General features: G+C 34.7%; 7 protein-coding genes, 1 long non-coding RNA gene, 1 other non-coding gene and 1 pseudogene across 15 annotated transcripts; 4 read left to right on the top strand and 6 right to left on the bottom strand.

The window, feature by feature from the left end:
- Positions 1 to 697: 697 nt before the first annotated feature.
- Positions 698 to 8,900, top strand: LOC107627607 (disease resistance protein RPP2A). Its single transcript, XM_088503698.1, is given in 9 exon segments — positions 698 to 1,369; positions 1,998 to 3,039; positions 3,360 to 3,817; positions 4,122 to 5,226; positions 5,473 to 5,751; positions 6,101 to 6,898; positions 7,356 to 7,817; positions 8,256 to 8,347; positions 8,653 to 8,900. Coding segments are annotated over 8 exon segments (4,647 nt in total). The 5' UTR covers positions 698 to 911; the 3' UTR covers positions 8,301 to 8,347; positions 8,653 to 8,900.
- A 171-nt stretch (positions 8,901 to 9,071) lies between these two features.
- LOC110268971 (uncharacterized) lies at positions 9,072 to 10,182 on the bottom strand. Its single transcript, XR_002357774.2, has 2 exons — positions 10,007 to 10,182; positions 9,072 to 9,705 (listed from the first exon to the last, which is right to left on the bottom strand). It is a non-coding gene; the product is annotated as an uncharacterized LOC110268971 (long non-coding RNA).
- Positions 10,183 to 11,698: 1,516 nt separating this feature from the next.
- On the top strand, positions 11,699 to 16,073 carry LOC107625688 (pentatricopeptide repeat-containing protein At2g17525, mitochondrial-like; annotated as a pseudogene). Its single transcript, XR_015904830.1, has 3 exons — positions 11,699 to 14,003; positions 14,105 to 14,588; positions 15,615 to 16,073. The product of XR_015904830.1 is annotated as a pentatricopeptide repeat-containing protein At2g17525, mitochondrial-like (transcript).
- Positions 16,074 to 17,512: 1,439 nt separating this feature from the next.
- On the bottom strand, positions 17,513 to 23,711 carry LOC107625683 (uncharacterized). 6 transcript variants are annotated; one of them, XM_088503695.1, is made up of 6 exons: positions 23,380 to 23,681; positions 23,227 to 23,295; positions 22,759 to 22,983; positions 21,110 to 21,180; positions 20,436 to 20,663; positions 17,513 to 20,311 (listed from the first exon to the last, which is right to left on the bottom strand). In XM_088503695.1, the coding sequence occupies exon 6, from the start codon at positions 20,254 to 20,256 to the stop codon at positions 17,581 to 17,583; it is 2,676 nt and encodes an 891-aa protein (XP_088359821.1). In that variant the 5' UTR covers positions 20,257 to 20,311; positions 20,436 to 20,663; positions 21,110 to 21,180; positions 22,759 to 22,983; positions 23,227 to 23,295; positions 23,380 to 23,681; the 3' UTR covers positions 17,513 to 17,580. The 6 variants fall into 6 exon arrangements, with proteins under 6 accessions (XP_088359821.1, XP_088359822.1, XP_088359823.1 ...); XM_088503696.1 differs by having other exon boundaries at positions 20,436 to 20,530; positions 20,620 to 20,663; positions 22,759 to 23,295; positions 23,380 to 23,677; XM_088503697.1 differs by lacking the exon at positions 23,227 to 23,295 and having other exon boundaries at positions 20,436 to 20,530; positions 20,620 to 20,663; positions 22,759 to 23,042; positions 23,380 to 23,649.
- A 6,685-nt stretch (positions 23,712 to 30,396) lies between these two features.
- Positions 30,397 to 40,995, bottom strand: LOC107625682 (uncharacterized). The gene is made up of 18 exons (XM_016328372.3): positions 40,628 to 40,995; positions 39,939 to 40,166; positions 37,870 to 38,008; positions 37,204 to 37,355; positions 36,807 to 36,890; positions 36,637 to 36,699; positions 36,265 to 36,396; positions 35,906 to 36,112; positions 34,826 to 34,945; positions 34,371 to 34,420; positions 33,722 to 33,881; positions 33,169 to 33,306; positions 32,436 to 32,558; positions 32,246 to 32,344; positions 31,739 to 31,828; positions 31,542 to 31,623; positions 31,072 to 31,202; positions 30,397 to 30,989 (listed from the first exon to the last, which is right to left on the bottom strand). The coding sequence occupies exons 2-18, from the start codon at positions 40,068 to 40,070 to the stop codon at positions 30,843 to 30,845; spliced, it is 2,049 nt and encodes a 682-aa protein (XP_016183858.1). The 5' UTR covers positions 40,071 to 40,166; positions 40,628 to 40,995; the 3' UTR covers positions 30,397 to 30,842.
- Positions 40,996 to 47,718: 6,723 nt separating this feature from the next.
- LOC107627603 (uncharacterized) lies at positions 47,719 to 50,679 on the bottom strand. Its single transcript, XM_016330431.1, has one exon. It carries the CDS (start codon positions 50,677 to 50,679, stop codon positions 47,719 to 47,721), a length of 2,961 nt encoding a protein of 986 aa, XP_016185917.1.
- Positions 50,680 to 52,839: 2,160 nt separating this feature from the next.
- Positions 52,840 to 53,943, top strand: LOC107627602 (uncharacterized). The gene has a single exon (XM_016330430.2). It carries the CDS (start codon positions 52,840 to 52,842, stop codon positions 53,941 to 53,943), a length of 1,104 nt encoding a protein of 367 aa, XP_016185916.2.
- Positions 53,944 to 82,617: 28,674 nt separating this feature from the next.
- Positions 82,618 to 82,725, bottom strand: LOC148575128 (small nucleolar RNA R71). Its single transcript, XR_015905793.1, has one exon. It is a non-coding gene; the product is annotated as a small nucleolar RNA R71 (small nucleolar RNA).
- Positions 82,726 to 102,918: 20,193 nt separating this feature from the next.
- On the top strand, positions 102,919 to 107,908 carry LOC107625680 (Cysteine proteinases superfamily protein). Its single transcript, XM_016328371.3, has 8 exons — positions 102,919 to 103,122; positions 103,287 to 103,458; positions 104,020 to 104,107; positions 105,030 to 105,093; positions 105,345 to 105,450; positions 105,541 to 105,595; positions 106,328 to 106,381; positions 107,524 to 107,908. Exons 1-8 carry the CDS (start codon positions 103,101 to 103,103, stop codon positions 107,665 to 107,667), a joined length of 705 nt encoding a protein of 234 aa, XP_016183857.1. The 5' UTR covers positions 102,919 to 103,100; the 3' UTR covers positions 107,668 to 107,908.
- Positions 107,909 to 108,318: 410 nt separating this feature from the next.
- On the bottom strand, positions 108,319 to 115,458 carry LOC107628458 (laccase-7). The gene is made up of 7 exons (XM_016331119.3): positions 115,313 to 115,458; positions 113,914 to 114,065; positions 112,005 to 112,249; positions 111,099 to 111,224; positions 110,485 to 110,874; positions 108,707 to 109,291; positions 108,319 to 108,604 (listed from the first exon to the last, which is right to left on the bottom strand). The coding sequence occupies exons 1-7, from the start codon at positions 115,412 to 115,414 to the stop codon at positions 108,474 to 108,476; spliced, it is 1,731 nt and encodes a 576-aa protein (XP_016186605.1). The 5' UTR covers positions 115,415 to 115,458; the 3' UTR covers positions 108,319 to 108,473.
- Between the last annotated feature and the right edge of the window lie 6,438 nt (positions 115,459 to 121,896).

Genomic DNA, 121,896 nt, shown 5'->3' with positions numbered 1-121,896 from the left:
CTCTTATCAAAACATTTGTTCCAACAAAAAATATTGAACCTTAACACTCATTACAATAAATAAAACAGGTAATACTAAAAAAAACACTTATTTTAATTATTTTAGACATCATTTTTATTTCTAATTTAAATTATTCATTGATTATAGGAACTAACTTCGCCAACACTAATATCATTAAATGAAGATCACATACCCATCAAGAGATTAACGAAAAAGAAAACTATATAAATTCAAGACACATATTTGGAAAAAGAACATACTTACAAAGATGGAACAAACAACACAATAAAAAGTGCATATAACTCAACAATTCATAAAGAACATGTCTTTACAAGAACCTACACAGAAAGAAAAAAGTAACAACTCTAACAACAACCAATAAAAAAAAAAGAACGAGCACCACATAAGAAGATTAAGTTCATCAACTAAAACAAATACAAAAATTAAATCACTAAATAAAAATATCATTTTATACATACAACTCTAATATCTAAATTTTTTGTATTACAAATTATTTTAATAAAATATCTTTTAAATTTAATTTTAATTTACACATTTAATTTAATTCTATAAAATATAACAAATTTTAATATTTATTATATACTATCATTAATTTACCTCTCATTCTAGTAATAATAAATAATGCATACGTACATAATGCGTACATGTAATATTAATGTGTTATAGAGACAGCATCGCATTCCCAAGTCCGAACCGTGTCATAGTGAGTACTGAGTAGTGACTTCTATCATTGACTTGATTTGCTTCACAAAGAAGGTATCAAATCCCGGTTTACTTCTTCTCTAACTTCCTACGAACTGACAAAAGATCTTCCAGCCTCCTCCATAAGCCTCCTAAGCCTCAGCTTGTATATGTTTGAGTGAGAGCATCACTTTTAACCAGTCGCTGCTATGTCTTCCCAAAACCAAGAATATGATGCGTACATTAGTTCCGGATTGCAGTTCCTTCATCCTTTTATTTCAGGTCTCTATGATGCACTCAAAAGTGTTGGACTGCATGTTTTAGCAGACGGCACCGAGCCCAAGACTAATAAACTTTTATTATCTGGCGCAATCGAACGATGCAGAGTTTCTATCATAGTTTTCACAATAGCTTATGCTGAATCAACCTTGTACTTGCAAGAACTCGTGAAAATAATGGAGTGTCATCGGAGGAAAGATCAGAAGGTTGTGCCCGTGTTCTATTGCTTAGATCCCTCCCAAGTATGCAATCTGAGCGGTTATTTTGGGGAGATTTTGTCGCGAACTCTGCAAGGAATCTCAAGGGATGAACACAGGATGTTGAGTTATGAGGCCGCCCTTCTTCAACAAGCTGCTTCCATTTTACCCAGGTTTCTTCCAGATATCTGGTAATTAAATTCTCCCATGTTTTTTAATGCTCTGATCTTTATTCTTGATGAGCCATGACCTTTTGAGTATCTTTGGCTTGTTGGAGACTAGAGTGGAACGTGATTTTGTCATTCAATTCTTATCCTGTTCCTCTGATAAATGTGCATATTGATCAATGTTTGTGAAGGTTCCAGAGACTGAGAGGGTTTGAAGAGAGTTGGGAGAGAAAACAAAGATACAGAGAACGAGTAAAACCAGCAATACCACGTGACTAACAAAATTTATTATTTTTTTGTTAACATTTGACTAATTATAGACTAAATTCTAAACCCAAAAATCTAATTGTATAAAAAATTAAAAATAAAGTGTTGGCCCAAAGTATCGGCTAATATTGATAAAAAATGTTGGCTCCTAACATTTTTCATCTGTTGTTGACGATGACTATTGATGAAAAGTGATTGATACAAGTTAGGTACTTAGTATTTATAGAGGGATTAGGGTGCTGCTAACTAACTTAACAATGGCATAACTACCTAACAGCATAGTGACAGCTATCAATATTTCTAACAAACTTTCTAACTTAACCAATATCCCTAATCATTTGTATTATTGGTTAATGATTATGCTTTATATTTATATTTTTTTCAGGAATAACAGAAAAGTTATGAGCGATATAGTTGGACATGTTACATCCTTGATAGATTCAGCGAAATTATTCATTGCGAAGCATCCGGTGGGAGTAGACTCTCGTGTGCAAGATTTGATTCAACTCTTAAACAATCAGAAAGCAGATGGTGTCCTCATAATAGCAATATGGGGAATGGCGGGAATAGGTAAAACTACAATTGCCAAAGCCCTCTACAATCAAATTAGCCACAATTTCGAGGCGAGGACATTTGTCCCAGACATCCAGGATAGCATGGCGGATTATACAAGGAGGCGGCTTCATTTCATTTTGAGAGACCCATATGAAACACAAGCGCATAACTTTGACTCAACAAGAAAGTTATGGTGGGAAGGACTTCGTTGCTTAAAGGTACTTCTTATAGTTGATAATGTGAGAAGTGACCTAGAGCTGGGGTTTTTGGCAGTAACTCGTGAAAGTTTTGGTCCAGGGAGTATAATAATCATCACGACAAGAGCTAAACACGATCGACTTCATGAGATTGGAGTTAATCATATATATAGAGTGAAAGAAATGGACTACAACGAATGTGTTGAGCTTTTTAGTTGGAGCGCATTCAACAAAGCCACTCCTGAAAGAAGTTTTTCTGGTCTTATTAATTATGCAATTGAATATTCTGATGGACTGCCACTGGCTCTTGTGTGTGTTGGCTCTGCTGTATCTGAAAAAAGTATACAAGAGTGGGAGAATGTATTGGACAGCTTCAAAAGATTCCCCTTTGAAGATGTATGGCAGGTTTTAAAAGAAAACATATTTTCTGTTGGATCTGAAGAAAAGAAAATATTTCTTGAACTAGCTTATTTGAGTCATCTCTTTATTGGAGTGGACCGAAATGATATATGTCAGATATTACAAGGAGCTGGACATCACGATGCATCGAGAGCAATTAAAGGGATTGAAGAGCATAGTCTTGTGTGGTTTGACAAGGACAAGCTTCGCATGAATCGTTTACTACAAGTCATCGGAAGAGAAATGTATATGAAGGAATCATCGATTGAGCCTCAGGTTTGTAGGATGTTATGGTTTATGAGCACATAAATATAAATTGATTTATAGTTGCCATTTGTTTTTGAAACTCTTTTTGGAACATAACAAAGAAAGAAAAAGAATTGCAACTCCCTTAATCCTGGTGCGTACTGAAAATCAGCCACGAATCAGCCACCCGTTTTACCAAAATAAATTCATTAATAATAAAAATAAATTTTTTAATATAATAAATTGTTAAAAAACTTTTAATTCAGTTTATAGTGTATGCTGCATAGATTTAATACTTCTCCGAAAGTTAGTTCAGTGTGTTTTATTTTCACATTTAAAAACTTATGCAGCAAAGGCCATATGATGTATTCTTGAGCTTTCGAGGCAAAGAAACTCGCTCAAAGTTCATCTCACATCTTTATGCCTCTCTTGAAAATGCTGGTATCTATGTTTTCAAGGATGAAAACGGGCTAGCAAGAGGGGAAACTCTCTCAATCTCGCTTCTGAAAGCAATTGAAGAGTCTAAAACTTCTATCATTATTTTGTCACCAAATTATGCATTTTCAAGATGATGCTTGCAAGAGTTGGAACACATCATGCTCTGTTGTAAAAACAAAACTCAAAAGGTGCTGCCAGTATTTTACCATATAGATCCCTCGGAAGTGCGAAATCAAACTGGTAAGTTTGGACAAGCTTTTGATAACCTTATGAAAAGATATCCGGATAAAATAAATGGCAAGGAGCAGAGTTGGAGGAAAGCGCTCCGTGAAGTCGGGTGCATTGCAGGGTTTGTCATCCGAAAATCCAGGTAAATTAATTAATATACTTTACATTTTGGAGAAATCTCTATTCAACAGATGTTTAAATATGTAAAGTTTTTTTTAGCAAGTTTGTATAAATTCTAAATTTTGGAATTGCATATCAAAATTCTTTTTCTTTAACTTCTATATAAATGCCTATGAAATTCTTACTGATATAATTCAACTTAATTTTGTCTAACTAGCATGTTATTTACTTTAAGCAACATTATACTTACAATGAAACTAAAACAACTTGAGAAAGTTGTAAATCTTCTCCTACTGTCTGTATAATCTCTAGTACCTATGGTGCAGGAATGAAAGTGAGGATATTAAGAACATTGTTGAACATATTACTCATATGCTGGACATGAAGGAACTGTTTGTTGCTAATCATCCGGTAGGAGTTGAATCTCGTGTTGAAGAGGTGATTGAACTGTTAAAAGACCAGCAGCAAGAAAATCCTCTCCTACTTGGTATATGGGGCATGGGAGGGAGTGGTAAAACAACCATTAGCAAAGTGATTTATAATAAACTTTTCCGCAAGTTTGAAGGTCGGTGTTTCCTCCTAAATATAAGAGAAGTTTGGGATCAAGATAATGGAATTCTTTATTTACAACAGCAACTTCTTTCTTCTATCTTCAAGACAACGAAAATAAAGGTAGAAAACATTGAATCTGGAAAGTCAATATTGGAAAAAAGACTTGGCCAGAAAAAGATTCTTCTTGTACTTGATGATGTGGACAAATTGGAGCAGCTAAATTCTTTAGCTGCAAGCCGTAAATGGTTCTGTCCTGGTAGCATAATAATCATCACAACAAGAGACGAGCATCTTCTACGTTGTCTTAGAATTGACAAGTTATATAGTATGAAAGAGTTAAATGACAAAGAATCCATTGAACTTTTTAGCTGGCATGCATTCAAAGAACCATGTCCAAAAGAAGAGTTTGCTTCACTTGCTAATGAAGTTGTTTCATATTGTGAGAGATTGCCACTGGCTCTTGAGGTAATTGGGTCACATCTGTTTAATAGGAAAGTATATGAATGGAGGAGTGTTTTGAATAAACTCAAAACTATTCCAAACAATGATGTAAATAAGAAGCTTAAAATAAGTTTTGATGGTCTAAGTGATGATAGGGATAGAGAAATATTTCTTGATGTAGCATTTTTCTTTATTGGAATGGACAAAAATGATGTAATTGATATATTAAATGGCTGCGGGCATTAAGCTGAAATTGGAATGAATGTTCTTATGGAACGATGCCTTATTACTGTGGACACCAAGGGAAAACTTGGCATGCATGGTTTGCTGCGAGACATGGGAAGAGAAATTATTCGCGAGAGTTTGCCAATGAAACCTGAGGAACGTAGTAGGTTGTGGAATCCAGATGAAGTGCTTAATGTATTATCAAAAGACATGGTAAGAATTTCAAGTATGTTTTCAAATTCATACAACAACAATGATATATTGTGGAAACTTTTGTTTCATCCTTTTCAATTATATTTTCAAACAAGGGAGTGGAACTTCAATTATATTCTATTCTCTTGAATTTTTATGATTCTACCTGATTGGAGTTTTAGTTATTTGACTCTTTTTTTTCAATTTTTTAGTGCTCTTTTAGCTACCCTTAATCCAATTTTACTTTTTGGTTCCTATAATTTATAGGGAACAAAAGCTATTGAGGGACTTGCTTTGAACCTACCAAAGTCACTGAATCCAACCCACTTAAAGACAGAAGCATTTAAGGAGATGAAGAGACTCAGATTGCTTCAGTTTGCGAATGTGCAACTTGTTGGAGACTTTAAATTTCTTTCGACAGATCTTCGATGGTTGTGCTGGCATGAATGTCCTCCAGAATATACAATTGCAAACTTTTATCAGGGAAATTTAGTTGCCATTGACTTCAAATATAGCAAACTCAACCTAGTATGGAAGAAGGGTCAGGTATAAATTCTGAGTTTTATTTGCTTTTGTGGTTGAACATAGCAAACCTCAAACAAAGAAAACTTCAAGAACAAGTGAGAAAAACAAAGCTCATGATCTTTTTAGACATGTTGAAAGATTGGAGAGCTTTGCATTTTTATAGGTGTTTGTGTTGTGTTTTGTTTTTTTATATGGGAACCCTATTCCCCCACCTTTTCTGTATTTCTGTTTTCTCATATTAATGAAATTCTTATAAAAAAAGTATATACCTATTAACAAATTTCTAAAAACAATTCAAGTGAATTTTCATATATTCAAATCTAGTTTTTTTTTTTTAGTTCTTGAATTCATCTCCTTAAAATTCTTGCAGATGATGAAGAATCTAAAAATTCTCAATCTTAGTCATTCTCAACACTTGACACAAACTCCTGACTTTTCAAATATGCCCAATCTTGAAAAGTTAATACTCAAATATTGCCCAAAGTTGACTTCGGTTTCTCATACCATTGAACATCTCAAGCAAGTTCTTCTAATCAATTTGAAAGGGTGTTCAAGGCTTCGTGTACTTCCAAGAAGCATCTACAAGCTGAGATCTCTCAAAACTCTCATTCTCTCAGAATGTTCATTGATTGATAAGCTAGAGGAAGACATAGAACAGATGGAATCATTGGCAACTTTGATGGCAGATAAAACTGCCATAACACAAGTGCCTCATGCACTACTAAGATTAAAGAGCATTGTGTATATTTCTTTGTGCGACTTTGAAGGATTATCGCGCAATGTATTTCCTTCAATCATTTGGTCATGGACCTCTCCAACAAATAATTTCTCACCCCAAGTGCAAACACTTTTGGACTTGTCAAATCTTGTTTCCTTAGTAGTCCCAAAAAGAAATTCTCAAGGCCTATCATCCATTATCAGAGACCTTCCACAGGTTCAGAATGTTAGGATGGAGTGTGGCTCACAACTCCAAATAACAGGAGATGTAGCTTCAGATACTTGTAACGTCACAAACTGCAATGAAATGATAGTGTCATCATGTGCATCATCAGTTGGTTGTTGCAGTGAAGGTGATGTTGCTGAATTAGAAAATTCCTTGAATTCAATTTTAATCCAAATGGGAATGAATTGTTCTGTCACAAAGGCACTCAGAGAGAATATTTTGCAGGTTTGTCTATATCATTGTTCTATCATTTTATTCTTTGTTTTTTGTAACTCTTGAGATAGAAATATGCTAAAATAGTTGTATATCATCAAAATAGTTTATAATTTCTTTCCTTTTTTATAATTCTTTTAGGTATTTCAAAATATTGTTGGAAATGCTGACCATTGAAATTCATACATGCTAAAGCTATTGGATCACCTTTTAAGATCCATGAATTTATGGGTCTTTAATTATAAATGAGTAAACCACCACTAGAATTGTATCTCAAAGATTTTCGATGCCACAAGAAACTTTTTCTTTTGTTATTTTATAGCCTATTTTGTCAACATCAAAATCCTTAGGATACTATTTTGATGTTTTGCTCATACAAATATATATTATTCACTTATTCAAAGTTAACTCATGAAAGTTACAACTAATACTTAAACTTTGAATACTAAAGTATGTTTTGATTATGCAGAAATTTAATGCCAGAGTACCTGGAGAATGTTTGCTTCCTGGCAATAAGAATCCTGATTGGTTAACATTCAGTGGAGAAGGTTCTTCTGTAATTTTCGATGTCCCTCATGTGAATGGATGCAAGTTAAAAACAATGATGTTGTGTGTCTCCTACTCTTCATCTCCAAACATCAAAGCATCTGAAGGCCATATTATTAAAAATCTGTTTATCATAAATCTCACAAAGACCACTCATTATCTCTACGATGGAGATACATTGGCTTCACTTAGAGAAGAGGAATGGCATAAAGTGATTTCAAACCTTGAAGCTGGAGACAAAGTACAGATTGTTGTTGTTGCTAGGGTAGGAATCATAGTGAAGAAGATAGTGGTTTATCTCATATATGGTGAACCAATTGATATTGTTTGTGGTTATGATATGGTAGCAGATGGAAATGTCACTGTTCATGGTGGAGATGAAAAAGTAAGTGATAATTCTCTAGGTATCTAGAAACGTTATTTTAAAACATGAAATTTATGTCCATATTATGTTGCAGGCTGATTTTGATAGAGCTTTTAATATCTGTTTTATATTTGACTCCTATACTTTATGTTACTATCTTTAAGTTTATCAGGAGTGGTTCTACTATTTTGAACTTCAAATTAAGTGCTATGAAATTATCAACTTTTAGAAAGTTTTTCTTGTTTAGAAATGTAAAAGCACATTTCTTCCTTTTGCCACCTTATATAGTGTGCTATTACTCATCTATACTATAAAGCAAGTATGCAATTATTGAAACTTCATATTCAATCACACATTAGTTCTCTCCTCTTTTACTTTCTCTCCATTTGTATGCTTACTTTTTGTTCATTTTCTCTGCTGATCTGTCTATAAAACTAATGTTTATATATATTTTTTCAGAAAAATTCGAAGTCACTTGGAAAACGAAAACTCCAGAGAGTGTGATCACCAAAGAGTATTGTGTGACTTGTCAATTTGAGTTGAAATTGTGGGTAAGTGTAGTAGGCTAAGAAAAGTAAAATTTAATTTGTTGCCTAGATCTAATTATAAGTTTTCCTTCTAACCTCAGATATCATTTTTTAAAAAACTTCTGCACATACTTTTCCCCGAACAATGTTTCAATGCACGACACTCTTAAAGGTTTTAGAAAATTTTATGCTTATTGATTTCTATTAAATCTATATCATTAAATGGTTTTAATTTATCAGGCACCAAGTTAATAATTCATGTAAGTCATTCACTTTTTCTGGTACCCAACTTTACACAAACTGTTTATGTAATGTGAAATTGATGACAGGGATGTAAGTATTGGCTCCAGAGAGGATGCAACAAGAGGTGCAGATGACTTTTAGGATGCTATTAAGTAGTAGAATACATTTTAATGATAGAATCAAAAGATCTTATTCAAGTCATGTCTGATTAATAATCTAAACTTTTCCACCCAAGAAGATTGAGTTCTACATACTAATGAGTATAAAGGAGATTGTTTATATCTATGTATAGCATTTTACTATTCATGTTTAGATTATGATCCGAGGCTCTATAAATAAGGTATATAGTTCAAAAACCCTTGCAAAAAAGAAAAAAAAAAAAACTTTTCTTCTTGGTTGAAAGCTCTAAGTAGTCTCTGTAAACTTATAATATATGAATGAATCATTTTAGTTGACAAATTGTGAATCTTGAGCCAAATTAGTTCTCACTAAAGGTAATATGATGGAAAACATTTGAACCTTTGAAGTACTAATAATATAACCTATAGTTGACAATGTCACCTGCTTAAAATTAAAATTACATTAATCAGCTCTTTCTGTTGGTATTTCTTTTTTTAGGTGTACAACAAATTAAAAAAAAAATTGATAGATATATAATCTATCTTAAGTCTTGTGATAACAAATATGTTGCACTTGATGCTCAGGCTCTAACCATCTTATATAACCTCTCTGCTGTTTTAAAGCATCATATCCAGCTAGTTACATAGTTACCTGATATCTGAATTGTACTTAGCTGAATCTCCCAGTTCCTCTGATTAATCTCATGATGGAACCCATCTGGCTCTATCTGATGCCTTGAAAGATCCCATTTTCATAATAGTTGTTCTCACCTTATTTTTAGAAACATTTTTAAGAAGATTTCTACAACCAATTAGGGGAGTTGCTGCTCTGCCAAGACTTGTAAATCAATCGGTTCAATTGATGAGAATAATTGTTGGAAGAAAAGATTGGCTTCTCTCCCTAAATCTTCAGATTCGGTAGACCAGGATCCATCTTAAACAGACCACCTCTAACCTCATGAGGGTATAAGACACCATTAAAAATTTAAAATCACCAATTGCCAGACAAGGAGGCATAACCTGTAATGATAAGGGAAAAAAAGGAGAGTAAGATGTTGCCATAAATGCTCTCTTACTTGAGGGATTGGATTTCCATTACTGGTTGGACATAACTACTTCAATGTAACGGAATCAAATTCAACAATAATTGCTTGAAAAAAAGAATCAATGAAGTGGACAGAGAGCTTAGTTGCAGTTGTCAGAAACCAAATTCCACACTTTTTGGAACAAACTATGGGTTTCTAAAACCATAAATATAGACTGTTTATATCTCCTAATTAGCTCTTTATTGAAATGAGAGATAAATTCATCAAACTTCTACCTTTTTTGTTCCAAAATGGTTTGCTCCATTGTCTCCTTGTTGACCTTGTTATCCTGATGTCCATGTTCTCATTGTTGCTATGTTTGGCTTCATCAAATTGGTCGCTTTTAGCATTGTCCACGCTTCCATTTGCATAAATAGCCAGGTCAACAAATTCATCACCTTCCTCAATTGTGTCACAGTCCAAAATGAGCTATGACCGACACTCTAGGAAAATAATTTCATAGCAATATAGACTCAAATATAAGTTGAATAAAAAAATTACAAATATTTTACAAATTCTAAAATAAATAATTATACATTTCTAACAAAAATTAAGATAATTAAGAATAGTTAGATCCTGCTTGTAACATATAGAAGGTTTAATATTATTTTAATGTAGGTTTAATACTAATTGAAATTTTTCTATTACGTATTTTTAGAAATTGATAATTGATTGTTGTCATGTATTTTATATTAATTTAGGTTTAATACTTGTTAATAGATTCTTTTATATAAAATAGAGAAAATTTCACTTCCTTCTCCTACAAGATGCTAAAATGACACTTTTTTTCCCTCTATTTATAAAATATACATTCTCCTCCCTTATAACTTTTAAAAAACTTTCTCTTTAATCCAATTTAAATTTTTTATGTTAACTAATGTTAACTTTATCCATTTTTTAAGAAAAAATAAATTATTTTTTTAAAAAATACCCTTTAACAAAAATTATAATTTTTTCTCATTAAATTTTGCTTACTAAAATATCTTTTAATAAATTATTTTTTTATTGATTAAATTATATTTTTATCAAAATATTTTTTAAAAAATTTAATAATTAAATTATTTTTTTTTAAGCTATCTTTCAATAATTTTTTAATTATTAAATTATGATTTTACCAAAATTTTTGTTAACAATTTTTTTATATTTTACTATTAATTTTTTTATATCAATATATATTATTTTAAGATTATTTTTCAATATCAATATATATTAATTGTTATACATATTAACAATGGTAAGATTTTTTTATTTAATGTTAAAATAATATATATTGATATGAAAAAATTAATAGTAAAATATAAAAAATTATTAACAAAAATTTTGGTAAAAAATCATAATTTAATAGTTAAAACTTAAAAAATTATTGAAGGATATCTTAGAAAAATATAATTTAATTATTAAAATTTTTATAAAATATTTTAGTAAAAATATAATTTAATTAATAAAAAATAATTTATTAAATAGTATTTTGGTAAGTAATATTTAATAATAAAAAAATTAAATTTTTGTTAAAGAATATTTTTGTAAAAAATAATTTTTTTTAAAAAAATAGATAAAGTTAACATTAGTTAACACGATAAAATTTAAAATAGATTAAAGATAAAATTTTTTAAAAGTTACAAAAGAGGAAAATGTACCTTTTATAAATAGTGAAAAAAAATGTTATTTTAACATTTTGCAGAAGATGAGAGTGGAATTTTTTCTTTTATTTATGTAGGATCGATTTTATTGATTCAATAAATAATTTATCAATTGAACTAATAAACTAAGAATCTGACCGATTTTTAAACACCGATTTGATTCTGACAACTATAATAATTAGTTCATTACAACATGAACATGGTACAATCTTGGATCTAACACTTTAGGCCATTGCCTAAATGGGATTTTCATGGACCAAGTTAAAAGTTAAAACCATTATAATCAAATCAAAGTTACTATCTTTACATAACCCATTTCCAGAAACAGATTCATTTACTTGAAAGGTAAAACCTTTTGTGAATTTTGTTGGCCCTTTCAAATAATGCCGCCCCCAAAGCTCTACAACGCATTGCAAAACTCTATATTATCCAAATCTTTCACTCTCATGCGTTTTCTCACCTTCCAAATTCGTTCACTTTCATCAACTTCTTCTGCTTCTGCTCCTGCTACCCCATCACAGGACCATGTCTGCCACCTAATTCTTGAACAGAAATCCACTTCCAAGGCCATTGAAACTTTCAGATGGGCCTCCTCGCTACCCAACTTCACCCACTCTCAATCCACATACCGTGCCTTGATCCATAAGCTATGTACTTTCCGCCGTTTCGACAACGTTAAGCAACTGCTCGACGAAATGCCTGACTCAATCGGCATCCCTCCTGGCGATGAAATCTTCGTCACAATTGTCCGGGGGTTCGGCCGTGCCAGCATGACTCGTGCAGTCATCAAGGTCCTGGACTTGGTGTACAAGTTTCATAGCAGCCCTTCCTTGAAGATATACAACTCCATTCTTGATGTCCTTGTGAAGGAGGACATTGACATAGCTAGGGAGTTTTATAGGAAGAGTATGATGGAGTCGGGGGTAGTCGGGGATGATTATACTTTTGGGATCTTGATGAAAGGGCTCTGCTTGACCAATAGGATTGGTGAGGGCTTTAAGCTCTTGCAGATGATAAAGTCTAGCAGAGGGGTCACACCAAACACTCTGATTTACAACACCTTGCTTCATGCACTTTGTAGAAATGGAAAGTTGGGAGGGCTAGAAGCTTGATGTATGAGATGGTGGAACCGAATGATGTCACGTTTAACATTTTAATATCCGGGTATTGCAAAGAGGAGAATTTAGTTCAGGCTTTAGTGATGCTGGAGAAGAGCTTTGCCATGGATTTTGTTCCTGATATTGTCTCCGTGACTAAGGTTGTGGAAGGTCTTTGCAAGGCCGGCCGTGTAACGGAGGCTGCTGAGGTTTTGGACAGAGTTGAGTGCATGGGGGCTTCACTTGATGTTGTGGCTTATAACACCTTGATAAAGGGGTTTTGTGGAGTAGGAAAAGTAAAAGTTGGGATTCATTTCCTGAAGCAAATGGAGAGTAGAGGCTCTCTTCCAAATGTAGACACCTATAACATACTCATATCTGGTTTTTGTTATTCTGGGATGTTAGATTTGGCCTTGGATCTTTTTAATGACATGAAAACAGATGGGATCAGATGGAACTTTGCTACATTCGACACGATAATTAGAGGGTTGTGTTCAAAAGGAAGAATCGATGAAGGTTTTTCAATTTTGGAGCTGATGGAGGAAAGCAAAGAAGGCTCGGGAGGGCACATTAGTCCTTATAATAGCATAATATATGGTCTATTCAAGCAGAACCGTTTTGATGAAGCAGTTGAATTTCTAACAAAGTTAGGAAAGATGTTTCCAAGAGCTGTTGACAGAAGCATGACGATTTTCGAACATTGTAAGCAGGGGAGTATTGACGATGCAAAGAGGGTCTATGATCAGATGATTGATGAAGGTGGAGTTCCAAGTATTCTAGTTTATGATTGCCTAGTTCACAGATTATCTGAAAACAGTTGCGTCCGAGAAGCAGTTGAGCTGATGAATGAAATGATTGCCAATAACTGCTTTCCAGTTCCATCTACATTTAATGCAATCATTGCAGGTTTTTGCAGACAAGAAAAAGTTGAAAGTGCATTGAAGTTCATGGAAGATATCACTGCAAGAGAGTGTGAAACCAATGCAGAAACTTATGGTCCTTTGATTAATGTTACATGTAAGAAGGGTGATCTTCAGAAAGCCTTGCAACTCTTCCTAGAAATGGTAGAAAAAGGCATCATTCCTAACTATTTTATTTGGAATTCACTGCTATTGAATCTAAGCCAAGAAAATTATTTCAAAAATAAGAATATGATCAACATACATGACCTACTATAGTACTATTTGTTTTGTTTCCTCTAGTGGTTTAAAATTATTGCATCATTTTTTATGCAATCAATAGCATTTTTTATTACTAGTTTTGATGTTATCGAGATGCATTTTTATCTAGATCCGTAATACTTTTAATGTCACAAAATGCAATGAAATTGTAGTAACATCAGGTGCATCAAATATCTCAAGAGGGAGTACCTCATCAATACATGGTTGTTTTAGTGAAGGTGACATTATTGAATCAGAAAATTCCTTGAATTCAATTTTAATCCAAAAGGGAATGAATTGTTCAGTCACAGAGGTACTTAGAGAGAATATTTGCAGGTTTGTCTCTCTATTTATTCTATCAACTTGTTCACCTGATTAAAACTAAACTGTGTATAACACTTAAAATTCCAAAACTAAAGAATGTTTCCATTATGCAGAAATTTAGTGCCAGAGTAACTCGAGATTGTTTTCTTCCTGGCAATAGGAATCCTGATTGGTTAACATTCGTCGGTGAAGATTCTTTTGTAACTTTCCATGTCCCTCAAGTGAATGGGTGGAAGTTAAAGACAATGTTGTTATGAATAGTCTATTCTTCTTCCCCAAACAATGTACCATCACAAGGCCCTATTGTCGAAAATCTGTTTATCATAAATCACACGAAGACCATCCCTTATGTCTACGATGGAGATACACTGGCTTCACTTAGAGATGAGGAATGGCAGAAAGTAATATCAAACCTTGAAGCTGGTGACAAAGTGCAGATTGTTGTTGCTGGGTTAGGATTCACAATGAAGAAGACCAGTTTATCTCATATATGCTGAACAAGTTGACCAAACCAGAGAGCAACAAGGTGAAGGTATTGTTTCTGGTGATAATATGGTAGCAGATGCAAATTTCACTGTTCATGGTGGAGATGAAAAAGTAAGTGCTAATAGTCTAAGTATCTATAAACATTATTTTGAAATATAAAATTTATTTATGTCCATGTTATCTTGCAGGCTGAATTTGATAGAGCTTTTAAAGCAAAATTGCACTTCATAGACCTGATTAATATATGTTTTCTATTTGACTCCTATACTCTATGTATGCTATCAGTTACTACCTGTAAGTTTATCTTGGAGTGTTGCTACTATTTTGCACCAAATTAACTGCTACTATTTTAGGATGCTATTAAGTAGCGCTTTAATGGGAGAATAAAATAAATCTTGCTCAAGCCATCTCTGATTAATAGTCTAAACTTTTCCACCCAATGAAGATTAAATTCTGCATAATAAGGACTACAAAGGAGACACTGCAGATCTCTGATCTTTATAGCATTTTACTATTCTGTGTTTAAATTATGTTTGATGCTTTCTATATAATGAGAATGAGACCCGCGGACTCAAATAAATAACAGTAGCGATTAATAAATATTATAAAATAAATTAAAATACATAATTATGAATATGAATAGAAAAATATTTTTTGAAATAATAAAAATTTAATCACAAAAATATACATCGTAAATCTATAATTATTTATATAGTGTCTAAGATTATCTTTACCAAAATGCTATATATACATAATTAGTCATTAAATTTACATATAAATATTTGTATAAAGATGTGATTGATCTTGGTTATAGCTAACGGATCACTTGGTATTTTGAGCATTTTTCTATTCCCCTCCTATCTTCAAAAGGTGCTTAAAGATGTAAATTTTTTGTGCATGTTTGTTAAAATCTAAACTTAGCAAATGCATACTAAAATTCATTTTCTTTAATTCATTCCTATGTAAAAGCATACGAAATTCTTACTTGTATATAATTCAACTTAATTTTATCTAATTTGCATGTATTTATTTACTTTAAGCAACATTATACCTACAAAGTAACTAGAACCTATAACAATTTGAGAAAATTGTAAATCTTATTTACTGTGTGTATAATCTCTAGTGCCTACCGTGCAGGAATGAAAGTGACGATATCAAGAACATTGTTGAACATGTTACTCATATGCTAGACATGAAGGAACTGTTTGTTGAATGACAAAGAATCCATTGAAATTTTTAGCTGGCATGCATTCAAAGAACCATGTCTGAAAGAAGAGTTTGCTTTACTTGCTAAGGAAAAGTTGTTTCATATTGCGAGAGATTGCCACTGGCTCTTGAGGTGATTGGGTCCCATTTGTTTATTAGGAAAGTATATGAATGGAGGAGTGTTTTGAAGAAACTCAAAACTATTCCAAACAACGATGTACAGAAGAAGCTTAATTAAGATAAGTTTTGATGGTCTAAGTGATGATAGGTATAGAGAAATATTTCTTGATGTAGCATTTTTCTTTATTGGAATGGACACAAATGATGTAATTAATATACTAAATGGTTGTGTGCATTTTGCTGAAATTGAAATAAATGTTCTTATGAAAAGATGCCTTATTACTGTGAACACCAAGAGGAAAGTTGGCATGCATGGTTTGCTGCGAGACATGGGAAGAGAAATTATTCGCGAGAGTTTGCCAACAAAACCTAAGAAACGGAGTAGGTTGTGGAATCCAGAGAAAGTGCTTAATGTATTATCAAAAGACATGGTAAGAATTTCAAGTATGTTTTTAAATTCATATAACAGTGATATATGGCGAAAATTTCTGTTTCACCCTTTTCAAATATATTTACAAATAAGGTCCTGAATCTTGATCAGTCCACCTGTTTGTAGTTTCTGTTATTTGACCTTTATAAATTGTTTAATGCTCTTTAAGCTACCGTTAATTTAATTTTACTTTTTGGTTCCTATAATCTATAGGGAGCAAAAGCTATTGAGGGACTTGCTTTGAACGTTCCAAAGCTATTTGAGTTTTATTTACATTTTGTAGTTGAAAAAACATAAATAAAAAAACTTCAAGAACAAGAGAAAAAAACAATGCTTAGCATTTATTTGGAGTAAAACTCATGATCATTTTGGACATGTTGAGAGATTGGACAGCTTTGCTTTCTTTTTTTATAAAGGTCTTTGTTTTGTGCTTTTACTTTTCTATAGGAGAAATCTAATCCACCACCATTATTTTTGTCTGTTTTTTCTCACCTTTATGGAATTCTTATTTTATCTAAAAAGAAAAGAAAAGCACACCTGTTTACAAATTTGTAAGAATAATTTAAATGAAATATCACATGTTTACATCTATATTTTTCAGGTTCTTTAATTTTTTCACCTTTAAATTCTTGCAGATGATGCAGCAGCTAAAAAATACTCAATCTTAGTCATTCTCAACACTTGACACAAACTCCTGACTTTTCAAATATGCCCAATCTTGAAAAGTTAATACTCAAATATTATGCTTTATATATAATGTATATAGTTCAAAACCATCGCCTTGCAAATTTGTCTGTTTTCTCGGTTTAAATAAAGCTCTATCTATTACCTGTAAATCTAGATATATGAATAAGTCATTTTAGTTGACAAAATTGTCAACCATAAACTAAGTTGGTTTATGTTATAGTCTGACAATTTAACATTTTCGGATTTCATTTCCTCTAACACAAACCAAGCTCCAACCCAACTCTCCAGCCGACCCCTGCCTCACCGTCCTCAATTTTGAAAATGCACTTTACAAAAGTCAAATATGTTATTGAATTCTAGTATCTGTTAGTAAAATATGAGGAGCTAAAAGATAGCCCATAGCCAAGTTAAAGCCATAGTATGGCAGATTAAGAATCACTAGATGTGTTAAAGTACTAAAAAGATCCGCCTGATTGTACCAAGAAAATTATGAAAGCTGACCTCAAACTTGCTTCAACACCCAAAAAGGGAAAAAGGTATATACAATGCATCGCATATTTGATATTTTCCCGAAGAATCAGCCAAGAGCATATTTTTCAGAGGATAAAACTCATTTACGTTTATCTATGGGGACAAGGACAAAAAATGAAGGAACACCTGTTAACTACCACTTTCAAATCTAGATTGGATACAAAACTCCTTATACAAATCAAAATGTTGTTCCCATTTTGACATATGTTTCTTCAGTAGATTACATGCTTTTAAACCTTGAGGTTCAGAGATTTCCAATGGAGCATGAAGACTCAACTCAACAGGGCAATGATCATCAAATACCTCTTGTCCAAGAGGCTTTGTCTGCTCCCTGGACTTCCGGACATGGAATATAAATGTATCATAAATTTCAGCACTATAAACAGAGTCCCCTGTAACAAAATCTTGGGCACAGCAATTGAATGCCATTGGCCGATATGAAAAAAAAGATTTTCCTTTCAACGAACCATCCCAAGCTTCCTCTTGATCATCAGAAAGAGATATCTCCGTAGAGCAATCAGTTGAAACAGTTATGTTACTAGCCACCTTCATTACTTCATTGTACTTGAGGCCAAGCTCTGCTTCTATGGAAAACTCGTCATCTTCCAAATTTGAGCACCCGTTGTAAAATTCATTTAGCACAAGTAGAAATGGAAATGGCCTAACTGGACCCACAATGTCATCATTGTTGTGGTGTGAAGATTTCCGTAAGAAGAATGGAGGCAACTGAGGAAGGTCAGGTAAAGCTAAGAAATCTAAAGCTATCTTATGCTTGTTTACAACTTGTGGACATTGAGAATAATTTAAAAATGCCAATTTTAACACCTCCATAGGCAAGTCAGCCCAAAGTCTCCTTAAAGCAACTTCATGAAGGCTTGTTGGTGGTTTTATATCTTTGAAGACAGCAGCAGTTGCAGCAGATGATCTTAACCGACCAAACCCACAAGCATTTAATTTCTCACACAAAAACTCATGCACTTTACTCGCATAAGATTCCTTCTGTCGAGTTTGCATGTGACTCTTTTCTAGTTTCCTGTGTAGCAATTTAGAAAGACTATCACCAACATATGCCTGAAGGTAAGCCAATTTTAGGTGATGAAATCTTTTTGGAAATTTGTATTCCTCCTCACTGAAGGGATGCAAGTGTTTGTCCAGCCATAATTCTTCTTTGTGGCAATGATCTAAGTTCCTAGTTGGAGCCCAACAAGCATGATATCTTTGCAATTCAAACTTTCCAGATGACAACAGCCTTATCAGTGTAAATCCACCATTTTCATCTGATTCACAAAGTAGGGCAGCCAGGTCACTGCTTAAAATTCCAAAACCCAAGACAATCTCTTTCTTCAGCTGCCAATCAATCCATTCAGGAAGAGCGTCCTTTGACAGCTCTTCCCTTAAGAGACAATCTCCACAATGACACTTGCAGCCAGATAAATCAATATCAGACGGAAGCTCCCAGGCACAGAATGCTTTGTTAATATTTGAAAGCTTCGAAGCAATATATCCTTTTCGGAATGGCAATTCAGGTCCATAACAGAAGAGATTAAACTCACAATTCCAAAATGATCCCAGTATAATGCAATATCCAGACTCAGAAGCCAACTTGAAAGCATCTTCCCTTGAGTTGGACCTCAAGGTAGACAAGCTTAGCACAGTTACGTAACAAGGCTCATCAATATTATGCATCCATTGTAACACTGGCATCATAGGCTTCCTCACATCAATGAGAAGTAAAAGACTGCTAGAAGCCACTGCGCAGAAGAAATGGTTAGGACCTGCCTTTGACAAGGCAAGAAACTGCTCGATTTCGCTTGGAGCATACATACGCAACATATCAATCTTCATTAGGCAACTCGCGTTACATTCCTTGGATCTCAAGTCAACTAAGAAAACAGCATCAGAGCGAGCAACCACCAAAATCCGAGGATGCCAACTAAATTCACAGCTCACCCACACACAATCACTACAATAACCCGAATCATTCCACAGAACTTTCAACCTAGTCCCCTTAAAAGAAGTACTCGAACCGTGATAATGAGACTCCAAATCAAACAAGAACAATTGACCACTTTCTAACAACACCACACTCTCTTCCAATATATGAGGGCTCCAACAAGCATGAACAACGGAAGAACTCTTGAAAAATTTACCGCCCACATATAACATAACAGGCCTATCGAAAATAGAGCTATGCTTCACAATGAACCAGTGCACAGAATAGAGAGTACAAGCCGACAAATACCCAATAACAGGAGAAGAGGAATCATAACCCGAATAGGGAGGAGGTTCAAGAATAGGGTTCACCAAAATTTTCAGTATACGGTGAGCAGAGGAGGATCCCATCTCCGCACGGAAAATATCATCGTTTCCGTCAAGGTGGACTTGCAACTTGGAGTCTGTGACGGAGAGCATGAAAAACCCGATTTTGTCATCGTTGGGCCCAGTGGGGAAGAAAACAATGGCAGTTCTGCGATCTGGATAAGTGAGGAGGTGGAGACGGTTAGTAAGGAAATAGGAGGACGGGGAAATGGCATTGTTTTGGGCGAAGGAGGAGAGAGAAGAAGCAGTTGAAGGGAGGAGGGAATGGGAAGAGAGAAAACGGGAGGGTGAGAGAATGGGAGGGAGGTGAAGGAGAGAGGGGAAGACAGAAGAGGAGAAGAGAGGATTGAGGGAGTTAGTGTCAGGGTTGAATTTGAGGGGGCCTAAAGTGGTAGTGGTTGGTTCAGAAAGGAGAAGAGGGGCGACGGTGGAGCCACCAGGTGTTCCGATTGGGAAGAAGGACCTCCATTCCTGTGATAACTCCATTGTTGATTATTATTCATGAATCAATTTTCAAATTATTCATCGTCTGCACTGAATGCTGCCAATTAAGAAGAAACTTGATCATTTCTGCCACAAAGCATAGGAATAATATATGACAGCAAATTCCAGAATAGAAATGGTGTTATGGGTGAAAAAGTACAGGAGGTAAGAAGATATCTTACCTTGTCAGAAGCATGGAGTATGTACCGGAGAGACTGAGAAAGAGAGGGGACCTTTGCCGTCACAGGTTGGTGGTCAGGAACTGGTGGAGTGGCAGCTGCAACACCAAAGCAAGATGAGTGAGTAATATCTTACCTTGTCAGAAGCATGGAATGTGAACCAGAGAGGCTGAGAAAGAGAGGGGACCGTTGCCGTCACTGGTAGGTAGTCAGGAACTGGCAGAGTGGCAGCTGCAACACCAAAGCAAGATGAGTGAGTAATATTTTATATTTCAGTAGCAAAGGGGTAAAAAGGAAAATGAAGCAACAAAGCAAAAGCTACATAACACAGTGGTGAGAGAGACGAAGCAACAAAGCAAAAGCAATATTTTATATGATAAATTACATGACTTGCATTATTTGTACTTTCTCTTGATCCACCTCTCGTATATATCCTCCCTCATAATCTATAATCCCCCAAACAATAAAATCTCAGTGTGATCACAAGGTCACGGATTCAAGCCATGGAAACAGTCATTGATGTAATTATCAAGTTAGACTGCGTACATTACACTCTTTGGGTGCAGCCCTTCCCCGAACCCTGCGTTAACGTGGGATGCTTGTGCACCGGGCTATCCCTTTGCCCTTTAATTAATCCTGGCAACAAAACTAGATACAAGATAGGTAGAATCATGTACCTTATAGCAGAGATGCTTTCACATCCAAGCAGCTCCTGAAGCTTTTCATCGCATAATATCACCCTTCCTACCTACAAACAAGTGTAAATAAAACAATCAGCTACCATCTTAAATAATTTTTTATTTTATCTTTAGTTTCCACCTTCCACCACATGGTTAAGATAAATCCAACTGTACAATAGATTTTGGTTCACCTACTGCTACTTAAAAGCAAAGATCTATTCTTTTTTCTTCTTCTCCCTTTATTATTCTAATATAATAAAAAATAAAAAAAATAAAAGAAGTGAAATGATTGAATAGTTCAGAAATGCCTCCCACATGCTATTAAAGGTTGAATCCCTTCAAGGGATATACAAAGATCAATTATGCCAAATACATAGCAAAGAAGATAAAAACATAACCATTAGTATTTTGCTTGAACTCAATGACTCTTAACCACACCAGGTTCTAAACTTTTACCCAATGATTCAAAGTTCAAACTGAGAACTTTTGACTCATTTAACTAAACTGATGAGTGATCAATTTAGTTTTAAAGCAGAAAAGAAATACGAAAAAGAAAAATTGTAAACCAGAAAAGGGGTGAAAAAATTTCATTCATCAGCAACAAGTTTTCTCACAATTAGCATAGTTTCTTTTTGCTTTGACATCATAAAGAAAGAATGAAAGATGTTCACCTTTGACTTAAGAACAAGAACACAAGAGTTTAAGACTTAAAACAATTTCAGAGAAACTCCCCAGAGATATGAAGGGAAAGTATGTTTTGAACTCTGATGCCAAAACAATAAAATAAAAAACAATTTCAGAGAAACTCCCCAGAGATATGAAGGGAAAGTATGTTTTGAACTCTGATGCCAAAACAACAAAATAAAGAACTCGTGAAACAAATCAACTCAATTATACAGCTAGAATAAATAATGAATACTAAATCAGAATTGGAATATATAAGTTCTTCAAAATATTTTTCTTGAATTCTTGTCTTCTTCACATAAATCTTAATCTGAATTGTGAATTTTCAGAGAAGCAACACATGTCTGCTTAAGATTTATAGTTTCAAGAAGCTGCAACAACTCCTAGTCCTACAAGATTAGCAGTAAGTTGAGTGAAAATGCTTCAAAGTACTATTAAAAAAATTTAAAATCTATAGATAGAAGCTTATTATGCCATTGTTGTGAAGAGTAGATAGACATATAAATCAATTACCATAACGTTTATTAGGATTTAGTGACTTATTACAAGTAACCTTCTTTGGATTGATCATGTTAGTATGTATCTAGTCTTAGCTTTCTCAAGGTTCAAGAACAAACAAAGGCTTGCAAAGCACTCAAGTTCTCCATGAAAATCATGCAAACCAAGAAGAGCACTTAGCAGGTTAAGAAAAACCAGAGAAAGACCAGGAAAAACACATATCAGAGACGCACATATGTCAAGACAATCTGCCATCTAGAAACTAAACACCACATAAGTCGCAACACCTTTATATATATTATCACAATCAAGTAGACAACAATATCACAATAGCAGCAGAGACAGCTCAATGTACATACAGAGAATAAAAAGTTTGCAAGGAAAGAAGGTTAAATAGGAACATGAAATTGGAGAGAGAGAGAGAGAGAGGGGGGGGGGGGAGGAGGGGAGGGAGGGAGTGAGACCTAAGGCAGTGCGGAAGAGACAGTTGAGCTTGTCAGCAGCGGTCAGGAGGGCTGACTTCATCCTCCTCGTGGGGAGTAGAGGTACGGCGACAGGAAAGGATTGAAGGCTAGGCAGAAGATGAGCAAGGCAGGATGGCATAGAACACGGCGAAACGGCGATGCAGAATTGGTGGCAATGTCGACAGCGAGAGTAAGCTGTGGCGGCAGTGGCAAGAGGACCACACTCTGTGAGCAGCAACAGGGAAAAGGCTCAAGGCTGGCGCAAAGCTCCGGCGACGGCAAGGCTAGACAAATACCAAGTGAGGACCAGAGAAATAAAGAGGGAACACAAAAACACAGTGATTGAGAAGAAATAAAGAGGAAGGAGGAAGAACAGAAGTCCCATCCTGAATCTAGTTAACTAAGTGCAACAAAACCAATAGTTCAATGATTCCTTAGTCACAACGCTAACATCAAAAGAGAGCCAACCAGAACCAACTTGAGCCAATCCCATGGTATAAATCAATGCTCGCTTAACTCAATTTATCTATTCTAAACCTACATTAAAACAGCAACAATCAACTACTATAAATTAATATAGAATAAATAAAAAAATAAAAATAAATAAAAATAAAAACTCACCTGTACACTGCAGAAGCAGAAGCAAAGTCACGGCAGAGAAGGCGGAGGCAGAGAAGCGAGCCACGGCGGAGCACACTGCAGAGGCAGACGAGGCAGAGAAGACAAGCTACGGCGGAGCCAAGACGGCTGAGACGACACAGACGGAGTAGAGCAGAGGTACGCAGGGACGCGGAAGAAGCAGAGGCAAGCAAAGACTAAGGGCGCACATACAAGGCAGAGGAGCCGGCGAGAGGCGCGGAGATGAGGCGGCGACCGTGCAATGGCGGTGAGTGAGGTACAGAGGTGAGAGACACCTTAATATATGAAATTTGGTAAAGAGGACCATCTCTATCACGAAATTTGAAAATGTTAAAAAATTATTGATTTTTTATTTTAATCGTGGATAATATATATATATAGGGTAAAGTATACTTTTTGTCCTTGAAGTTTGCTAAAAGTTTCAAAAATATTCCTAAGTTTTGATTTGTTTCAATTTTGTTCCTCAAGTTTTCGATTTGCATCAATTTTATCCTTATTACTAATTTTTTGATAATTACTATTTTTCTTTCCAAATATACCCCTCCCTTATTATACCTATCATCATCATCATCACAATTCTCTGTCTCTCTTTCTTTCTCTCTTTTCATCTTCACTGTCCTCTCCATCTCCATCATCATCACAACCCTCTGTCTCTCTTTCTTTCTCTCCATCTCCATCACCACCATCTCTGTTGAGCTCCAATTTTCGATGACCACCACCCTTTTTTTTTCTTCGCACAAATCCAGACACAACGAAGCCATCGCTCTTCCTCCTTCTCTGTTAGCAAACAGAGAATGAGATGTGGGATAGGTTCTATAGAACCGGTTTTTGGAGGAGTTCTTCTCGCAGGATCCCTCTAGCAATGCTCTTACTACTTTTCACTCTCAATATGTTCATTGAAATTTCAAAAAGCATGCATTTTTGTCCAACAATGAAGATGTAGTCTTTTCTCTCATCCTCCTCTTCTTCTTATTTTCTCTCTTTTTTTTATTTTTTAATTTTTTTTTGGGAGAAGGGAGGAGGTTGGAGTATGATCATGGTCATGATGATAAATTTGTTTGTTTTGGATGTTGGTATTTTGAGAAATAAGAAGTGTGTTGAAATGAATCATGTTTGGTTATTTGTCATTTAATTTTTGTGTTATTAATTTTTCAATGAGATATAGTACGAGTAATATTGAAAGGAAAAAACTTTGTTGTTGGGGTCAGGGTTTCAGGTTAGTGTGGCAACAAAAGGAGTTTGCTTTGCTTTGTGTGAAATCTGGAAACAAAAAAAAAAAGAAGAAACTTTGTTGTTGGGATAAGGGTTTCAGGTTGGTATGGCATCAAAAGGATTTTGCTTTGCTTTGTGTAAAATATGGAAACAAAAAAAAAAGATATTAACCCAATTAGTACTAATAATTAATGAGACTGAGTTTGCTAACAGAGAAGGAGGAAGAGCGATGGCTTCATTGTTGTCGGGTTTGTGCGAAGAAGAAGAAAAATGGTGGTGGTCATCGAAAATTGGGGCTCAACGAAGATGGTGGTGATGGAGATGGAGAGAAAGAAAGAGAGACAGGGGGTTGTGATGATGATGGGAGTGAAGAGAACGGTGAAGATGAAAAGAGAGAAAGAAAGAGAGACAGAGGGTTGTGATGATGATGATGATGATAGGTATAATAAGAGAGGGGTATATTTGGAAAGAAAAATATTAATTATCAAAAAATTAGTAATAAGGGTAAAATTGATGCAAATCGAAAACTTGAGGGACAAAATTGAAACAAATCAAAACTTAGGGATATTTTTGAAACTTTTAACAAACTTCAGGGACAAAAAGTATACTTTACCCATATATATATATAAAGCTATTTTATATTAAATGACTTATATAATAATAATTTTATTATCATAAATGTTGAATTGAATAAGTCATAGTAGCTCTTGATTTAGAATTAAATGAGAATAAAGTCATAGATACTATTTTATTTAGTTGTTAAGTTTTAATAGGTGTCATACTTAAATATAAATAGTGATTTAAAATTTTGGTCCTCAAGACATCAAAGGTGTCTCTAAAGCTCATTTTTCATGAGTGAAGTTGTAATTTAGCATTACCAAGGATACAGAAGGTTATAGTTAAGTAAGATCAAAGAACCAAACTCTTTTAATCATACTTATGAACATAGTTGTCAGAACCGAATTAGTGATCGAACCGGTCAGGTCACTAGATCACTGGATCATTGAGTCACTGGTTGAACCGATTGACCCAGTCCTGTGTAAATAAAAAACAAAACATAGTCAAAAATTTAAAATTAAAATTTAAAATACATATTTTCATTAACATTTTAAAAATATCTAGCTATTCTAAAACAATATGAAATATGAACAATAAGTATTTTGTTAATTTTACTCTATCATAAATATTTTTATTTAGTATTTTATAACTATTATTTTCGAATTTTAATAATTTATTAATTAGTTTATATCTATTATACTATTATATACTACAAGTATTTATTGAAAAATAATATAATAGATATTATATAATTATAAAAAATAAGTAAATTTACAATTATTGTTAAATAAAAAGTATAATTAATTTAAGAATGAATTAGTTTATAACTAAAATTAAAATAAATAATTTGCTGAAAGATATTTATATGTATTTTAATTTGCATATATATTAATAACAAGCTTGGTGGTTGTGACTATTATTTTTCTCCTTGACGAGGGGGGTTCCAACCCATCTTCCACATTTTGGGAAAATTTTAAAATTCAAGCGGTTCAGTCGAACCGATCTTACTGAGTTTGACCGGTTTACTCTGGATTTGACCGATTCGTTACCTTATGCAGTCTAATCATCAAACCGAATTGGTCTAAGGTTCAATTCATCTGTTTTTCAGTCGAATTGGTTGGTCCGCTCCGATTTTAATAACAATGCTTATGAATTCTAGTACACTTCTACATCCAAGTATTTCTTTTTCAATGATTTAACATGGATAGTCTGACACATCTATTTATAGAAGAAGATTTGTACCCATAAAATATGGGTTTCACACAATAAAATTACTTAAACACTAAAAACTCCAAATTACCTTTATCTTCACTACTATTACCATCGTCCCCCTCTCTCTTCGCATTCCCTTTTTTTATTCTCTACCTTCAAAAACCTTGAACTTGCTGGACTCCCTAAAGCATTGTCGCACGACCTCCATCAGCCACAGCTACTTCAATTCACAAACCATCAATATCGTCGCGCGACCTTCATCAGCCACGACAAGCCGACGTTGCAGAGCGTGAGGACACGGTCTTCGACGAGAACTAGACTCCGTGGCTTCGCAAGAAAATTGGAGGAGAATTTCATCCACGCGTAATTGTTGTCGCCAGAGAAGTAGAGGGTGGGAAGTTTGTTGAGGACCATCATCGATGACTTCAACACCTAATTCTGCAATAGTACCCTTCATCTCTTCTCTCATTTTCTGTTACTCCTTCATCATTGTTGTTGGTGTTGCTGTTGTTGTTGTTGTTGTTGTTGTTGTTGTTGTTGTTGTTGTTGAGAGAGAGAGAGAGAGAGAGAGAGAGAGAGAGAGAGATGTTTAATGTTTGAATAATTTTATTATGTGAAACTTATGTTTTATGGGTATAAACAGTAATTTTCTTCTTCTATGAATAGATGTGTTAATGTTTTCAAAATATGCATATATAATATTTTGAGTTTTTAACATTTCAAAAATATTTTTTAATATCATTTCTCTATTAAAATTAATAATAAACGATTACTTAATCTTTTTTAAAAATAAAATTTGTCTGTGTCTTTTCTAAGTTTTTTACATAAACAAAATAAATATAAAACAAAATTACGCAATAACTCCAAATTAAATTTGGTTGCCACATGTCTTTTTTTATTATGTAAATCGTAATTTAAAACGAAAAAATAATATAAATCGTAATTATAAACCATTAGAATGAGATTTGCGTAATGTGCTATGTGCGGGACAGTAAATTAATAATAGTATATAATAAATATTAAAAATAGCTATGTTTTGTATAATTAAATTAAATATGTATAAACTAAAGTTAAATTTAAAAGGTGTTTTATTTAAAATAATTTGTAGTACAAAAAATTTAGATGTTGGATCTCCACAACATGACTTTCAACACAATATTTCTAAAATTATTAGTATTTTGTTAATAACTATATATGTAAATAAAAAATGAATTATTTGTATATTTTTTGACTCTTTAAGTATTAATTTCATTCTTTGTATTTTTGTGGATTTTCCTTTCACATCTACTTGTTCTTCTTCTCCTAATGCATGCAGTTTTCAATGACATTTATAATAAAAAGAATAAAAATGTGTAGATTTTTTTTTTGAATAAGTTATTTTTAATAAGAATAATTGAAATAGTATAAAATGAAATTACCTGTTAATATTTTTATTTGACCCACTCTGTTAGATAATGTCTCAAGTGATCTAATTCAAAATAGTGTTAGAGAATGTTCAAAACTGGATCTTTAATTTTTTTTTTTCACAACAGTTGTGAGTAAAAAGTTTGATTTCATTGTATCTTTAATTGGTCTATACAAATCATTTGCATATTCTATTTTCAAATTTTTTATAGTATAAACTTTTCCTTCTTGTAACAAATATTTGAAGTTATTCATCATATTTTTCTTCACAATTACATGAAAAGGTATTTTCTACAGTAGTGTTAGTAAATCATAGTTAACAATTAGTTAAAAAAAAGAATTACATTTGTTTTAAGTTATTAGAAAAGGAACAATGAATAGCATATAGAAAGAAGTATAATTGTAACGATATTAGAATACAATTATATATAAAGTATTAGAAAATAGGCTTTTTTATTTAAATAAAATAATAGAAGATTAAATTTATGTGAATCCCCTAAATAAAATTTTAAAACGTGAATCCCCTAAACTATATAATATATAAATCGTCTTAAGATGATGTGAGTTAGATAATGCATGAAACATGTTACCCTAAGACGATTTATGTGCATTTGTTCAATAAATTTCATGCATAAATCGTCCTAGGATAACATGTTTCATGCATTATCTAACTCACATCACCCTGGAACGATTTATATATTATATAGTTTAGGGGATTCATGTTTTAAAATTTCATTTAGGGGATTCACGTAAAATTGATTTTCTATTATTTTATTTAAATAAAAAAGCCTAGAAAATAATATAAAAAGTATAAAAAGCAAAAATAATTAAAGTATTTTTTTTATAAATTCAATTTAAAAATACAATAAATATGTTTGTTTTGTACCTTTCCATCTAATATAATCATTTCTATGCAAAGAGATTCCTCTTCATTTGTGGGTGTTAATGTTTTTTATAAACGAACCATGCGATTTTTTATAAACCAATTGTCTGTTTGTTTAGTGATATTATCCAAAGAATGATGTTCAATTGAGTATGTTTGTTTAGTGATATTGTCCAAAGAATTATGCTCAATTGAGTAAGTTTGAGATGTTGTGTAGTTCGAAAATAAATTTCTTTGTACTAAATTTGATGTTATTTGAAGGAATAGTGATAAGAGACTTATATAAATAGTTCAAATAGTATAAAATTTGAATATTTGTAACCTAAAATTTATTATGATTAATAATATTATTATGACATTTGTAATATGAATGTTTATTATATTTGATGAGTTATTTATAGAAATTAATAAATTAATTATTGGGGTTATAAATTTATTGTATTGTTTATAATACAATAAATTTATAACCCCAATAAATTTAATGTCTTTGTAAGTTACAAATTTAGTTAGACACTATTAATTTTTAATTATTGTCATTAGTAATTTTGCACCCTAATTTACATATATTTCTATTACTTGTATATATATTTTGCTGATTTGAAAATAATAGTTAATTTGACAAAAATTGAATGATTGATTCTAAAATTTTGCCAAATAAGCGATGTTGTAGAAAAAGAAAAATATCTTAAAAATAATGTGAATAAATTTAGCCATCTACTTTTGTATATTAAAAATAGTTAAATTTGAGAGCTAAGTAAAGAAAGAGTAAATAGTAGTTTTTATTACGAAGACAAAAAGAAATTAAATGAAAATCGTGATTCTCTTTTACTGCATATAAAACATTGCTTTAAATTTAAACTATAATTTACTGGCCAACAAGCCATAACTCAATGGTATTTATTCCTTATTTGTCTAGAGGTCTCGGATTCAATACCAGATGTAATAGGCTAATTTTTTTTAGTAGAATGACTGATATATCTCAACATTATAAATTTTTGTATTTTTTAAACTTGTGTAAGTATTCAAATAGAATTCTTGGATTTGTGTTTAAAAAAAAAGTTGAGGTACACAAGTCAGACTCGTACACAAGTCAAAGACCTCAGATTATTATTTTAAAATTTTTAAACACAATTCGAAAGATCTTACTATAAAAATCAGATAAGTCTGATTTCTATACCACCCAAAAATCGTTATTAATCCAATATCAAAAGAAAAGTGGATGTAATGACCACAAAAGAAAAACTACGATTTATTCTATCTTTATAAATACATATTTACACCACTTGGTATTAAGAGATTTGCTACGCTTTACTTTTGATTGTATTAAGATATTGTTGCATATTATTAAATATCGGTACTTTAAAACTATTTTTAAAAAAATTAATCAACAAGGCACTTATTTAAACTTCATTTTAATCTCTTCATCAGTAGCAAGCGTTTCCGAACAGTAAAATATGTTGATATTCAGGAGTATTTTCTTTAAAAAGAAATTTTTTGATCCAGAGATTCTTGCCAAACTGTTGCCCAGAAAAACAAGAGCATTAGTAATTACTTTGACACCTATTAGACAGGTAAACTCCCATAATTTGAGTGCTGGGCAAAGCATCTATCCATCCAAGTGCAAATAATACAACTCTGCATTAAATTAGAAATAGCAAAGTAGTGACCTCTCAAGTGCTAACGAGGGAGGAACCATGAGCTGGATAGTTTCCCAAACAATGGAAGGCCTGTTACTTCTGAACACATTAATATTAACATACTGAAAAAGAAAATCTAATAAATGTAAATGAACTGACCTAAGAAACGGCTACACTTTTTAACATTATAATATCACTACTACTCAAAAGAAAAATTAATAATATACATTGATATCCTAAGCCTAACACTATACTAATCAGGACAACCATAGGAATGCATTCAACGCTAGAATTTGAGGCGGTACCAACTACCAACTGCATCATACAAACTCATCTGCACTGCAGTAATTACCGCAACGCCTAAACTAATTACATACTATAGATCTAGCAACCTTTGAATAGCCAAAACCAATACAACTTCAGACCATCAGTGGATAGACCTGCTGCTGGTTTCAACTGATGTCACAAAATAACATCCGACTCTCATTCTCATTCTCCCACCAGTGGAAAAATTGAAGGCACAATACCCAACATGTGCCTCACCGATTTCGCCTTGCCATAATAGCATGCTGAGTGGCTTTACTGTCGGCTTTTATACGGTCAGCATACATGGGAAGGCGAATTATCTCATTTATTTCGTTCAACAAGTCCTCCTCAGTGATGTTATCTTTAATACTTCGCATAACCTGCAATAAATTGCAAGATGGCTGTAGGCAAGAAAGACGATAATAAATTGATGAAGTTGGAAAATGGGTGTCAATATAGCACCTTCCTGTATGTATTAAACTCGTTCGGAGTTGATTTATCTGTCCTCACTCGCAAGAATACCCATTCCTGATTATCAGAATTCCAAGAGCACTCTATGATCTTTCCAGAATAATCAGCGGGATCTGAATCATCTGCAGATTTTAAATTTAGAGTCAGCAATTTCAATTAGTGCAATTGAAAAGAATAGGGCATAAGCCACCCACTTTTAACAACATAAACAAGTAGCAAATCATGTACAGTATTACTAAAGCATTATCTCCCCTCCCCACCCCAACCCAAAAACAAAATTTGTTGACACGGAATTGGCATGTAGATTGTAGAACACTTCAGAAAACATACAGATAACACCGTCATTACTTCGTTTATTTCCTGATCACATAGAATAGTGATGTTGATGAAGCATGAGTGAAAAATCACATATCAACTTATGATTAGTCGAACAAGCATAGTCAAGTAAAAAATTGACTGACCTCCAAATGCAACCCGATTCCCATCCATTAGTTTCTTCTTTCCACGTTCATAGAGAAAAAGTAGCTGGTGATCATCATCGACCTATCAACATGGGCAGCTTAAATTAGTTGGAAGCATCAGCAAGTCAGCAACAATAAATGACCATGTAATAATTGAACAATATCCAACTCCACAATCACTAATGAGATTATACAACCTCAAAGAGAAAATCCACTGAATTCAGCTCCGCATATTTCCATTTTAGCAGGCCCTCATGAGTTCGTGGTACATATGGATCGTCCCAGCCCTGATCATTAATATTGTCAGTAACAATCTCCATCAATCTAGAATCATAAGGAAGAAGTAAGAAAATATACACATGGATTTTCGAGGATAATGAATGGCCCTATGTAACTGGACTATGTGGTAGTCTAGGAACATGGTCCTCTTCATTTTCATTCCCTCCCAAACTTTCACTGAACATCATATCAGATTAAGCTATATCAGCCAGAGACATTTTATTCTCATTCTAACACTATCGAAGTATGTCCTAATGCATATATCTTAACAAATGAAGCAATCAAACAGGATTTGAAGCAAAGAACCAAAGAGCAATATGATCCAAAGTAGTTTAATTGCAAATTTGGTATCAATATACAAGCATAGGGTTCAGGATAGAAAATCTCATTCTGCTCTTTGGTCCCTTAAGATTATCAAAACCTACCTGAAATATGAGACCATCTGCCTCATGTGAAAGCTTTTTAATGAATTCCTTTAAAAGCTTACTGACAGTAGAGAGCAACCAAAAATCTTTCCTCCTCACCTGAACATTTCAAGCATATCAAAAATGCAACATGGGAAACTAACGTAAATCTGAACTGTTCTAGGCTAAATTAAATGACCAAAATAAATACCCTAAATGGTTCCAGGTCATATCTGTAGTAAGGGTTCCTGCTCTGGAAAATATGTTGCCTTTCCGTATTTCTAGGTTCAATTACTTCTTTCTCAAGCATCTTCCACCGTTCATAGAAGGGTCGCTGCATCAATTGTTTGCCAATAATCATACACAGCTAGGTACAACTTGTATCACAGAATCAAAACTAAAAAGAGAAAACAATAAACATGGTGGAGGCAAATTATTGAAAGAAAAACTCGAAGTTCAAATTATGTTTCATGAAAGCATATTTTCCACCAACATGTTTTATTGACCCATACAGAGGTTACTCATCCTGTGAAGAAACAAAAAGGAACCAGACACTCATGCTAATAAGACATAATGTTCATCAGAACCAATTTAATTGCTTAATCAACATAATGCAAAGAAGAATCTCTTTTCGTCAGGCAGCATTTAACTTGTTTCCTGTTGATCCGACTAATAAAAAAATTGCCAAGAGTAACAACTAAGGACAAGATGATAGGTTAGACCCAAATGCAGCGAAAATATATAAGAAAATGGAGAAAGGAAAAATGGAAGAATGAATTATTTAGGTTTGCTAAACATTTGTCTTAAAGAAAAGTTGAGACAAAATATATATTAAAAACAAAAACTGTATATGACTCCCTACCATGAGAATAGATTGAATAAAATTAATCAAAAACAATGGACATCATCCGGCATTACTTTGAGCAATTACAAATGCACCAAACCTCTATCACTGATAAATGGTTGATTGCCATCAGATCATATATAAGGTATCTTCTCTCCTGCTTATGTGAATCTGGCAATGTATCTATAATCATCTCACCATCAAGTAATGTGAAGTGATGGGTCTTCTCGCCCAAACCCTTAGAACCCAAAAATATAACATAACAGTTTTCATTAGTTTCTTCTTTTGCAATGAAAGGATTTTATTAAAACGAAGAGAGGAAGAATACAAAGTCATGGGAGGACAATATCCTCTATAAAAGACCAAAAGCTTACAACTTTTTCTCTTTTACATTTTTTCCTTTTTGGGGTGGGGGTTGTGGAAGGAAGGGGAGGGAGGGGAAGATCAAGGAGGAATCAAGAAAAAATAGCTTTTCAGTCTCCCCACATATTGGACAGAAATCATTTGAAAAGATTAGGAGCTTTATTTGTAGTATACTGATTAATCAGTGATGATGGTACTCAAATGTCAAAATCTATTTCATAAGCTCATATATATATATATATATAACAAAAAGCAACAACAACAATAACAACATAGAGGAGTATACACACCTCTGTACCCCTGCAGGGAAACCTCATTTGGACCCTTCGAAAGTTGAAATTTCTATCAATTAAGTAACACCCATCCATCGTTATTAGCATCATATATCTTGTACCATCAGCTTTCCATGTTGCATAATAATAACGTTGTCGTAACAACTGCAAATTCTCCCTACATAACAATGATACAAAATTTAATGTCAACAGATAAAACTCATACATGAATAAGAAACAATGTCTTAAACAAAACCTCTTGAAACCAATTAAGACAATTACAAAAATCTGCGAAATCATTGAAGCTCAAAAAACTGACAACTTTTCCAAGAGATCTAGTTTAGATACAATAATAAAAGATATTCCAATTTTAATGATGGGACAAAAGCATCCTCACGGATTTGTACAATTCTCAAAATAAATAATAAATAATTGATCATTTCACACAATATCCCCTTTGACAAGCATTAATAACTTCCATAGACAAACAAGATGAAGATGCATGTAAGCAAGAGAATGAAACCATGATGCACAATCATGAAACAAGACATAATAACAAAAAAAGTATTACAGCTAAAACAAATAGCAGTCCTTGGTCTAATGTTTATAATTATAACATACCAAGATATGATAAAAGAAAATTATTAATGGCTCATGTAAGTAGTACCTGTTAAGAGAAACTGGATGTGAACCTGGAAATTGTGCATGTCCCCTGGGCTGCAAAATATAAGAGCTGAATGAAGTAGGTGACTAATCCCAAAGGAAGTATGAAAAATCCATAAAAGTAGCTAGGAATGTCAATAACCTGGCTAAAATGAGAACTTTTTACACAATAAGACCAAAGCCAAAGGCAAGAGAAATAGCAAGAATACAACAAATGCCTTGAAAACACAAGACATGTCCAAGCACATCAAAAGGCAAGCACAAGGCACAGCAATATGACAATTGACAAGCATAACACACAACTAAATGATAAAGTAGCAAGCAGCATATTAAATGACATCAACTTTATTAAAATGTAATTGAATAAGAATGTTTAGCTGCACCGAAGCTAAATTAAAACATTGATTCCAAAAATGAGCTCGAAATCTAAGCAGTAGACTCGGGGGATGGAAAACCTACCCCAACACCCAATTTAAGTGTTTGATAACAGAACTGCCGGAATGCATCCTGCTGATCAGAAGGTATCTCATCTCCCAAAACATCATCATTTGTCAACCGAGTGTCTGTCTCATGGTTCTCCTGATAGAATGAGGAAAATTTCAGGATTTAAACATGTAACGTGGTTGACTCTACTATTTCCCCATGAATATGAGTATAACACTATTAAAGAAAAAGATAACATAATTATACCAAACCAACATTCAGGAATGTCAGGTACCACAGATATCTGGCCTGATGCAAATCTTAAAATTGCCAGACCGCACAGGCAAACACAGACAGACATAAAGAAGTTAACAGTACTAATTTTTCTTCAAATGATACATTTACCTGTCACAGATATGACACACTAGCCAGCAGTGAAAATGGGCATTATTTTTAAAAATAAAATAAAATAAAAAATAATGAGGTGAAAAAAAGGAGTTTTTTTTTTCTTTTTGTTGGACTCATTATGTTCTCTTTTTATTCATGTTAAAGGAATTCATTAGAGCAAAAAGTATGGTAGGACTCAAGGATGACAAGTACCAAACAAGAACAGAAAAAGAAATTCAGAATGCAGCAAGACTTACTTTTTGTTTCTATGTGGTAATTTAATTCACTGTGTATTAAATCATTCCCTCTATTCTGAACATTACCTCAATATTACTTCAGTGAGGTGAATATATCTAAATTTCTATCCTATAGTATTTGGTTCTGGTCCAGTTATATCGTATGGAGGACGTAAAATAGGCATTCAACAACAACCAAAGAAACAGCAAAACCAGTACACTGCCACCAAAACCTTCAAAGCACCACAATGGAAAGGACAAGGTGCAATCAATATTGATCAGCAACTTCAATCAACTTCTTAAAAACCTGCAACTTTCCCTCATAGTTTTTAAGTGCCACTTAGGACTTATCTAAGAAAATTTTAGATTCTAAATGCGTTCCACGAGACCAAACATAAAATAGGACTCAACACACCAGAAGATCAAAAAGTAATCATGTAGCATAAGATGATAATACAAGCAGAAATACCAAAATTCAATATATTATCCATACATTCAAATGGGGGACTGGTTCTCCATCATCATCATCATCTGGAACTGCTTCACCGTTGAGATCAAGTTCAGAAGATCTCTTCCATTCTGGAGTAGGAGGACAATTTACCATTTCAGGCTTTTTTTCATGATAAAATGCATATAATGCATCAATGTAATCAGGTTTGTAGATTCCTGGAGGGCGTGCATCAGAAAATATTTTTATTGCCTACAAAATGAACAAATCAAAACTCTAAATACATAAATCAAGCAACATTTGAAAAAGACATATTATGCAAGAGAGAGAGAGAGAGAGAGAGAGAGAGAGAGAGAGAGAGAGAGAGTTACAATTATAAAATTACTGCATAACTGATTACTGACCTGAGTAACAGACATTGATGTAGTACGCATTAGATAATGGATAATCATGTATCCAGTACGATTATGTCCATGAGTACAGTGAACAAGTATATACTTCTTTGAGTGTTTTTGACGTGATACAAATTGTGTGACCTGGAAATTTAAATTATCACTGACAGATTAGACAATGCCATATTGATATGAAATTTCTTGCACACAATTTTGTAAAAGAAAATGTTAAAAAATTATGTAAGCCATATTGATATGATAAAATAAGGATATTAATTTGAGTAAAAAATGAATCACTGATGAATCCTAGAAGAGGACATGAAATGCATGCCATGTTCTTTTAAATAACTTGAGATGACTGCAAAAATATGATCAAGAACAAACCTCATAGACAAATTGATTCACAGACAAATTATCAGGTACCGAATCGCGCCCCCTGCATTGGATCTAAAACACAACAATCTTCAAATGTAAGAAGAAAGTGGCATCACAGTTTTAAGCCACAAAAGATTGAAAAGCATTGAATTGGCAAGCAAAACTTGGCCACTACACACCTTTACATGCTTAATACCCTCTTTCTTTAAATCTGACACTGGATAGTACCGAGTAGTATTTGTCAAATCAATTACCAAGCCAAGCTGCAAATAAAGAGAATCATATGTAAATAAGCAGCATATTTTGTTAAAAAGATTTTCCGGATGAAATCAAGCATTCAATTTCTTTAATTTAGCTGCTAAAGACAAACAGCAGATATTGTAACCGAGTAAACAACTAGATAGACTGATACAACAAAAGTATATTTTTCTATTTGCTGAAAATCCAGAAACTATTTTCCTTCGAGTACTCCTGCACCTCAATTTAAAGTTGAAGAAAAACGCAAAAAGGAACACATGAAACAGAAAAACTAAAATACAAATGGATAGTTGCAGTTTTGTAGAAAACAATACTTACTTTTCTCCCTAAGACTCTCATCTGATGTATCACTTGTTTAAATGAGTATCTTTTACCAGGAGCAATGCAGTCGTTGAATGATTCACCAAGTGGAACCTTAGAAGGTATCATACCAAAAATTTCCTGGCCAAATGAAGGGCAATCCAACCAACCTGCAAGTAAAGAATAAAATGACAATATTTTGTTGTCACATACAACCATCTTTTTTTCTTTTAGATGAAATACAACCATCTTTATCTTGATTTCTGACATAAAATGTACTCCAACAACCTAAAATATGACTGAAAGAAATAATAAGTAGATATCAATCTGCATTTTATAAGATAAAAAAAAAAATCTTCCAATACCATGCATGTGTGCGCACTACACACATAACACATCATAAATCTTTTCATTTATATTTAACCAAATTTACCATTTACAAAAAAAAAAAAAAAAAAAAAAAAGGAAACTTTACATGTGAAAATCATCGATGATAAATAATAAAACCCAGTACAAGTCTACAAAGTTCAACATAAGGATAACCATCTGAAGCTGACATGCAGATAACAATAGCATCATGTGACCATATTAAGTTACACGGTGAAAGTAAGAATTGAATCACATTAGAGCATTACTGTTGATCACTTCCAAGAAAGCACGTGGACCAAGGAAGGAGACCCTCACCTGGTGGAAGCCTACTTTTATCATATGATTTAAGGGCCTTAGTTTGAAACAACTGATCATATCCACGTGACTGTGATAAATGCCCAGGTCTGTCATCAGAGCGTTCTCTCTTCAATCGTTGTTTTCTCTCTTCGCGCTCCTAAAAGAAGCAATATGTGAAGAATTGCATTACTGACTAGATATTTTAAGGTAAATACGGTTTGAATAATTGTGAAAACCCAAGAAGTAAACATGTAGCTTATAAATGATTGTGCTATTGAACAACCAAAGAGAATTATTGTTGGAAACTCTAACCAGTTCTAATAGAATGTTAACATAGCAAGAAAGAAATCTTGGGATTGTAGGCTTTTTCCTTTTTCTATGGTCTCCTATGATGTCCAATAAAATTCCAAAAGATCAATCAAACTCCTTTTGCTAGAAGGCTTTTGATTAAAAGCCTAATTTTCCACCAGTAAAAAAAAGTTTTCGATTAAAAGCCCTCGTTGCATTATTTTAACTATCACATTTCATAACACAGAAAAATCTAACTCAAACTTTGAATTACTGTCATTATGTGAGAGTATGAACAGACAGAAAGATGGAGTACGCGGAGACAGTAGACGGTGGTAAGAAGATTTCATGCTAATCAAAACAAAAATTTTCTTGACTCAAATCACATGCAACATTAAACTGTTTCCAGTCAAAGTTGGACTCAACAAATTCATCTTCAATCATAAATCCTTCCTTTTGTATTGCAAGAAGTCTTTAAAGCAATTTCTACCACGTACTCGTCAAAATAATAAGCCACAAACATGCTCAACTCAACACCTTATCATGTTATGATGGCAACCAATCAAGCACATTTACAATTTGTATCGAGTATTTATGATATTAAGCCTGACTCCAGTTTCCAAGAAACCAAACGATTTATAATATACCAGAAAACAGAGCAGACAAGTACTAACATCATCACTAGAAGAATTGACCAAAACATCTGGGGAGTAAATGGATGGGATCTGAATGAACTTTCAGTCACAGACCTTAGAAAAGAAAGGACCCATGCCCACCTTAGAATAGAATGATATTCCCGAATCCTCTAGAATCTTACTTACACTAGATATAAATAGGAGAAAAACCATTAGATGTACAAATTATCAAATAACACAATTCCAAATCATGAATCGGCCAATCAGCTTTGATTCAAGGTGCTAGTGATGCAAATCGGTTAGTTGAAATGATGAGATGATAGAACTGCATTCATTGAGTCAATCATTCAATTCGATTCACATTGAATTGCAAGGTTGACATAATTCACAATCACGCATCACATGCGGTCATGCACTACACATAGGTTGGAACATTCACACAAACAAACCAGGTCTTTTGTTACCCGATTTGTAGCCCAAAGCCCACCTACATTTTTTTTTTCTTTTGAAACTATAGGCACCGAATAAAAAAGGAGACAAAACACTATTTTCAATCACACCTATTTGACCTATAACCAATATTGTAATGTAGCTTAAAATTAAAAAAATAAAAGAATGGGTCGCTCACCGCTTGGTCTTAGCTTCGTATTGATGATAGAAGATTTTGTGATTTTCCACCTTATTTATGACTTCAGTGATGACCTTACGCTATTGCTTTTGTCGTTTCCTAGTCTAGAATATTATTTTATTTATGATACGTCATGTATAATGTAAGTTTAAATTGTGCATCTAAATCTTACAATTCAATACAATTCACAATTCAATATCCCTAGCAATTCAAGTCTTTAACTGCAATTTGATAACCTTGGTGCACATAATAGTTCATTGACAATCAGTGTTATATTCAAAGGAGAGCACTTAAGCATTAAAATCCTCACTTCAGTACCCCAAAACCCTAAATAAATGTCAAATTTTAGGGGGCATCAAAAGGCAGATCACAGTCAAACCAAATGAAAATCATTTATGAACATCTATTCACAATTTCTTATCGGCATAATAAATGAGACACTAGTAAGTACTATCATAACTGTGGGAATCAAAGAAACATACACATCCATAATAAGAAAATAGAAACAGAAAATAAAAGATGAGAGGACAGGGTACCCGGCGTGCTATGTCAACTGCACTTTCAACACGTTCCTCTGGTGCATGGTACTCTTCGACAACATGTCCCTCAAAGATATCTTCATCTTCCTCAGGGACTGGCGATGCATTCAAGTCCATAGCAACTATCATCAAGCATCAAGCAACATTCCCTCCTCACCAACACTACAAAAGAATCTCAAACTGCCCACAACTACCTTTGTTTGCAAGCAAAGCAACCCTTTTGCCCTGCACCATTCAAAAATCGGCCACCCCATTCTTAAACCAGCACGTTCACAAATTTTACCAGCTTGTGGTATAAAAGTATCAGCTCAACATGACAAAGGCCCAAAAATTTTTGCTAAAATCCTCAAATACAAAATGCTCACGCAATAGTGGAAATTAATAAAATAACGCAGCTGAAAAATCAAATACTCTGCCCTCCTATGACAATTAAGCTTTTTCTCCCACCATGATTACCCCAAACCCCAAACTTTTAAGAAAATTTGGAAATAGAAACAAAATAGCGAAATCCCAGTTAGACTCTCTCCTCTGACATGCTCCCAGCTCGCAGGGGGAACACTACCATTATCGGAATCAATGTGGGAAAGAAATGAACCAAAAAATTCACATGCGAAGCTTCGAATTACGAGAGAAACAGAGAAAAGAAAAAAACAAGAGAGCGCCCAAAAAGATCGAAATTTGCAAACCTGAGCAAGCAAAACAAAAGGGAATCGTGGGCGGAACGGCGAAATTGATCGGTGCGGTGGATCACGAGGAGTGGAGAGCGTCACTGAGAGCTGGTGCTGAAACCCTAGAGAGAGAAAGTTGTGGTAGAGAGAGAAAGAGAGCAGGGTTTGTTGGGGTAGAGAGAGAAAGAACAAAGAAGTGAGGGTTGTTTGTTGTAGCTTTGTTTTGTTTTGTTTTGTTTTTATTATTAACGAACGAACGAATGAAAATGAATTGAAATTGCGAAAGAGAGAGCGCAAAAACAAAGGAGGAAGAGGGCGTGGGACGAAGAAATACGTGATTCCGAGATATCTCTCCTTTTACCCACGACTTTAATATTATTGTTAGTGTAAATTAATTACAATTTTAATGAAACTTTGAACACCCGACCAAAAAAAGCCATCTATCTCCTCGGGTATTATCTATTTACTTCTACTTATTAATATACTAAAGATAAATCTTTTTTTTTTGTTTTTTTATAGTATCCGCTAATCCGGCAGGCCAAAAATTAATTTGTCGTGGTACTGAGTTCTATTTAAGGGTTTGTCACTGGATAATTTTTATCTTTATCTTTATCTTTATAGTAATACAAATGGGGAACTCATATGCTGAAGTGGCGCTCATACGTTGAGTATGGGAATTTATTTATTTAGGTGTCGTCACTAGAAATTTTTAGATTTATATTTATAAATTATAAATTATTATTTACTTAGGTTGTTATTTTCAAATTTTAAATTATTTGTTTAGATTGTTATACTTAGGTTATTATTTTTTAAATTTTAAATTATTTTATTTAGATTGTTATTTTTTAAATCTTAGATTGTTGTACTTAGGTTGTTATTTTTTAAATTTTAAAATTTTTTACTTAGGTTGTTATTTTTTAAATTTAATACTATTTTTTAAAATTTTGCTGATTCTTTTTAGCACTACTTTTTAAATTTTTGTAGATTTTTTCAAAAAATTGAGGTACATACATAAATTTAAATATATTTACGTTAATTTAGAATTTTAAAAATTGTTAATATATTTATTTACTTTATGTGCAAATTTAATTCAAACATGTCATCCTATCCGCGTCCTTCATTAGTGGCATGAGATACATGTTTAATAATTGTCAAGATGCTATGGCAATTTGTAAGAAATATGGATATCCAGACCTTTTCATCACAATGACTTGTAACTCGAGTTGGCAAGAGATTGGCAGGATTAATAATCCAAGGAACTTAAAGGTTGAAGACCGGCCGGATATATCGTGTAGAATGTTCAAAATTAAGCTTGACATGATAATCTCAAATCTTAAGCACGGAATTCCATTTAGAGTGCTAGATGCAGGTATTGTTCTTCATCTAACCTTATTTTTAGAGAAATATTCCTTTAGATTGTTATAAAATAAATGACAAAATATTTTCTTACTTAACATATTGTTGATTTTCTATTATCACCATTAATTTATCAAAGCACATATATAAAATAGATATTTTATTTATAACATATATTTTTTTGTTTTTTGGTATAAGGCATGTATTTGGTGGAATTCCAAAAAAGAGGTCTACCACATGCTCACATTCTTTTATGGTTAAGTGGAGACCATAATATAACAACGACAACTCAATTTGATCGGTTAATATTTTTAGAGTTGCCAAATCCTGTTCGGCACCCAAAATTGTTTAGAGTTGTATATACATATATGATTCATGGACCATGTGATAGAGCTTTCTCAAAATCTCCCAGCATGAAAGATGGGTACTACACTAAATATTATCCCAAAACATTCAGTAGAACTATAGTTATCGATGTAGTGGATACCCATCATATAGAAGACGAGACACAGGAGTGATTACTGAGAAGAAGGGAATCCATATGGATAATAGGAATGTGATTCCATACAATGCATATCTGTTGATGTCTTATCAAGCGCATGTTAATGTAGAGTAATGCAACAAGTCAAATTCTATCAAATATTTGTTCAAGTATGTGAATAAAGGTCTAGACAGGATAGCAGTTGGAGTTACAAAGAAAGATTCCAGTGGAGAGGATGCTCAGGTTATTGATGAGATCAAACAATTTTATGATTGCAGATATTTGTCTGCGTGTGAGGCTGTGTGGAGAACTTTAGCTTATGATATTCATCAGAGGTGGCTTTCAGTGATGATATTAGCATTTCATTTGCCTAGAGAGCAAAATATCATCTTTAAAGACGATGACGATCTTGGAAAAATCGTGGAAGAAGAGGAAGGAAAATGTACGATATTCTTAGCATGGATGAAGGCCAATAAAAAATTTGAATCAGGTCAAATTTTGACATATACTGAGTTTCCAAATCAATTTGTTTATGATAGAGAAGTAAGGGAATGGTATCCACACAAACGAGGGTATTCTATCGGGAGATTAAACTATGTTCCACCAGGTACAAGTTGATCTTGCCTGTGAAATAGATCGGTTTTGATTACCCAGTATCCACCGAGCAATATAATCGGAGGCCAAACGTCCAACTCTTGAATCCGAGCTTTCCTTCGTGTTGTATGAGAGTGCGAGCAATGAAAAAGGAGGGGGAGTGTACCTGCAAAGGCACTCTAATGCTTAAGTCAGTATAGTGTTAAGTTTGAACTTAATCCAAAAGAAATGATTTACCTTCCTTTATATGAAGAACTCTTCGTCCGTTATATTCTTGGTAATAAATTGTTGGTTTCTGAAATGATTGGCTTCGTAACTGACCTTATTATGCCGTTTAAGACGTCGGTTATGATAGGAGTATTGACGTCACCGAGTTATAACTCATAAAATCCGAGCAGTAACGGTTAATGACGAGTTATGTCGTCTGCTAATAACGGTTATGAGGCTGAGTTATAGCTCATATTAATGACGACCATATCACAGCCCCCAAGCTTAGCCTGAGGAGAGTTTTTTAATGAAGCAGGTTGAGCTTTTGTGATGAGTTATAACTCGGTTAAGTGGATTACTGAGTGAGCCCCCAGTTTAACGTACTTCATTAAATGAACCTTGTTTTGAGCCACGTGGGGAATCATGCCCGTTTTTTATTGAGGAGAGAGAATGAGTGGTAGCTTCATTAATGTATTGTTGGTTTCCAATGTGCCTTTCGTCGTTTGATGTGACTGAGGTAGTGGTGTTATCTGGAACGTTTTTCGTTTTGTTTAATTACTTTACTGATTGGAATTTGGGCGTTTTTGTTTTCTGCTTCTTTGAAGAATGAGCAAGAGAGGTATGGTTATGTCTGTGTGCTTGTGATTTCTTTCTTCCCTCTTTGTTTTTCCTGGTTGCATGCTTGTTTTAGTGTTTTTGATGGGGGGTTTGAGAAGGAGAAAAAGGATAAGATAGATTGGTCCTATGACTGGGTTGGGGATGATGTGAGGTCTCAGGTGTCGTTGTTCTGTGATGAGGCTGCCGTGAAGGAAGTGGATTTGAGTAAGGTAGTGAGGCAGAATTCTAGAGTTGGAATTGAGTTACTGCCATGTAGTGTTAATGATAGGGTTTATCACCGGGGTAGGGGTTTTGAGTTTTTCTACATGCACAGCTGTGTTCTTGAAGAGCTGAGAGTTAGGTTACCATTTACAGCTTTTGAATGTCAGGTTTTGAAATAGTTAAACTGTGCTCCATCGCAGCTTCATCCAAATGGGTGGGCATTCCTTCGTTCTTTTGAAATTCTAATGGAATTTCTGGAAGAGGTGCCGTCTGTTGACCTGTTCTTTTCACTATTTCAAGCCAAGGGGGTGTGGAAAGGTGGTTGGATAAATTTCAATAGCACCCCTGGATTTGGCATTTTCAGGTTGTATAAATCTTCTTTTAAAGATTTTAAAGAGATGTATTTCAAGGTTAGGGGCCTGGAGAAAGATTTTCCTTTTTTCATAGATGAAAATCTAGCTGAGAGGTTCCCATTGTATTGGTGCTCGGAACCTCAGAACATACTCGGACCAGAGGTTATTTCTCCGAGAAATGTTTGTTTAATTGAGTTTCTTGTTGAGAATATTGGTCGGGGAGATCTAATTTCGATGTATGAGCTTCTGAAGTGGGAAGAGGATAAAGATGCTGTTTTAAAATATTTGGGTGAGTTTTAGGGTTGTTTCTGATGTGTCTACTTGTTTTCTTTGGATATCTGATGTGCTCTGTGTTTTGCAGGTGGCAAATATCCAGGTGTTTCAGCTGCGTCCTTGAGGACACGTTTCAAAAATAAGAATTTGGAGAAGGAGGTTTTATCTTCTAATGCTGAGAAAATGGCTGGGACTGGCGAAGTTACTCAGCCTCGTCAAGGTCGGAGGAAAGTGATTGCGAAAAGGAAGAGGAAATCCGAGCTTGTTGACTTATCCGAGGATTCTGGTGAAAAGGAACTAGGGGTCCCTCTTGAGGAAATACAGGCTATTATGGGTAATCAAAAAAGGCTTCATGACATTTCGGAACAAAGTGAGGGATTTTCTGTGTGGGGAAAAGAGTACCCCTATATGGCTGTGGTGGACGAGTATTGTCAATCCTCGGCTGATGTTTCTCTTGCAAAGGAGGTTGGAGACATGGCGATTGGACAGTACATGCAGGTAATAAGCGACCTTAATCTATTTATTTGTTGTTTTTGGAAGTCTTACAAACTTGGCGTATTGTTTTGCCTAGGTCGTTGGTTTGCGCCTTGCCAATCTTGGGCGTAGCCAAGAGTTGAAGTATAAGAGAGTTGCTACGGAAAAAGGAGAGGTTTCTATGTTGAAGGAAGAGTTGGTTAAGAGTAAAAGTGCTGCTGCCGAGCTTCAGGCACGGTTAACTAAGACCGAGAAGTTATTGAAGGAGACGAAAGATAGTTATGCTAAGGATGTGGAGGATTTGAAGAAAAAGGAAAGTGATTTGGCGAGCATACAATCTCGCCTAATTGAGGTTACTGCTCAACTAAAGGATGTGGAGAAGAAAAAAGCTGATGAAATTCTGGATTCTTTTGTTGAGGGGTTTGAAAGAGCTTGGTTACAAGCGAAGTTTTTGGCACCAGAAGTTGATATGTCCGGGATGGACCCTGGAAAAATCGTTCGTGATGGCAAGATGATTGAAGATGATGGTGATGTTGAAGATCAAGCAGATAATGTGTAGTTTGTTATTTTCTATGTTTGTTGGATATTTTGTTGTTTTTATTTTGTAATGGATAGCTATTTGAACTTTGATGTTTGTTTTTTGGATTGTGGAACCGGTTTGATTATGTTTTAATGGTAGTGCTTTCTTCTTAGGAAAAAGCTTTTTCTTGATTGATAGGAAGTGATTCTGAGAATATTTCATTTCTGTTTGATACGACTACCGAGTAGTGGCAGGTTGTTAATTTGGACGAGTATTATCATTGTCCGAGCTATATGGATAATAGATAGTGAATAGAAAGATAAGTCGCATAACTGAATAGAGCGAGATAAGTTTGATTATGAATTCGTGTTTCTTTTGAATACAAATTTGCAGGTAGGCTAGCCTCGTTAAAACCTCTTCAAGCAAAACCCTTTGGGACAAAAACTTGGTAGTAGGAAAAAGAGTACAAGCCTGTCCCTGACTTTTAACTATAGAACTATTTTAGGGAAGAAACATTCCAGGTATTGGGTAGGACTTTACCATCTATTGATTCGAGTTTGTATGCTCCATTGCCGAGTACTTCTGATATCCAGTATGGACCGTCCCAATTTGCTGCGAGCTTGCCATGTGAGGGTGGTTTCCAAACTATTTTCGTTCTTCGAAGTACTAAGTCTCCTTTCACAAATGATCTGCTTTTTTCTGATTTGTTGTATTGGCGGGCTATTGCGTGTTGTGCTGCGCGTTGTCTCAATGTGGCGATGTCTCTTACTTCTTCGATGATATCGAGCTCGGATCTCCGAGCTTCCTCCTTATTGCTGAGGTAGGTCCTGATGGAGCTCTGGGAGATCTCCAGTGGGATCATAGCTTCAGAACCGTATACTAGCCTGAATGGCGTTTCTCTTGTTGATGACTGTGGCGTTGTGTTATACCCCAAAGGACTTCGGGTATTAACTCAGCCCAAAGGCCTTTGGCGTCATCTAGCTTTTTCTTTAGTGCATGCAGGATGACCTTATTTGCTGCCTCAACTAATCCATTTGTTTGAGGATGTTCTACTGAAGCAAAATGTTGTCTGATTTTAAGATTCTGCAAAAAAGACTGAAATTTCTGATCGGCGAACTGGCGGCCATTGTCAGTTATGATATGGTGAGGTATTCCAAAATGACAAATAATGTTTTTCCAAATGAAGCAAATCATTTGTTGGGATGTTATTCTCGCCAAAGGTTGGGCTTCCACCCACTTTGAGAAATAATCGATCCCTACGACGAGGAATTTTACCTGACCCGGCGCCGTGGGAATGGTTCGAGTATGTCTAAACCCCATTGGTTGAAAGGCCAGCTGATATCAGAGTGATGTAGTTGCTCGGCCGGGATGTGTATTAGTGGTGCATGTTTCTGGCAGTTGTTACATGTTCGGATCTTGTGTTGGCTATCGTGGTTTAAAGTCGGCCAGAAGAAGCCGGCTCGGAGGACTTTTGATGCTAAGCTTCGTGCACCTGTGTGTGTTCCACAGATTCCCTCATATGCCTCTGCTAATGCTATGTCTGCTTCAGGCTTGTTGAGACATTTTAGCAATGGGCGAGTGTATCCTCGTCTGTACAATGTTCCGTTGAGTATTGTGAAGGAGGATGCTTGTCTTCGGAACTTTTTGACATTGTCCACCTCTTCTGGTATATTACCTGTTTGCAAATATTGTATAAAGTTGTTCCTCAAATCCTTTTCCTGTGTAACACTTAACACATTTGTTAGAGTAACACTTGGAGATGTAAGGGTAAATTGATGCAATATAGATAACTCGGATTGTGTACTACCGAGCTTAGATAAAATATCAGCCCTTTGATTTTGTTCGCGTGGGATGTGTTGTATTTCAAATTTGGAAAATTTTGAAGTTAACTTTTTAACTAATAGTAGATATTTAGATAGGAGAGGATCCTTGACCTGAAAAAGGTCGTTTACCTGTTGTACTATCAGTAAAGAGTCACAGTATACCTTTATCGCCGATATTTGGAGATCTAGACAAAGTCGAAGCCCGGCGACTAGTGCTTCATATTCGGATTGATTGTTGCTGGCTTTGAAACTAGATGTAAAGAATGTTCCAATATGAGGCCATCATCGGCCTCCAGGCGTATTCCTGTTCCACAGCCCCCATTATTGGAGGAGCCATCCACGTACAATGTCCATTGCTTTGTATGGTCTTCTTCTGAAGGTATTGTAAGTTCGGCAATGAAATAAGCCAAGAATTGGGACTTGATCGGTCCCCTGGATTCATACCTGATGTCGAACTCAGATAATTCGACTGCCCATTTTATGAGTCTTCCTGCAATTTCTGGTTTGTGTAACACCTGCCTTAATGGGTGATCTGTTCTAACATGAATGACGTGGCTTTGGAAATAAGGTCGGAGTCGTCGTGCCGAGAATATTAGAGCTAATGCGAGCTTTTCTATCCTCGGATAGTTGAGCTCGGCATGCTGGAGTGTTTTACTCACAAAATATATTGGATGCTGAACTTTATTCCTCTCTGTAACAATAACCGAGCTTATTGCCCAATCAGAAACTGATAAGTATAGAAATAAGTCTTCCCCTTGTAGGGGCTTTTGCAAAATCGGCGGTTGTGAGAGAGTTGTTTTTAATTTTGAAAAAGCTTTCTCACAATCGTCGCTCCAATGAAATTTGTTTTTCTTTTTTATTGTTTGGAAAAAGGGGATAGATGTTGAAGCTAGGCAAGGAACAAATCTGGAGAGTGCGGCGAGTCTTCCTGTGAGGCGCTGAACTTCTTTGACTGTTTTTGGGCTGGCCATGTCCAGTACTGCTCGGCATTTGTCTGGATTCGCCTCTATTCCTCTGCTTGTTAGTAGAAAACCTAAAAACTTACCCCCTTGAACGGCGAATGCACATTTCTCGGGATTAAGGCGCATGTTGTAGTGGCAAATTTGGCCGAATATTTCTGTGAGGTCGGTGACGTGATTATTTCCGATTTGTGTCTTGGCGACCATATCGTCAACATAGACTTCGATATTTCTGCCGATCTGTTTGGCGAAGACCTTGTCCATAAGACGTTGGTAAGTTGCACCTGCGTTCTTTAATCCAAATGGCATAACTTTATAACAATAGTTACCGAAATCAGTAATAAATGCCGTTTTACTTTGATCGGAGGGGTGCATGAGGATTTGATTATACCCTGAGTACGCATCCATAAAACTTAAGGTAGCATAACCTGACGCGTTATCTACTAAAGAGTCTATGGATGGTAAAGGGTAAGAATCCTTAGGGCATGCTTTGTTTAAGTCAGTGAAGTCGACGCACATGCGCCACTTATCGTTTTGTTTTCTTACCATTACCACATTGGCTAACCAGGTGGTAAATCTGATTTCTTTGATAAATTCTGCGTTGATGAGCTTTTGGATTTCCTCTAGTGACGCTCTTTTTTTCTCTTCGCCGAGTTTCCTTTTCTTCTGTTGTACTGGTCGGACTGCCGAGTTTATTGCTAGTTTATGACTGATGATTTGTGGGTCGATGCCGAGCATGTCTGAGGGTGTCCATGCAAAAAGGTCGGCTTGATTTTGCAAAAAGGTCGTGATGGCCTGTAGTTCTGATGTGTTGATTGAGGTACCTACATAAGTAAATTTGTTAGGGTCATTATGAAAATACATTTTTTGTAGGTCGTCGGAAGGTTTTGGGCGTTCGAGGAAGTCGGCTCTTGGGTCAAGGTCGGCAAGTTTCTGGCCGCTTTGCTTGATGTCGACATTGTTGACTTGTTGCCTTGAACGATTTTGAAATTTCATGCCGATGTTGTAACATTGCCGTGCTTCTTTATGATCTCTGTGGATTGTTACGACTTGATCGTCCTGCAGGGGAAACTTAACACACAGATGAACTGTGGAAACAATTGCGCCGAACTTGTTCAGAAAAGGTCGGCCAAGGATAAGGTTATATGGAATGAAGCAATCAACTACTAAATATTGAATATCATTAGTTTTTGAAAGAGGATGCTCACCCAGTGTCGTTTGTAACCACACTGAACCGAGTATTGGAACCCGTTCTCCTGAGAATCCGACCAAGTCTCCACCTGTTGACTGTAGCATGTTGTCGCTGAGCTTCATTTTTTGGAATGTGGAATAGAACAGAACGTCGGCACTGCTCCCGGGGTTCAGGAGTACTTTTCTTACCAACAAATCCCCTAGCTGAAGAGTGACTACCACAGGGTCGTCCAAATTTTGTATGTTGGAGTTGAAGTCGGCGTGTGTGAAAGTAACTTCTGGTTGTTGATTAGTCATTTCAGCATCTTGTTGTGGTCCGTTTACCGAGCATATTGTTCGGAACGATGTTTTTCTTGCCGAATTCGAGGATCCTCCGCTAGCGTATCCTCCTGAAATGCAATTAATTATACCTCGCGGTCTTTCGTAGTGGCTTGAAGATGCCTTCTCTTTTCCTCGGTTTTGTTGTTCGAAGGGATCGTTTGTTGTGGAAGGAGGGGCGCGCTTTTGGATGTGACCCCCAATGTATTTGTCAAGGTGTCCCTGCCTTGCCAACCGTTCTAAAAGGTCCTTGGCGACTACACAGTCATCAGTGTTGTGGCCGTGTTTCTGGTGGAAAGCGCAGTATTTAGACTTGTCTACATTCTTTGCGTCTTGATAGGTACCGGCTTTTCTTGGTGGCTTGATCAATTTTGAGTTCAAGATCTCTTTGATTATGTCCTCTCTCTTAGTATTGAACTGCGTATAAGAATCAAAGCGAGGTGTTAGTTTAAAATTTTTCTTAGTGCTTGAGCTCTTATCGTCTTCTCGAAATTGTGACTTGTCAGCTTTCCGAGCTTGTCTGAGCTCTTCAATATCAATTTGTCCTTTTGCTTTCTCACGAAATTCTGCAAGAGTCTTCGGCTTGGCTACTGCGATTGTCTCCTGGAACTTTCCGGGTCGAAGTCCGCTCTTGATTGCGTGTAGGTGGACCTCGGGATGGAGGTCAGGTATACTGATTGCGACCTTGGGGAAGCGGGTCATGTAGTCCTTCAAGCTTTCGTTCGGTCCTTGCTTGATAGTATTCAAGTAATCGGAGTCGTGCAAGTAAATTGCGGACCCGGCAAAATGCTCTTCAAATAACTTCGCCAGCTATTGAAACCGCGAAATAGAACCTGCAGGCAAAGCACACAACCAATCAAGTGTAGGGCCGTCTAGATAATTCGGAAAACAACGGCATAAAACTGTATCTGATGCACCATTGACGATCATTATTGATCGGAACTTCTTAAGAAACTTCCTTGGGTCTCCGAGCCCATCATAAGGTGTGAGGGTCAGTGGCAGAGTGAACCTCTTTGGCAATTCGAAGTTCATTACTTCTTCTGTGAAGGGTCCTACAAGGTCATCGGCCTCTTCCCTTTCATCTTCAGGTTGAGGCTCTTCGGCTCGGGCAGTCTCTGAGACATGAGAGGGTTGGGATTGATGTTCCTCATCTTTTGGCTGCTGACAGCGAGTATCGTTGTGCTCAATCCAAGCATGATTTATTTCAGCGATTTGGGCAGCCATTATTTGGTTCTCGTCGGCCATTCGTTGATTGGCTTGTTGTAGCTCAGCCACCATTCGCATGAGCTCGGACAGTGGAGGAGGCGGTACGTCAGCCATGGGTGTAGAAGGGGGTAATGGGACCAAAAGAAAAAATATGATTTCCTCGGCCCCACGGTGGGCGCCAATTGATCTTGCCTGTGAAATAGATCGGTTTTGATTACCCAGTATCCACCGAGCAATATACTCGGAGGCCAAACGTCCAACTCTTGAATCCGAGCTTTCTTTCGTGTTGTATGAGAGTGCGAGCAATAAAAAAGGAGGGGGAATGTACCTGCAAAGGCACTCCAATGCTTAAGTCAGTATAGTGTTAAGTTTGAACTTAATCCAAAAGAAATGCTTTACCTTCCTTTATATGAAGAACTCTTCGTCTGTTATATTCTTGGTAATAAATTGTCGGTTTCTGAAATGATTGGCTTCGTAACTGACCTTATTATGCCGTTTAAGACGTCGGTTATGATAGGAGTATTGACGTCACCGAGTTATAGCTCATAAAATTCGAGCAGTAACGGTTAATGACGAGTTATGTCGTCTGCTAATAACGGTTATAAGGCCGAGTTATAGCTCGTATTAATGACGACCATATCACAAGTGATATTTATTATATGAGAATTTTGTTAGTTGTTCAGAGAGGTTGCACAACATATGAGTCTATTAGGACAGTTAATGGAATTACATATTCTAGCTTCCAAGATACTTACTATTCCATGGGATTACTATGGGATGATAGAGAATTCATTACAGCTATCAATGAGGTAGCTGAACTTTCATCTGGTCATCAATTAAGAAAATTATTTGCAATGCTACTGATATCTAATAGCATTAGCAACTCAGGGTATGTTTAGAATGCAACTTGGGAATTATTAGCTGATGGAATACTATATGAGAGGAGAAAAGCTTTGAAAAACCAATGTATTTTACTATGTCTTTTTTTTTATATCAAAATTGTATTCTCTTATTATTTTTATTTTTATTAATAATATTAATAGTTTTATTTTGGAACTGCTTATTAAATATTTCATAAAACCACCATGTGCTTTTGCTAGGACTAAACATGACTGATAACGAATTGAAAAACCTCTGTCTTATTGAGATTGAGAAGATACTCAACAGCAATGCGAGATTTTTAAGAGACTATCAATCAATGTCATATCCTGAGATGCATGATGTTCGCTTTTTTCAGAATAAGCTAATAGAGGAGGAGTTAGCATATGACACAAATGAGTTGTCTCATACAAACTTATATACGGAACAAAAGATGACTCATGAGCAAAGGTTAGTATTCGATGAGATACCCAATACTGTTATTACAGACTCTAGTGGTTTTTACTTCGTTTATGGGTATGGTGGGAGTAGTAAGACATTTATTTGGAATGGATTTTCTTCTGCTATTCGGTTTAGAGGAAAGATTGTTTTAAATGTTGCATTCAGTGGAATTGCGTCTTTACTCCTCCCCAGTGGCAAAACACTCATTCTAAATTTTCAATACCCATTACAATTACTGATGAATCTACTTGCAACATCAAGCATGGCAGTTTGAAGGTTGAGCTGCTCATCCAAAGTAGCTTAATAATTTGGGATAAAGCTCCAATGCTCAATAAAATGTGCTTTGAAGTACTTGATCGGGCGCTCAGGGATCTTATGTCAGTTACCGATCAACATAAGACACATCAACCATTTGGTGGTAAGGTTGTTGTTCTAGGAGGTGATTTCAAACAGATACTTCCGGTAATTCCGAAAGGGAGTAGACACGATATATTGACATCAGCTATTAACTCATCCTATCTGTGGTCGTTTTGTAACGTTCTGAAACTGCATACAAATATGAGGCTTCTAATGTCTTCTTCAGATCAAGATGAAGGTGAAATGAAGAGATTTGCTAATTGGATACTTGATGTTGGAAATGAAAATATTGGTTCTGTTGTTGGTGATGAATCAGAAATTGAAATTACAGATGATCTATTTATTACAACTACTGATGACCCTCTCTCTCATTTGGTAGACTTTGCATATCCAAATTTGTTGCAAAACATGTCAGATTACAGGTATTTTCAAAGTAGGACAATTCTTGCAGCCACGCTTGAGAGTGTCAAGAAGGTAAACGATTTTGTCTTGACAATCTTTCCAAGGATGGAAAAGGAGTATTTGAGTTCTGACACAACATGTCAAGCTGATGAGAATGAAGATGTACAACAAGAGTGGTTCATACCAGAGTTCCTAAATGACGTCAAATGTTTGGGACTACCCAATCACAAGTTAACTTTGAAGCCAGGAGTCGCTGTAATACTACTGCGAAACATAGACCAGATTTTAGGTTTATGCAACGGGACAAGATTAATAGTTAACGAACTTAGCAGCAACGTAATTGGAGTGACGGTAGTGACCGATAGAAATATTGGAGATAAAGTGTACATTCCAAGAATGAACTTGATCACTTCAGATTTAGGATTAACATTTAAGTTCCAACGGAGACAATTTCCATTAACAGTATGCTTTGCAATGACCATTAACGAGAGTCAGGGTCAATCATTATCACATGTAGGGCTTTACTTGCCAAAATCAGTGTTCCCCCATGGACAACTTTATGTTGCTTTATCAAGAGTTAAGAGTCGCAGTAGCCTCAGGGTTTTAATTCTAGACGAAGACGACAATCCAAAGTCATCAACAACAAATGTCGTATTCAAAGAAGTTTTTAATAATATTTAGGTAAGAATAATATTATTTTCATTTTAATAGCATATTATGATTTACACTTTTGTATAAATATTTACTGTAGATATAACTAATTTATCTATAACTCTGCTGTCAGATTTGAGATGAAATGTGTAACAAGGAGCACAACATCATATGTCAATTGCTTTTCTAATGAAGTTAGTAAGATACTAGGTTGTCGATAAATTTTTATTAGCCTTTTGATATAAAATTTAGTGTAAAATTGACATGCTATTATTATAGTTATATATCTTCTTATTTTTTTATGTCTCCCTCCTTATGGTTCAAGAATATTATAGACTTCAAACTCTTCTATTTGCTTTTTACTTTGGATAAAGATAAAACAGAATATTCAGTACGTTTATTATATAATGACGATGATCGTGTTATACTTAACTCAAAAAATTTATGATTATAAAATATTATTTTTAATTTAACATGTCAAATTTAAATATAAGCTCGTGCATCGCACGGGTTTAACACTAGTAGATTATTGCATACACAAGGCAAAATTTGAATCCCGACACTTACTTAAACAGACTAGTGAACTAACTACTAGATCAATCTAACTTGGTTACTAAAGATAAATCTTACTCCTATCCTATAATGATAATATTGTTCACTGGCCTACTATGAGAGCCAGGTCCAAAGTGATTAAAAATTCAATTAACAATCTACAAATATTAAGAGATCAGATCTACTTTGACAGTTATGTCCGACTTGATATACTTAACTTGTATCCAAAGTTCAAACTTCATCCACTTATGCGTCCGACCTTATCTGTTCGATTTGGTATGCATAAACTTAACTGCACCTACAAATATGCTTATATATTTAAATATGAGATCTTAACAATCCAAAATAAAAGGGGCTAACCACCCCACAAAAGGGAGAGGAAGTTACAAAGTGATGTCATTCCGTCAATACCTAGCCGACCTCATAGAGGTCGAATACGACGATGGTAGTTCAACCCTACTTATCTAAATAAGTAGCTGACTCCTAAGATATCTCCTAATAATCTAGAAGCAATATCTCAACAACTTGTCTAACAAAAGGGAACGATTATCCACCATCAAAAGTGGAACTAATCTAAAAAGTGGTTATCAATTCTACTATAAATACACTGAGGTTCTCAGGTATATTCAAATCCAAATTTACTAAAAATCTGTTTAAAATTCTTGCTAACTTAAGTATTGAAGTCTCTTGTAGATACTACCCACACTTCTCATGAGAAACTCGAACAGCAGTATCTCGGCACCAATACAAGTCAGACGCGGCTTTAAATTCTCTCATAATACTTTTATGAATGAACTTTTTTCTTATCAATTTTCTCTACTTATTTAATTTGTCTGTTCTGCTAATTTTATAATTTTATTATATTATATCTTTCAATAAAATATTTGGTATTTTTTATGTTAATTGTGTAATTTTTGTGCTTTCATATGCATGCTTCATTTTTTAAAAGCGGTATTAGAACTCTAAATTAAATTTTTTATCAATTTATTTAAATATATTATCTATGAAGTTCGAAATTCAACAATTTGGAGTGCTGGATCAATTTGAAATTAATATATAAAAGGTAACCAATATATGTTTCAATACTCGACAAGTGCCATTGCTCCATATTCAACACGTTTTGCATATTCCATTTTTTAAAAGCAGTATCAAAACTCTTTTTTTTTTTACCAGAAGGAACTCAACACACTAAGGTGGAGCAGGTAGGACTAAAGGAACGCAAATAAAAACACAAGACAATAGACACAGTAAAACAGGTTATAATTCGTTGTCATCTCCGTCATTGCCATCAACAACTAAACGGATCAACACCACACCATTCTCTGTAACTCAAAAACGACCTATCATTGATTCCATCAACACTTGTCCCTGACTTTTGAAACACTCTACTATTCCGTTCTAACCAAATGTTCCAAGTAACCGCAAAGAACCCTATTAATCCCTTTTAACTGAGTATCTGGGAACTCCTCTAGCCACTCCAAACTGACGAGAATCCTATCAATGCGGCTACAAGATCGATCTCAAAACCATGTGAACTTCCAATCAATTAGCGGTAAATCCACTAGCTGTAAATCCTGCACCAAATCTTTAAAAACTTCCGCAGTTGCCGGTAAACTAATAGCTCATTGTCTTTCCTCCAACCGTAATATCTCGTTAAAGTCTCCCATGAAACAAAACAGAACCTGACATAAACCGACAATATAGCTCAACTCCTCCCACATCACCACTTTCTCACTCCGCACATGAGCTCCATATACCAGGCAAAATGCACATTGAAAGTTATTTTTTTGTAAGCAAACCTTCATCGCATAGCCAACAAATTTTTTTATAGCAATTCGAACATTTAAACAACAAATCATCCCACTTTAATAATAAACCGCTAGAGGCACATATTGATTCCACATAATCCTAACCCACCATGTCACAACCTCATACTCGTTCTACATCAAACTTAGTCACTACCTCCCTGTTAGTTTTAATCAATCCTAGCATATTCAACTTATAATTTTTCTTCAACTCTTTCACCATACTTAACTTCTCATTCCCTCCTAATCTTCTAATATTCCAACAGCTATAAATTATTAAAAAGTATTTCTACACACCTTGTTATGTTGTTTGGGCCTGCTCCTCCTTGCTTTCTCCTTTTGTTTTGCCGTCCTTCTTTTTGCCGCAATAGCTTCATTCTGACTTTGTAAAATCGCCATAATGTCTTCTTCTTCATCATAGAAAACTGCACCAGACTCCACTGCTAACTTTCATGTTTCCTTATTTTCTGTTAACTGTGCTTCCTGTGTAGCCCTCTGATCACTATTTTAATTTATATATTCTGTTTCTGTTTCGGATCCAACATCCTTTGTGACCCGATCTTTAACGTTCTCATGTCCCGCAACATTGTCTTCAGCTCCTACCTCTACCATGTTGTTCCCTCTTTCCTGGAATTGCTTCTGTTGGCCTCCCTGTTTATCCCAGTTCATATAGCTCTCTAACAATCCATCCGCTTCCGTTCCCTAGTCCTGTCGATCCACCATGTGTCGCTTTTCCAAGCTCTCGATGATCCCGCTGCATGGACCTCGAGCTTGGCTTCCATTCCGCGCTTCCCAACCATGAGGACAAGCCACGCCTCCCCTCGGTGCTAGGGAACACAAGTCGCATTCTGTAGCTATGGCGTGATTATCCTCAACGACCTCTGAACGTGGTACGTCACAGCTCATTACGCACAAGCACTTGTTGTTCAGGAACGGATCCACTTGCTCGGTCTGGACCCACTGTAGAGCGCCTGACCCGGTCTTGCCTCCCTTGTGTGGCTTTCTTGTATCTTCTCTCCACCCAACAACCCATCACCTCTCAAAGACCTATTTATTTCAAACTCTTTCAAAGGCCCACCAGCTTTATGGCCTAAAAGGAGGCTATCCTTGTAGTGATGTTTGTGGCCTTCCATATTTTTTAAACCCAAACTACTATCATACCACCCTTATACACCTGTTTCTAAAATTTTGGCCCCACATTCTCTTTCAAAACATTCTTCTGTTACCGTTCTTTCAGACTCAATTTTCACACAATCATGAAATCCTTCATAATCAGCCTCTCCATTGATGCCTTTGATTTTGAACGAAACCATTTTTCGTTGCACAAGATACGGAATTAAATTCTCTTGATTACATTCATTCAAAAAAATATCTGGAGTTACCATTCTACCCTTATCTTCATCATCGTCCCTAGCACGTGTCATGATGAGATCAGCTGCTGGATCCTACACCCCCGTCATCGACAACATTCTTTCGGCATGTGAACTAGAGCTTCCACACATTGGCCTGACGCTTGCATCTTCCAAAAAATAATTATCTCCATATATCTCACGTTCTACCTCTTTTACCAAAACATCAAAGCCACTAGTTCCTACACTGATATGAACCCATTCCTTAATTACGTCAAATACACAAGTGTCAATTAACACTCGGCCAACACTGAATGATATGGTGGACTTCGTCAGTTCATCACACTTGACTACTTTTTTTCATAGACTGCCTATTGTGTTAAATGTCTCCATTGACCAAACATGTAAAGGCACTCTATAACACTCTAACCAAACTCTTCTAGTCTCACTGCATTCCGATTCCTCTCATCTCCATACACTATGAAAGAATTGTAGGAAACTATTCATTTTAAAAGTAAAAGCTTCTTCCGCATTCTTCACAATATCAAAAACTAATAGGACTTTGTATGCTCCAAGCTCTCTGACTTCAACAACCTGAAGAAAGTTCTTACTGATTGCTCTCTGTAACAATTTGAAGTCGATGGCCATCGTCGTTCCTCCAACTAAACTCCTTTTTGCTACTGATACTTCAATCTTCTTCGTCCAACCATTCCCATGCGGGTCCTTGATGGATGTAATCTTCTTAATTTCTTCCATTCTTATAGGATTTTCACCTGTTCGCAGTTGGCTGCTCCTGACATTAGTTCTTGTAGTGTCCCCTCTGCGTAACCCGGTGTTCTTCCCCTTCATAACTCTTCTATACTTAGCCTCGCTTATGGAGATTATCTTTTTCCTTATACTCGTATGGTGCATTTCTGCTATAGCATTCATGGTTCCCCTTTCGTCGTATAACGAACAAATGCAAACAGGTAAACTTTTTCAGCTTTCGAGCTAGGTAGATGTCGTGATGCGTCCCGTCCAATGAAACAAGTGAAATAATTCCTTCTTTGAAATGTCTTAAGGCAGATTGTTGACAAAAACGGAGAAAGAATCATTTTCTAAACGTTGATACGCTTTTCGATTCCAAACCTTAGGATTCTTTAACTGTAAATTCCTAATTCTACCCCCACTTAGTGTCCCCCCTCTCTCTCCCCCTCTCTCACTCATTCTCTCAAAAAAAATAATTTTTTGTGGTATCAAGAACTCTAAATTAAATTTTGGATCAATTTATTTAAATATGCTATATAAGAAGTTTGAAATTCAACAAATTGAGGCATTGCATCAATTTAAAATATAAAAAATTTATATAATGACAATTTATTAATATATAAAAAGTAATCAATATATGTCTCAATACCCGACAAGTGTCACAGTTTCATATTCAACATGTATATATGCTGACTTTGCCACTTTGGTATGTGGAATCTACTCGAAATATAATAGTAAAATTTTTTAAATATAAGACAAAATAGTATAAGCACTTTTTTCGTAATGTCCCGTATTTTACCAATTAGATTAAAAATTTCAATTTGAGACCAGCTTTTTCAGACACATTTTCTAACTTTGGTTGACTTCACTATAATACATACTAAATACTCAAAACAAGATAGATAAAAACTACTACTATGTTCCTGATGTTGATGTCAATGTGAGAAAGCTTTATTAAAATCTTAAAATATATGTGATCAGGATCTTAAAACATCCAAATAAATTTAATGAGAAGGAAGTTGGAAGCATAATGATGATCCTTCAAGATAATAAGGTAACTACATCCCAAATAAAATTGTTATTAATATATTGTACCTAAATCAATATAATACACAAGTATAGATTTTATAATTAAATATAATTATTGGTTTCTTCTACTAAAAATGCAGGATAGAAGGGATCATACCCATAATTATAAATATGACAAAAAATAAAAAATATAGGTAATTATCAAGTTAAAGAATCACCTTAATGTCTTAATAATTGGTAATACTTGAATTAAAAGTGATTTTTTTCTTCTTTAAGTTTTGACTACTTCAATGGAATTTTGGAATAAAAGCCAACATAAGAGAGTATAATAGATAAAACATAATAGAATTGGAATAGAAGAATAGTGAAATTAATTGAAATAAAAGTGTATAGAATTATTGTTGAAGAAGTGATATGAAGGAGGAAAGGGAGACATAATATGGCGGTGAGGAAGGGTATAGCATAGTGTGTGTGTATGCTTTTAGAGTGTGTGTACGCGCCGTTGAAGGGGAAGGAAAATAAGAAAAAGTTATGGGCTTAGCCATGCGTTTTTTTTTTTTAAGGCTCAAAAAATATATTTATTAAAAGCAGTATCAGAATTCCAAATTAAATTTTGGATCAATTTATTTAAATATGTTATCTATGAAGTTCGAAATTCAACAAATTGAAGTGTTGCATCAATTTGAAATTAATATATAAAAGGTAACCAATATATGTTTTAATATTCGACAAATGTCACAGCTCCATGTTCAACATGTTTCGCATGTTCCATTTTTAAAAGCAGTATCAGAACTGTAAATTAAATTTTGGATCAATTTATTTAAATATGCTATCTATGAAATTTGAAATTTAACAAATTGAGGCGTTGCATCAATTTAAAATGTAAAAGATTCATATAATGGCAATTTATTAATATATAAAAGGTAATTAGCATATGTCTCAATATTCGACAAGTGTCACAGCTTCATGTTCAACACGCATGTATGCTGACTTTGCCACTTTGATATGTGGAACCTGCTCGAAATATGATGGTAAAAATTTTTAAATACAATAATATTATTATATATATTATCTATATATTTTATAATATAAGACAAAATAGTACAAGTACTTTTTCCATAATGTTCCTTATTTTACCTATTGGATTAAAAATTTTAATTTGAGACCAGCTTCTTCAGACACATTTTCTAACATTAATTGTCTTCACCATAACACCATAACACATACTGGATACTCAAAATAAGATGGACAAAAACTACAACTATGTTCCTGATATTGTTGTTAATATGAGAAAGCTTTATTAGAATTTTAAAATATATGTGATCAAGTGAAAATATTCAAATAAATTTAATGAGAAGGAAGTTGGAAGCATAACGATGATCCTTCAAGATAATAAGGTAATTACATTCCAAATAAAATTGTTACTAATATATTGCACTTAAATTAATATAATACACAAGTATAGATTTTTTAATTAAATATAATTGTTGGTTTCTTCTACTAAAAATACAGGATGGAAGGGATCATACCCATAATTATAAATATGACAAAAAAATAAAAAAATTATAGGTATTTATCAAATTAAAGAGTCACCTTAATATCTTAATAATTGGTAATACTTGAATTAAAAATAATTTTTTTTTCTTTAAACTTAGAATACTTCAATAAAATTTTGGAATAAAAGCCAACATAAGAGAGTATAATAGATAAAACATAATAGAGATAGAATAAAAGAATAGGTGAAATTAATTGAAATAAAAGTGTATAGAATTATTGTTAAAGAAGTGACATGAAAAAGAAAAAAGAGACATAATATAACAGTGAGAAAGGATATAGCAAAGTATATATGTATATGCTTTTAGAGAATGTGTGAGAGGAAAATAAGAAAAAAATATGGACTTAGTCGTTTGTTTTTTTTTTTTTAAGGCTTAAAAAATATTAGCGTATTAGTATTTATTTGTAATAATTTTTATTTATTTAAACTAATAATATATTTAATAAATAAAAATATTTTTATTACTAATCATAAGTAAAAAATCACATTTTATTTATTTAAACATTATAAATAAATATAAATATTTATTAAAATACAACAGAAAAATTAATATTATTAATAATATTTATTTATTAAAATATTTATTTTCCAAAATTTTTAATAATATTTATTTTCAAATAATAAGAATATTTTTTAATTTATTAATATTTAAATTATTTATTAAATATACAGAAAAGTAATCAAATAATAATATTATATCTTCATAATAATAACAAAAATTATAAAAATTTAAAAATATAAAAAAATTAAATTTATCAACTTACATAAATTAAATATTCAAATAATTGCTAATATATTTTTCACGTGTTGTATAATTAAGAACTATTTTTAGTAAATACAATTTTTTTTATATGAAATTCTCCTTTTTTTTTTCGTAACTCTCTTCTTCTTCTGTTGAAATGAAATAAATAACTCTTTTTTTTTTTACTTTTTTCTAACTCTCTTATTCTTTTTTCGAGCAAATTCTTTTCTTCTTTCCTTTTCAAACCCTTTGTATGTGCTGAATGAATGATTTGGGGGAAGGATTGAGTTCAATTTAAAGAGTTTCAACCCTTCATTGCTTGTTCTCCTGCATGCCAGCATCTGCTCTACGTCCCCCAGTATTGTACAGTAATATGGAACTACTCGAAAACGTGCGAGAATCTCTACCTCCACGCCTCCGTGTTGCTGTGGAGCTGCCACGTGCTTGTCGTAGTTTGCAAAAGCTGGTCAGAACGTCAGAGCATCATGCCCCTCTCGTGTTGCCCGAGAGCCTCTACGTCGACGATGGCTCGCTGCTAACACGCTCTTTGCGTGTTGAACTCATCAACAATTATGCAAAACTCTTCTACTACTAATATTAGACAAAAACACCATTAAATTCTTCATAATAAAATTAATTTATGTCTAAAAGTTACTTCTTTTATTTTTAATTTAGAGAGAAAAAAATGTAGATATATTTTTTTGAGAATGAGATATTTTTTTAAGTGGTATAAATTGAATTTTGGATACTCATATATAAATTAGATGATATAGTTGTTAATATTTATTTTAGATATTAATACAAAAAGTGTTGGATTTTTTTTACTTTAATCATGAAGCATTGAAGCCCATAAAATATTTTATGATACTATAGGATGATTGCGATCTATGAAATAAAATTGATTGAATTGCAACTTTAATAATTTTGGAAAATTTTAATAGGGTTTGGTTAAAATTTTAATTTTTAAATAAATGTATAAGAAATGAATATATTAAAAATTTAAACCTTTTATTTTTTGTTATATTTTAATTAATAACCTTAATAAATCTTCTTGAATAATAAAGAATAAATTGGAAATCATGAATGATGTTAACTTCGTGTTTTCATGATTACTGGTTATTATTTTATTTGGTTGTGTAGTTTTCAAAATGGCATTTCTCAAAATTTAAAGCTTAGGTAAGTTTGGGTGCGATAAAGTTGTTATAAAAATATATTTTTTGATAAATTTTTTTAATTTTTTACTGTGTTTGATAAAATTTTAATAATAAAAATTAAAATATTAGAAAAATAAAAGAAAATATTTTTTAGAAGTTATAAGTTACATCTTTTGTTAGAGGTAAAAATTCAAGTGCAGTTAACTTCATGTAAAGTATATAGCTGAAAATCGTTAAATAATTTAACAGGTTTAACTTAATTGTCATGTAACATTTCTCAACTATTAACTTCATATGAAGTTTTTATTCTTTTTTTAGAAGTTACAATTTACATTTTTCTAAAACATATTTTTTATTTAAAAAAATATATTTTTAACATAAAAAATAAATAAATAATATTTTTATATTATTGTAACTAAACATAATTGTTAGGTAAAAAATATTTTTATATAAGATATCCAAATATAAAATTATTTTTATTTATTAAAATTAAAAAAATGACCACTTGAAAAAATATATTTTCCTAAAAACTCATCCAAATATATTCTAAATTTCTTCGTACTTAATAAAATTTTATTTTTAAATTTTTTTTCTGAAATTCATGTTTTTTCCCATTTTAATACATCAGATTCAAAATTCATTATATTGATGCTCAAGGTACAACTCTGAACATTATATTAGTCTTTAGATCTTTTCTAACACTGAGTAAGCAAATAAAATACTCTACTAAATTCTGACTTATTAACTTGGATACTGAACTAAATGATGTCGTTTCGTATTATTATGTAAAGAAGGCAAAAACAAAAAAATAAACGAAGAATAATTTTTTTTGTTTAAGTATCTTCCCTTATTCTTTAAAGTTAGTTTAATATTTTGTTGGTTGATTCAACTTTAGAAAGGATTTGGGACTAATATAATATTAGAGGTTAGATTTCGGAGACCAATATAATAAATTTGGATTTGTTCCGTCCTGTGAGAAGTCGCCGAGCTATGGCAATCTCTTCCGAGCAATGTGTTACTTATCCTGAAGAGCTATAGGTCGGCACAACTGGAACATCGCGGCGGAAATATCTGCAAAAGATACTCCAACGCTCAAGTCAGTAGAAGGCTTTTTAGAGAATACTATAACTTAACATAAGACTTAAATTAGTACCTGAACTTTTTCGAGATTGTATGCTTGGTTTTATAGATGATTATTTTACCCGTTGTGTGGATAAGTCTGAGATTCTTGGTTGGTTATTGAGTGTCGTTCTTTGTGGTAACGTTTAGAAGATAATGTTTGACTATTTTGAAGTTGTCACCGAGTTCTATGTTAACTCTTCCGTATTATGTGGTTAGTTATGATTTGATTCTCTAGCCGAGGTATAGGGTACGTATCATAGCCCCCAAGCTTTCCTTTGTGCCTCAGAGAAAATATAGGTGAGCTTTCGGATTTTTTGTATATACCTCAGCTGTCGCACACATATTGTCCCCAACCTCGCCTTTGTTTCTTTCAGAATATAAACGGTTTTGTAATAAATGCGCGCATAGTTTTCCGCACCAGATGATTTGATTGATGTGAGACGTAGCACTGATTTTGGAGTGTCCCTGGCCGTTGGATGGTAGGGGAATGAACGAATGGCCTAGATTTTGGAACAGTTATTAAAGAGAGAGCCGTTTCATTTTATTACCTTGGATAATTTCACTAATTGTCTTGGTTCTTTCTTTCTTTTTCTTTGCTGTTTGAATAGAAAGGAGTTTATGTTTCATCTAGTTTTCAAAGGATGAGTGGCAAATGTTGGTGTTGATAAATTCCTCTTATATTTTCTGTTTTATCGTTTTATCTCTGGGAATGGAGAAAGCTAAAGTTGTTACGGAGGATGATCCTTGTAGTTGGGTCAATGAGAGGGTAAGAAACTGTGTGTCTTGCTTTAACGATACTGATTCAGTCAAGCTTCTTGGGTCCGATGTGTGGGTTAGAGGTGGTAGTGATATTAGGATAGAGTTGTTGGCTTGCGGGGAAGAAGATCGTGTGTGTGAGAAGGTGGATGGTTGGGCGTATTTTTATATGTATAGTTGTTTGTTCATAGAATTGGGTGTTAGGCTCCCTTTTACAGACTTTAAGTGTGGAGTTCTATATTGGTTGAACTGCTCCCTTACCCAGCTACATCCAAATTTCTGGAGTTTCGTTAGGGCTTTTGAGATTTTAATGGAAATTTTAGAACATCCTCCATCACTTAGACTATTCTTTTCTATTTTCCAAGCTAAGGGAATTAGACGGGGCTTGTGGGTGAATCTGAATAGTGATCCGGGTAGGTCTGGGCTTGCTTTGTACAAATCTTTATTTAAGGATTTTAAGATCATATTTGTGAAGGTTAGAAGTGTGAAGGAGGAGTTTCCTTTTTGCTTAAATGAGTTTCTGAAGGAGAGGTTTCCTATTTCATGGTGTCCTGAGACTGTTCAGGTATTGGATGTTGATGATAGGTGTTCTGATGATAACCTGGTGATGGAGCTTTTGTTAGAGATGTTGAGGTCTAAAAAATCATTGTCAGTTGGCGAGTTGTTGAAGTGGGGGTCGGATAAGGAAGCTGTTTTGGATTACCTAGGTAACTTGGTATGGTAATTTATTTTTCATGCTTTCCTCTGGTTGCTTATGATAGTATGTCTTTTGGTTTTCACAGCTGAGAAAGTTCACACTATCACAACTGCTGGGTTGAAGTCTTTTTTTTAGCAAGAGAAAGAAGAACGAGAAGGAAGGGTCAACTACTATTGCTAGGCACGGACCTATACACATGAGTAGGGGGCACTTGCCCCACCGTGATTTTGATTTTATATATATATATATAATATACACCCATTTTAATTTTTTAAATGATCCCACTACAAATAAACTAAGTCCAATTGCTAAAGTTCCAAACTCGCTTTTTTAACCTAATCAAATTTAGTCTTCTCATATTCTCAAATTTGAACCGTCACTCTTTTATTCTCATAAACACTCTTCTTAGTTTTATATTCTTAACCTTATTTTTCTATTATTTGTTTAGTGGTCATATTCTCTTCATCAAAAGATAAATTTTAAATTCTTTATATTTTTTATATAGCTCTTTATGACTCTATGTATCTTCCAATTTCATTTTTTCTCCTTTTGATATTTTTAATTGCAAATTTTAATCAAGCAATTATAGTTTAGGTATTAATCTAATTTTTTATTCTTTTCATAACTTTGTATATTTTATTTTTTCTCAATTTATTGATCTTTATTATTTATTTTTATCTTTTGTTCTATTGTATGTAACTATGTTGAATATAAATTTTTAAAGTGAATTGATCAATTTACTAATTTAGAACATTTTTTTTATTTTTAGAAATAGTAATGAAAAAATATTTTAAAAGCTGCCACTAGAATCTGAAGTCACTCCATTAGTCTCTTCTAATAAAAAGAAGTCCTTAGAATTTAATGTCGAAAGCCTGGTAGCTGATCCTAGACAACGACCCAAAATTTTAAATTATGATCCAAATGTTAGAGATGAAGTTAGACGAGCTTATTTGCAAAATGGTCTTTGTCAACCAAGATGACATGATTTTTTACAAACATATTTTGGGACTTTTCTCAGTAGATTTAATGCTAATTGGTTTGTTGAATTCGCCAATTGGTTGAAATGGAAAAAGATCCTCTAAAGTGACAATATTAGTAAATTAGTAAAGTGATGTTTTAATCACCTTTGAATTTGTAATATTTATTATTAATGAGCTCCACTATCTTAATTCAATGGTGATTAATGATGTACTTTTTTCTCTAAAGTGATAATACAACTTTAGAGGAGTCAAATCCGGTTGGAATATAGTATTTTAAAAGATGATGTCTTTTGTCTTTGTTGCAATCTTATGAAACCTGATGATGCGAGTGGTGATGCTTTTGTAAAAGAGGGTTTTTCAAATTGAAAAAAGAATGAGCAATTAGAAACACATGTTGAAAACCATGATAGTGCTCATAATCAAGTTGAGAATGAAATAATTATTTAATATTTTTAAAATATAAAAACAAAAAGAGAAGTACCTTCAAGATTTGAAGAGAACAAAATTAATGGCTAATGTAGTTTTTGTTTTATTTTTTTATATTCGAATAACTAATGTGCACTTTTTTTTTTATATTTTAGATTAATATATCTTTTGATAATAATGTGCATTATTTTTTTCCCCATAACATAAATTTTCTGGGTCCGTTACTGAGTCTATTGCTGAGAAGGATGGTGGCACCACTGTTGGTTAACCTGAGGTAGATCCTGCTCGGAAGAGGAGAAGAGGGCAACTTAAGGGTAAGAACGCTGAAGTTATTGAGGTTAAGGGTGAGGTCTCAGTTCATTTGGAATTGGTGGAATCGGCTCATGAATCTCAGAAGAGGCTTCATAAATATCGTGATGACGATCACATAAAGTCTCTGTGGTCAAGGCTGTTTCCTTTTATGACTCTTGCTGACGAAATGTGCCGCTTTCCTGAGGATGTCAAGATGATCAACGAGGTTGGTCGTGTTGGGACGAGCTGTTTCCTCTAGATATATATTTCCTGCTATGTTAATTTTGTTCTTATTTTCTTCTACTAATTGTTCTTTATTTTGTAGGTTATTAGTGCTCGTATGATAGCTATTGGTCAAACGCAGGAGCTTGCCTTTGAGGTGGAAAAGAAATATGCTAGAAATGTGGTTGAGTTGACAACTAGTATTTAGGAAAAAGAAAGGATGATTTCTGACCTTTTTGTTTCAATGAAACAGAGAGAGACCGAGCTTACTGAGCAGAAGCGTCTCCAGCTTTTCGCCGTTGAAGAGTCAAAGACTACAAAAGATGAAAATACACAGTTGGTGGCTCAAGTGAAGGAGTTGGAGACCGAAGTTTATGAAGCCTTTGCACAAGGGTTCGACCGAGTTGTGTCTCAAGTGAGTGTTCTGTTTCCGAAGGCTGATGTGGCAAAGGTCGATGCCACCAAAGTGATTATCAATGGCGAGCTGGTTGATGATGGTGCTATGGCAAAAGATCAGAGCGAGGGCTTAAGCATTGGATATAAAGTAGAATAAGTTTATGTTTTTATGATTTGACTTCTGTGATCAGTTGTTATATTACCGAGGATATTTTATTTTGTTTTGTTAGACTGTTCACCGAGTATGAAGCTCGGTTCACTTTTTGGATTATATGACATGGTTTGATTTCTTTTGTATGATGTATTTGATAGATACAAGAATTATCATGGAATAGAATTGGTTATAGAATGGGTTTAATAATAATATCATTTGTAAAATGAATTGTGGCGTCCGGCTTCGTTAAAGCCCTCTTCGAGTAAAACCCAAAAGTCCTGGAAAAAATCTCGAAAGTGGGAAAAAGAGTACCTTCGTCCGCTTTATTACATCTCATGATTGGTATTTCCTTAAGGAAGAGACATTCCAGGTTCTTGGAATTGGGTCTTCTTTGAGTGTCTCTAGTTGATAAGCCTTCATGCCGAGGACTTTATAAACTCTGAATGGTCCTTCGCAGTTCGCTGCTAGCTTTCTATGAGCTTGTGGCTTCCTTGCTTCCTCTGTTCTTCGAAGGACGAGTTCCCCTTCTTCAAATGCTCGGGGGACAAATTTTTTGTTGTGTCTTCTTTCTATAAGTTGTTTTATTGAGTGTTGTCTCATGGCTGCCATGTCTCTTTCCTCTTCAATGAGGGCCAAGTCGGCTATTCTTGTATTAGCATTATGGCTTTGATCATATAGCTCGGGTCTCAAGGTTGGTGTGCTGACCTCCACAGGTATGAGTGCCTCTGCTCTATATACCAGCTTGAAGGGGGTTTCCCCTGTAGCTAATTGGATTGTTGTATTGTAGCTCCATAGAATTTCTAGGATGAGGTCGGCCCATTCTCCTTTGGTCTCAGCGAGCTTTTTCCTTAAACCCTGTAATATAACTCGGTTAGCCGATTCAACCTGCTCATTTGTTTGTGGGTGCTCGACCGAACTGAAATGATGTTTAATATTAAAATTTTGCAAGAATGAGGGGAGCTTATGATCAATAAATTGTCTTCCATTATCGGATATTATTTCTCTTGGTATACCGTACCTACATATGATGTTTTTCTATAAGAAAGATCTCACCTTTTCGGCTGTTATGCATGCCAGTGGTTGTGCTTCTATCCATTTTGAGAAGTAGTCTATTGATACTAAAAGGAATTTTACCTGCCCTGGTGCTTTCGAGAAGGGTCCGAGGATGTCTAGTCCCCACCTGTCGAAGGGCCAGCTTACCTCTATAGTATGCAATTTCTCAGGTGGCGTTGTTGATATTGTAGCGTGTTTTTGACAATTGTCGCATGCCTTAACTTTAGCGATGCAATCTCTTTTCATTGTTGGCCAATAATATCCCGTTCGTAGGATCTTAGCAGCTAGAGCACGGCCTCCCATGTGGTTTCCACATACTCCTTCATGTGCCTCTGCCATTACCACATCTGCATCATCCTTGTTGATGCATCTGAGTAGTGGTTGTGAGAATCCTCGCTTGTATAAGGTGTTTCCGATTACTGTGTAGAAACTTGCTCTTCTTCAAAAGAGCTGCGGATTTGTCTCTCCTCTTGGGATAGTTCCTGCATTGATATACTCGAGGAAAGGTGTCCTCTAGTCTCCTATCTGTGTAATGCTTAATACACAATTTAGTTCAAAGCTTGGTTTTTCAAGTGTTAGTTGTGACAGTGTTGGTGTGTGTGTTGTTGGCCTAGTGGTAGCTAATTTAGATAGCACGTCGGCCCTGGTGTTTTGTTCTCTTTTCACATGCATAATTTCAAATTTATTGAACTTTGAAATAAGATCCTTTGCTATGAGCCATTATTTTTCTAACAAAGGATCTTTTACCTGGAAGTCGCCTCTGATTTGTTGCACTACTAGTAAGGAGTTGCAGTAGACTGTGAGTCGGGGTATTCTTAAGCTTTGAGCGAGCTTTAATCTGGCTAGCAGAGCTTCATATTCTGCATGGTTGTTGCTTGCTGTGAAAGAGAAGTGTAATGACTATTCAGCTATGACTTTCTCTCCCTCTTTTAGTAGCACTCTTGCTCCGTTTCCTTCTCGATTCGATGCTCTATCTACATGTAGCCTCCAGCTTTGTTCTATATGTTGTGCCTCAGTTGTCATTTTTGAGATAAAGTCGGCCAGTATTTGTGATTTCAAGGTCTTCCTTGGTTGGTACTGTATATCAAACTCAGAGAGCTCGACAGACCATTTGATCAGGCGTCCAGCTAATTCGGGTCTTGTCAAAATTTGCCTCAAAGGTTGATCTGTTCGTACTATTATCGTGTGGCTTTGGAAATAGTGCCTCAGTCTTCTTGCTGTAGTGACCAGAGCTAGTTCCAGTTGTTCTATCTTTGGTATCTTGTCTCTGTTGGTTGTAGCACTCTGCTGATGAAGTATACGGGCCTTTGTATTTTTCTTGTTTCAACAACTAGAATGAAGCTTATAGCATGGTTAGATATTGATAGGTATAAATCCAATGGTTTACCTGCTTCTGGTCTCTGGAGTATCGGAGGTGATGATAAGAGCTGTTTTAGCTCGGCAAAAGATTTTTTGCACTCATCAGTCCATGTAAATTTTTTGTTCTTAGAAATTGTTTGGAAAAAATGGTATGATCGGTTTGCTACTATGGGCAGAAAACGTGACAGTGCAACCACCCTCCCTGCTAGTTGCTGGACTTCTTTTATTATTTTGGGGCTTGCCATGTTTAGTATAGCATCACATTTTTCTGGATTTGCTTCAATTCCTCGTGAAATTAGCATGAATCCGAGGAATTTTCCTCCTTGGACCCTGAAGGCGTATTTTTCTGGGTTGAGCCTCATGTTGTAGGGTCGGACTTGGTTGAAGATTTCTAATAAGTCATCACAATGTGCGCCTCGTGCTGGTGTTTTTGCTACCATACCATCTACGTAGATTTCCATATTCCGACCTATTTGTTTTTGGAATACCTTGTCCATTAGCCTTTGATATGTTGCACCTGCATTCTTTAGACCAAATGACATTACCTTATAACAAAAATTTCTGTGTTTTGTTATGAAAGCTGTTTTGCTTTGGTCTTCTGGGTGCATAAGGATATGGTTATAACCAGAGTATGCATCCATAAAGCTTAAGCTATTAAAACCGGAAGCATTATCTACTAATCTATCAATGCAAGGTAGTGGATAAGCATCTTTAGGGCAAGCCTTATTTAGATTTGTAAAGTCGACGCACATGCGCCATTTACCTGAGCTTTTTCTTACCATTACCACATTGGAGAGCCATGTGCTGAAGCGGATCTCTTTGATGAAACCCGCGTTGAGAAGCTTCTTGGTTTCTTCAAGGGATGCTTGCATTTTTTCTGTTCCGAGGTTTCTTTTCTTTTGGGCAAAAGGTTGGATTGCTTTGTCGATAGCCAACCTGTGACAAATGACCTCTGGATCTATTTCAGGCATGTCGGCGGGTGTCCATGCAAACAGATCGGTGTTGTTTTGAAGTATGGAGATTAATTTTGATCATTCTTCTCCTTTAAGAGCTTCTCCGATGTATGTGAATTGCTCCTCCTTGTTGGTCAACATAATTCTCTGGAGGTTGTCCATGGGTTGAGGTCTTTACTTGAAATCCTCCCTGGGATCAAGTTTGGATAGTGTTAGGACATCGTTGGTATTGTGAATGGCTTGCACCCTTGAACAAGGTGTTTGTTTTTCCAAGTTTTGCTTTAGGTTAGCATTGTAGCACTACCGAGCTTCTTGGTGATCCGCATGTACTGTTGCAATTCTATTTTTCTGCACAGAAAACTTAACACACAAATGTAAAGTAGACACTACTGTTCTGAATACATTCAGAGCAGGTCTTCCGATGATGATATTATAGGGACTAAAACAATCTACTAGAAGATACTAGACATCAATTGTTGTTTTTAACCATAAGTGTCCCAGGATGGGGACTCTTTCTCCGGAGAACCCAACTAGCTCTTTAGAGGACGGTTGCATTGCTTTTTCTGACAATTTCATTTTTTTAAAAGTAGAATAAAATAAGACATCGGCACTGCTGCTTGGGTTTAGTAGTGTTTTTCTTACCAATAGTTCTCTAGCTTGGATGGAGATTACCACTGGATCATCAAGGTTGGGGCTTGTGGAACTGAGGTCGGATTGTGTGAAGGTTATTGTGATGTCTGGAGCATCTTCTTTCCGTGATTGCATTGTTTCTTCGATTACTAGCATGGCCCGATAACTTCGCTTTCTTGCCGAGGTTGTTTTACCCCCCACCTGCGTATCCTCCTGATATATAGTTTATAATACCTCTTGATGGGTTAGGGTTTGTCCATTTTCCTTTGTCCTTTTCTATTGACGTTTGCTTATGCTTGTCTTGGTCTGAGTTGTTTTCTTTGTCCTTTCGTGCTTCGATATACTTGTCTAGGAGACCTTGCTGAGCAAATCTCTCCAGCAAGTCCTTTGCTATCACACACCCATCCGTTGTGTGTCCAAACTTCTGGTGGAAAGCGCAGTATTTATTTTTGTCCACAAATCTCTGGTCCTGATAGCTTCCTGCTCGGCCAGGGGGTTTGATTATTTTGGCGTGAAGGATCTCCTTGATTATGTTTTTCCTCTTGGTGTTGAATCTGGTGTAGGTATCAAACTTTGGGGCGAGTTTGAAAGGTTTCTTCGGTTCTTTATTGTTCGGTGATCTAAAGGTCCTTTCTTCCTCCTTTATAGGTTGTTGTCTGTCTGTCTTCTGAGCTTCTCGAAGCTCTTCGACCTCCATTTGACCAGCAGCCTTTTCTCAAAATTTGTCCAGTATTTTTGGTTTTGTTACTGTGATCATCTCTTGGAACTTACCAGGTCTAAGGCCGCTTTTGAGGGCGTGTAGGTGGACCTTTGGGCTTAGATCTGATTTTTCTATGGTCGCCTCATGTAACACCCTAATTAGCCTAAGCTTTACCTCGCGTCGTAAAGCAAAGGATAATCAGAGATTACGACAATTCTAAGCTCATACATATAATATATAGAAAGAATTAATATAATCTAGAAGCTCGATGAAGGATATAGCTTAAAAACAGGATTTAAAAGCGCAAAACAAACTAACGAAGCTTCTAACTTAAAGCACAAGATATAGATATAATATAACAAAAGCTAAGTATATAATAGTATGAGAATCTAGCCACAGCTCGCGGAGTTTAAGCCGGCTAGCTATATACAGACTTACAGGAACCAGACAGTAAATCAGCTTATACAAGTTTTTCTCTCTCAATACAAGCCTCTAGGCAAAAGCAAAATACAAAAGATGAGAGACATATACAAAATAAATAAAAAACTCCAAAAGTATCCCTGATCCTCCGCTTCTGTCACCATAACAATAACTCACCGAGGAGGGTTGCGACCTGCATCTGAAAAACAAACAACAGAATATGGTATGAGAATTGGAGGTTCTCAGTATGGTAACAGTACCCAGTGATGTAGGATATAAGACCCCGGGACGCCCAAAGGCAATCCTAGACTTCATATCCATCACAAGATTTATCTAAAAGCATACTAAAATAATAAAGCATAATTTAAACCATAATACTATAAAAGGGTAATCTATCTTAGTGGATTATCTAACTAACAACTCTCCGCTGTCCCACAGCCTTCACCAACCTATCCTCCATGCGATCCCATCGCCACCACCTTTCGAACATCCTCAATCCCAGTAGAAAGCACAATTAGTTACAATGAAAGTAAAACATAAGTAGAAGCCTATAAGGCAAGTAATTCAAGTAGCAATTAGACATGTTATACAAATAGGCAAACAATTACAAGTCGCCAAAGCATACAAACAGATAGAAGATGCACATGATGAATGCCTGTCCTACTGGCTGTGATATCACATTGTCGGTTCAACTACCAACCCGACACATCTCCATGGAGATGTCGCCCTTCGGAATCATCATTGGGAACCTCTGAGTTATGGTGCCCGGATCACCGTCCAGGATTTTGTGCCTGCACACTCTATTGATCCGAAGGGATGCGAGCAGGATACTCTTGCCACAGACCTCACATCTCAACATAAGCAGGATTAACCACTGTCCTTACGCCGCCGCCGCTACCTCGACAACCGGGATTAACCACCGTCCCTGCTAGGCGCATAGCGTCTCATAGTCTCAGTGTAAAATAATACTTAAGTGGTTTTCAGAAAACATTTTCAGTATAACATGGATCCATTATCTCATTCTGAGTCCTCGACTCATTTCAACCACTGTCAAATTAACATTTCCATTCTGAACTCATCAGTTCATAAATTTTCGATTCGTATACCAATCTTCCTTCACATACCTTCAAATCCATCCTCAGTACACCCGAAACCTAAGCCTCCGTTTTCTAATTTTTCAAAATAACATCAACCAAATCTCTTAGGTTCTTTCCCATGTTCTCATACCCAAAATTTTGTCCAAGAGTCTTAAAATGGTGTCATAGAAGCTTACAATCTTGTTGGGAAGGAGAAATAGTTGAAAACAAGGTTTAAATATGAGAAACAGGGCGTGTGCGTACGCACAGGGGTGTGCGCGCGCACGCCCAGGAGAAGTTTTAAAAAGTGTGCGTACGCACAGGTGCAAAATTTCACAATTCTGTTCGCTCGCACAAGCTGTGCTAGCGCCCTCAACAAACTGCCCTTCCCAACGTGTGCGTGCGCACAGGTTGTAAATCCTCATTGGGTATGTACGCGTACAAGCTGTGCTAGCGCTCTAAACAGGAAGCCTTTCCCTGCGTGTGCATACGCACAGGTCTGTGCATGCACACATGTTTAAAATTTTGCAGGGATCTGCGTGCGCACATACCAGAAATCACAAAATTCTGCAACTTTGCAGTATTTCAGATTTTTAACAGCAAACTTTGAATGATCATAACTCCCTCTACAAAAATCCAAATTTTACAAACTTTATATCGATTTGAAGAGTTTTCAATGAATTTTAATTCTAAACAAATTTCAAAAAATTTCAAAAGCTGAGGCATAAGTTATGATCAGACAAAGTTCACCAAAATTCCCTTTTTACCAAAAGTTCACAAATTACCAATTTCCCAATTTTAACAAATCAAACCAACTAAAACCAAATAAAACCATTCCAAACTCCATTTTTGATCAAAATCTACCTTTTATAACATACTACACCATTCTTACTAATTTTTCCTTCACATTTCATTATTCTCAACCTCAACATCAAATATATAACATTATAATCAATCCTCATTCACATTTTCCAACCACATTACCATTTCATCAATCTCAACATCACATATATCATTACCATTCACTTTTCAATCCACACAATCATTCATCATCATCATATTATCACCCATCATCATAATTACTCAAATTCATCAACCCATCATAAATCATCACACATCATCATTCAACAACTCAACAACCATTTGGATTCAAACCTATCCTATGGGTCACTAGCCTAAGTGTCCATGAATATTATATACTATATAGAGGAAACCGAAACCATACCTTGGCCGTCCCAATATGAACCAAAATCCCAAATTGAGCTCAAGATAAGCTTTCAACCACAAGCAAGCCTCCACTTCCACTCCAACAAGCACCAACAAGTTCCAATAGCTTCTAAACTCACAATAATCAAACTATATACACACAAATCATCACTAATCAACCTAGGGCTTGATTTAATCATAATCTCACAAGGGTTCAAGAGCTCTTACCTTTTCCAACAGTTTTGGTAGCCAAAATCTAATGCTAACTGTTCATACCCCGGGTCGAGCTGTCCGACCCGGGATGTTTAGCGACATGGCGACCGACCTCTTCAGGTCCGACTATCCGATCTCTTCTTAAAGAGATCGGCCAAATCAACAGGAAAGCCCACTAAAGGGCCCAAATAGAGGAACACGACCCAAATCCAAAGGCAATCCAAGCCTATAGAGATAAAGGCGGTTTCCTTGAAGATAAGCTGACTTCACCCAAAATAAGATAAGATAAGATAAGATAACTAACTTATCTTATCAGAAAGGTCAGCCCACACTACTATAAATACACTGGAGCACCCAGGTATAACTCATACTCTAATTCTACAAAAAACCTGTTAATACCCATGCTAAATTAAGCATCGGAGTCTCTTGCAGGTACCCCTCACCCTCCGGTGACCAAGGATCAACAGTGCAGCCAGCCAACAAGTCAGACACGACAGCTCCGACCACCTCTCACCAGCTGGAGACATCGACACCAACCAGTATAGAAGATCTCGACCGAGATCGTCCTTCAGTTTCAAATAACCCTCGAAACATTGGCGTCATTGCCGAGGAATCTGGAAGTCATCCCATCACCATGGCAGACAAACAGGATAACGACCACAACTCAGATCTAGAGGACAGAACGCCGCACAAAAACACGGGTGCCACACTAAAGGACACTCCGGAATCTAACGGAGACAAAAACTCATCACATTCGGGAGTAATAGAAGCACTTCATGATCGCCTAAAGCAACTCGAAAAAGAAAGCCAGTACCAGCAAGAAGTCAGCAAGGATCTACAAAGAGAGGTAAGGCGACGTCGAGAATTAGAAGATAAACTCCTACAACTCGAAGCCGATCTCAAAGCAAAGGCTACCCGGACCACCCCTGAGGACAACTCTCGCAAGGATCAAGATCCATTCACTAGGGAAATCATGAAGACTAAAATCCCTAAAGACTTCAAACTTCCGGGTATGACTTTGTATGATGGCACTACAGATCCCAACCATCACCTCAGCAACTTCAGAAGCAGAATGTACCTCACCGGCGCCTCAGACGTCGTTCGCTGAAAAGCTTTTCCAACGACTCTCACGAAGACAACAATTAGATGGTTCGACAATCTACCTCTAAAGTCCATCTCCAACTTTGATTCAACAAAACATGCCTAGACATACAAAGCTTACCAACAGAGGCTGCCGTCATGGGCCTCATCAACGGCCTACGAGAAGAACCTTTCAGCCAATCTATATCAAAGAAATATCCCACATCCCTAGATGAGGTACAAGAGCGGGCAGAGAAGTACATCAACATGGAAGAAAATTCCCGACTTGGAGAAGCCTCGAAATCCGGTTTCACCTACCGAGATAAAGATAAAGAATCCAAGAAAATGGAAGATCGAACGGGCGAAAAAATCAAAAAGTATCATAATTACACCCCCTCTTCGGGTGTCCCTTGTGGATATTTACAAAGAAGTCTGTAACACAGAAAAGATACCCCCCCAGCTCGACCACTCAAAGGCAAAAGAAGAGGAGAAAATCGGAACGAATACTGTGAATATCATCGGGTCCGAGGATATTCCACCAATGAGTGCTTTGACTTAAAAAACATCATAGAAAAATTAGTAAGGGAAGGAAAACTAAATCGGTATCTAGCCACCCGAGATGATGAACAAAGAAAAAGACGAAGAGATGAAGATGTCGGACGAGCTGAGCGATCACCTCGTACGCCAGAAAGACATGTCCATATGATACACGGAGGATTTGCAGGAGGTGGAATCTCCAAATCATCCTGCAAAAGATACCTCAAAGAAGTATATCATGTCGAAGGGAAGGAGGAAGCACCCGACATCCCTGCAATCACATTCACCAAAGAAGACGCATCCGGTATCATCTCAGGACACGACGATCCCATGGTCATCACCATCATACTGGAAAATGCCAATCTCCACCGCACATTGATAGACCAAGGGAGTTCTGCCGACATCCTATTCAAAATTTCCTTCGATAAACTCGGCTTAGAAGAAAAGGAGCTTAGAGCATACCCGAACAGCCTGTTTGGACTGGGAGATACCCCAGTACAACCAATGGGATACGTGTCACTACATACAACCTTCGGAAAAGGGAACCAATCCAGAACACTCAAGATAGACTACATTGTGGTCGACGTGAGTTCAGCCTACAATGCCCTAATAGGTCGGACAACACTAAATCAACTCAGCGCAATAGTCTCAACTCCACATCTATGCATGAAATTCCCAACTACAGAAGGGATAGCTACGATAAAAGCAGATCAAAAGATGGCACGCCGCTGTTATAAGAAAGTCTAAACCTCAGAGGTAGAGGAGAAGAGTTCCATACAATTGAGCTTGGTGGAGTTCAGAGACGAGAAGAACTCCGTCCACAGCCCGAAGAAGAAGTAGAGAAAGTTCAGATCGGAGACACCTCGGACAAAACAACTAATATTGGCACGATCCTGAAAGGAAACGCAAAAGAATTACTAGTACAGTTCTTACGAGATAATGTCGATCTTTTTGCATGGAAAGCTGCAGACATGCCAGGCATAGACCCTAAGCTAATGTGTCACAAGTTGGCAGTCTATCCAGGATCTCGGCCGGTACAGCAGAGACGAAGAAAACTTGGGCCAGAACGATCCCAAGCTGTGGAAGAACAGGTACAAGCACTACTAGAGGCAAGATTCATAAGAGAAGTCAAGTACCCACTATGGCTAGCTAACGTCGTCTTGGTGAAAAAATCAAATAGGAAGTGGCGAATGTGCACCGACTATATAGATCTCAACAAAGCCTGCCCAAAAGATCCTTATCCACTCCCAAGTATCGACGCCCTAGTGGACGCCTCATCCGGATATAAATACCTCTCATTTATGGACGCATATTCCAGATATAATCAAATTCCCATGTACCCATGATGAACGGATAATTTATATGCTTTTTGGCATTATTTTTAGTATGTTTTTAGTAGAATCTAGTTACTTTTAAGGATGTTTTTATTAGTTTTTATGTTAAATTTACATTTCTGGACTTTACTATGAGTTTGTGTGTTTTTCTGTGATTTCAGGTATTTTCTGGCTGAAATTGAGGGACTTGAGCAAAAATCAGATTCAGAGGTTGAAGAAGGACTGCTGATGCTGTTGGATTCTGACCTCCCTGCACTCAAAATATATTTTCTGGAGCTACAGAACTCAAAATGGCGCGCTTCTAATTGCGTTGGAAAGTAGACATCCAGGGCTTTCCAGCGAAATATAATAGTCCATACTTTGGCCAAGTTTAGACGATGTAAAAGGGCGTTGAACGCCAATTCTACGCTGCAGTCTGGAGTTAAACGCCAGAAACACGTTACGAACCAGAGTTGAACGCCAGAAACATGTTACAACCTGGCGTTCAACTCCAGAAAGAGCCTCTGCACGTGTAGCATTCAAGCTCAGCCCAAACACACACTAAGTTGGCCCTGGAAGTGGATTTATGCATCAATTACTTACTTCTGTAAACCCTAGTAACTAGTTTAGTATAAATAGGACTTTTTACTATTGTATTAGAGATCTTATGATTTTTAGTTCATCTTAGGATCATATTGATCACGTTTGGGGGCTGGCCATTCGGCCATACCTGGACCTTCATCACTTATGTATTTTCAACGGTAGAGTTTCTGCACTCCATAGATTAAGGTGTGGAGCTCTGCTGTTCCTCATGAATTAATGCAAAGTACTACTATTTTTCTATTCAATTCAACTTATTCTGCTTCTAAGATATTCATTCGCACTTCAACATGAATTTGATGAACGTGACAATCATCATCATTCCCCCACGAATGCGTGCCTGACAACCACTTCCGTTCTACCTTCGATTGAATGAGTATCTCTTGGATCTCTTAATCAGAATCTTCGTGGTATAAGCTAGATTGATGGCGGCATTCATAAGAGTCCGGAAAGTCTAAACCTTGTCTGTGGTATTCCGAGTAGGACTCTGGGAATGAATGACTGTGACGAACTTCAAACTCGCGAGTGCTGGGCGTAGTGACAGACGCAAAAGGAGGGTGAATCCTATTCCAGTATGATCGAGAACCTCAGATGATTAGCCGTGCTGTAACAGAGCATTTGGACCATTTTCACAAGAGGATGGGATGCAGCCATTGACAACGGTGATGCCTCCAGATGATTAGCCATGCAGTGACATCGCATCGGACCATTTTCATGGAGAGGATGAAAAGTAGCCATTGACAACGGTGATGTCCTTACATAAAGCCAGCCATAGAAAGGAGTAAGACTGATTGGATGAAGACAGCAGGAAAGCAGAGATTCAGAGGGACGAAAGCATCTCTATATGCTTATCTGAAATTCTCACCAGTGATATACATAAGTATTTCTATCCTTATTTTCTGTTTATTTATTATTATTTTCGAAAACTCCATAACCATTTGATATCCGCCTGACTGAGATCTACAAGATGACCATAGCTTGCTTTATACCAACAATCTCCGTGGGATCGACCCTTACTCACATAAGGTTTATTACTTGGACGACCCAGTGCACTTGCTGGTTAGTTGTATCGAAGTTGTGAATGAAAAATGATTTATTAAGACGTGCGTACAGAGTTTTTGGCGCCGTTGCCTGAGATCATAATTTCGTGCACCAAGTTTTTGGCGCCGTTGCCGGGGATTGTTCGAGTTTGGACAACTGACGGTTCATCTTGTTGTTCAGATTAGGTAATTTTCTTCTTGTTTCAACTTTTATTTGGTTTTCAGAAAAAACTTTTTCAAAAAGTTTTTCTTTGTTTTTATTTTTCTTCAAATAAATTTTCAAAAAAAAAAAATTTAAATGTTTTAAAAAAAAATTAATATTTTTTCTTCAGAATTTTTAAGAATGAATTCTAGCGTTTCATGAAGCATGTTGAAGCCTGGCTGGCTGTAAAGCCATGTCTAATTCTTTTGGATAGGGGTTTCCAACCATCAGCATAGAGGCAAGTTAATTTGAATATCAGCTGTTGCATGCCTGATTTATATCCTAAAGCTGGCTGGCTATTAAGCCATGCCTAACCCTCAGATTGGAGCTTTAGACTAAGAGTACAAGATTCCTGGAATTCATATTAAAAATTTTGGAATCCTTATTTTTCTTTTTCACATTAATTTTCGAAAAATCCAAAAAAAAATCATAAAATCATAAAAATAAAAAAAAATATTTTGTCTTTCTTGTTTGAGTCTTGAGTCAATTTTAAGTTTGGTGTCAATTGCATGTTTTAAAGTTTGCATAAAATTTTTGAAAAATTCATGCATTCATAGTGTTCTTCATGATCTTCAAGTTGTTCTTGGTAAGTCTTCTTGTTTGATCTTGATGTTTTCTTGTTTTGTGTCTTTTCTTGTTTTTCATGTGCATTTTTGCATTCATAGTGTCTGAACATGAAAGATTTCTAAGTTTGGTGTCTTGCATATTTTCTTTTCTTGAAAAATTTTCAAAAATAAGTCTTGATGTTCATCTTGATCTTCAAAGTGTTCTTGGTGTTCATCTTGACATTCATAGCATTCTTGCACGCATTCATTGTTTTGATCCAAAATTTTCATGCATTGCATCATTTTCATGTTTTTCTCTTTCATCATTAAAAATTCAAAAATCAAAAAAATATCTTTCCCTTTTTCACTCATAAATTTCAAAAATTTGAGTTGACTTTTTCAAAACTTTTTAAAACTTAGTTGTTTCTTATGAGTCAAATCAAATTTTCAATTTAAAAATCTTATCTTTTTCAAAATCTTTTTCAAAAATCATATCTTTTTCACTTTTCTTATTTATTTTCGAAAATTTTTAAAATATTTTTCAAAAATATTTTTCTTATCTTTATCTCCTAATTTTCGAAAATAACATCATCAATTAATGTTTTGATTCAAAAATTTCAAGTTTGTTACTTGCTTGCTAAGAAAGATTCAAACTTTAAGTTCTAGAATCATATCTTATGATTTCTTGTGAATCAAGTCATTAATTGTGATTCTAAAAATCAAATCTTTTTCAAAAACTAATTTCAATCATATCTTTTCAAAAATATCTTCTTATCCTATCTTTTTCAAAAATTTGATTCTAAAATATCTTTTCTAACTTATTATCTTCTTATCTTTTCAAAAATTGATTTTCAAAATTTGTTTCAACTAACTAACTAACTTTTTGTTTGTTTCTTATCTTTTTCAAAACTACCTAACTAACTCTCTCTCTCTAATTTTCGAAAATATCTCCCTCTTTTTCAAAAAAATTCTCTTTAATTAACTAATTGTTCCAAAATTCAATTTTAATTTGTTTCTTCCTTTAATTTTCGAAAATCACTAACCATTTTTCAAAAATAATTTTCGAAAATCCTTCTCTCTCATCTCCTCTTGTTTATTTATTCATCTACTAACATCTCTCCCTCACTCACCAAAAATCCAAACCCTCTCTCTCTCTGAGTTCAGATTTTCTCTTCTTCTTTTCCTCTACTCACATAAGGGAACCTCTATACCTAGGCAAAAAGGATCCCTATTATTATTATTATTTTTATGTTTCCTCTTTTTCATATGAGCAGGAGTAAGGACAAGAATATTCTTGTTGAAGCAGATCCAGAACCTGAAAGGACTCTGAAGAGGAAACTAAGAGAAGCTAAATTACAATAATCCAGCAAGCACCTTTCAGAAATTTTCGAACAAGAAGAGGAGATGGCAGCCGAAAATAATAATAATACAAGGAGAATGCTTGGTGACTTTACTGCACCTAATTCCAATTTACATGGAAGAAGCATCTCCATCCCTACCATTGGAGCAAACAATTTTGAGCTAAAACCTCAATTAGTTTCTCTGATGCAGCAGAACTACAAGTTCCATGGACTTCCATCTGAAGATCCTTTTCAGTTCTTAACTGAATTCTTGCAGATCTGTGATACTGTTAAGACTAATGGAGTAAATCCTGAAGTCTACAGGCTCATGCTTTTCCCCTTTGCTGTAAGAGACATAGCTAGAGTGTGGTTGGACTCTCAACCCAAAGATAGCCTGAACTCTTGGGATAAGCTGGTCACGGCTTTCTTAGCCAAGTTCTTTCCTCCTCAAAATCTGAGCAAGCTTAGAGTGGATGTTCAAACCTTCAGACAGAAAGAAGGTGAATCCCTTTATGAAGCTTGGGAGAGATACAAGCAACTGACCAAAAAGTGTCCTTCTGACATGCTTTCAAAATGGACCATCCTGGATATATTCTATGATGGTCTGTCTGAATTAGCTAAGATGTTATTGGATACATCTGCAGGTGGATCCATTCACCTAAAGAAAATGTCTGCAGAAGCTCAAGAACTCATTGACATGGTTGCTAATAACCAGTTCATGTACACTTCTGAGAGGAATCCTGTGAGTAATGGGACGCCTCAAAAGAAGGGAGTTATTGAAATTGATACTCTGAATGCCATATTGGCTCAGAACAAAATATTGACTCAGCAAGTCAATATGATTTCTCAGAGTTTGAATGGAATGCAAGCTGCATCCAACAGTACTCAAGAGGCATCTTCTGAAGAAGAAGCTTATGATCCTGAGAACCCTGCAATAGCAGAGGTAAATTATATAGGTGAACCTTATGGAAACACCTATAACCCCTCATGGAGAAATCATCCAAATCTCTCATGGAAGGATCAACAAAAGCCTCAAACAAGGCTTTAATAATGGTGGAAGAAATAGGTTTAACAATAGTAAATATTTTCCATCATCCACTCAGCAACAGACAGAGAACTCTGAACAAAATACCTCTAATTTAGCAAACTTAGTCTCTGATCTATCTAAGGCCACTATAAGTTTCATGAATGAAACAAGGTCCTCCATTAGAAATTTGGAGGCACAAGTGGGCCAGCTGAGTAAAAGGATCACTGAAATCCCTCCTAGTACTCTCCCAAGCAATACAGAAGAAAATCCAAAAGGAGAGTGCAAGGCCATTGATATAACCATCATGGCCGAATCCAAAGAGGAAGGGGAGGACATGAATCCCAAGGAGGAAGACCTCCTGGGACGTCCAGTGATCAATAAGGAGTTTCCCTTCGAGGAACCAAAGGAATCTGAGGCTCATCTAGAGACCATAGAGATTCCATTAAACCTCCTTATGCCATTCATGAGCTCTGAAGAGTATTCTTCTTCTGAAGAGAATGAGGATGTTACTGAAGAGCAAGTTACCAAGTACCTTGGTGCAATCATGAAGCTGAATGCCAAATTATTTGGTATTGAGACTTGGAAAGATGAACCTCCCTTGTTCACCAATGAACTAAGTGATCTGGATCAACTGACACTGCCTCAGAAGAAACAGGATCCTGGAAAGTTCCTAATACCTTGTACCATAGGCACCATGATCTTTGAAAAGGCTCTGTGTGACCTTGGTTCAGGGATAAACCTCATGCCCCTCTCTGTAATAGAGAAACTGGAAATCTTTGGGGTGCAAGCTGCTAAAATCTCATTAGAGATGGCAGACAATTCAAGAAAACAGGCTTATGGACAAGTAGAGGACATATTAGTAATGGTTGAAGGCCTTTACATCCCTACTGATTTCATAATCCTAGACACTGGGAAGGATGAGGATGAATCTATCATCCTTGGAAGACCCTTCCTAGCCACAGCAAGAGCTGTGATTGATGTTAACAGAGGAGAACTAGTCCTTCAATTGAATGAGGACTCCCTTGTGTTTACAACTCAAGGTTATCCTTCTGTAAACATGAAAAAGAGGTACAGTAAGCTTCTCCCACTGCAGAGTCAACCAGAGCCCCCACAGTCAAACTCTAAGTTTGGTGTTGAACTCCCATATCCAAACTCTAAGTTTGGTGTTGGGGAGTCTCAACAATGCTCTGAACATCTGTGAGGCTCCATGAGAGCCCACTGTCAAGCTATTGACATTAAAGAAGCGCTTGTTGGGAGGCAACCCAATTTTTATTTAATTATATTTTTTATTAGTTATATGTCTTCATAGGTTCATGATCATGTGGAGTCACAAAAATAACTGAAAAAATTGAAGAAAAATAAAAAACAGCATAAAAAAATAGCACACCCTGGAGGAGGAGTTCACTGGCGTTCAAACGCCAGTAAGGAGCATCTGGCTGGCGTTCAACGCTAGAACAGAGCATGGAGCTGGCGCTGAACGCCAGAAACATGTTGCATCTGGGCGCTGAACGCCCAGAACAAGCATCAGTTCGGCGTTTAAACGCCAGAATTGCATGCAAAGGCGTTTTACATGCCTAATTGGTGCAGGGATGTAAATCCTTGACACCTCAAGATCTGTGGACCTCACAGGATCATCTCAGGATCTGTGAACCCCACAGGATCCCCACCTTCCCTCCTCATAATCCTAGTTTTTTCCACATCTTCTTCTTCATCTATTCTTTCTTCTTTTGCTCGAGGGCGAGCAACATTCTAAGTTTGGTGTGGTAAAAGCATAGCTTTTTTTTAAAGGGAAAACAAAAGCTTCCATCAAGGATCTATAGCTCAGTGGTAGAACATTTGACTGCAAATCAAGAGATCCCTGAGATACCTCAGGGGATACATTTTCCTCCACACAATTATTGGGAGCAACTAAGGGTGGAACATCAAGAGCACTCCATCATCCTTCATGAAATTAGAAAAGAGCAATGAGGAAGGAGCAACAAAGACAAGGAAGAGACATAGAAGAGCTCAAGGACATCATTGGTTTCTCAAGAAGAAAATGCCACCATCACTAAGGTGGACTCGTTCCTTGTTCTTAAATTTTATGTTTTTCGTTTTTTTTATGTTAAATGCTTATCTATGTTTGTGTCTTATTACATGATCATTAGTATTTAGTAACTATGTCTTAAAGTCATGAATGTCCTATGAATCCATCACCTCTCTTAAATAAAAATGTTTTAATTCAAAAGAACAAGAAGTACATGAGTTTCGAATTTATCCTTGAACTTAGTTTAATTATTTTGATGTGGTGACAATGCTTCTTGTTTTCTGAATGAATGCTTGAACAGTGCATATGTCTTTTGAAGTTGTTGTTTAAGAATGTTAAATATGTTGGCTCTTGAAAGAATGATGACAAGGAGACATGTTATTTGATAATCTGAAAAATCATAAAAATGATTCTTGAAGCAAGAAAAAGCAGCAAAGAACAAAGCTTGCAGAAAAAAAAATAGCGAAAAAAATAGAAAAAAGAGAGAAAAAGCAAGCAGAAAAAGCCAAAAGCTCTTAAAACCAAGAGGCAAGAGCAAAAAGCCAATAACCCTTAAAACCAAAAGGCAAGGGTAAATAAAAAGGATCCCAAGGCTTTGAGCATCAGTGGATAGGAGGACCTAAAGGAATAAAATCCTGGCCTAAGCGGCTAAACCAAGCTGTCCCTAACCATGTGCTTGTGGCGTGAAGGTGTCAAGTGAAAACTTGAGACTGAGCGGTTAAAGTCAAGGTCCAAAGCAAAAGAAGAGTGTGCTTAAGAACCCTGGACACCTCTAATTGGGGACTTTAGCAAAGCTGAGTCACAATCTGAAAAGGTTCACCCAATTATGTGTTTGTGGCATTTATGTATCCGGTGGTAATACTGGAAAACAAAGTGCTTAGGGCCACGGCCAAGACTCATAAATTAGCTGTGTTCAAGAATCAACATACTGAACTAGGAGAATCAATAACACTATCTGAACTCTGAGTTCCTATAGATGCCAATCATTCTGAACCTCAATGGATAAAGTGAGATGCCAAAACTATTCAAGAGGCAAGAAGCTACAAGTCCCGCTCATCTGATTGGAGCTATGTTTCATTGATAGTTTGGAATTTATAGTATATTCTCTTCTTTTTATCCTATTTGATTTTCAGTTGCTTGGGGACAAGCAACAATTTAAGTTTGGTGTTGTGATGAGCGGATAATTTATACGCTTTTTGGCATTGTTTTTAGTATGTTTTTAGTAGAATCTAGTTACTTTTAGGGATGTTTTTATTAGTTTTTATGTTAAATTCATATTTCTGGACTTTACTATGAGTTTGTGTGTTTTTCTGTGATTTCAGGTATTTTCTGGCTGAAATTGAGGGACTTGAGCAAAAATCAGATTCAGAGGTTGAAGAAGGACTGCTGATGCTGTTGGATTCTGACATCCCTGCGCTCAAAATATATTTTCTGAAGCTACAGAACTCAAAATGGCGCGCTTCCAATTGCGTTGGAAAGTAGACATCCAGGGCTTTCCAGCAATATATAATAGTCCATACTTTGGCCGAGTTTAGATGATGTAAAAGGGAGTTGAACGCCAGTTCTATGCTGCAGTCTGGAGTTAAACGCCAGAAACACGTTACAACCTGGCGTTCAACTCCAGAAAGAGCCTCTGCACGTGTAGCATTCAAGCTCAGCCCAAGAACACACCAAGTGGGCCCCAGAAGTGGATTTATGCATCAATTACTTACTTCTGTAAACCCTAGTAACTAGTTTAGTGTAAATAGGACTTTTTACTATTGTATTAGAGATCTTATGATTTTTAGTTCATCTTAGGATCATATTGATCACGTTTGGGGGCTGGCCATTCGGCCATGCCTGGACCTTCATCACTTATGTATTTTCAACGGTAGAGTTTTTGCACTCCATAGATTAAGGTGTGGAGCTCTGCTGTTCCTCATGAATTAATGCAAAGTACTACTATTTTTCTATTCAATTCAACTTATTCCGCTTCTAAGATATTCATTCGCACTTCAACATGAATGTGATGAACGTGACAATCATCATCATTCCCCCACGAACGCGTGCCTGACAACCACTTCCGTTCTACCTTCGATTGAATGAGTATCTCTTGGATCTCTTAATCAGAATCTTCGTAGTATAAGCTAGATTGATGGCGGCATTCATGAGAGTCCAGAAAGTCTAAACCTTGTCTGTGGTATTCTGAGTAGGACTCTGGGAATGAATGACTGTGACGAACTTCAAACTCGCGAGTGCTGGGCGTAGTGACAGACGCAAAAGGAAGGTGAATCCTATTCCAGTATGATCGAGAACCTCAGATGATTAGCCGTGCTGTGACAGAGCATTTGGACCATTTTCACAAGAGGATGGGATGCAGCCATTGACAACGGTGATGCCTCCAGATGATTAGCCATGCAGTGACAGCGCATCGGACCATTTTCACGGAGAGGATGAAAAGTAGCCATTGACAACGGTGATGTTCTTACATAAAGCCAGCCATAGAAAGGAGTAAGACTGATTGGATGAAGACAGCAGGAAAGCAGAGATTCAGAGGGACGAAAGCATCTCTATACGCTTATCTGAAATTCTCACCAATGATATACATAAGTATTTCTATCCTTATTTTCTGTTTATTTATTATCATTTTCGAAAACTCCATAACCATTTGATATCCGCCTGACTGAGATCTACAAGATGACCATAGCTTGCTTCATACCAACAATCTCCGTGGGATCGACCCTTACTCACGTAAGGTTTATTACTTGGACGACCCAGTGCACTTGCTGGTTAGTTGTATCGAAGTTGTGAATGAAAAATGATTTATTAAGACGTGCGTACAGAGTTTTTGGCGCCGTTGCCTGAGATCACAATTTCGTGCACCAACCCACCAGATCAAGAAAAGACCTCGTTTTTAACACCAAAAGTAAATTACTGCTACATAGTGATGCCTTTCGGTCTCAAGAATGCGGGAGCTACTTATCAAAGGCTAATGAATAAAGCCTTTTCAAATCACATCGGAAAAGTTATGGAAGTTTACGTAGACGACATGTTGATAAAGACACAAAGTGAAGAGACATTGTTGTCCGACCAAGCCCAGGTGTTCGACACCATAAGGAAGCATGACATGCGACTCAATCCTGCAAAATGCACCTTCGCAGTAGAAGCAGGCAAATTCTTGGGCTTTATGCTCACACAAAGAGGAATTGAAGCAAATCCGGATAAATGTCAAGCTATACTCAAGATGAAGAGCCCAACCTGTGTCAAAGAAGTGCAGCAACTCAACAGGAGATTGGCAGCCTTATCCAGATTCTTAGCAGGAGCAGCGATAAGATCTCTCCCCTTCTATGCTACTTTAAGGAAAGGAAAGAAGTTCGAATGGACAACAGAATGTGAGCAAGCCTTCCAAGAATTCAAAGAATTCTTGGGACGGCCACCTATCCTATCTCAGCCACAAGAAGGAGAATCACTCATATTATACCTCGCGGTAGGAAGTCGGGCAATAGCCTCAGCACTAGTCAGAGAAAACGAAAGCGGGCAACAACCCGTCTACTTCATTAGTAAAGCGCTGCAGGGATCCGAGCTGAACTACCAAAAAATAGAAAAGTTTGCCTATACTCTCATATTAACATCTCGATGACTTCACCCGTACTTCCAGACTCACATCATTAAGGTTCGAACTGACCAGCCCATAAAAGGGATACTGCAGAAAACAGATCTAGCAGGTAGAATTTTACAATGGGCAGTCGAGTTATCCGAGTTCGACCTCCAATATGAAGCTCGGACAGCCATCAAATCACAGTACTTGCCCGACTTCATCGCAGAATTCACAGATACCCTGGAAACCCCCACAGAATGGAATCTCTATGTGGACGGTTCTTCGAATAAGACTGGAAGCAGCGCATGTGTGATAATAGAAAGCAACCAAGGAACCCAAGTTGAGCTCTCCCTCAAATTTGGATTCCCGGCCTCAAACAATCAGACGGAATATGAAGCGTTACTAGCTGGTTTGAAACTGGCTAAGGAGGTTGGAGCTCAAAAACTCAACATCTTCAGCGATTCACAAGTAGTCACCTTACAAATAACAGGGAGCTACCAAGTCAAAGATCCCACCATAAAAAAGTATTTGGATAAAACCAAGGAACAGCTCGGACAACTCGGGGAATATAAGATCTACCACATACCCCACGAACAAAGTGCCCGAGCTGACGCACTCTCAAAATTAGCCAGCACCAAACCAGGGGGCAACAATAGAAGCCTCATCCAGGAAATGCTCCAAAACCCGTCAATCTCGGAAGAAGAAAAAGTCCTAGCCATAATAGGTCGGGATCAAGGATGGATGACCCCCATAATTAACTACCTCAAAACAGAAGCACTCCCCACGGATGAAAATGAGGCAAAGAGGTTAAAACGGGAGGCTCAATACTACACTATCATAAATAACACCCTGTATAAAAGAGGGATTTCAATACCACTATTAAAATGTGTGCCGACCTCCCACACAAGGGAAGTTTTATAGGAAGTACACAGTGGCATCTGTGGTAATCATCTCGGAGCACAGGCCCTCACCAAAAAAGTACTCCGGGCCGGATTTTATTGGCCAACTCTACAAAAGGAAGCTACAGAGTTTGTAAAGACATGTCCACCATGCCAGAAACATGCCAACTTTCACATCGCCCCGCCAGAAGAGCTCATCAGCGTAACTTCACCTTGGCCATTTGCAAAATGGGGACTCGACCTTCTCGGACCCTTTCCTCAAGGATCGGGACAAGTTAAATTCCTCATAGTAGGGGTAGATTATATTACAAAGTGGATCGAGGCAAAATCCCTAGCTAATGCTACTGCTCAAAGAAGTCGAAAATTCATATATAGAAATATTGTCACAAGGTTTGGGGTCCCATACTCCATCACCACAGACAACGGCACCCAATTCACAGATGCAGGCTTCAGAAAATTAGCAGCCGATCTGAACATAAAACACCAGTTCACCTCCGTCGAACATCCCCAAGCCAATGGACAGGCTGAAACAGCCAACAAAGTCATATTGGCCGGGTTAAAACGGAGATTACAGGATGCAAAGGGAGCTTGGGTTGAGGAACTCCCACAAGTCCTATGGGCATATCGGACAACGCCACACTCCACCACAAAGGAATCACCCTTCCGACTAGCCTATGGAGTAGAGGCAATGATCCCAGTAGAAATTGAGGAAGGGTCGCATAGAGTAGTACACTACAATGAAGAAGCCAACTCCCAACTGCAAAGGGAAGAACTCGACCTACTCCCGGAAGTCCAGGAAAGAGCTCGGATCAGGGAAGAAGCACGAAAACGTCGAATGGCTTCGAGATATAATCAAAAGGTAGTGCCGCGAGGCTTCACGGAAAACGACCTCACTCTAATCCGAAATGATATCGGAACAACTCGACCGGGAGAAGGAAAGCTGGCAGCAAACTGGAAGGGACCCTACCGAGTCATAGAAGTACTTGGGAAGGGCTACTACAGACTGTCCAAACTCGATGGACGAGAGCTCCCCAGATCGTGGCACGCCTGCAACTTAAGAAGGTACTATAGTTAGGAATAATAAAGGATCTTGGTATAAGGTACACTCTTTTTCCTGAAAAGATTTTTTAATGAGGTACCAAGCTAAGACCTACAAAATATCCGACTTACAGGGATGAAAAATTCCCACATGTATATATTTGCACTTTCTCTTTGAATAAAATGCATTTTATATATTCTACAAATTTTCAAGACGCATTAATCTAAAGCACTCATCGCCCGATTATAAAGCGACAGATCGGCAGAAAGTGAAAAACAGATTCACAGCACGATCACGATAAAGACCAATAGAGATGAAAGCGCGATTCATCTAAAGGTCGACCAAATAAAGATAGAAACTACTTTCTACAAATCGGCAAAGATGAAAGCAGAATAATGTAAGAAGTTATCGAAAGTGATCCAGAAAAAGAACCTGACGAGGTCTTATGGATTGCTAAATAATAACTTAAAGACTGGCCGACGTTAAGAAGTCGGACCAAGTCAACCCAAGTTATCAGCAAATCCCTGGAAAGAGGTCTGGCCAACCCTATAAAAGAGGAATTGCTATAACTTAGAAGAGATCGACATGACGAAGTCGGTCTCCTGCGAAAAACAAGTTATAAAAGTAATCCCTGAAAGAGATCTGATAAAGGTCCAAGAAAGAGGATTACAAAAATAACTTAGAAGGGCCTGACATGACAAAGTCGGCCCAAAACAAAACAAGTTATAAAAGTAATCCCTGAAAGAGACTTGACAAAGGTCCAAGAAAGAGGATTACAAAAATAACTTAGAAGGACCCGACATGACAAAGTCGGCCCAAAACAAAAAAGTTATAGAAGTAATCCCTGAAAGAGACCTGACAAGGGTCCTAGAAAGAGGATTACAAAAATAACTTAGAAAGAGGACGACGTAAAGAAGTCGACCTCCTACGAAAAGTTATAAAAGTAGTCCCTAAAAGAGACCTAACAAAGGTCCAAGAAAGAGGATTACGAAATAACTTAGAAGAGATCGACATGACGAAGTCAGTCCACTACAAAAATAACTTGGAAAAGGACGAGGTAAAGAAATCGGTTATGGATAAATACAAGCAAGAGCAAGCAAACCGAAATACGAATGGGATCCACGCATCTACGACCTCCAAGCACAAAGCAGTTCAAAGAGGCCGAGCAGCAAGGCTCCAGTATTCTAAAAACCCAGAAAGGTGCCAAGACAAGTGTAAATAAGCATGCTATAGAATACAATATTATAAAGCTTCAGGGTCAAGCCCAAAAGCTTGAAAGCTACTTGTTTTTTAAAAACAAAAGTTGCTAAACAAGCAACCAAAAGGAGTACCAGCAGTCAGCAAAATATTCAACTATAAAAAATAAAGAGTTTTAAAGCCCACAAGCCGGGCCAACTATGCAAATATCCAAAGAAAACTCAGCTAACGATTAGAAGACTTTTTAGCAGCATCAGTCTGGGGTGAAGGAGGGCGAGCCTGGAGAGCACAGCATCCACGGTACCATCATCCCGGTTCAAGATCTGACAGTCCGGATCAGAAACAGAATGACCAACCTCAACCGGAGGAACTGTAAAAGCGGACACCTTGGCAGAAAGCATAAGGGGAGGATCAACATCATCATCATCTTGGTCGTCGGGGACAATCTTACCATCCCTCACAACATTGTCCAAGCTAAAGAGAGTAAGGTCAACCTCAGGAGCAAGAACTTGAACTTGCTCTTTTAAATTATCATAGGCAACGTTCACGCTGCCGACGAGGTGACCTTGGAGCTCGGAATAGTCTACTCGGGCAGACTCCAGCTCCTCCCTCAGACGCACCACCTCCCGATAAGATGTAACGTAACTATCCTTATGCCTCAATGCCGTGTCCTCGGCCAACCGCACAGAAGCCGCCAGAGCAAGGGAACTCGCCTTTTCGTTCTCCAGATCCTTCTCCAACTTGGCTACCTTTACCTCAAGCTCTTCCTTCAGGCCCTTCATCCGGTCGAACTCCTGTTTAGCCTCCTCCATAAATTCTTTGGTGGCATTGAGAGGAAGATTCTGAGTAGTTCGGTATAGGGCAGCCCCCATATATGCCATTTTAACACTGTTTCGGGTCATAAAATCCAGATGGCGAAGGATTGATACATCATCCATGGGGAGGGCACCGTAGGGACCGATTTGCTGATCTACGAACTCGATTGCATTAAAATCAGGGGCGTCAAGGTTAAAGGCCTCAATTGTTTTTTGTTTCTTGTTGGAAGGAGCACCAAAAGTAGTGGTAGAAGTCTGTGGAGGATCAGTCAGACGAACTCGAGGAGTGGGGATCACCTTTCTCGGCCCAGGAGAACTCGGCACGGGCGGCTTCACTGGAACTTGAGAAGATCCCTCTTCGGCTGCATTGGCCGAGATGTTTTGAGCAGCAGCAGCCTTCTTCGCCTTCTTGTAGGCCTTCATAGAATCATTGTTTTTCGACATCTCTGAAAATACATAATTAACCATAATGATGAGTTACAACCTAGGAGAAGAAAAACTAAGAAACAAGTATAGAAATAAGTCAGACAGTACCCAAAGTAGTTCGAACCAAAAATGGATCACTCAAAAATCTTTTTGTATCCAGATGGGGTGGTTCCCCCCACAAATCTTCAAGAACAATTATAAAAGCCCGCTCAACCTCATTAAGCATCTCCCATGTATAACGAGGCACTCTCACATTCTTTTTCCACTCTAGAGGAAAAGCAAGCTCGTCATTCTCATCAAGAAAAAAGGGGCGGACCCCCTCAACAGCACAGACTCGGAAGAAATAATTCTTAAAATCTTTAAAAGACTCATCGTACATGGCAAAAACTTTATGCCCCTGGGCCGATCTGAAAGAAACCCAGGAAGCTTTCTTTTTGGAAGAACCTCCAGGCTTGGCCGAGACAAAAAGATAGAGGAAAAGAGTTTGAGAAGGTGTTATACCTAACTCTTGGCAAAGCAGTTGAAATATCTTGATAAAACCCCAGGAATTTGGATGAAGCTGGGATGGAGCAATGTTACATGACCACAACAAGTCGGTCTCGAAAGCAGTAAAAGGAAAAGTAACGTCCAACTGGCTGAAGAAATATTCATAGGCATAGAAGAAGGGACGCTCCCCCTCGACGGAAGTAGGAAAACAAGCCCTCTCATCAGAGTCAGGAGCTACAAGCTCATAATCCCTCTCCCGAGCACTGTTACCACAAATCCTATGACGTTTCCTCAGCTCTACACAAAATTCAGCGTCCACGATAGAGACACACATTAGGACAAGGGAGTCCAGCCAATCAGACATCCCCTCGGGAACTTTGGAAGACATCTCTACAACATTATTGCAAGAAGACATGAGGCCAACTAATCCTACAAAAATAAAAGAAGATTGGATTACTAAAAAACATCTTGGAGGAGGGGCAAAGCAACTCGACTAATATGATACAAACGAACAAACAGAAAAGGAAAACCCCAAGACTCAAACCAAAGTCCTGGGGTATCCTTTGGAGGCAGTGGCAAAGCAAGGTTTCAGGAAAAATCTACAGCTTACGTCTCGGCATTTCCCAAACAAGAAAAGAAGATTTCAAGTAGACAAACGTTTTGAAAAAGGGAAGTAAAAACACGAAAATCATCAAAGACACAACCTTTTTCAGAATCAAACAAAAACCATCATCGAAAGCACAAGCAGAAATGGTGATAACATGCAAAAGCCCTAAAAGTATCAAGCAACAGGAAAGGCAAAAAAGTTCATACGAAAGACGAAGAAACTCCCAGAACACACAATACAACAACAATTAGGCCCCAAAAAAACTGAAAGATCCAAACTTTCTCCAAAATCAAAACTTCACCACAAAACCAAAGCCAAAGCAACGAAAGAGAAAAGTAATTGCAAAATGGAACTAACCTGGAGAAATGAGAAGCTCCGGAAGAAGTAGAAAGGAAGGAATCTCTGGATCGCTGGAAGATACCGCAACGCAAGAAAAGACAGAGATAGAGAGAACGAAGGAGTTACAAAGAAAAAGGAAGAAGAGAAACTATTTTTCTGAGGAAGCAAAATTCAAAACAAAGCAAGAGAAACGGGGCAATTAATACCAATTAATGAAGGTATTAAACCCTCGCATGTTCCCTAGAACAAAGCGCTAATACAAAAGCGCGCGTTTTTAGAGGAAAAACGTTCTACATTCAAAAAGCTCTACAAAGAAAGGAATCGACAAAAGTGCTCGAGTTTGGCTTCGCTATAAAAAGTTCGAAGTCAAAAAACTCGACCTCAAAGCAGAAGACCGAGCTCAAGCAGGGGCACTGTTCATACCCTGGGTCGAGCTGTCCGACCCGGGATGTTTAGCGACATGGCGACCGACCTCTTCAGGTCCGACTATCCGATCTCTTCTTAAAGAGATCGGCCAAATCAACAGGAAAGCCCAATAAAGGGCCCAAATAGAGGAACACGACCCAAATCCAAAGGCAATCCAAGCCTATAGAGATAAAGGCGGTTCCCTTGAAGATAAGCTGACTTCACCTAAAATAAGATAAGATAAGATAAGATAACTAACTTATCTTATCAGAAAGGTCAGCCCACACTACTATAAATACACTGGAGCACCCAGGTATAACTCATACTCTGATTCTACAAAAAACCTGTTAATACCCATGCTAACTTAAGCATCGGAGTCTCTTGCAGGTACCCCCCACCTTCCGGTGACCAAGGATCAACAGTGCAGCCAGCCAACAAGTCGGACACGACAGCTCCGGCCACCTCTCACCAGCCAGACACATCGACACCGACTAGTATAGAAGATCTTGACCGAGATCGACCTCCAATTTCAGATAACCCTCGGAGCACTAACCAAAGGTTAAAGTGTACCTAAACATCCAAAATCACAAAATTCTACTTAATCAAAAATCCTACGATTCAAAATTTTGTAGAGAAGAACTGAGGAGATTTTGTGGTTACCTCACCAGTTTCTTGGATGGGTTTTGTAGAGTTCTTCACAAGGAACGCGTAGCCACAAACGATGCGGCGATCAGAGCTCTGTAAATCAAGATATGAGCTTGTGAAGATGGTAATGAATAGTAACCATAGGGTAGTTTTTATTCCTCCCCCTTTTCAGCATGCAAGTGTGGTGTTTGAGTGTGTTGTTGCTGAATGGGTTCATTAAATGAACCAATTTATATATTGGGCTTGGGCCCAACTTGGGCCCGGTCCAACCTGTTAGCGTTTTTAGCCCGTTTGACCCAATTTTGGGCCAAACCTTTAAAATTAACGCCCGATTTTTTACTTCCACTATTTTTCTAAGGTTTTTGACTGTTTTCACTTTTTCTCGCACAGTATCGGGCAGACTTGAACCGTTTCGACCGGTTCAACTGCCGGTTTGCGATTTTTCACGGTTTTTAGCAGAAAACACATTTTTTGACTCAGAAAGACATACTGAGTCCAAAAATCATATTTAAATCCTCAAATTCTCATTCTAAATCCTTGGACCCTATTTTGGGTAATATAATCACTTAATTAACCGATTGATTAGTTGCGGTTCTTACACTTCGTGCTGTCCTTGCTTGATGGTGCTTAGATAGTCTATCCCATGCACGTATATTCTTGACGCAGTGAAGTAATCGAAGAAGGATCTCACCAGTTCTTAAAAAGAGGAGATTAAACATGTAGACAACTTAGAAAACCAAAGTAATGCAGAATCGTCTAGATAAGTAGGAAAAGCTCGGCAAAGTATAGGCTCAGAGGCATCATTAAAGAACATCATAGATTGAAATTTCCTAATATGGACACGAGGGTCACCAAACTCCTTGTATGGTTCAAGGGCAGCAGGCAGCACAAAATTTTTTGGCATTTGGAATTTCATGATGTCTTCCGAGAAGGGGTTGTCTATAGTCACTTTCTCTTTTGGTGGAGTGAACTTTTGGGATTCCGTGTCAGTCTGGTTTGAGCTTCGGGATTCTCCCTCGCCCTGTTTCCTAGCTCGGCTATTGGACGATAATTCAGCTATCTGTCGAACTTCCGCCAGAAGCTCGGCAATCTGAGTTAAGAGCTCTGCTTGTGTGGGTTGCTAGATCCTGTTGTCAGCCATCCTTCGAGACCGAGTAATCTTGAAAGAAGAGAGCACAAAGCTAAAAAAGAGGGTTAGGCTTAGTGGGGATTTTGTCTATTGAGTCCCACATTGGGCGCCAAATGTTTTGTCCTGTGAGAGTCGCCGAGCTATGGCAATCTCTTCCGAGCAATGTGTTACTTGTCCTGAAGAGCTATAGGTCGGCGTAGCTGGAACACCGCGGCAGGAATACTTGCAAAAGATACTCCGACGCTCAAGTCAGTAGAAGGCTTTTTAGAGAATACTATAACTTGGAATAAGACTTAAATTAGAACCTGAACTTTTCCGAGATTGTATGCTTGGTTTTATAGATGATTATTTTACCCGTTGTGTGGATAAGTACGAGATTCTTGGTTGGTTATTAAGTGTCGTTCTTTGTGGTAACGTTTAGAAGATAATGTTTGACTATTTTGAAGTTGTCACTGAGTTCTGTGTTAACTCTTCTGTATTATGTGGTTAGTTATGATTTGATTCTTTAGTAGAGGTATAGGGTATGTATCAGGATTTAAGAAATTAAAATAATAAAAAGTGTTGTGATAAGGATCACTTCATACGTGGATGTCCATTCTCAAGAGAGAATGAATTTAATGAAGGTTGAGAAGTGATGACAATTTGTGTGTATAAATAGAGGAAGCATCAATCTAAAAAAATACACAGCAGTAATAAAACATTCTTTTCTTCCTCCATACATTATAATTCTCTCTTTTCTCTATCTATCCGAAGGCCTTAAGTTTATAATATATTAGTAAATATAATAATCATCTCGATTATATTAAGATAGTAATTATGGTAAATATTACTACTAGAGTTCTATATTTATATTTCTCTATCTTATATTTACATCTTCCTTATTTATTTATTTATTTATTTATTTATTTATTTCACAACATGTTATCAGCACGAGACTCTGACCAAATTTTAGGAAGACTCAGGTAACAAATTTTCATTATGTCAAAACTCTCTCATCTTAAATTTAATGCTCTTGATATATCTGGAAACAATTATTTATCATGGATATTAGATGCTGAAATCCATCTTGATTCAATGGATCTTGGAGATACCATTAAGGCTGAAAATAATACATCCCAAAAGGATAAAGCCAAAGCTATGATTTTTCTTCGTCGTCATCTTGACGAAGGATTGAAAAATGAATATCTCATATTAAAAGATCCTGCAGATCTGTGGAAAGACCTTGAAGAAAGGTACAATCATCAAAAGACGGTGATACTTCCTCAAACCCGATATGAATAGACGCACTTGCGTCTACAGAATTTTAAATTCGTAAATGAAAATAATTTTGCAATATTTCAAATCACCTCACGAATGAAATTATGTAGGGAAAAGATATCTGATAATGATATGTTAGAGAAAACTTTATCGACCTTCCATGCCTCAAATGTGCTCCTGCAGCAGCAGTATCGAGAAAAAGGATTTAAAAAATATTATGAGTTAATTTCTTACCTTCTTGTTGCTGAACGTAACAATGAATTACTTTTAAGAAATCATGAAGCGCACCCAGCTGGCGCCGTCCCATTTTCTGAAGCAAATGCGGCAAATCATTACCCCAGAAGAGGTAAATGGCAAGGTTTTAGTAACAAAAAAAATTATGGAAGGAAAAAGAATTATGTTTACAAAGGATATCAGCAGAAGTGGGATAAAGAAAGAAATAATGGGCAAAATAAATCAGCAGAGGATAAATATTTCCGTTGTGGTGGAAAGGGCCATTGGTCACGTACTTGTCGTACCCCAAGGCACCTAGTCGATCTTTATCAAACATCTTTGAAAAAAGACGACAAAAGAAAGGAGTCGAATTTTGTTTCAAATGATGTTGAAAATTCCATCACTCATTATGATGTATCTGATTTCTTTGAGGATCCGAAAGGAAATATTGGTCATTTGATCAATGATGGAATAGTTTAATATGTGAGATTGTTAAGTATTCATGTAAATAAATAATGTAAAGAACTTCTTGTTAAGTTTTATTTTCTATGCATTTGAATTTCAAGTACGATGTATATAAATAATGTTTAATAAAATATTTATAAATTTCAAAATTATTGAATATGCTAAGATAATAATAATAAAATTTTTGGTATATACTATATTTTTTAGAAAAATATTTTCAATCAAGGAAATAATTTTACTGCGTAAATATTTCTACTCATTTTATTATTATTTGTCTTTGAAGAGAATGGTAAGGACATATAGTGAAGATGTTTGCCTTGCGGATAGTGCAAGTTCGCACACCATTCTCAAAAGTGATACATATTTTATCCATCTTGTGCCAAAAGAAGAATATGTTAATACTATTATTGTCTCGTGCAATGTAATAGAAGGCTCCGAAAGAGCTATAATTTTGTTTCCTAGAGAAACAAAATTTATAATAAAGAATGCACTATTGTCTACCAAGTCTCTAAGAAACTTGCTGAGTTTTAAAGATATTCGCCGAAATGGATATCATATTGAAACAATGAATGAGAAAAATCATGAGTATTTATGTATCACAACTCATGATTTAAATAAAAAGGTTATATTAGAAAAGTTATTCTTACTCTCATCTGGGTTATATTATACCAAGATTAGTGCAATTGAGTCACATGCCATTGTAAACCAGAAGTTTACTAGCCCAAATGAATTCATAATTTGGCACGACCGATTGGGTCATCCGAGAACAACAATGATACGGAAAATTATTGAAAACTCCCATGGACATTCATTAAAGAACCAGAAGATTCTTAAATCTAGTGAATTTTGTTGTGCTGCATGTTCTCAGGGAAAGTTAATTTTAAGGCCATCACCAGTAAAGATTGGATTTGAGTCCCCTGAATTCCTAGAAAGAATTCAAGGCAATATATGTGGACCTATTCATCCACCATGTGGATCTTTTAGATATTTTATGGTCCTAATAGACGTATCTTCGAGATGGTCACATGTGTGCTTATTGTCTTCTCGCAACCTAGCGTTTGCGAGATTACTGGCTCAAATTATTCGATTAAAAGCACAATTTCTAGAAAATTCAATCAAAGCAATTCGTCTTGATAATGCTGGTGAATTTACTTCCCAAGCCTTTGATGCTTATTGTATGGCTAATGGAATAAGTGTTGAACATCTAGTAACTCATGTTCACACACAAAATAGGTTAGCAGAATCACTTATTAAACGCCTCCAATTGATTGCTAGACCCTTACTTATGAGAATAAATCTCCCAACCTCAGCTTGGGGGAATGCTATTTTACATGCCGCAGTACTCATTCGTTTGAGGCCAACAAGTTACCATTAGTTCTCTCCTATGTAATTAGCTTTTGGCCAGCAGCCAAATGTTTCCCATTTAAGAATATTCGGGTGTGCGATATATGTTTCCATTGCACCACCTTCTCGCACTAAAATGGGACCCCAAAGAAATTGGGGATATATATTGGATATGATTCTCCCTCTATAATAAGGTATCTTGAGCTATAAAATGGGGATGTATTTAAAGTCCGATTTGCTGATTGTCATTTTAATGAATCAAAATTTCCAATATTAGGGAGAGAGAATAAGCTTCTTGAAAAGGAACTTAATTGGAATGCATCATCGTTGATGCATTTAGATCCTCGATCAGGGCAATGTGAACAAGAAGTTCAAAAGATTATACATTTGCAAAGAATAGCAAATGAATTCCCTGATGCATTTTTCGATACAAAGAGGATAATCAAATCTTATATACCAGCGAAAAATGCTCCGATTGGAATTGATACCCCAGTTGGACAAATAGCCACTGAAGCAAATTCACGCCAGAAGCGTGGCAGGCCTGTCGGTTCTAAAGACAAAATTCTTGAAAAAGAAAAGAGGTCAATGCTATTCCTATTGAAAAAGACATAGTAAAGACACCTGCAGTTGTCCAAAATTCTGATATAATTTTAACGCCAAAAGACGTTTAGGTACCTGAAATTTGTGAAAACAACGAGATCTCGATAAATTATGTCTTTACATGAGAGAAATGGGACTGAAATAAGACAATTATCAATGAAATATTTGCGTATAATGTGGCATTAAATATCATGCATGAAAGTAAGGATCTTAAGCCAAGATCAGTCGAAAAATATCGACAAAGGAATGATTGGCCAAAATGGGAAGAAGCCATAGAGGCTGAGTTAGACTCACCTGCAAAACGTGAAGTCTTTGGACCTGTAGTCTGTACATCAGAAGATGTAAAACCTATTGGATACCGATGGGTATTTTCCGAGAAAACGAAATGAGAAAAATGAAGTTGTACGCTACAAAGCTCGACTTGTAGCACAAGGTTTTTCACAAAGACCCGGTATAGATTGTGAAGAAACATATTCCCCTATAGTGGATGCAATAACATTGCGTTATTTGGTCAGTTTATTCGCATATCATAAGTTACATATACATTTAATGGATGTGGTAACAGCCTACTTATACGGCTTGTTAGATCGTGATATCTATATAAAAGTCACTGAAGGACTAAAGAAATCTAAACTATCCAATAAATATTCACATGGATTATACTTAGTTAAATTGCAAAGATCTTTATATGGTCTAAAGCAATCTGGACGAATGTGGTATAATTGTCTTACTGAGTATCTAGCAAAAAACGGATTTAAAAATGATGATATCTGCCCATGTGTTTTCATAAAGAAATCTACATCTGAATTCATTATAATTGCTGTGTACGTTGATGATTTAAATATCATTGGGACTCCTTAAGAGATTCCAACTATTATAAAAACTCTAAAAGAAGAGTTTGAGATGAAAGATCTTGGAAAGACTAAATTTTGTCTCGGCCTCCAGATCGAGCATACAAAAAGTGGGATCTTCATTCATCAAACAACATACACATAAAAGATCTTGAAGAGATTTTATATGGATAAGTCACATCCATTAAGTACCCCAATGATCGTAAGGTCTTTGGATGTGGAAAAGGATCAATTCCGTCCTAAAGAGAAAATGAAAATATCCTTGGCCCTGAAGTACCATATCTTAGTGCCATTGGACCGCTAATGTATCTTGCTAATAATACATGACCTGATATATCATTTGTTGTGAATTTACTAGCAAGATATAGTTACTCTCCAACTAGAAGACATTGGAGTGGAATCAAACAAATCTTTCGATATCTTCATGGAACAGTTGACATGGGATTGTTTTATCCATATGGATCCAAGTCACAACTAGTTGGCTATGCAGATGTTGGATACTTGTCTAATCCACACAAAGGGAAATTTCAAACAGGATACCTGTTCACATATGGTGGTACAAGTAAGTCGCGAGTGTTTTTGGCTCAAGAGTTTGATCCAATATATCTTGTTATCATGTGGACTAATTGATCATAAGATAGCTTCAACTGTCCTATTTGAAGATAATACAGCATGCATTGCTCAACTTAAGGGTGGATACATTAAAGGTGATAGAACAAAGCATATTTCTCCCAAATTCTTCTTCACTCATGATCTTTAAAATCAAGGGACAATTGATGTCCAACAGATCCGTTCAAGTGACAATCTGGCAAATTTATTTATAAAGTCACTCCCAAAATCCTTCTTTAAAAGATTGGTACATGAGATTGGGATGCGTCGATTTTGAGACATTAAATGATGTTGACAAGAGGGGGAGACTGTACTCTTTTTTCCTTGGTCAGGTTTTTTTCCCATTGGGTTTTTCTTGACAAGATTTTTAATGAGGCAGTCCCCGTCACAAAGGATATTGTACTCTTTTGCGCTTTCACTAAAGTTTTTTCTTATTGGGTTTTTTTAGTAAGGTTTTAACGATGCATAATTCTAAATGGACATCCAAGGAGAGTGTTGTGATAAGAATCACTTCAAATTTAATGAAGGTTGAAAAGTGATGACAATTTGTGTGTAGAAATAGAAGAAGTATCAATCTAAAAAAACACATAGCAATAATAAAATATTCTTTCCTTCCTCCATACATTATAATTCTCTCTTTTCTCTATCTATCCAAGGCCTTAAGTTTATAATATATTAGTAAATATAATAATCATCTCAATTATATTAAGATAGTAATTATGAAAAATATTACTACTAGAATTCTATATTTATATTTTTTTATCTTATATTTACATATTTCTTATTTATTTATTTATTTTACAACAAAAAGTAATTAAAGGATCACTGTGGAGGATTTAGCCACCCTTAAACTTGAAGGGAGTCATGCCTTCCTAGTTCCTTCTTTCTAGTCCGTTCCCCCCAATTTCTATACTTCTTCTTCCTCCTCTTATCTCCTCCTCTCAACTTACTGAAGTATTGAAGTACTCGCGTTTCAATTCTCATTCCATGGCGAACAAGCTCTGCAATCGTAACCATACACCTCTTCCTCGCGTCCCCCTCTCTTTCTATATTTAATATTCTCTCTTTTTGTTTCTGCGATTTACTTAGTAAACAAACAGATCCTACACCGCACTATGAACACTCGTTTTAACTCTTCTTATTGTTATTCCAATTGTTCTCTCTCTCTTGCAGAGGATATTTTGGAGCAGCTGAGAAATGGTACAGCAAAATTTGAGCTTGTATCTTCGCCACTTCCTTCACTTGCTGCTGCTGCTGCTCCTAAATCCAGTAACATCACAAGCTTATTTGGAATCGGAAATTGTAGCACTAGCACTCTTTTTTTCGCTAGAATTTCCTCATCACTGTGAGTCATCATTTCCCTCGCTTTTTCTTTCTTTCTTTCTGGTCACTCCATGGTTTTGTTTTATTTTATTTTATTGTTCAAAATATGAGTATGTACATCTATTTGCCTCAAACTCATGGGCACTTGAATTTTCCAACCAGTAGTTCAAGTTCTTGAGCTTTAAACATTAAAAAAAAAAAAGGAAAAAGAATAAAAAGGAGCTATGTATAGAAATCTATTAGTAGAATGTGGATATGCCTAATGACATAGGAAATTATGAATTTGTATACTGTTTTTCAGTCAAACCAAAATAATAATGATTCTAGTCTTATTTTGTGTGTGTTTAGGGGATTTGATGTGGGATTTCAAATTTTTAATTATAGAAGGGTGAGATAACCTAAGATGTTTGAAGAATCTAAAATATTGAGGAACTATATATGTGCACTGTGGTTGACTTGTTTTGTCCTTTTTTATTTGATTTTGGAGAGTTCGTAAGTTTTTCAAAAGTGGATGAGAAGTTTTGAAAATTTTTCCTTCATGGTTTGAATTTCGATTCGTTTGCTTGTCACCTGGATATGTCAGTGGTGGACAGTCTCCAGCTATGAAGAAGCTAGAGCAGTTTTCGGTTCAGAAGGTCACAGGGGATGGAAGGTGTATGTTTCGTGCACTGGTACTGTCTTCTTTGCCATTTGTTTTAATCACTTCTCTGGTTTCTCCTTTGCAGAATTCACATGCTGATTTGATTTGTTACTCCTCGATTTTTGAAGTGTTTTTATTTTTAACCTTTGAAATTTTTTAAAGACCCGTATGCTATAATATTTGTTACATAATTCTTACTGAACTGCCTAGTATATAGACTTGAAACAGCTCATCAAGTCCCATCCTTGTGAATCGAGTTTTCTTCTAATCCTTGCATGTATAGGAAACAAAATAACTCTTGTTGAAAACTGAAAAGTTAATGGTATTTGGATTAGTGGATTTCAAATGTGATGCTGAGTAGATGACCTCCACCATTTGAAATCAGCCTGAGAAAAGTACAAGATTCTAAATGCTGCCTGCTCTAGCAATTAGGAATATTTGAAGAACCGAGGGGAGGATGAGATTCATAAAGTTATTAGATAGTATTTCCTGGGCATATTAAAATTAAGTTTGGAGTTGTTGGTGATGGACTCTTGTCTTCTGTTGAAAGTACCTGACTGGAATGTAATCCATTTTTTCATGATCTTTCTAGCTTCTGCCGTATTTAATTTTAACCATGTTGTTTCCACTGCACTGCTATTTTCAAGCACTGACTCTAGTGAATAATTCCTCTATGAACTATCAGTTTAGTCTGTCTGGCATAGCGCAGAATGATATAACTAGCCTTAAGATTTGAGAGTTGGGAGGTTCTTTGCATGGTACTTCCTTGCAGACATTGGTCAAGAAAAGTTTTGCCTGGTGGGTATGGAACATCACAAACAAGAGGATGATTCATGATTGATTGTGCTTTGTGGAAAAAAACCTTTATTTTTACTAATTTATATAAGTTGTTTCCAATCTGTATTTGAGCTTTAAACATGGCTAATTTGATATTGGTTTTTCAACAAAATTAGGTCAAAGGAATGGCTTACAATAAGGGAGTCTCTCTTAACCAACGCAAAGAGAGAGAAGATGCAGGTATGCTGATATACTGACAACAGACATGCCAATGGGAAAAGATATTGCCCTTTTTTTTTTTTTTTTTTTGCTTTCACTTACAGGATGTTCTTTATGTAACACAAAGCATGGTGATAATAATTATGGCTGGTTCTGCTTTCAAATTTAACTACTTTTTTCCAAGTTTCTTTCGCATCTTGTCTTATGACTCCTATTTTTTTTTCCTCCTTTGCTCTTCTTTTGAATCTTTTGCCTTGCCCATGATAGCGCAGATGAACTAAGAATGGCTGTGAAAGAAGTTATATGTGATAATAATGGAGAACGTAAATTATATGAAGAAGCTCTCATTGCCATCACAGTTGATGAGTCTCTACCACGGTATGTTTTGGAAATCTCAAGAGATCGGAGATTTTGAAGTATATTGTGTAATTTGTATACAGTGGCATGATTAAATGTGCTATTCTGCAGTTACTGCCAACGAATTGCGCGATCTGATTTTTGGGGAGGAGAGTCGGAGCTGCTGGTTAGTGTTTCTATATGCATATTTCTTAAGTACTGTAAGCTTTGCTTTTTCTACCTCTTCTATATTTTAAGATTTCAATACATTTATAATCGAAGTTTATATAAGTCTTACATATGTTCTTCTTAGACAAACCTTAGAATATTGAAATTGAATGCATTGTTTTGGCATCATTCTGTCATAGACGGATAGGCATTAGATCAATTAAATAATTTGACTCGTTTCACGATGCTATCATATGTAGAGCTTGGGGTTTGATCAAGGACTGGAACCTCTGTAAAAGAAATTTTATTTGTCAAACTATAAGTAAATTATATCATAATCTACCTAGTTAAATGATTTAATATCATATCTTGGTATTTTGATATTTGATCAATACAGAAAGTGGCATTATTTACTTATTTAGTCATAACTTTTGATAGAAACTCCCGTTAGGCCTTCTAAACAAGAGTTGGTCCTACACTATCAAGAAGAATTGAATTGTCCTCCTAAGAGATCCTCTTAAAGATTCTCCTAACTTCTAAATGAAAGAAGAATTGATACCTTTTGACAACATACCAAGACACTGGAAGTATCTGCTTTCTACCTCATTAAGTATTTAAGTGGATGTTTAGAAATATTCTTAGGATATTATGTCATTACTCGTTTGTCAATGTTTTAATCCTTGTTTCCTAATTGATCCACAAATCCCTTGAACAAATAATCAGACACTGAGCAATGGCCATATTCTGGCAGGTACTGTCAAAGTTATGTAAGCAGCCAATTATTGTTTACATACCAGAGCATGAGGTATGCCTAATTCTTACTAGGTTGATATTATCTAATGTACTTGCTTTATTAAATATTATGACTTGTGTATGGAAAGCATGTCTATACAATGGGTGATTATTTCGTTGTTGCTCTAATTTTTTTATGAAAAGATTTGGTATAAATAGGTAATAATTCCTGTATTTTGGGGGAGGAGAACAAATGTAGATAGTACTTGGATATTTAGTGCATTTGTGAACTGCCTTGTGGCCAGTTTAGTATGATTCTTGTAGTTTATATTAGGTTTAATTACTCTATTAATACTTTCATCAACTTTTCAATTAGTCCTTTACAATTTGAAAGTTTGTAATTGGGTCCTTATACTAGATTTTTTTTTGTTAGGTATTACTAGTTGTTATCTTTCAAAAAACCAGAATAATTTCAGAATATTTATTTCTAGAATATTCCACACTTCATCCTACATTAAACACAAATAATATTCAAAAAATATTTCATACTTTTTAATAAATAATGTTAGCAAGGATATCCTGGAAAATTTTTATCTAATATGAAGCCTTAATTACAAAGTTTTAAACTATAAGGATATAATTGAAAATTTGGTAAAACTTTAAGGACCGAGTAATTTAGCAATTATTTTGTTTTTATTATAATGAGTAAACCACTATTTCAACTCTTGAAAGATAAATATTAGTTTGCTGTCAACATTATCCTCACATTGGATGTATTTTTCAAGGAAACCAATTTTTTTCGGATACCATGAGATAATTATGAATCTTTGTGGGACTACTAATCTTCCAAGCATCAAAATGGTGATTTAGGGCTTATTTCGATGACCTTTTAAACAAGATTTTTTTTTTGAGTTATCTTTTTTTTAAAGATCTTTTAGAAAAATACAATTTTGTTTGGATATCTCATGCAAAAATATCTTTTTATCTATCAATTATGTTTGAGTATAATAATATAAAAGTATTTTTTTGTTTATTTATTATGTGAAAAATATATTTTTTTTAAAAAAATCTTTTTAAAAAGATGTAAATTGTAGCTTCTCAAAAAAGATTTTTTTTTTTAATTTTTCTAGTACTTTTACTTTTACGACTAGAAATTTGGCAAACACCTTAAAAAATAAAAAAACGGTTTTTGTCTGGTTTGTAAATTATTTGCAGCATAGAGGGAGTGGTTGGGGATCTGGTTTCATTCCCATTGCGGAGTATGGAAGTGAGTTCATAAAGGGTGCTAGAAACAGGAATCCCAAGAAACCTGTGAGGCTATTGTACAGTGGTAAGAACCATTATGATCTTTTGCTATGAGGAACTGCTTGATGATGGATGAGGAGACAAGGAAAGGAAAGAAAGAAAATGAGAGGCAATTTCAAATGCCATTTTTGCTTTGTTGATATTCAGATGTTATAATTTGTTTTTGATATTTAACCTACTTGTAACAAGTAAACAACAATTGTGAACCTTTTGATGTATTCTTCTTTTCCTAGTTGACAATGTGACAATGTGTCATTTATTTTATTCTTCCTTCAACAACAAACAATGACATCAACAACAGAGTCTTTTTCCACTAGTTAGGGTCGACTACATGGATCAAACAACGTCATTGCACCCCATTATATATCATATGTGCAGTCGACTACATGGATTAAACAACGTCATTGCACCCTATTATATATCATATGTGCAGTGAGACTGTTGACATGTAAATTTTCTTTGAATATCTCATGTATAATCTTTTTAGGTCTTCTTTTAATATTTGTCACATGTCATCCATCCTTCTAACAGGGTGTTTTGATCTTTCATCTCATTTTATTCTTCCTTTATTTTAATAATTATAAAAGTTACATCAAAGGTTTTTATAAGAAACTAAGATTTTAAAGTAGTTTCTTATAAATGCTTCTAAATTTTAATGAATTTCTATATAACATAATAAAAAAAATTAAATAATATTAATATCTGTCCATATAATATCTCCTTAACAAATATAGTTTATACTAGAAACTTATTTTAAATATAATACACATTTAATTTGGATAAATATTAATAAATCCTTATTTTTGTAACCGTCAAATTTAATGAGGTTTGAATATGATTGTGGTGATTGATTGATGAACTTAGCACTTAGGAAGATTAGCTGGTGGTGGAGGCAATCTTGTTGAAGGGGTAGGTCCATTCTCAACCTCAAAACTCATGGCTAGCCCCCATGGTAGATGAGTTTCCAAATGGCAATGCACAAGCCAAATTCCTAAATAGTGAAAATAATTGATTTAATCATGTAATCAAAACTCAATCTCAACCAATATAGTGAAAATGATTGCATTTAATCTATTAAACAAAGAACACCAACCTGGATTATTTGCTTGGAATCTGATGACAGCCCATCCTCCGACAGGTACAGAAATTGTGTTACGCACTTGTGGATCAACACAATTAAACTGTGGTTCGGCTATGGTAGCATTATAATTCCCAAACCCTTGAGCCAAAACATAGAAATTAAATCCATGAACATGAATAGGATGGTTCTCGGTGCCAAGTATAGCTGTATTTTGAAGCACAATTTGCACAGTTGAATTGAACTTCAATGTCTTTGCCTTTGTTGATTTAGGTGCAAAGATCAAGGGATTGCTAGTGTTGGTTTCTAAAGAAGGGTCAGTATAGTTAAACACAAGTGGAGGTTGACTTGGGAAATCTTTAGTGTAGACCCCACTAACATTGCGGTAGAATGCCTCCAACATAGAGAAGCCTCTACCTGTAGGCAACACAAATGACTCATTGTTCATGCTTGCAGAGAATGGTGAGTTTACCCCAAAGGCATTTAAACATGCACTTGGTCCTGGAAGGTTGCATACGGTTAGGGCAATTCCAAATGCGATGAACATGTTTTCATCCACCTTACGTGGAACTGGAATCCAATGAGGACCATCAGCCAACCCTGAGAACCATTCATATACAAAATTATTAAGAGGGACGGGTATAATACTTACGCATGATAAAAAGTTTTACATAAATTTGTACAATCATACTGCCTAAATACTAAAAATCAATCTCCAAATAAGACGAATATATTGAAATACAAAATATACATAAAAAATAAATTTAATAACACATATAATATATATATTTATACATAAATATATAATGATTAATTTAATAATTAATTTTTAGTATATAGATAATATTTTTAAATTTTGTAATAGTGTATGTATGTAGAGATAAATATATAATTAGACCATGAAGGATAAAATATGTATAAGTTCGTATACTTTTATACAAATCTTTAATTTTAATTTTTTATTTCAGTAATATAATATGAGATTGAATCTTTTCTTTTTTTTTTTTTTGACTTGAGAAAATAAAGTGTAATCTCTTATTATATATTTTATAAGTGAAAAAAAATATAAAAAAATATTAAAGGTTAAAAATTTATATTTTATACTCTCAATTGAAAAAAAAATTACGAGGATGTATTTTCAAATGCTACCTTGATGATCTTTTAAAAGATTATATTCTATAGAAAAAGTTTAGCGAGTCAGCACTTTTATTAAAATTTGTTTAACACTCAGTTAGCAAAAAAAAAGTGAGTAATTCCACATTTTTTGATGAAATCTCACACTAGTAAAAACACCAATAACTAATTGATAGTTACAAATAACAAAACTTGCTGATCCTTAACACTCCTCTATTCTATATATATTACAACCTCACTATAAATTATGAATGAAAATGTTAGACATGATTATGCACTAGTCTACATCACGCAAAGAGTAACGAACTAACGATTGATTAACTAACTGTTATTAGTCTACCGACGGTGAGTTTGAATTTGCTTTTGAAAAAATATTTTTCTCTTTTTGTTTTATCTTTCTTAAGAAGATTATTTTATTGCAAAAACAAATTTTTTTTGTTTGGATCGAAAATATATAAGTAGACAATTTATTAAAATCTCCTTAATTTTTTTTAAAGAAAAGCGATATCTGGCTTACTTAAAAATGAGATATGCTTGTAGCTTGTAGTTTAAAGAACTAAATTGACAGTTTTAAAAATTTAAATGAGATATGCTTGAAATTTAAAGAAGTAAATTGAACCCTAACTCTCTCAAATGTGCTGCTAATACCATATCCTTACCTGTGAGATTAGAGTAGAACTTGTGTGCTGTTGGCGTATCATGTGCATCTGGCAGGTTTGGCATTATAGGTGCTGATGTTGAAGATGCACCCTCATAAGTAATCACTCCCCTTGCAATTGCGGTATCGTTTCTTACATTTGAGGAACGGTATGGGCTGAATGCCATGTAATAAGAACCCACTCTTTGGTTTGTTGTGATTATTGCATCAACGGTTTGGCCCGGTGCCAATACTATAACGTCCGTTTTATACTCTCTAGTGTACCCAGCATCAATGGCTACAACTGTGAAACTGTGGTTTGCAATCTTGAAGAAGTGTTGTTCATTCAGTGCAGCATTGATAATTCGCAACAAGTACCTTTTTCCTTGCTCCACGTTCAGCCGGTAAGTCTCTGAAAAATTAAAACATTTCGATGTAAAATTTTTACTGTAAATTAAAGTCAAAATTCACGTGTACTTATCTTTATATAAAGTTGATATTGCACCATTGTTATATGATTTGATAAATTTGACTAAATTTTTATCTAATAATTTTTAATTATAAACTTCACATAAAAACAACTCCATACACGTGAGTGTCACTGAGCTCATCAATGTTTTTAAACAGTTGACTTACGGTTTTGAGAACAATTATAGAAATCGCCAGGCAAGCCATTAATTGTGTAAGCATCTGAGTTTCTCGGAGCTATTCCTTTTGATGCATTGTTTCCAATGTCCTCAACATTATCATTCCACCACTCCCCTGCAATAAATAAATAAATAGAATTAAAAAATAAATATCATGAAATGTTTTTCAAAACAACGTTTTATTTATTACAATCTTTTGAACTGGACGCTATAATACTTTTTGAGGCGTGTATCTTTTATGTTAAATTATATTTTAATAAAAAAAATATTTTTAAATATATTTAGACACCTAAACATATTTATATGTTGGTGTATATAATTTTATTTTTGAGATAAATTTAGAAATAATATGTATAATGATGTATTATTAATTATTAATAAAAAATGAAAATACTTATATAATTAAAAAATATTAAATTCATTAAGAAATAGGTTATATTTTATTATCAATAAATATCATGATGTTATTATAGTTTATTTACAAAATTCTTTATATTATATTATACATGTATAAAAAACAAAAAATTTGAAATTAAGTGCATGCATTATTTCATGTGGTGCTTTATAATAGCTCATGTTTCACATTTTTCTTTAATAGTAATAATGCAGAAAATTCAATCCTCGGACACTAAGGAGGAATTGAGAAGCAAGACAAAATACATACAGTAGCCCACAACATACACAACTTACAAGACTTTTAGCTAATAAAATTCAACCTTAAACTCAGACCAAAGGAAAATCAACCTTAAAGTACATGATTCAAAAAAGTACAAGAACCTAATGAAGTATTCACCTATTATCAAATAAATCCAAACTTTGCACTTACAAATAGAATATATAAAGCAAAAAAAAAAAAAATTGGCAAAAGTAAGGAATGAGGAAAAGATAAAATTACCGAGCAATATGGGTACTTCTTGGTGAACTTGAGAGAATGGATATGATCTGCCTTTTGAAGGCCTAATGATAAGGGATCCATAGATATTGGCACGTAGGAAAGAGGAGTGCGCATGCCACCAAAGTGTTCCTTCTTGTCCTGTTATTGTGAAATTATATGTGTAACTACCACCAGGACCTATTGGACATTGAGTTACGTATTCTGGACCATCTGACCATTGGCTCGCAAGTTGAAATATTCCATGCCTGCGCTCATTATATAATAAGGAAAAGTATAGAAAAACAATGAGAATACTAAACAATGTAAACAATAGAAATGTCGAATATTCAATTTTATAGGTATATAGATAATTATATATGTTGATTATTCTTAATTGGATAGTTATTTTTTCTATTCGATTTACTTATATACAATTAATAATGACTGAATGTTCAATTCATTAGGTGTGCGGATGGTTATTCTAATATTATGATTTAGGAGGTAATTTAGAATTGAATTTTTTTTATTTTATTGGATCAATTATAAAGCTTATTGTTCACATTATTTAAAAAAAATTATTGTCTACCTAACAAAACCGAATTAATAAATATACCCGAATTTAGAGTTACATATTCTATTATATGTTTACAAAAATGTTGTTGCACACACAAAAAAATCTGAATTATGTATTTATATATATACATTTATGTATTATTTCGTATATTTAATATATATTTTATACGAGGGAGACTTATATAGTGGTTATTTTTTATATATATGTAACATGATTAACATATTTATTGAAAGACAAGGATTAGTACAAAAGATTAAGATAATGAAAAAAAAGTAATAATATTAAAAATATAAAATATAGTCACATTAGTGTGAAGAAAATAAATTATTTTTTAATTAGTTAAACAAAAATACTATGTGTATATCAAAAAATCAATCATCTTATATTTATGTATAAATATATGTATTAATTAATTTATTTTTAATATATATTTTATATTTTAATATATATTTTATATTGATAACTGATGATTTTTGTATGTATACTTAATGTGATTGCTTGTTAATTAAATGTATTAAATATGTATGGCAGATCAGAATATATAATTGTATTCTTTTATTTTTTTATTATTTTGAAAACTACAAGCAAGTTCACTATATAAATAAGTATATAAATTGTAGATTTGATTCAAAGTAATAATAATTTTTGCCCATCTATTTCATTGAAGTTACATTGAGTTTGAATAAGTAAAAAAGAGAAAAAAAAAAAAAAGCTTAGGAGAGGTAGCAACGGTATACAAATAAGTAAAGAAAAAAAGATATTTTCATAAAATTGAGGACTATTTTATGTATTCTGAAATTGAGGGATTAAAGTGTTTAATTTTAAAAATTTTAAAGATTAATTTAGATAATTATTTAAAATATTATACATATATAAAAAATTAGTTGATATGTGTTATTTTATATATTTTAATATTTATTCTATACTAAATGATTAATGATTGATATTTTTGTATACACATGTGATGATTAATATATTAATTGAAAGGAAACTATTAATCTTAAGATAGTGAGGACAAAAATAATATTAAAATATATAAAATAGAGTCATATATTAGTGTGACGAAGAAAATAATTAAATCCATTCTATAATTAATTAAGTGTGTATTATGTATATAAATCGAAACTTTAGAGTGATTTAAAATAGTAACAATTTTTGTACATCTGTTTGATTGAAGTTACATTGAGTTTGAATAAGTAAAAAAACAGGAGAAAAAAAAAGAACAAAAAAGGATAAAAAGGCATATTAATAATGTGAAAGAAGAGAAAAAGGTATCTTCCAAAGAAGTGAAGAACCAAGAATTTATTGGTCAAATCTTAGGAGGAAAGGTAGCAAGGGTAATTAAGTAGTAGATACCAATGAATAGTAACATTATAGGGTGATTTGTTATTAACATGAATAATAACAGTGTCACCCTCTTGAGCCTCAATTCCTGGCCCTGGTAAGGTTCCGTTGACTCCAGTTATTACATGCTGATTACACAAACGCTCCACACTGAAGTTCTCAACCTGCATCAACCAAAGTAGAAATTCATTAATGATTTCAACTATTATTAGTATCAATAATGTTTAGGAGATAATAAAAAATCAATTTAAATAATTTAAAATTATTTTATTTAATATTTATTAATTATTATTAGAATAATTGTACAACTTTAAATATGATAAATATATAATTATTATAAATATTATGTGTATAAAATTATAAATGTTATATTATATAAAATAATTTTAAATATTATCTCTTTAACATTATCATATTAGTATATTATGCAAACTCTAATTATTTATTAATTACTTTCAACAGAGAGAGGGGATTGGATTCTGATGATATCTCGCTCATAATAATAATTTTATATGTAATCTTTAATTATTCATTTTGTCATATATATAATCATTTAATGTGTATATTAAAATCAACCAAAAAAAATTACTTGTGTAGAATATATATTAAAATATAAATTAAAATATATATTGAAAATAAATTAAATTATATATATTTATACATAAATAATATTTTTAAAAATCATTTATATATTTGATATATAACCACTAAAAAGTCAAAAGTTCCATCTCTTTTGTTTATCCAATTAAAAATGAAAGAATTTCAGATAAAGCAAAACAAAAAGAAAGTAAAGCCATACAAATAAAAAACTCACGCTAACAAATGATTTCATGATACATTTAATTAAACGATAATATAGTTAGTTAAACTTTGTGACTTTGGAGGGAAAATTCAAGGAATCTAGGTAGAATGAATTGAGGGAGAGGGTGGTTGATGGTGGCGGTTGAGGTTGACGGTGGTGGAGGGAGAAATAAAGTGGTTGATATATGGTAGCCGTATGAACTACGGTTGACAAGGTTAATAAAGTTGAATTTTTAGTTTTTAACCTAAATTTTTACAACAAAATTTTGGAATTTTTATCATATGCCTTCTAATATGTTTAAAATTTGGATACACATGACAAAAAAAATTAAAAAAAATAAATAATAAAATATCACACATTACGTCCCATGAAAAATTAAGCGTAACATATGATTATATATATTTTTTAAAAATATTTAGTAATTAAAAAATATTAACTAAAAATAATCGAAATTTATTTTATTTAATATTTATTAATTGTTATAATAATTAATAAATATTAAATAAAATAAATTTTAATTGTTTTTTTTCTAATATTATCGATATTTTCTAAAGAGAGAAACACAACAATGACATAATAATGAAAAGGCCCAACAATAATAATTCATACATCCCAAGTGTGTTCCACAACAGCAGCAGAAGCCAATAATGAAGAAGCTACTAGCATAATTGTTGCAAAAGCCCATGCAAGATAAAACACAAAACGCGTCATAACGTCGATATATTTGATGCTTGTAGATATAGTTGAATGTACTAATTATTATCAATGGAACAATTAATGAAGCAATTATACGTATTTATATAGTGAATCCCATAGCTTTGACATTTCCAATTTTAGCACGCTTTAGTAGGTTGGTTTGTTTGATTATTAAAAGCAGCTGAATTTTGGTCCGGATTTGGAAATTAATTATAAGAGGATGAAAATTGTTGCAAGCTAAACCTTTGACGACAAAGTTATTAATCATATTCAAAATATATAGCCACATGCAAGAGGAAGAAAATGAACCTTATAGCTGTTATTAATTTATTTTGACCAACATCTAAATGTTGAATTATTTATGTACTAACTATGTGACTCATAAAATGACCCTTCATTTTTAAAAAAATTTATAGTATGTTCCTCTAAAAATAAGTAATTTTATTGATTGATCTCCGTATAAGAGAAGTAATTAATATCCTATTTATACATGAAATTAGTGTGACATTTTATTAAATACCCAAATATCAAATATCATATATTCTATTTAATGTATTGAGTTGTTTTTTTTTATATTAGCTCCTAGTTCGACACGTTAATTAAGAGTCTATTACTAGCTAATAATTTTTTGTATGTATAAAATGATATTTAAACTTTTGATATTTATTTAAGTAGCGAGTGAGTGAGTTAATCACTCGACTAACTTAAATTGATTAATGTATTGAGTTATGAATATATAAAAATTTAAAATGATCGACATCTAATTGTAACAAGTGTTTTAATTTTAAAAAGAAAAAAAAGAGGGAGGATAACTTCAATCTATCTAACGGAAAAAAAAAAAAAACAGAATATCATCTAGTCTTGTTTGGGTGGTCGGCAATTTACTTATTATTAATTAATAAATATATAATATTATGCTGCGAATTTTCCTTGTTTCAAATTTATGAATTAGAAGTACGAGTACCATTGCCAAGGAGGTTGAGATTTTATTTGAAAAGTCATTACATATAAACAAGTAGTAAAATTTGGATTAACTACTAGACTACTTTATAGCTAGCTGCTAGTCATTATTATTGTGTTCAAAGACGCGTGATTATATTGATGTTGGATAATCCTTGATTAAACAGTCTGTCCTGTAATGAAAGTCAGAGAGATGAATATTCAAACACAAATTATTTTTTATATATGTAGTAGTTTCTTTAAAAGAAAATGTGAAAAGTTTAATCACGTCAAGTAATTTTGGTGTGTTGATAATGAAGTTTGGTTCTAGTAAAAGATCCCGTTTAATCTATATATATATTTTATGAAAAAGTATAGATAAATAATTTTTTATCGGTCAATTTTAAATAATCGTAATTAATAATTAATAATTTTATATTTTTATAATTATTAATTAATAATATATATGAAGTGAAATTTAAAAATATTTATTGATTTGTTGATTACTTTTATTAATTATCTAGCAAAATTTATATATATTTATCAACGACAATTAAGGTATAGCAGATTTAATCTTTATGTAATAACGCACGTTTTTGTAGAGTTTTAAGTTTGAACATGGCAATTAATTATATTTTTAACAAGTATATTAGGTGTTAATATTCTGACCTAATATTTAGCCAAACTTAAATAAATAAAGCTCAATTTATAGGTATTAATTATATCTAACACCTATTCAACTTCATAAAGGTCGACATAAATTTAGTCATATTTATCTAAATAAGTAATGGACTCTTACAATTTCTTCTTCTCATTTATAAAAGAGATTTTAACAATCTTTTCAACAAAAAGAGTAACAAATCCATCATAAAAGAATAGATTTACTTTAAAAATAGTTATTGACTCTATATCTACACTTACAAATATTTTGACACATATTTTTTTAAGAGAAATTCTCCACATACAAGCATTTTTTTATACAAGTCTTTACAAGTGTACCTTCTTCTTTTTCTTGCGCACGTTCTTCTTCCTCTTCCTCTTCCTCCTCTTCTTCTTCTTCTTTTCTTTCGTTTCTTGCCTTCTCTTTCTCCTTCTTCAACCATTACTGCACATTTTCACTGCACCTTCTTCTTCTTCTTACTGCACGTTCTTCTTCCTCTTCCTCTTCTTCTTCTTCTTTTCTTTTGTTTCTTGCCTTCTCTTTCTCCTTCTTCAACCGTTACTGCACGTCTTCACTGCACCTTCTTCTTCTTCTTGCTGCACGTTCTTCTTCCTCTACTTCCTCTTCTTCTTCTTCTTTTCTTTTCTTTCGTTTCTTGCCTTCTCTTTCTCCTTCTTCATTTACGTGCTTTTCTCTCTATTTTTTTTCTTCGTTATTCTTGATTTCCATTGTTTTTTGACATCAAGCTCTGAAATCGTTTTTGAAAAAGAAGAAGCAGCAGAAGATGAGGAGGAGAAAGAGAAAGAGTTCTGAATTATGCATAAGGTGTACTTCAACGAATTTTGGGTGTATTTCTTAAATCCTTTGGGTGTAGTTTTTGTAATCCTTTGAGTGTATTTCTATAATCGTTTGGGTGAATTTCTGTAACCATTTGGGTGTATTTCTGTAATCGTTTGAGTGTATTTCTGTAATCGTTTGAGTGTATTTCTAAAGTTCCATTACTTTCAAAATTGGCAAGAAACTCGTTTTCATAGAGGAAGAAAAAGAAGTCATTTTATAATGCATGGTGAGTAGCGCGTTTTGGAAACAGGAAGTGGTTGAATAACATGCGTTTATTTACTCTTGAATGTGAGAGTGTAATGCGTATTTTTTGTTGGACTTATGCCAACTTGTAAGACTTGTAAGCTAAAAAGACTTGTATGTGTAGCAGGCTTCTTTTTTAAATTCTAATTTACTAAAAATTTGTCTAAAACTCTTGCTAATTTAAGCATTAAAACCCCTTGTAAGTATCTCCTCTCACCTTTTCATGAGAAACTCAGACCATAACACTTTAACACTAAATGACGTCAGACGCTACGTAAAAAAAAATTTGGTTCAGGTTCAAAATTCAAATCCACCTGTTTCAGGTAATTTTCACAATATAGATATATACATTAAAATTAACTATTAAAATCTCAAAACAAAATACACATTAAAATATAAAATACATATTAAAAACAAGTTAACTTTATACAAAATATATATTCACTGATTTTAGTCTATAAAAAATACTTTTCTTTAACAATATTTGTTTACATTAGATAAGTCTTAATTTTAAAGCGGTCTTAGAGATTTTTTTTTACTGGAATATTACAATTATCTTTTCGTCGGTAGGTGACTAGAAGATTCATCGAACCCTCATAACATTAACGCGTAGGTTTGCATCTATCTAAAAATACTGTATCAGGTGAAATTTAAATATGACCCTTGAAAAATAAAAAATAACTTAGCTATCACTAGGTCAAGTTGCTTCTTATTATATATATATATATATATATATATATATATATATATATATATATATATATTATTTTTTAATTAATATACATAATTTAAAATATTTTTAATTAAATATTATTTTTATATTTATTTAATTTTTTTTTATTTTATATTCACTCTTTTTTAAATTAATTATTTTTTAATTGTATAAAATTAGAAAGACTGAATATAAAATAAAAAATTAAGTAAATATAAGAATAATATTTAATTGAATGTTTTAAATTATATACATTAATTAAAAAATGTAATATATGATTTTGTAATATATTTTAAAGAAAATGTAATATATAACAAAAAACAGCTTGACTTAGTGGTAGTCAAGTTATTTTTCATCCTTCAAGTCCCTTATTTAAAAGAGTGGCAACTGATAATATATTTTAAAAAGGTATCAATTTGGTAAATAATTTTTGAAACATTGACATTCAAAATAAAAAAGTCATTTGTAGGTAATTTTTTTCTCTTTTCATGTTCAATAAATATATTTTTATTCCCTTTTATTTATTTTTTATTTCTAATTATTTTTTTACTTCATAATTTTTTTTAATATAATTATTGAGATAATAATATATCCAATATTTAATCTAATAAAATAAATAATATGATCATAATCTATTCTATTATGTATTAAATAATTTGTTATTATTATTATATATATTATTTAATTACAGAATTAATATAATAAAATTTTTGATTATATTTAGAAATTTATTATTATGTTAAACATCAAAATATTATTGAAAGATAAATTTTTTATAATTTATTAATTTGTGATAGGGATAACCGTATTTTTAATAGTAAAAAATCTCAGGCACAGAAGTGGCCTATAGACCTCGAAAAATGTTTGCAATGAAATTTTTTTCTGTTATAGACATGGACGGATCCAAAAAGTTTAATATGGAGGGGTCGAATTTTAGATAAATTTTTTTATTTTATAAAAATAATTAACATATAATTATTAGAGTTAGTTTTTTAAAAGATTTATCAATATATATATATATAATTATAATTATAAATTTTTTTCACAATTTTATTTTTAATATGATAGTTACATAAAAGAAATATAACAACATCAATAGTACATTATAAAATTATAAAATACCAATAATTTATAGCGTGTTTAGGTAAAAATTATCACATCTTATTAATTAAAATTAATTCTTTTAAAAAATTTTAAAAATTTGAAAATAAATGATAAATTATTAATTATTTGAAAGACACAATACCTTTATAAAATATAAGATATAAGATATTTTTATAAAAGTTTTTCTTTCAACAACGTAAATTTAGAATAAAATAAGTATTTTTTATAAAAAAGAATATCTAAATTACATAATGTGATTACCAAAATATAACTACGTAAATTATTATTAATATAATAATATAAATTTTAAATATGTTAATATAAATAAATAAATGATTTTTTTAAATAAATATAGAGATTATTATATAAAAATTAATTTAAAAGTTACAAAGACTTGAGGGTATGATATTAAATTAGTTAAATAAAAAATATTAGTGAATTAAATAATTAAAACATAAATATATCACATAATAAAAAATAATACATATAAAAATATTAAATTATATAATATTTTTTATTTTTTAAATACATATCTCATATATAAATATAGTTTCTAAAAATTTGGGGGGCGAGGCCACTATATATTTGCCCCCTCTAAGTCCGTCCTTGGCTGTAGAGTCGCTGAAATAAACTATCTTGTTTATTTACAAGTGAGGTTTGGAAGTGTCCGGAAAAATTTTTTGTGAAAATAAATTGTGGTGGAAATATCTTTGAGCATACAATAAAAGCCAAATTGTATGTATTATTACTTTATTAGAGATAACTTTGTAAGTTGGTTTCAAGGCTACTTTAATAAGGTTCCGGCTATAAGTATTTGTAATTTTGCGTTGATTAGTTTTATTTTTTTAATTTAGTTTCCAACTAGTTGAATGTGAGATAGGTTCAGTAGAGGCTTTTTCTTTGGTGCAACATTAACATGCTCTTTTAATCCATGCACAAGTAGATGCCATTAAAATCATTCAGGAATATAATGAAGTAGTCGTCTACCTATAGATGGATAGGTTAGCAGTTATTCCAAGAATTGTTAATAAAAGGACAGATTAGCTTGCAAAGAAAGTGGCATTTTTTTTATTATTAAGTTACAACCTCGATCCAAACAGAAAGAAGAGTTTTAAAAATGACGTATAGTTCATTATATATACTCGTTTGATAATGCCATCAAGGCGATAGAAACACCAAATGTTTCCCCCCAACATGAATAAAAACAAAGAGTCTTACATCACAACAAAAGCTAAAAGCAAATCAAAAGAATCAAAATACTAACACTGAAAAAAAACTTGGTAATTACGGTGATTTTTTAAATTTATTACGGCGATTTGAACCGTCATTATTATTTTGAAGGGAGCTCAAGAAAAATCGCCATAATTTGAAGTGTCATTTGGTTATTATGGCAGTTTTTAAAAAACCACCACAATTATCTGGTTAAAACGGTAGTTTTTGAGTTGGGTTAAAATAGCGGTTCAAATCGTCGTTATTTCCAGATAAAACGTCATTTTTTTGTTGGTTAAAATGGCGGGTCAAACTACCATTATTTCCAGATAAAACGGCGCTTTTTGATTGGTTAAAACGACAGTTTTAAACCATCATTATTTCCAAATAAAACGATTTTGGTTGGTTAAAATGACGTTTCATGTTGTTTAAAATAGCAGTACTTATTGTTTAAAAATGGTAGTTTAAAATCACTGTTTTTACCGAGTTAAAATGGTATTTTAATTGTTTAAAATGGCAATTTCAAGCTGCCGCTTTTACCAAGTAAAAGTGACAATTTTTATCGTTTAAAAAGACAATTTTAATTGTCGTTTTTACTACGTTAAGCAAATAATTTTTTGTTTAAAATTTCACAATAACAAGAAATCATAACCCATAAATAAAATATTACATAACTCATAATATATTTAGTATTGAAAATCAAAAGTAATAACTCCTATACAAATAAAATATCAAACATAACATGATTTTTTAATTCTAAACAAGTAAACATAACATGTAGCTAAAGAT

Source organism: Arachis ipaensis, chromosome B2, assembly GCF_059453495.1.
Source record: "Arachis ipaensis isolate K30076 ecotype BB chromosome B2, ASM5945349v1, whole genome shotgun sequence".
NCBI lineage: Eukaryota > Viridiplantae > Streptophyta > Magnoliopsida > Fabales > Fabaceae > Arachis > Arachis ipaensis.
This window is presented reverse-complemented; position numbering and strand designations above follow the sequence as displayed.

Excerpts from the sequence above, each read along its gene's own strand:
- LOC107627602 (XM_016330430.2), top strand. The coding sequence starts at position 52,840 with ATGTGCTTTGAAGTACTTGATCGGGCGCTCAGGGATCTTATGTCAGTT.
- LOC107625683 (XM_088503694.1), bottom strand. The coding sequence starts at position 20,256 with ATGGAGTTATCACAGGAATGGAGGTCCTTCTTCCCAATCGGAACACCT.
- LOC107625680 (XM_016328371.3), top strand. The coding sequence starts at position 103,101 with ATGGCGAACAAGCTCTGCAATC. Across the intron at positions 104,108-105,029 it reads GGTGTATGTTTCGTGCACTG|GTCAAAGGAATGGCTTACAA; the intron begins GTACTGTCTTCT and ends CAACAAAATTAG. Across the intron at positions 105,596-106,327 it reads GAGGAGAGTCGGAGCTGCTG|GTACTGTCAAAGTTATGTAA; the intron begins GTTAGTGTTTCT and ends ATATTCTGGCAG.
- LOC107625682 (XM_016328372.3), bottom strand. The coding sequence starts at position 40,070 with ATGATAGTTGCTATGGACTTGAATGCATCGCCAGTCCCTGAGGAAGAT. Across the intron at positions 32,345-32,435 it reads ATGACCTGGAACCATTTAGG|GTGAGGAGGAAAGATTTTTG; the intron begins GTATTTATTTTG and ends TGAAATGTTCAG. Across the intron at positions 30,990-31,071 it reads AGTTTAATACATACAGGAAG|GTTATGCGAAGTATTAAAGA; the intron begins GTGCTATATTGA and ends AATTTATTGCAG.
- LOC107627603 (XM_016330431.1), bottom strand. The coding sequence starts at position 50,679 with ATGACCCGCTTCCCCAAGGTCGCAATCAGTATACCTGACCTCCATCCC.
- LOC107628458 (XM_016331119.3), bottom strand. The coding sequence starts at position 115,414 with ATGACGCGTTTTGTGTTTTATCTTGCATGGGCTTTTGCAACAATTATG. Across the intron at positions 114,066-115,312 it reads TTGTGGAACACACTTGGGAT|GTTGAGAACTTCAGTGTGGA; the intron begins GTATGAATTATT and ends TGGTTGATGCAG. Across the intron at positions 112,250-113,913 it reads TATAATGTTACTATTCATTG|GCATGGAATATTTCAACTTG; the intron begins GTATCTACTACT and ends TAATGAGCGCAG.